Source organism: Solea senegalensis, linkage group LG2, assembly GCF_019176455.1.
Source record: "Solea senegalensis isolate Sse05_10M linkage group LG2, IFAPA_SoseM_1, whole genome shotgun sequence".
Lineage (NCBI taxonomy): Eukaryota > Metazoa > Chordata > Actinopteri > Pleuronectiformes > Soleidae > Solea > Solea senegalensis.
The window spans coordinates 34,973,245-35,116,674 of record NC_058022.1 but is presented as its reverse complement, the minus strand read 5'-3'; the positions used below and the strand labels follow the sequence as shown (position 1 = coordinate 35,116,674).

Genomic DNA, 143,430 nt, shown 5'->3' with positions numbered 1-143,430 from the left:
CGGGGACAGGACACTCGGGCCCTTTCATACGGCGAGGGAAACCCCCAAATAGATGTTTCCTGTGTCAGACATGTGGACAAACCTCTGTGCTGATCTTCTGCCTCCAACGCCAAAATAAAAGCATACAGGAAGTAGACAGGAGTTACTCTGTCTATTTTCATTTATAAAAGCTAAAATCTTTCTACTCCATTAGCTGCCCAATCTGTGGTTCATCTATTACCACAAGGTGGCAGCAGTGATGAAATTCACGAGGTGCCTTGAACGCATCTCGAAGCAGCTCTTCCTCTAAGTTCATCGCGCTTTACCGGGGTCTTAAAATGCATCTCGCTAAAAGTCACAAAGTTCTCCAAAATTCAGGGCTAATGTCAGGTTAAGTTAAGATGTAGTTATATAACTTCAATTCAAATAAATGAGAAAATGTGTCCACAAAGCAACATTTTGCACTTAAGATGATTTCTTTGTTCTATGGAGCAAAGAAACAAGGAAATATTGACATTTAAGAAGCGGAAAAATCAGGAAACCTATGATAATTATTGTTAAAAAAATCCCCAAATCGATGTATCCATTAGTTCTTTGCTCCATAAAGTGGTAGAGTCCTCCTCTCAGCCATAACTCGCCCTCTGTCCCCAGTAGGTGGCACTGTTAACCCCAAAGACAGCTGGCGTGTCCTGCCATGTGGGAAAATCAGGAATTCTGCACATCCTGGCCACTTCCTGCTCCCACACACACACACACACACACATATTCATGGTCTTTAAAAGCTTCTTTTTTTCTTTTTTTTTTGTTTTTGTTTACATAGTTGGACTGTCATGTCCCTGATGTGTCTGATATTCATGTCGGAGCAGGAAACCGTCCATCATCATCCACACTGTTCATGTGCTCACACACACACGCACACACACACACACACACACACACACACACACACACACACACACACTCTAACAGCAGCAAACGCTGCAAAATTACAACAAATCAAACTAGAACGCTGTGACTTTAAGTAGCATGTGAATAAATGAATTAAAGTATTTGGGTTTCACATGTTAAAGGTTCAGAATGTAAGATTTAGTGACACCTAGCGGTGAAACTGCAGATTGTAACAGGCACAAGACTCACTGGCTTCTTTAATGAGCGCAAACATCAGTAAACTGAAAAAAAAACACACATGAAATCCGCGGGTTTGAGACCTCTGAAATTTACCAGGGTCTTTGAATGCATCTCGTTAGCTTCCTTCCTTTCTCTGCAGCAATGAAAGTCACAAATGTATCCACAATGAATGTTTTTCTTAAATTTCTGTGATTTTTCAGCTTCTTCTGTGAATATTTCCTGTTTTCTTTGCTCCATGTGACAAAGAAACCATTAAAAGTGAGGAATGTCGTGTTTGTGGACAAAATGAGACATTTGAAAAGTTCAGTATTCACCATGTCATAGATTTCAACTGTCTTTAACTTTTAATTGAATTGATTTCACCAACCACGCACAAAATGTTCTTGTATGTTTAATAACACTCAGCGAGTGCTGCTGTTCTCTTATATATTAAGTTTTTTTTCCCCCTTAAATTGAATGAGATTAATTTAGGGAGGGTGTTGTTGTTTCTTGCATTAGTTACGTATTTTCTGCTTAATCCAGAGTTTATTTTTGTAATCCACACCGTTTCACTTCTTATCATAAATCCATGTTCATGTAACAAACGGCCGCCTCGTTAGATTGTTGCCTCCCTTTGCTCTGACGAGCCGCTGTGTCGTAATACACCCTCCTCCTCCACTTCATCACCTGTGGAGATTAGATTAGGATTGCGGAATGTGATTTTTCTCCACTGCAGTTACACACAGTTCAGGGCTTGGACACACAAACGCGACTCAGAGCCTCGTGTGCACATTTTCACCGGATCTAAGAGAACCTGTGGAGGGCGTCACCTGTCAGAGTTAATCCTGGTTTTGGTAAAAGTCCCCGAGAGTGACTGACACCATCAATGGGATTAACCCGGGGAATATTCCACCAGTTTGGGAGTGATCGGGGGGGCAACACTGAGTCGTACCAAGTCAGCAGCTCTGATATTTGATATTTGTGTATATTTCAGACACACACAACTCCCTCTGAACGTGTGTGTGTTTATTCTCCATGTTGAGTAATGTCAACAGCGAGCGCTCAGGTGACCCAGTAATGTTATGAAGACACAGCTCCTTTGTCTTATATATAAACATTCCCTGTGTGCGTGTGCGTGTGTGTGTGTGTGTGTGTGTATGGTTGTAATAAAATGATAATTATATACTTGTACACATAAAAATGGATAGTTTTTGTTTTTGATCATTCTCAGACATTTAAGTTATTTTAATAAAATAAAAGGGAATCTGTCGTAAAAAGGTTACAAATCAACCAAAAAAACAAACTCTACTCAAAAGACCTGTTTCATTGACTAAATTTACAAAAAAAAAAACTGCTGCTGCACTGTTTTTCCTTCTGCTGTGTCCAGCAGAGGGAGCTCGTTCATCACTTGACAGCACACACGTTAGCACCGCCTGCTTCTCCTGTGTGATTGACACCGAGCATTTCCAGGTGGATGAATCGATCCCAGAGCCAATCAATAACTAAATGTCAGCTGATATTAGTCAGACGGTGCAGGGTGTCCACTGGGGGGTTGTCATAGCAACAGGCTTTAGCTGAAGCCTTATCAACACTTTGTGTGTATTTGTGTGTGTGTAGATGGAGCAGGTGTCAGATGATGAGCTGGACCATGGAGCGGAGGAGGACAGTGATAAGGAAGACCAGGACCTGGACAAGATGTTTGGTGACTGGCTGGGAGAACTGGACAAACTCACACAGGTGTCAATACACGCACAGCTTAACCTTTAACCTTTAAACTAGCCCTAAAACCAAGGCTTAAGTCTATATGTCTTCACAAAGATAGGTTTTATTTAGAGACATGCACACACACACACAGAGTGATGGTGGCTGGTTGCATGGATACAAACTCACACAGGTAGAGGAGGAGAGGAAGGGTCTGTATCCATGGTAACCTGAACACTGCTAATCCTCCACTGTATCCTAGCAACAGTGGCTCATGGCCACCACCGCTGTGTGTACTGCATGAGTGTGTGAGTGCTCCTCAAAGTCAAACAGTGTACTCAAAAAAAGTTACTTTAACTTTGTTTTACACTTTTTGACTTTCAAATTTAACACAACTACAGTGTTTTTTCTCCATGAAACTTTTGGTTTTGCTTCATTTTAAATTGTTATATCAGATATTGAAAGTTATTCTGGAAACATGTGTTATTCCAAATGATAAAGATTAACATTCACTCAGTCATAGATTATAATGTAAGATTAAATCGTGACTGCATGTTTTAACATTTTCAGATTAAATATTGGTGTAATTCTAAACACCTTCTGCTCTGTGTGTGTTTTCCTCTGCAGAGTCTGGACGACGGGCGGCCGCAGCCCAAGCCTCTGCAGAAGCCTCCTCTCAGGCAGGAGACAAACATGGCCAACTTCTCCTACCGCTTCTCCATGTACAACATCAACGGTGAGGCCATCGTGTCTGTGTGTGTCCAAGTGTCTCCACTGTTCTCTGCTCTCTGACGCTCCTCCTCCCTGTCTCCACAGAGGCGCTGAACCAGGGCGACGCAGTGGACCTGGACGCCCTCATGGCCGACCTGTGCTCCATCGAGCAGGAGCTCAACACCATCTCTAGACCCAACTCCACCAGGCAGAGCAAAGGCCAGCAGAGGGCGCCGGGGAGCCGCGGCGCCAGCACCAAGCACACGGGCACCGGGGGAGGAGGGAGCAGCGGAGGTAAATACACATCGTTAGGGCGTGTCAGGGACAGAAACGGCTCCTGGCACAAATTCATGCGAGGAACCTATAGTTAATCCTTCAGATTATTATTCTATCCGTGGATTTGCAGTCATAAAAACTCCTGAAACTTGGCACGGAGGTTAGGTCTGGCCAAAATGCTGGCATAGTTCCCGGACCCGTGCCTTGCTCTAGGACTCTACAGCGCCTTCTAAGGTGAAAACAGTGGCAAAATTTAGTTCCACCGAATTTCCCGAAACTTGGTGGGAAGACGTTATAGATCAAGATGAATAAAAAAGTGGATCATAACCAGGGCCTCAACTCATCAGGAAGTCGACCATTTGGAATCTTGGCGTCCATTTTGGCGATTTAAATAATAAATCGCCAAAATAATAATTTGAATAAAATTTATTCTTTATTGACATGTTAATAATAGAGACGACGAAGGAGATAATCATCAAAAGTGAGGATTAAATGTGATTAAATGAGTCGTTTTCTGCCATTTTCCCCTTAATTTAACCTCATGTATGTAAATATTCATATGTATTTATGTAGACATGAATGCATAATAACATATTTTTATTCATGTTTACGTAGAAAAACACAACAAAATGGGTAAAAAGATATATTAAACAAAAATAAAACATACATTATACATTTTAAATGGTAAAAATCTTTCGTCTCCTCTTCACATGAGGAGGAAATTCATTTTAATAAGCATGAAATATGATTTTGTCTATATTGTAGGCAGCACCAGTAGCAGTACTCGGGCCTCGCCGGCCAACACAGTCCGCGGCGGCGGCACCAGCGCTCGCCCCGCAGCTTCAAACATCTCCCTGGATGACATCACGTCCCAGCTGGAGAAAGCGTCTCTGAGCATGGATGAAGCTGCGCGTCAGACGTCCTCCTCGTCCTCCTCTTCCTCGTCCTCTTCGTTCTCCTCTGCCACGCTGCGCCGACCCTCGTCGGGGTCGTCTGGTGGCGGTGGAGGCGGGCAGCACCGCAGGACGGGCTCGGTGGGCGGAGTCAGTGAGCAGGAAGCTCCGTCCCAGAGTCAGCGCTCCAGTGTCAACTCAGCGTGCGCCTCAGCGTCCAGCATGGACTCCCTGGACATTGATAAAGTGATGGCGGGAGGAGGAGGAGAAGTGGAGGCGCGGAGCGGTCAGAGCACACAAGGACACGCCCAGACCAGCACTGAGGTACACACACACACACACACACACACACACAGAGTGAGACACGTGTGTGTGAAGTATTTGCTAACAAAAGCTTCAGGTCAATTCACTGTCTGCCTAAATTGGCAAAAATAAGGACGTTGCTGTCTTTTATTTTGAAGGAAACTGTGTGACCTGAAGCTCGCTGCTGTCCTGCATGTTTACCGCGCAGCAAGACGACTGACAGACAACTGACAGGCGACTCAGTGATGACTGACAGACAATTGACAGGCGACTCAGAGACGACTGACAGGCGACTGACAGAAAACTGACAGACGACTGACAGGCAACTGACAGGCGACTGACAGGCGACTGACAGGCAACTGACAGTTGACTCAGAGACAACTGACAGGCAACTAACTGGCGACTGATAGACGACTGCATATCTGAAGTAAACCACAAGCTACATCCACACTCTAAAATATGTCCCGACGTCCACACTGACCCAATCTCATTTCATGGACCAAATAAGTGATATGATGACGTTAATCATGAGCTGCAGCCCTAGTTACAAATATCTGTTATCGGCCTCATTAACAGGTTATTATCAGTGCCGATATCAGCCGGGAAAACCAATATCGGTCAACCCCACCACATTTCTTGAGACGTTTTCTTTCCACAAAGAAGTTAAAACCCCACAATTAACAGATTTCTGTTCACTCAGGACTGAAAATCAGTCTTTAATGATGTGACATTTATCGCGATATTGACCAATGTATCAAAAACATTTTTGAGCCGTTAAATGAGATCAAATGGAGTTAAAAAATAAAGTGTGGTGGTTTGGATGTAGCCTGGTGTTTGTTCACTCAGAAGCTTCAGGTGTTCTAACACAGTGACTGAGAGCATGTTGCCTTCCTGCTTTTCCTGCATGTGTTCATAATATCTGTGTTGTTTGCATCCTGCTCTCTGTGCACAAACACACACCTCCTCCCACTCCCCCCGCCCGCCTGCCTGCACCTCCTGGTTCCCCCCCCCAGCATGTCACACTGCGACGGGCTCACAGTAAGCTGGCCAGACGGCAGCTGGACTTCACCTCACAGGAGGGTGAAGGTGAAGTGGACCGGGCCACTGTAAGTGTGACAGCTTGCATGTGTGTGTGTGTGTGTGTGTGTGTGCGTGTGTGTGAGTGTGTGTGACATTAGTCCACGTAAGGCTGCACGGTTTCACTGTTTCCTCTCACTTTGTTTGATTATTAATGATGATGCAATGATTAGAATTCAACATACAGACAGAAAAATTGATATTAACCACTTCACAAAACAATTCACTGAATACAATCTTCACTGGCTTTCCTCTATGATGTCTTAAGAATATGTGTGCCACTTTATCTCTCTGTTAGACAGACTTGACCAACAGGAAAATTAAGTTTTTAGCCACTCACTCTCCCACACAAAACCCCATAGAGAAAATCACTGATTTAACATCACAGCACAGAGTGTTTGTTGATCCACTGCTGCCTCCATCACTTTGTTCAAATGTCCTATTTTTATGAATTCTATGTTTGAAATGCTTCGATCAGATTTAATGACATAACCTGACCACACGAGGCAGCAGTAGACCACCAGCTGCTGTGTCCCTGTGAGCTAAAAATGCTGATTTTCTCTATGGGGTTTGGTGCAGGGAGAGTGAGCTGCAAACAAATTCTGGAGTGGAGGTTTTTTGTGAAGTGACTAAAATCTGTTTTTCCTTGTCTCCATGTTGTCAGCCATGTTTTCAATTAAAGCAAGCTTCGGCGAAGTATTTGTCTGAATATGCAGCCGTTTGTTTGTGTGTGTGTGTGAAAGCACTGTGTGTGTAGTCTTTAGGTTTTTTATAAAATGTGTTGCATTCATGTGCGTTCCGTCATGTATCTGCCTCTGTACCCACAGCTGCAGCTAACAACCACCACGCTGCATTCAGGGAACCTTCTCACGCTTCCACGCTGCTTTTTATTCCAAACAGAAATGATCAAATCACCTGCAATTAATAATAATAATAATAATAATAATAATCATCTGGCACTGACTTCTCTCTCTTTTTCTGCTTTTATTTTATTTTATTCTTACCCAAGCACTCCTATCTGGACCAAGAAACCTCTCTCATTCTGAAAAGTATAGCTGGAAAACCTTCTCACCTGCTGACCAAGGTGACCGCCTTACACACTCGCTTCTTTACCTCTAATCTCTGTGTGTGTGAGTGTGAGTGTGAGTGTGTGTGTGTGTAAGTGTGTTTCTGCCATGCATGTCCTTAAGTGGGAAAATCCATCCGCTGCTCACTCTCACATCATTTTTTCAGCCTCTGTCGGACAAAAAGGAGTTCAAAGAAATGTAGTAAATTAAACAATAACCATAAAAATCCATGAGATTTTCAGCAATGTGAGAATGGATTTTTACACTTCCACGCTCATCTGCCGCTGACACATCACTGTTTTTAATGTTTTATTTCACTTTTTTCTCTTTTTCTCTCACAAAACTGACCTTGTGATTCGCACTCTGCCTTCTTATAAATACGACAGTAAAGCATGAGTTAGTCAACAATACCTCTATAGGTTATTGTGCAAATGTCTATTTCTGTTTATCCGTATATCCGAAAATCCTTAAGTAACATTTAATCCTTAACTTGTCTGCAACACGTGGACCGAGTTTGACACGACTAGCTCAAACGTGCTAGGAGGAGTTCATTCAAATGCGTAGACTAGCCATTTTTGTTTTTTCCAAAATAGCAGACTTCTTGGTGGGCGGAGCTAATGGAAGTAGAGCGACAAGTGTACTAAGTTTGGTTAAAATCGGAACAACTATGTGCGACTTAAACACGATAAAAATATAAATAAGCATTTAATGCAATTTTGGCCACATCAAAAATTCCCCAAAAATTCCTCATGGAACTTTGGAGTAAACACAACTCCCTCACCAATTTTCGTTCCGATCCAACAACTTTTCTCTGACCGGGACCCGACTTCTGGGGGCGCTATAGAGCCCAGAGGCTACAAACAGGTTGCCCTATGACCTCCTCAAAAATGAGCGCGTTGCTGGAGAAAAATAATAATCAATAGGTCACACTATTAACATTATATCCACAAAACAGTGGTTTAGGAGCTGATTTACACTCTAAACTCGCTGCTTCTCTACATTGTAACATTGTAAGTCTTTGTCGCAGCCGTTGGCCGTCACTCAAACGTTGATTTTATTCTCCGTTGTCACATGTTTCACATTTGGCCGCTGACGTTTTTTTTTTTGTGATTTACGCCGCCATCGTTGCACGACGCGTCGCCAAGTGGTCGCTCAGGAATTCCTGCGTGTGAAAAAAAGCCAGAGCTCCTTTTTAATATTCCCTGACTGTAATCTGGAAGAGTTTAAGTGTTTGTTTTTGTGACGATGAAAAGAGCAGCTTTGTTGTTCAAAGAGCTCACATTAGTCTCTTATTATAGTACTTTTTACATTTGGTTATTTCAATATAAAAAGACATGTTTTTGTTACTTTACATTTTATGACATTTTTTGGTCATTTTGTTTTGTAACTACGTTAGAGGATTAGGGCCACGGGAAGATATTTTGTGAAAATAATAAATAAATAAACCATATCTCTTCTAAAAAAAAGTCTAAAAAAGCTCAAATCTTTCTTTTCTCTTTCTATCATAAAAACAGTGGAATCCGTTGAAAGTGTCAGATTACTAATCTGATAATGAAGAATGGACGCAGTTGTGACTTTGTTAAAACAATTCAAAAAAAGTAACACAAACATTTTTTTGAATGAACAATGAAAACATAACAAAAAAAAGGCATACATTTTAAATTTCCTGCGCGTGACTCTGGATTATAATCTGAACAAACCTGCGTGACCCGGGTGACTAAAGGCTGTGTCACATTAATGTGTGGGAAAAAAGGGAGTGTGGGTTACAGAAGGGAAGGCGGGGCTACACTCTCACACACACACACACACAGAGCTTCACTGTCAGGGGCCGGCGTTGGCGTCAGTCACGGTTTCCCCTTCTCTCACAGATTGGCTGATTCATGAGTGTTCTGTGGGGATTATGCTCTTTTTTATTGATTCGGCACGCTCCCAAAAAACCTCTGAGGGGGAGGGGCTTAGCCCTCACTGTGACTCACGACGAGCCTCACTCTGGCTTTCTCAGTCAAGTTGAGCTGGTGATGCTGCGCCGACGGCTCGTCTCATCACCAGAGTCACAGAAGATGTGGATTTAAAGGCCGTAATCTTAGCAACGGTGGGGAATTTAACGATATAATCTGTGGGAATATTCACTCCCCACTCTTGGACACATGTGGGACATCTTTGATCTCGCACTCGTCAGGGGATCTCGGGGTGTCATTGTCTCCTCTGTGCAGAGATCAAAGGAGACGTGCCGCAGCCGCAGCGCCGCATGAATCCAATATGGAAGCGCAGGGCGGCGAGAGTGAAGCATCAGTGTTTTAGCATCGCCAGGATTTTTTTCTCCCCGTCTCTGATCGCACACTCTATCAAACGTAAACGCAAACGCACACACACACGCACACGCACGCGACCTGAGGGATGGAGGTGATGGCGTCCTGTTGGAGGCGGCAGGTAAGAGGACGTTTAGGACGTGGAAAACGTCGCACGTACGCCATCACGTCCGAGGCGTTTTATTTCCGAGGATTAGGATTAAAGAGATTAAATCCAGAGTGTTGGACGTCTCGTAACAGAACGAGACGATGTACGATATTTTTACGTATCGTGGTTAAAAAAACATGTGGAAATCGTTAATATTTCACGCTCCTGACTTCGGTCATTCAGTCCCAGTGATGTATTCTAAACGGCCACAAGGGGGAGCCGCATCTTTCCAGTGATCGCAAAACCTCGTGATTAGTAAAGATTTTGTTTTATTGTCAAATTTTTTTATTACTTAAGCTTTTTTTTCTGTCATTTTTTTGTAACAATGGTAAAATTCTTCGTGAAGTTTTTTTAAAGCAATTCATTCGTAACGCGATGAACAGGTTTCTGTAATGAAATGTTTTTCATAAGTTTTTTGGTAACATCTAGTTGCACGTTTTTTGGGACATTAGTCAAATTTTGACTTAACATTAATGGAAAAAAAAATTGGCACCATAAAGTTTTTAGATTTAGTAAAAACTAAATCATAATTAGTTTTTGCAACAATGGTAATGTTTTTGTTACATTACTTTCTTGTTTTTTGTAAAATTGGTAAAAAAACATTTCAAAACATAATTAATTGGCAACAATTTTTTTTAAAGTTTAGTAACAGGATTTTCATTATGTTAAAGTTTTACGTAATACTTTAAATGTTTAATTTTTTTACATATTTTTTCAGAACATTGGTTAAAAACATGTTTTTCATCTCTTTCAAAAACAGGATTTAATCCAAACTGCATGTAAATTATGGTCAGATTTATGTTTAAGAATGAAAACAAACTATATTGAATCACATGTTTACATTTCAGTGCAGTAATGGTTGAAATCCCTGTCATTTTGATCAGGATAATAATAATAATAATAATAATAATAATAATGTTGTTGTTTTAACTGTGTGTAAATTCAGGAGGAGCAGGCGGCCAAACTGAAGGCTGAGAAAATCCGAGTGGCTCTGGAAAAAATCAAGGAGGCTCAAGTTAAAAAGGTACAAACAGTTTTTGTTATTTTTATTATTATTTTTGTCTCACTTTTCTCTCGCTGTCTTGTCACATTTGTTTCTTTGTGAAGTTCAGTCTCACAGTGGAGGCGGAGCTCAGAGAAAATAGGTCATTACTGTGTGTGTGGACACCTCCAGTCCTCTGGATTAAACAGACACCAGTGTTTCCTTCACTGAATGAAGCGAGTCTGTGAATGGGTGTGATGATGATGATGATGATGAACAGAGCGAGTCTTCACTCTGAAAACGTCATGATAACATAAAGAGTGTTGGTGCAAAAGCAACATGTTCTGGATTATTCCTTTCACAGTTGTTACTGTAATCTGGATTTATGACCTAACAACTTTTTTACTGTTGAACAATTAAAAAAAGAAAGAATCTGTGAGACTTTTATGCCAGAGGATTAGGACCACATTTAAGTCTCCTTTTTTTTGGAAGAAAAATAAAAAAAAAATCTCATTATTAATATCAGAATTGGCATTTTAATCCCAGAATTCTGTCTCTTTTTTTCCATGAGATTAAAGACAGTTTTTACACTTTAATCCCAGAATTATGACTTTTTTTCATGAGATTAAAGTAAGTATTGGCACTTTAATCTCAGAATTTAGTGCTTTTTTTCCCACAAATTCAGTCAGAATTTTGAATTAAAACTCAGAATAATTCCCCCCCACACTTTTATCAGATTTCTTGAGATTAAAGACAAGGATTAAAGTCAGAATTCTGTTTTCTCAGAATATTTACTTAAATGTCAGAATGTTATTTGGTAATATTATGACATTTCTGTTGTCAGACTCTCGAGGAGCTGCTTGTGTGACACTGTCACTCCAGTGAGCTGTAAATAAAGTATGTTCTCCTCTGGTCTTCTTCCTCAGCTGGTGATCAGGGTCCACATGTCGGACGAGAGCTCCAAGACCATGATGGTGGACGAGCGTCAGTCAGTCAGGCAGGTGCTGGACAGTCTGCTGGACAAGTCTCACTGTGGCTACAGCCCCGACTGGTCCCTGGTGGAAACCATTTCTGAGCTGCAGATGGGTGAGGAAACAAATCTTGTTTAGACTTTACAACAGGAAAACTGAAGTTTGTAAACCGCTCACTCTCCCACACCAAAGTCCATAGAGAAAATCAGTGATTTTAACATCACAGCACACAGGAGTTGTTGATCCACTGCTGCCTCCATCACTGAGTTCAAATGTCTTATTTTTTTAATTCAGCATTTGAAATATTTCATTTAGACTTAATTTAGTGACACAAAGTGGCCACACGAGGCAGCAGTAGACCAGCTGCATCTTTTATCTATGGAGTTTGGTGTGGGAGAGAAGAAACTTACATCTTATCTTCACACTTCTTTCTTTCTTTCTTTCTTTCTTTCTTTCCTTCTTTCTCAGAGCGTATCTTTGAGGACCATGAGAACTTGGTGGAGAACCTGTTGAACTGGACTCGGGACAGCCACAACAAACTCATGTTCACCGAACGCATCGAGAAATACGCTCTTTTCAAGAACCCACAGGTGAGTCTCCACTTTAAAACAGTCATATTTTCAGTAACATGAGTAAAAAAAAATATATGTGCTTCACACACACACACACACACATAGATTGTTTATGCATGCTCAGCGCAGCTCCGTGTGTTTGTGTGGAAGTAGGTCGGCGCTCTAAAGCGAGTAAAGGTGAATAATTTATTCCACATAAGACGACTTCATGTCTCTGTGTCCTCTCCTCACTCTCAGAACTACTTGCTGGGGCGGAAGGAGACATCAGAAATGGCAGACAGGAACAAAGAGGCTCTGTTGGAGGTGAGTTTATTGACCTACGAGACATTAAAGACCACTAAATGAACATTTTGGACTGACTGTGTGTTCTTCAGGAGTGCTTCTGCGGCGGCTCGGTGTCCGTGCCGGAGATCGAGGGCGTCCTGTGGCTGAAGGAGGACGGGAAGAAGTCGTGGAAGAAGCGTTACTTTCTGCTCAGGGCGTCGGGAATCTACTACGTCCCAAAGGGCAAAGCCAAGGTAAAGAAAGGAAAGAAAGAAGAACAAGAAGGGACATTTAGCTGTAGTAGGTCTTTAAAAACTGTCAGACAGGACATGATGTCTCTAATCCAGGGAGAGAAGAAGTAAAACACCAAAAACTGCATTTTATCTGGCGTCAGGACAACATAGTGTGTTCTGGATTATTAGTTTCACAGTTTACTGTAAACTGGAGTCAATGCTGGAGTCAGTGCTTGAATTTTTGTGTTTTCGAGGTTTGAAAAGTGCTTGAATAATACTGACTCTATTTCTTTCACAAAATTGTCTCATTAGCTGAATAATTTACTTATTAGATGGAGATATAACTCAGTAAATAGATATATCTATTAATGAATCTATCACAGCTGCAGAGTCATGGAAAAATAACATTACATTACATTACATTACATGTCATTTAGCAGACGCTTTTATCCAAAGCGACTTACAAAAGTGCATTTAAACATTTGGGTACAAATAAGGGCTAGAAGTAAGTAAGAGCTTCAAGTAGATCAAACTATGAAGTGCTCGTCATAAGTGCGATGTACAAGTTTTTTTGGTTTTTTTTTGTCGTCTTAGTCGATAACCTAACAAGTGCTTGAGTTTGAGTTGGATTTGGCTCTTTGGTGCTATTTTTCGTGATGGATCCACACGAGTTCCTCTTGTCTCCTGCAGGCCTCCAGAGATCTGGTGTGCTTCCTGCAGTTGGACCACGTGAACGTGTATTACGGTCAGGACTACCGCAGCAAATACAAGGCTCCCACGGACTACTGCCTGGCCCTGAAGGTGAACCACTGGATCAAGGGTTGCTTTCAATCTTCAGTCTTCACTTTTAAGCAGTTGTGGAGTGAAAATGCATGTTTTTTTTGTTTTTTTTTGCTTCTGCAGCATCCACAGATCCAGAAGAAGTCTCAGTACATCAAGTATCTGTGCTGTGACGACGTCAGGACGCTGCACCAGTGGGTGAATGGAATTCGAATCGCCAAGGTAAAAGTGTCACCCATTAAGTTTCTGTTGTCTAACAGCACTTAAAAAGACTGATCTGTTCCATGTTATTGTCTTGTCTGTGTGTGTGTGTGTGTGTGTGTAGTATGGAAAGCAGCTCTATGTGAACTACCAGGAAGCCATGAAGAGGACAGAGGCGGCCTACGATTGGTCCTCTCTCTCCACCTCCAGCATCCGCTCCGGCTCCAGCTCGGCCAGCATACCTGGTCAGTTCACTTTCACTGTCGAGCCATCCCAACAACTACGTCACTTTAAGTCAACGACATCTTTAAGAACATGCTTCAAATCTTTATCTCACTGTTAGACCGACGTTTCCAACACGGAAACGGAAGTTTGGAAAGCACTCATTCTCCCTGCACCAAACACCATAGAGAAAATCAGTGATTTTAGCTTGAGGGGACACAGGAGCTGCTGATCCACTGCTGCCTCATGTGGTCACTTTGTGTCACTGAAGTTAACCTAAACAAAGGGTTTCAAACACAGAAATCAGACGGTTTGGGAGAGTGAGCGGTTTACAAACTTCACTTTCCTGTTAACAAAGTCTGTCTAACTGTGAGATAAAGTGACAAACACATTCTTAAGATATAAGGTGAACTTTCTTCATAAAAAACCCTCTCAGTCCCTGTAATAAATCTGAATTGATGATATTCCACGTTGTTTGCAGAGTCTCAGTCGAATCACTCGGGTCATTCAGACAGCGGCGTGGACACAGGCTCCTCCCACGGACGCTCGCAGAGTGTGGTCAGCTCCATTTTCTCCGAGGCTTGGAAGAGAGGAACACAGATAGAGGAGAACTCCAAGGTATATTTCTATTTCTCACCAAACCCTTGCAATGTTTTGAAAATTGTAAAAAATCTGCTTTAATATATATATATATTTTTTAAAGATTCTAAAACATAAAACTTTTAAAAATCATGAATGATTAAATCGATATTTTATTTGCTTCTTAAAAAGTGTTGCTTGAAAATATTGACACAAATCTAGTTTTATAAATACTAGAAATGCGTTACGACTGTTGCTAGGGTTACGAAAAACCTATTACTGATGTTGTGAGAAAAATGTACCTAAAGCTACAAAAACATGTGACTAAACTTACTAAAAAAGTACAATAACATGATTTCACTGATGCGGCTAAAAACGCGTAACAAAACTATGTTCCAAAACATACAAATGAGTGAAAACGGAAGTCATAAATCAGATTGTTGTAGATCACGAGGTCGCAGCTGGCACTTAAGGATAAGTCACAAAGACTGTATGTTTTTATTAATTGCGATTATTTCAGGTCTTAATGTGTGATATTATTGATGTTATTTGTGACAGATGAGATCAGAGTCGTCCAGAGGAGGAACTCTGCCGCACGCCACCCACAGTCACCGACACCACAGCCAGCATTCAGTGGACCACCTTGCTCTGACACCACAACCACAACCACAACCACAGACCCAGACCCAGACACAGCCTCCTCCACTGCAGCAGCAGCAGCAGCAGCAGCCTCCACCACAGTCGCCTCAACGCCCTCAGCAGCCACCGCAGTCTCCACAGCAACAGCCGCCACCACAGACGGTCAGCAGCTACAACCACATGCCGCCGCAGCAACAACCACCGCCACCACAACCACAGGCGGTCAGCAACTACAACCACATGCCGCAGCAACAACCACAGACAGTCAGCAGCTACAACCACATGCGCGCAGCAACAACCACAGACGGTCAGCAGCTACAACCACATGCCACCACCACCACAGTCTCCACAACAACAACAACAACAACAACAACAACAACAACCGCAGCCCAACAACAGCTACAACTATATGCCACCGCCGCAGCAGCAGCAGCTCCCACCACCACCACCACATCCACAGACCCACAGCTACAACCATATGCCGCCTCCACCACCACAGCCTCCACAACAGCAGCCGCCACCACAGACGGTCCACCGCTTCAACTACTTGGTCCCACAGCAGCAGCTCCCACCACCACAGACCAACAACAGCTACAACTACATGCCTCCACCTCCACAACAGCCACAACCGCAGACCAACAACAGCTACAACTACATGCCTCCACCTCCACAACAACCACAACCGCAGACCAACAACAGCTACAACTACATGCCTCCACCTCCACCACAGTCTCCGCAGCAACAGCCACCGCAGCTCCCACCACCACAGCTACAGACAGTCAACAGCTACAACCACATGCCACCACCACCACAGCCCCCACCGCAGCAGCCAGCCCCGCCTCCACCTCCACCTCCACCTCCCCCTCCGCCTCCTCTTCCACCCCCACCAGTCCAGATGGTGTCACACCACTCTCCAGCTCCCACCATGTACAAGTTCAGCACCATCACCAGGCTGCAGAACCAGCGTGCGGCGCAGACCATGAGTCACCACAGGCCGCCCACTCAAACTCCAGCTCCACCTGTCGCTCAGGTGCCCGTCAAACCCAACGTCAATCACATTGCGGCGAGGACGAATGTCCCGCCCCCTCCTCCGCCTCCTCCGCCCTCCATGCCGACACCTGGTTCAGCCATGGCTGTGTTGAGGCTGGGGCCTCCCAGTCCTGCGGCCCCGCCTGCCTTCATTCCTCCACCCCCTGCACCTCCTGCTCCCAATGGACTCATGTTTCCTCCACCCCCTCCTCCAGCCCCGCCTGCACCCATACCCAAGAGTCAGCCGTTTTATTCCAACGGGCTGAAGCAGGCTCTGAAGGAACGGTTTCCCAGCCCACCACGGGACCTCCTGTCTCCAAGTGAAGACCTGGAGGAGTCCCCACCTCCTGCCCCTGCTCCACCACCACCCCCTCCTCCTCCTCCTCCACCACCACCGCCACCACCTCCTCCCCCCCAGCAGTTCCCAGTACAAGCCCACTTTCCACCTCCTCCTGCACCCAAGAAGACCTTCAACCCAGGCTTTGTGCCTCAAAATGTCCACAAACCTGTGTCCCCTGTCACTCCGTTCCCTCCTGCTCCACCTCCTGCTGCCTTAGGTGGTCCAGCCCCGCCTCCTCCACCACCCCCGCCTCCACCCGCACCCTTCAAGAAGCAGTTTAGTCTCCAGGCGGGGAACCACCCGCCTCCAACTCTGCCTAAGCAGCACAGCCTGTCCAAAGCACCCATCTCCACAGGAGCATCCCCTACCATGTCGCTAGTGAAACAACTGGCAAGTCAGTTTCCAGGAGCTCCGTCACAAGCTGTGAGTCACACAGAGCTGCCCAGACCTCCACCCCTCTCTCCACCTGCAGTCAAGACCAAACCAAAGTGGCAGCCTGGTGGTGGACAGCAGCTCCAGTCTCCAGACTTCCCCCCTCCTCCTCCTGACAGCAACGCTGGCTTCACTGCTGCTCCTCCTCCTCCTCCTCCCCCCCCACCCCCACCACCTCCACCAGCACCTGTGACTGGCCCGACTCCACCGCCGCCCCCACTCCCACCTGGAAACCTGTGCTCCCCCTTGAAGAGGTCGCCCTCTGGCAATTTCGGAGGCAAGAAACCTCCTCCTACTCCACAGAGGAACTCCAGCATCAAGTCCGACGGCTCGGCCTCCTACGAGGAATCAAGGAGGAACTTGCTGAGCAAGTTTGCTCCTCAGAGCAACACCTCGCCTTCTTCCCTGTGTCCCTCCTCCTCAACAGGGTCTCCTTCCAAGGACGCCACAGCTGGACCTCCTGCTCCCCCAAAACCAGGCAAGCTCAACCTGTCCAACTTACCCTTAGCGCTTCAGGCCAAAGTGAGCCAGGTGAAGCAGTCCAGCGGCGACTTCCCCTCTCCACCAACTGACTGTGCCTACTTCCCTCCTCCTCCTCCACCCAATGACCTCTTCCCGCCTCCTCCACCTCCTGGTGGTGATATGCACAGCGGGGGAGGACCTCCAAGGGTCGCAGTGGTGAACCCGCAGCCGCAGGCTCCTCCCCCTCCACCACCCGTCTCCCTCGTCAGCAACTCCACTTGGGGAAAGAGTTCGTTAAAAAAGACTCCGCCTCCGACGCTTGTGCGGCGCGGCAATGCCACGCCTGAGCCTCCTCCTCTCTCGCCTCCTCCACCCACCTCCCCAAAGGGAAGCTCGGGTCAGCCCAACTTCCTCGCGGACCTCAACCGGACACTGAAGCGGAAGTCGGTGGGTCGCCAGGGTTCTGTCAACTCTGCCGGCCTCGCGGGGAAGCTGGACCCGGTGGGGACGATGGACGACATGGCGCTGCCGCCGCCGCCGCCACCCGAGCTGCTCCAGAGCAACGGTGGAGACGGTGGCTACGCGTCCGGAAACATCTCAGGCTATGCAACGTTGCGACGGGGGCCGCCGCCAGCGCCGCCCAAACGCGGCGACGCCACCAAACTTACCGGGGAGTGTTGAAGCGATGCATGCAATCCTCGGGATCAGATAAATATACTCTGTAAATATTAAAAAACCCAAACCAGACCGTGATCAGTTAGTATTTGCTAATTATTATTATTGCTTTGGTTTTTTTGGGTTTTTTTTTTAAAACAGGCTTTGCATTCTGGATCAATGGTATTTACGATATTGGGACAAACAAAGACTGGAGCGGGTAAGTTTGAAGTCTCTGGAAGTTTTCCGGGATTGTCGGAACTCTCTGGAAAAAAAGAAACACTGTAATTGCCCTTTACTGTAAAATCCAGGAACACAAACAGACGGACTGGAGTCAGAAAAGTTAAAATGTCACTGGATCCTAAACCGTGTATTCTCCGCTTCTTCGCTGTAAGTCTGTGCCACATTCTGGAAACAAGAAGAAAAACACAAACAAACCCCGGATCAGGATCAGGATCAGGATCGTGCTTTGGTACTGCATGGACCTCATGTAACAACACGCTGTAAAACATGACGCTGTTCCGCTGTGTGTGTGTGTGTGAATGAATGTGTGAGAGGGTGAATATGGACACGTGCATCATTTCCACCGAGCGGTACAGTCGCGTGAAGTTCGTTTCGCAGGTTCAGTCGCTGATCTGTTGATTTTTCCCCCGGCGACACAGAATGAAAAACACGAAACGCACCTTTTTTTTCCGCCGTGCTTTACGTCGAAGAGGTTTCTTTTCTCGACCTTAGTCCTTAATCCCAATCTGTTCCGAACTCACCTGGACTGTACCACTTGGAGGAAATGCAGCTTTAGAAGAAAAAGAAAAAAAGCGATTCTTTTTTTTTTATTTTTTTGCTTGTACATGAATTTATTTAATGACTTTAATGAAGTGGAAGGATTTTTTTGTTTTGTTTTTTATACATATATATATCCGTCTTATTAAAGCTGGTTAAGAAAGTCTGGAGCGGAGCAAAATGTTCAGCACCGAGAGGAATGTATTTAAGAAACTAAAACTTTGGACCCCGTTTGGACCCTGATATAAAAAGTCCGTCCCCCGGTGATTGGATTACACGTGATCAGATCTCACGCGTGTTGACGTCACGTCAAATGAATCTGTGTATGGACACACGTGCGGCGTCAAATCCAGTGATGGTAAAAGTGTAAAAGATAGAGATGGAGTCTTCCCCGAGTCCTGAGGGACAGATTAATGTCCACGTGAGATTAGAACGTCTCGACTGTTTGAGTTGAAGGATTCTATGTGTAATGAAGAGGACGTCGGACGTCATTTTATGTGTCATCCCGTTTCCTCACTGTGCCATTTCTGCGCCTTTATTTTGAAAGGGTGCTACTGTCAAACGTGTCCTCGCGCGACAAAAACGATATAATTTTTCGTTCCATTTTTATTTTATATTTCTTTATTTAGAATTGAGTATCATCATGGTCGTCGTCATGTGTGACAGGATTACATGTATGTAAGTTATTGATGTGCTGATGTCGACGTGTGGAGAACGCGAGTGAAGAAGTGTCAGATCCAGTGAAAAACGTGTCCCTCATGCATATAAACTGACAATTACAATATAAATGTTCAAAAATCAGAGTCCTCATTTATTCACCGCCGTTGTTTCTTTAAAACAAAACCACATTCAAATCCTTAGAAAGTTCATTTTTAATGGTCCTTATGCGCCCTCTAGTTGCGTTTCCCTGCCTTACACTTAATTACCTTTTATCTCAGCAGCAGCATTTGATCAAAATAATATCTGGAAAATGCAAAATTAAGATTTAAGTTTATCTTGTCTTCTTTGGGCTGCAGTGTCTGCTTCTGTCTCTAGAGGGAGCCACCACGCTCAACCCGCTCATTTTTACAGTGAATATGAAGTTAACAGGTCCGTGAAAAGAAAACAACCAAGTAAAAATGTACTGACTGAAAATGAGGACACATTTGGAGACATGTTGTCCTCTGCCAGTGTCTCTGCCGTGTCCAAAAACCACTTTCAAATTAAATGAATATGTTTAATGTCTTTATTATTATAATCATCATGAATACCAAAAATACTTCACATTATGGGATTGCAGACGTTCCACAAGAACACAATCTTTTCATTTTGTTCCCCATAAATATTACAATTATTTAAACAAAGAAATAAAAGTGGACGTAGAGAAACCAATAAATATCAAACAGAACTAAAGGTGACGCAGTAACGTACATTTAATTCAGACCTTGATTTAAAGTCATGTTTGTGTCCCAGAACCAGCTTAAGACACACACTGTTGCTCTCGTCTATCTGAGCCAGTAGGCAGCCATTTTGGGACAAGGAACTAAAGTTTGTGCTGCTCTCTAAACCGCTCACTCTCCCACACCAAACCCCATAGAGAAAATCAGCGATTTTAACATCACAGCACACAGAAGTTGTTGATCCACGGCTGCCTCCATCGCCAAGTGTAAATGTCTTATTTTGTAAAATTCTGTGTTTGAAATCTTGTGTTCAGATTAACCTCAGTGACACAAAGTGACCACACGAGGCAGCAGTAGAGCAGCAGCTCCTAAAATCGCTAATTTTCTCTATGGGGTTTGGTACAGTGGGTTAAAAACATCAGTTTTTAGTCAGAAAAGTCTGTAACTGAGATAAAGCTGTGAACACAATCTTTACATACACAGGACATAAGTAGGTGTTGATTTAGGTGATTCTTCTTGTTATGTCGAGAGTCTTGTGTCTCAGGCTGGTTTCAAGAACCAAACTTAAAAAACTATTCCTATAAATCCTTTTATTTCAGTTCAGTATAAAGAAGAAGGAAAACAAAACACATAACATGTGTTGTGGTTATCATATATTTCTAAATCTCCTGCCTTCTTTCTGCTTTTAGGACAAAAACCAGTCCACATTCTGAGCACGTGTTGGACACACGAGTGAACTCACTCTGTAAACACAGCTCCAAGTGCATGAGAAGCAAAGTATCGCGGTCAGTCGGTCTGGAGCCTCACCGCTCCAGCGTCCCCATCAGAGGCTCCACGGCAGCGAGGAAACACGCCTCAAACTCCTGATCGGAGAAACGAGACACCGAGTGACGCGCGTTCAGTCTGAGCTGCAGTTGCGTGGACGAGGGCAGGGCCAGGATTCTCTCGATCGCCTCTGCGTAGCTGTCCTCGTCGTCGGCCAGGAAGCCCGTCTGACCGCCCTCGAAGGGAACCACGATGTCCAGCTTTGGGCCGCCGGACTTGTGAGCCAGAACCACCTTTCCCGCTGCCATACACTCCACCACACCTGCAGGGGGAGACACAGAGGCGAGAGACGATTATGTCCTGACCAAAACAATTGCTGTTCATGGCGTTATTGTGGAGATGATTTAATCATTTAAAAACAAAGATTAAGATGAATTTACCTATTCCGAAGTGTTCGTTCCACATGGTGTGAAGTCCGATCGTCGCCTTCTCCAGCTCCGTCTTCAGCTCCTCGAAGGACACGTTGACTTTAAACTCCACCTGGTCACTGATGTCCAGCTCGTGACACATTCCTCTCAGCATCAGCACTCTGTCCTCGTCCTCCTGGTTCCTGCAGCCGCCGATCAGGACCAGCTTCAGGGGCGTGTCCACGATCCTCCTGTCCAACACCTTCTTGAAAGCCCTGATCTGCAGACGATGGTCCTTCTCCGGCCTGAACTGCCCGATGGAAACGATGGGGTGGCACTTCTTGGCGCCGTCCTCCTCCAGCGGGATGTCCAGGAAGCCGCTGACGTCGCAGGGCGGGTACACCACGCTGGTGCGGTTTGGCGCGCGCCACAGGGACAGGATGTGATCCAGGGTCCAGGAGGAGTTGACCATGACGAGGTCACAGCAGGAGCCAGCCATTCCGTAGAGGAGCGCGAACAGGCAGTAGTAAAGAAGCTTGAAGGCGCTGAGGAACAGACTGTTGGTCACCAGGTCTGGGTTGTTGAACCTGTCACATTTAAACAGTGTGTGTTATTGATGCCAGACCAGTGTGGACATTCAGAGACAAGGAAAGAGTTTTCATGTTTTTCCTTAAAAGAAGAATTGTCACCTCACCCTAAAGGCAGTTTAAACATTTCTTCACATAACTGGTCTGGATGTAAGAATATGAATGGACAGAATGTTTCATAGAACAAGATGAACTTCTGTGCTGAAGATCAAGAAGAACAAGAAGAACGTCTGTGCTGAAGGATTTATTAGAAGAAGACGAAGAAGAAGTGTGGTGAAAATCAAGAACTTTGACCTGTGAGCATGGAGAGCAGCATTGCACCTGTGTCTAGAAATTAACACTTACCTGTCTTCGCCACTAGAGGACAGTAAAGGATGTTTTAATGACAAAATATCTAAATATGTATTCATAATTACATGGTTTTTATAGTGGATATGAACACATGATGTAATGAATACATGAGTGCTTGTTTACCTGGGGTTCCTCTCTCTGACTACAGTCAGCATGTCTGTACTGATGGTCGGGTAGTGGACGTAGCTGCCCACGCTGCAGCCGCCCAGGTACCGGAACAGCGGCAGAGTGAAGGCGTAGCCCATGGAGTCGATGTAAATGTCTGGGACGAACTCCGTCAGTGCCTCCCAGCCCAGGAAGACGGATCCCATGCTCTGTCCCAGCAGCGTGAAGTGTGGGAACAGGCTGGGCTCCACCAGCAGGCGGTGCCTCAGGAACACAAAGTGGACGGGCCGCGGCAGAGCGATGTTGAAGCGACGCCGTGCCCCGTCCAGAATCTGCTCCCCCGTCACGCCCTGGTCGCCAGTGTAGACCACAAAGTTGACGTCGGGGTATCTGTTCTGCAGAGCTCTGATGGCGCACCACAGAACCCTCTCTCCTCCGCCACCGGCGTTGCAGTACGGGTGGAAGAACGCCACGGTGGGGCGGCCGTCAGCAGCGCGGCGTGCATTCCTGTTGCTCTGCAGCCACAGGCGCACGACGAGCACCAGCAGGACCAAGACCGCGATCAGCAGCACACACACGAGGAGCAAAGGCAGCAGCAACTTCCACAACAACCTGGAACAGGACAACACAGACAAATGATCAAATAAAGTCTATTTACAAGAAAAAATGTAAATAAAAAAAAAAAAATTATGACCATCATGTTCTCCTCTTAAGTACAACTTTTACATTTAAATTATTAAAGATAATTCCAGCTTTTTGTATAACTAATATTTAAATAAATTAAGTATTATTACATTACATTACATGTCATTTAGCAGACGCTTTTATCCAAAGCGACTTACAATGGAATTGAGTACAATCAGCCAGGGGTGGAGTCGAACTTGCGACCATGATGTCTTTCACCCCCAGGGGTGGAGGGGCTCAGGGGTTTTGTCACAAAATTAATTACCCATTATTAATTCAGCTTAAATTAGAAAAGTAAAAGTAAAAAACATCTCATTCATCTTGTGATTTTAAGTTTAGTTAATCTTTTCATACACAAAAATCTGAATTTTTAAATCCACCCCCAAATTTCTGTCTTTCTTGAATACATTTAAAGTCTTTAGAGACAATGAAATTAACCAAAAAAATGCACTTACATTTGTTTCCCTTTATATATATATATTTCTTTTGCAACGAATAAGAAATGATTTAAGACTGAATTAAACCAAGACTTTTGAAGCTCCTACTACATAACTGTGACACTAACGTGTATTTAAAAGAGAATAACTACAAATATATCATAAAAATATCCAAATATTACCAGGTATTGCAGTTGAGTTATTTCTATGTATTTCAGCCTTTAATTTGTACGTTAACGTCCGTGTTCAGAAATACTTTGTTTTTTAAAGTATAACAATCAGTAAAAACCTGAAATAGTATATTATACACGGTATTTTTTTAATCGTAAATATAGGAGACAGCAACTATGGAGAGTAATAATAAGAAGAATTGAAATGATAAAGCAAACTGCACAGTTATTATCATTTATATCCACTTTATTAGGTACACAAGGCACCTGATAAAATGGCCGTTTAGTGCATAATGGTGTTGACGACGCAATACATGACTAAATAAATCATATTCAATTTTAAAAAATAACATTTGGCTGAATGTAAAGTTAGGTTTTTAAAGGCTAACACTGAGCTAAACATGATATATCGTTCGTATTAAACCGGAAGTGCCACACGCACGAGCGGATTAAACAATCGCCGTTTTAATGATTTAATGTTATTTTGATTGCAAACACATACACGTAAAGTTAAATGGGATTACGTTACCTCGTTAGTTCACACAGACAGTGAGCCAGTTGATCGTGACCCGACATTTTGACAGAACTGAAATTCAACATCATCATCGTCACCGTCGTCACTTTTCAACTCCGTGCTCCTCCTCTAACGTTCCCCTGCTCTTGGGTTAGGTCTCTAGCGGCGGGGAGGTATAACTACACCAGATGTTTTCAGCTTCTTAAAAGGCGAAAAGTGGCATTTATTTGTCGATTCTATCACACAAAATCATTAACGTCTTTGTGATTGTACAGTTATAGAATCTGAACACAAAGAAGGAACGGAAATTAATGACTTATTTAATTTTTACTGTTTTAAAAGGTAAAAAAAACTTTGAGTGTTACCTGTGGTTGAAAAAAGCCATGTTGGCTGATCTCTGCCCTCGTTGTAAAGTTTAACTTGTGAATAAACAGTGTGTTTGTGTGGATCAATAGTGTCTCGCTTGTTCTTCTCTGCTCTCTGTTATTTCCAGTTCAGATTCTGACATCATGAAGACTCTTTTCACACTGTTTGTTTTCTTAAGTTTCAACAAAGGATTCTGCACTGAAACACAGTAAGTGGGTTTATTTCATTTAAATGGGAAACACAGTGTGTATTTACTCTGTATTTACTGTGTTACATGGGTTATAACTCATTGATGCAAACATAGACCAGTTCTTGTAAACTGTATATATGTGTGTGTGTATATATTTGTCCACATTTCCTGAAAACTCGTGTATACAGAGAAAACGAGTGAATGGATGTTCCAAAAAGTTGTGTTGCTAAAAAAATGTATTATAAAATGTGTGATACAAAAACATGTTACTAACGTTGTGAATTTTTAAAAACATGTTACTTATCATTCCAAAAATGACTTACTTTACAAAATCATTACCAAAAAATGACTTGTAAAATCAGATTACTAACATTGGCAAAATAAAATGTACTTACTTACTTAACAACAAAAAGCCCTTTCTTTTCAAAAAAGTGTTTTAAATGTTGTACATTTTCAAAAATGTTACTTTCATTAACAATTTTTTTTACTTATTTTACAAAACATGTAAATATTATTTAAATGTTGAAAGATTTCAAAAACATGTTACTAACTTTATCCAAAAAGTGCTTTCTTCACAAAAGTGTTAAAACATTTAATACATTTTCAAAAACATGTTACAAATATTACAAACTATTACTTACTTTACAAAAAACTGTTTCTTTTTTTAAGTACATTTTCAAAAAGTTGTTACTAACATTACCAAACAGTACTGTCTTTACAAAAAAGTCCAAATAAAAGTGTTAAAAAAGCCAAACATGAGTCACATTACCAAACGCACACTCGCTCTTATCTGTCCTTGTTGACATTTATTGCGCTGGTTCTGTTGTTTACTTTGTTTACAGTGACCAGGTTCTGTCCATCACCCCGACGACACAGGACCAGGTGGACGTCGTGAAGAATGTGTCCACTCAACATGAGGTAAAGACAATGACGTAAATGATGTAAATGATGTTTTTTATTTAAACTCTCCTGATTCTGAGCGTCATCCTCACAGATGGCTTTATGGCAGCCGGCTTCACCTGAGTTCATCAGAGCAGAGACAGACGTCCATCTGTTTGTCCCCGCCACAAGTTCACAGGTCGTCAGTGAGCTGCTGCTGAGACACAACGTAACTCACGAGTATGAAAACACACTCTGTGCTGCGATCGTACACAGTGTCTCTGTGCCGTCTCTTTACTCTTCTTCTTCTATTGTTGTTGTTTTTTAGAGTTTTACTGGACAACGCAAACGAGTTGATTGAAATGCAGACGAAAAACGACTCCACGGATCCTCGAAGCGGCTCCACCTTCTACGAGAGATATCACAGCCTGGAGGACGTACGTGTTGAACACAAAACACATCGTTAATCACCACCTGTCCACAAAACGAGAGGCACAAAATGGCCGCCCCTGTAAAGCAAGGCCCTCGCCTAAAGTACTTAAAGTACTTAAGTAAAGTTCCGGATTTCCACACTCTGAACTCGGATTTCCAACTGGGAAACTTCAAGTAGCACGAGTTAGCACTCCAAGATGGCTGCCACCATAAAAAAACACTGCTACTTTTACTTTTTTGTTTAAAAAAAACAAAAAAAAAACACGTGTGTCGTATTTATTTTGTGTTAAATCAGTCGTACTCATAGTAGTGTACAATTTCTAACCGTAGACATGTTGCTACGCTGTTTGTGTAGCGCGCAGTTAGCTAACACTAGCTAACTATGTGTAGCCCAGGAAACATTTGTTTTTTTTTGCGACTTCTCTCTGGAACGCAGTGAACTCGGGCAGGTGATGTCACTCCGAGTCACGACTTCACAGAATTATTGCAAGTCTACGAAAAGCAGTGTGAGTTATTTTGAAAGACCACAAAACGAGAGGCACAAAATGGCATCCTATTTCTCAAACATTGTTTGGTAACAAAAGTAATATTTTGTCATTGTATCATATACATATATACAGTATATATACTGTATTACAGTAGATGTGTTGTCTCTATTGTAGATCTATTACTGGATCAACAGGACCACACAGGACAACCCCAGCAGAGTCAAAGCCGTTCTCATCGGCTCCTCATTTGAAAAAAGACCACTCTACGTTTTAAAGGTACAGTTCGTCATTTACATTCACTTCAACTTAAAGGGCCAGTTCAGGTTTGACAACATTTTTGTAACATTATAATACTTTAGACATGTTATTTAAAACTTCGGCAAATAAATCTTAATTAAAAGTTCTGCAAATTTGTTTGGCGGGAAGCTCATGAACCATGTGAGGGCCCCGAACCAGTGTTTGGGAACTCCTGCTGATTTTTGTTCTCTCAGTTATCTGTAAACACCAGATCAAACAAGAAAGCCATGTGGATCGACTGTGGGATCCATGCCAGAGAGTGGATCTCTCCCGCTTTCTGTTTGTGGTTCGTACAGAACGTGAGTACGTCGCGCTTACGACATTTAAAACATCGTAAAGTCGTAAAAAAACTGCGATTTTTCTTCTGTCCTCCTGCAGTTTTTGTCGTTTTACGGACGAAACCAGGACGTCACCAACATCCTGGACAACATGGACGTCTACGTCCTGCCCGTCCTGAACCCTGATGGATATCACTTCACATGGACAACGGTGAGAACATGCGCGTTTTAAAAAAAAAAAAAGGAGGCGTGGCTTCTGTTTCCCCGTCCTCTGATTGGTCGCTCTGACGTGTCTCCAGAACAGGATGTGGAGGAAGAACCGCTCGTTCAGCAGGAGCAGCTCGTGCGTCGGAGTTGACCTCAACAGGAACTTTGATGCCAACTGGTGCAGTAGGTCTCATTTCCCACAATGCACCACTGGCCACCTTTCCTGATTAATAATGATCTCATTTAAGATGATTGGTTTACACTTTTTACTACATTTTGTACTATAACTAGTAATATTTTGTAAATTTTACAACATTTTTATGGAATATTACTACATTTTTAGTGATTATTCTCACTTTATTTACATGTTTTACACTTTATTAACAGTTTTTGGTGACAAAATTAAAGTTTTGTCACTCAAGCAACATATTTTATACTATGTCACAATTTTTCTATCATTTTTCACTGACAAAAATCATATTTTGTCTCCTTAGTGACATGTTTTTGTATTATTACTACATTTTGTAAAATTCTTTGGGAACTGATTCAAGTGATTATTTTCACTTTATTAACATGTTTTGTAACATTACAGCATTTTGTAACTTTTTTAGTAACAAATGTATAGTTTTTCACTTAAGCTGCATATTTTGTAACATTTCACCATTTTTCTATCATTTCTCAGTTAGAAAAGTGATGTTTTGTCACTTTAGCGACATATTTTCTGAAACTTTACAGCATTTTTGTAATTTTCTTTTAACGAAAGTGATATTTTGTCCCTTTATCAACATGTTTTTGTATTATTACAACATTTTGTTGCATGAAAGTGTCTTAACCTGTATTTGTACACACAGATATGAAGTAAACCATGGTAGATTACAGAAAAAACCTGTTATGAAGCATATTTTGACCATTATTTCTTCACTGTTGTGTTTGACAATCAATACGATGAGGAGAATTATCTCGTGGTGAGTTTGAGGAACAGCTTTTTTTGTCTCTTGTTCTCCACAGCCGAGGGAGCATCCCATAATCCCTGCAGTGAAATCTACTGCGGTGCTTTCCCTGAGTCAGAGCCGGAGACCGAGGCCGTGGCCAACTTCCTCCGCAGTCACAAAAATTCCATTCAGCTCTACCTCAGCATCCACTCTTACTCTCAGATGCTGCTCTTCCCGTTCTCGTGCACCACGGAGCAGGCGGAGAACCATGACGACCTGGTCAGTGCTTCAGACTGGAGGTCAAAGGTCAATGCTTTGGTCCTTATACGTGCTCATGTAAATAAATGTGCTGTTGTTTTTTAAAAGCTGGAAATCGCCAAAGAAGCTGCACAAAAAATCCAGAGACATTACAGGAATCACTACAAATATGGAGCTGGAGCAAAGACCATATGTGAGTAAGCTTTGATTTTTGATTGGTCATTCACAGGGCCGCGTCTCGCTTTGACGGGGCCCCAAACAAAGATGCTGTGTGGGGCCCTTAGTTTGAAAAAGATCTGTTTCCACGAGCAAAACAGGCTACAGTCATGATAATTGAGCCACTCGAGCAAATTAAACTGATAGAAAAATTACGACAGAGAACAAGTAGAACAACAATCTGTAACTTTTTTACATAACAAAAGTAAAGTTGTGTCACTTAAGATGCATATTTTGTAACAGTACAGCATTTTTCTATAATTTTTCTGTTTAAAAAAGAAATATTTTGTCACTGTATCAATTTTTTCTTTTTACATTTCACCATTTTGTAACATGTTTAGAAATAAAAGTGATATTTTTGTCACTTTATCAACATATTTTTACTATTAAAACAATTTTCAACTGTTTTCTCTTTCATAGTTCCTTAATTTCTTAAATGTAACAAACCTTAGTTCTTATATTTATATATAAAACTTTATATGAGATGTTATCTTCATTGTATGGGTTAGTTTATGGGTTTCAGGTGAATTATATTTGGGTGCAGAGGTCAAAGGTGGCTCTGCTGATACTAGAGGTTACAGATTCCTGGCTTATTGACTTCAAACTGTCCTGGTCTGCTCTCCAGACCTGGCTCCGGGAGGTTCTGATGACTGGGCCTACAACCTGGGCATCAAATACTCCTTCACCTTTGAACTCCAGGACCGTGGCCGTTACGGCTTCCTCCTGCCGCCGTCACACATTTCCAAAGCGTGCAACGAGGCTCTGATCGCGGTGAAGACCATCGCCATGAAGGTCATCGAGAAGACCCCAGCTTCTTCTGCAGCCTGAGGATCAGTTCAGTTCAATATGACGATGAGTCGTTTTTGTGAATAAAGCCCACAGTCACAGTTATCCTGAGCAAAATAATTGTTGCTGTAATTGTAAAAAAATATGCTTTTAATATAGCTTTTTTTTTTTTTAAGTTTCTTGAACTTTCAACAAATGTGTCGCAGTATGTTTTGGAATATTTGTGTATACATTTATGATTGCAAATAAAAAATGGATGGAGGAACATTTTTGTGGAAATAAAAACATTCATAAGTTCCAGATAAAATCTAAAGTTTATTAAGTAGAAGTGTTTTACTGTGAGAATTTGTGTTCATGTTCAAACTTTAATTTGAAATTCATCTCATAGGATTTTAGAAATTACAAAAGTTTAAAATATAATATGCACTAAATACATACGTCTTCTTTTTACCTCCAGCCCATGAAACAGTGAGATTATTGGATATTTTTTTTAAAAATGTCTTTAGGTAACAAAATAAATATAAAAGTCGCTCTGTAATTCAAAAATATTCAAATACAAAAGTTAAAAGGTATAAATGTGTTTTAATTTAATAACAAATCAGTAAAAACAAATATTACTCAATGACGCACATGGCAGCATTTTATACAAACCTTTAATAATTTTTCTTAATCATTAATAACATTAAAAAAAATGACCAAAAACATATTTTCTTTTTTTCAATCCCCTAATCAAATGGAAAGTTACCGTCGGTCCCTAAGTGTGCTCTCTGTTGGCGGTCAGTGGTACTGCAGCACCCTGCTCTACACCAAAAAACACGCACAGCGAAGAAGGTCTAAAATTGCAGGTTCAAATCCTGGGTTAGGACCTGTCCCCCCTACAGACATCTGCAAACAACAGCACAGTCCACAGAGACTCCTGCCTGTCCTCGTCTGTCAACATCTCCAGTGCAAACAGACCTAATCCCTGATGTAATCCCACCTTCACCAGTGTCTCACTGTCCTCACACACGTCCTGCACCACCACCGGTCACCTCTGTTTCCTTCACCTACATCATGTCCACGGAAGTCTGTTCATTCACGAACATTAAAGACGAACAAAATGTTTTTTTAAAAAAAAGATTTGTCGACGTCCTACTTGGTAAATTGTGCCTGGTTCTGCTCCCTGCCGGCGGTCACCGGTACGGCAGCTTCCTGGAGCTGAAAGCTGCGGTAAAAAAAACACAGCGAAGAAGAAGTTGATGACGCGCTGCCTCCGCCACTATGAACGCAGCCGGGGCAGTTTCTGCCTTTGAATTTAAACAACAACAATAAGCATAGTTTTATTTTCTCGACAGGTGCTTGGATCCGCTAACTGGACTTCAGTAGATGCGACACCGAATCCATATCCTGGGTGAGACCGCGGGTTTTTTTTAACTCCCAGTGTCCCGTGGACACGAGGCCTCGCGCTCGCGCAGAAAAACATGACGCTGCTAGCATTAGCATCCATTCACTTGCTTTTTAAGCATGGGGAACGCAAAATACGTCAAATTAGTCATTAACTAACTACATATATACATTTCATATGATTTATATATGCATTAAGATATGAACGGTGGCGTTAATTTTGTGTAATTGGCTAGATACTTTGTCTAACAGCATGCTAGTTGCTGTAAGGTAATTTAAATGTATAGATGAGATACATTTAATCCTTCATTTCTCTAAATCTATACAGTGAATGATTGCCACTGTTTATGTAGTCACAGTTGTTCTGGTCTTAAAAGTGTCTGTTGCTGGAAATGATTGAGAACCTAATTTTACAGTACTGCAAAAATCCTAAATGTGGCTGTTTAAATTCTGTAATTTGTCTTTAAGAAAATGTCTTTAAGTCCATGCATTATAAATTACTCATTTTCAGTCACTTTGTATTGCTTCCATCAGGCAATGACAGTAATTATGCAGAATTTGTTTTTTTGAATGTAAAAATACACATGCAGTGTACAGTTATGTAAATACACATGCTTTATTTCTTTATTTTTTGCTATATCCATACATAACTGTCTAATTAGCATGTGAATGGTTTGGGTGTTATAGTCACTGGTAAGAAAAAAGTCTGTAAAATAAAGTTATAGCAAGTGTAGTTTTAAGTTCTTAAAATACGCAGCAGGGAAAAAATGATGAGGATAATGGTGCTGTTTCTCGTCTACGTTTTATTCTATACACACATATGGTTGTTGTAATATGAAAATGAGGACATTGTGGCTCAGAATGTTGCCAATATACACATTTATCCCCAGAGACATTTCCTGATCTGAAGCGGCTGTTTGTCATGTCTCCAGTCCTGCAGAATGTCCAAGATCAGGCGGAAGGTAACAGTGGAGAATTCAAAAACCATATCTGACAGCAGCAGCAGCAGCACCACGACCAGCAGCACCAGCAACCCCGCCGCCCCCTCCCGCAGGCCCAGTGTGTTTGAAAGACTTGGTCCCAGCACTGGGAGTAATGCTGCAGATGTACGTGTCCCCCTCACGCTGCTGAACCACTCTTTTAAATGGACGTTATCGCCTCCTTGTTTTGAACTTTCTACTGAATCCTCTTGTACTTGTTTTTCAGAGTCACTGTAGAAATTGGTTGAAGACTGGTAATTGCAGTTACGGCAACACTTGTCGCTACACACATGGAAGTCAGCCGCGAGGCAAAGGATTTAGCTTCAGTCGGTAAGAATGCCATGTCTGTGTCATGTTCATTGGAATGTTCCAAACAGAAGCTTGGAAACAGCAGCCTCATCCATGCATGTCTGTATTTAATGTGTGGCAGGTCAACCGAGAGACCCACAGGTGATCTGCGGGAGAGGATGAAGAATAAAAGACAAGATGTTGACTCAGAAAACGTGAAGAGAGACTTAGACGAGCCCACATCCCCCACAACAAGAGTGAGTCCTGTGCTCCAGCTCTCTCTCTTCCTTTTTTTATTATACAGCTCGAGCACTACTCGAGCTGTATAATCAGTCACAGCTGTATATCAGTCACGTTGTTTTCCATGAATTTAGTGCGGCTGCGTGAAACTGCCGTGACATGGTTTTATAACGTGAAAGCATCATAGTTTCAAGTCGCTGTGAAATAAGAGGAAGCACATGATGCACCTTGGTGTCATTCTTTCATTGGTGTCTGATCCACAGCAGAGAGACTCCTCCAGAGGCCGACACAGGGAGAAGGAGGACATAAAGATCACAAAAGAGCGAACTCCAGCCAGTGAAGAAGAGCCCACAGAGTGGGAAGCCAACCGCGAAGGTTCCGTTGCTTGTTTTTTTTTTATTATTATTTGCTGTAACCAAATGAACACAAGTGATTGCTTTTCTTTTTTTATTTCTGGTGTTTTTTTCATGTCATTGCTTGACTCTCAGACTCCGATATCGGTGACTACGACTACGAATTATCCCTGGAAATGAAGCGTCAGAAGATTCAGCGTGAGCTGCTGAAACTCGAGCAGGAGAACCTGGACAAGAGGGAGGAGATTGTCATCAAGAAAGACGAGACCCCGAGTAAAACGAGAACCACCGCCTTGCCAAAAGTGAGTAACGGCATGAGTTGACTTTGATCCTGTTTCCTTTTGAGTGTTTCGCTGAATCTTTAATGTCTGTTCTTTTTAGGCCTCCCCAGAGCAGTTGAGCTCCAAAGATTCCCCCTCGCCAAGGAAGTCGGGCGGCTCCCCGAAACACAAAAGTGGCACCAAAGGGCCCGGCTCTGGCAAGAAAGAGAAGAAGGCGCTCATATCCTCACCTGTGTCTGAAACGACCAGGTCTTCAAAGGGCAGCCATGGTAAAAAGAAAGGGCCGCGGACTCCCAGTCCTCCTCCACCGGTCCCTCTGGACCTCCCTGTGATGGGGAAGAAACACAAAGGCAAACACAAAAACAAGGAGAAGTCTGAGGAGAAGCAGAAGGAAGCAAAGGATCGTGGACGAGATGCAGAGAAACACAAAGAGAAGAAGGAGAAACGCCGGTACGCCGTCCACCTTTCACCTCTTTCACTTTGTCCTCTGTTTGCAACTTCACCTTTTAAACCTCATCATCTTTTATTTTATGTAACAGGGACAGATCAGACAGTTCCCACAAAGCCAAGCGGTCGTCGGTGACATCAGAAGAGCGTTCTGGTAGCGTGTCATCTCCATCCAGAGGCGCTTCACCCTCAGCAAGGAAGAAATCCACCTCTCCAAAATCTTCCTCTCATAAAACCTCTGTGCTGGTTTCTCCTCCTCGCAGGTGAGCAAACACGATTATCCTGATAAAAATCAGTGGCATTCGTGATGTTTTTGATAAATGAAATTAAATATGCTGTAAAAGTTCTAACGTAATTATATGAAGCCCTCATTTGGTAATATATTAGAAAAAGTGCGCAAATAAGGATGAGATTAAACAGATTCATGTTGCAAAAAGTCAAGTTTGTTTCCAAAAATGTTTCAAAATGTTGTTCATAAGGTTTGAGGCTGCAACGATTAATTGATTATTAATCAATGACTTCATTATTTTGACAATAATTATCAATAAGGCTATACTGGAATGACCCCTTGTGGTACTTCAGCATAACTCACTCATGATGGTGAACTAGAAAGTGTTTTTAAGTCACTCTTTAAGATCATAAATATGAATGAAATTCACCACGATTAACTTACATTTGTAGCTTTTTATTACAGTTTGGATTAATATTGTGCACTGTTGCTAACTTCTTTACTCACTGCAGGTCTCCGTCTCCTCTGCGTCACCAGCACACGCCGACTCCTCCCCGCCACCACTCCCCGTCCTCCCACTCCGGCTCGTCCGCCCAGCGACACTCTCCCTCCCCGCGGCGGCGTCGCTCTTCCTCCCCACCCTACCATCGCAGCTCTATGGCAGCCACGGCCTCTGCCTCATCGCCTCAGAGCTCCCGCCGCTCCAGGTCACCTCTGACCCTGCACGACACCTCATCGCCTCACCGTCGATCTGACCGGTCCAGCCCGGGCCGGCACCACTCCAGGGGACGCGAGAGGAGTCGAGGGGACAGAGAGAGGAGTCCGCCCGCTCAGGAGCGCAAACATGAGCGCAGAGATGGTATCTTTGTTTTCGTCTGCGCCAGATCTCTTATTTTTTAAGTAAGCTTTTTAAATTTTAAAATAACTTGTCTTTTTCAAACAGACAGCAGAAGCAAGCGAGAGAAAGACGCTGTCCGTGACGACCGGGACTATGACTCTGAGCAGATGTCCTCACGAGACACCCGCGACGACAGAGACGCCAAAGAGGCTCGCGAGCGACGAGACGTTCGCGAGCGTGGACGGGAGACGACCCGAGAGTCCCGCGACCACAGAGACAGCAGAGACGCGAAGGACTCCAGGGAGAGCAGGACGGAGACACGGTCCAGTCGAGAGTCCCTGGAGCGTCGCGACCGAGAGCGCGACCGGGAGCGGGAGCGAGAGAAGGAGAGGGACAAGGACCGAGAGCGAGAGAAGGAGCGTGAGAGGGAGAGGACAGACACCTACAGGAAGGAGGAGACCACTCAGGACGACAGGAGTTATGGGAGAGGTCATGGACGCGATGACGGAGGGAGAGCTGAAGGACGCACGGAGAACAGGACGGACAGAGCCGAGAGGAACGGACGAGGCAGAGGACGTGCGAATGAGACGTCTGACAAAGGCACGATAGTCCCGGACAAAACACACCATATTATTACAATAGTTTATTATTCTGTAACGCTGACTTTATACTCATGTGTTCTTCTTCTTATTTCAGGCTCGACCAGAAACTCGCGAGGTTCGCAGCTGGAGAGTGCTCACGACAGCTGGGAGGCGCGGAGCAGTGCGGTGCGCGAGCGCAGCGCCGAGAGGAGCAGCGCCAACGAAAGGAGCTCCGACAGAGGCTCGGACCGAGACCGCTATGACAGCGACCGGAGAGAGCAGGTCCGAGACTCATCCTACGACAGGAGAGGAGGACATGGAGAGCGGGATCGCAGAGACAACCGAGACAGAGGTGGGATTTGGCTTTGAGACCAAAAAAAAAAAAAAAAACAGTATATGTGATTGTCGTGATTGTTTTATTTTAAAATTGTAATTCTTTGTTTTCCCAGATCAGAGAGCGGCTTCACCCAGCAGACACCAGGGGAGGTCAGAGGAGTCTGAGAGGGAGGAGAGGAGGGACGAGCGCAGGACAGACCGAGGGGAGGACAGACGAGACGAGCGAACCCGTGACCGGGAGCGAGAGAGGGAGCGGGAGAGGGAAAGAGAGCGGGAGAGGGAGAAGGAGAAAGAGAAGGAGAGGGAGCGAGAGAGGGAGCGGGAAAAGGAGCGAGAAGGAGAAGGAGAAGGAGAGGGAGAGGGCCAGGGAGAGAGAGCGGAACAGAGAGGGAGAGAGACAGGGAGCGGGAGAGGGAGGAGCGGGAACGAGAGAGGGAGCGCAAGGAGCGAGAGAGGGAGAGAGAGAGGGAGCAGCGGGAGCGAGAGAGGCAGCGGGAGTGGGAAGAGAGGGAGCAGCGGGAGAGAGGGCGGGAGGAACGCCGGGAGAGGAGGGACGACACCAGAGACGACCGGTCAGTCCGAGACACACGGGACGATCGCAAGACAAGGTGAGGGTCAATGTTATCAAAGCTAAAAAAATCTGCTTTAAAATTTTAAAGATTTATAAATCCAAGAAATCTGGACACGTGACCAGCGTCTCCTCTTTTATCGTCCCTCAGTCGTAAAAGGCCCCGGCAGGAGAGCAGCCCGAGTCCCCGCGCCTCGCCCAAGCGAGCAACGCGGGACCTCAGTCCGGCGGACAGCGACGGGTACAACAGTGGAGACGACAAAAGTGAGCGCCCGATTGGCCGAGGGCAGGCCAAGCTCCACCCACAGCCCCTTCTCCCCAGCCCAGTGTGTCCGCCTCCATCTGACAGTAGGGATACCTCTCCTGTTTGATGGGGAATGCACTGTTGAATGTTCCTCTGGTGTAACTTAGAAACAGCGTTTTCCTGCATGTCTTGTTTTTATTTTTTACATATTCCAGTAAAAAAAAGTAGGATTTCAAACACCGAAGCCACACAGTGACATGTTTGAACTTACTGATGCGACAACTCCTGTGTGCTGTGACGTAAAATCTGTGAGTCCCATGCATCAGTTTTACACAAGGAAAACCAGATTTTATCCACTTAAGCAAGATTTAATCCACCTTAACAAGATTTACCAACTTAAATCTACATCAGATTAAGTCTGTGATATCTTAAGAATATGTAGGACAGACTTTTTCAACAGGAAACTGAAGTTTGTAAACCACACCAAACCCCATAGAGAAAATCAGTGATTTTAGCTCACGGGGACACAGGAGCTGCTGGTCCACTGCTGCCTCGTGTGGTCACTTTGTGTCACTGAAGTTCACTTTAATGAAGATTTTCAAACGCCGAAATCATAGAAGACATTTGAACTTAGTGATGGAGGCAGCAGTGGATCGACAACTTCTGTGTGCGGTGATGTTAAAATCCCTGCTTTTCTCTCTGGACTTTGGTGTAGATTTTATTTGGTAAACCGTGTGTGTGCGTGTGTAAGTGTCATAATACTGGACTGTTCCATGTGCAGGTGGTGACAAGCATCGTCTGCTGAGTCAGGTGGTTCGACCCCAGGAGCCCCTGCTGCGTTCTCCTCCACGCGCTGCTCCGTCTGAAGAGAAGCTTGGTCACTGGAAGGACGAGGAGCGCAGAGGAGGCGGGGACAAATGGGAGTCACGCAGCCGCCACGAGGAGCCTGAGCCCCGCGCGGAACGTAACCGAGGAGGCGATAGACGGGGAGAACATCCCTCTGACGCGCTGTCTGACTCCCGTAGCCGAGGTAGAGAGCAGAGGGAATCAACGCCGCCGCCGCCGCCTCCTCCTCCAGCCCTCACCAGTGGCAGTGAAGACAGAGATGCCAGTGCTCAGTTCCACGAGGAAGGAAAGAAGAAGACAAAGTCGCAACGGAAGGGGCTGAAGAAAGGTCGCAAAGAAGAGGAGGCTGGCACTGGCAACACCGCTGCTGCAGGAGAACGTTTCAACCCCGAGCCTGCAGCTGTTGCTTCTGCAGAGGCTCCTCCACCGCTGCACTCGCCCAGGAAGGTAGGCAAGAAGAAGGTGCTGGAACGAAAGAGGAAATGGTCGCGAGGACCAGAATCTGACGTATCTGAGGAGGAAACGGCAGCTCATCAGCCCCACAGTAAGAGAAAGAGAGGCCCCCGCACGCCACCGCCCTCCCTGAGGCCCGATCACCGCGGCACTGCAGGCAATGCTGAGCCGTCTCCGCAGTCCAAAGTGGACAACTTCAGTGACTGGTCAGACGAGGAGGTCACAGGCCGAGGAGGAGGAGGAGCAGCAGCAGCAGCAGCTGCTCTGGAAACGCAACCTCCTCCGGCTCCTGCTGAGCCTCTCAGGAGAAGTGGAGGTCTGAGGCTGTGTCGGGACAGAGAGCGGTGCAATCCCCCGGCCATTGCTCCCCTGCTGCCCCAGGATCCTCCACTGCTGCTGCAGACTCTCACTCCCCAGCCGCTCATGTCGCAGCCGCTGCTGCGCAAACCTCCTCCAGATCAGACGCGCAGCAGCAGCATGGGCAGCAACCAAAGCCGCACGTCGTCCCGGCGCCTGCGCTCGCCCTCCAACGAGTCGGCCCACAGAGAAGACCCGCAGGGGCCGCGGTCCCGCCGGGGACGACTGCAGGGCAACAACTCCCGCGACAGAGAGCGAGAACGAGAGAGGGAGCGGGAGAGGGAGAGGCCGGCGGTGAGCGAACCTCCCGTGGCCGAGAGGAAGTCTCGAATTGACCAGCTGAGGAGAGGAGAGCCCAGCCGCAGCACGTCATCAGGTAAATACAAAACTTTTCTTTCAAAAGCCATTATTAGTATGTCGGAACTTTTCAGTATTTAAAATAAAATTCCATAATTTAGTCTTTCTGATGCATTTATTGATTCATTTGACATCTTTGAAGTTCCTTCACACAGAAACCAGAAAATATTCACATTTAAGACTCTGAAAAATCAGAGAACTTTGTTTTGATCGTGTAAAAACAAACATTCAAATCGATGAATCGATTATAAAATCAGTTGACGATTAATTGAGTGATCGATTAATCGTTGCAGCCCAAAACGACTTATTCAGAACCAAATTCAATATACAAACGATCCCAGATTTGTGAACGCTGTAAGGAAACATTCTTTACAGTGGCTTTCTGACTGTGGTCTTGTGTTGCACTTAACCCTCCGACCACCAGGTGTCAGCAGGCTCTCGCAAAGAAAACTGTGTATAATTTAAGCATATACAGGTAATTACAGCATATTGTTTATTTTATAAATGTATCATCAGAATCAGGTTCAGCACCAGGAATTTGTTCTGTTTGGTGCAAAATATGAGCACAAAAACTAATAAATATGAGAGCAAAATAGAAATAAATACAACAAATAAGAAAATAATGTCATGGCAGAAGTTGGAACACTTCCCTAATACACAGATTCTTCCAGAAACATGTGAAAAACCCTCAACTATCCCTTTTGAAAAAGCCCTGACGTGTCTCTGTCTCTCACAGACCGCCAAGATTCCCGCAGCCACAGCTCCAGACGCAGCTCTCCAGACTCGGAGCGACAGACCCGGTCCAGGTCACGCGCCGGCTCCTACGACAGCCGGGAGCGGGAGCCGTTTGAGCGAGAACGAGACAGAAAGGACCTTAGACCTCAACAACAACAACAACAACAACAGCAGCAGCAGCAGCCGCCGCCACCACCACAGCAACAACAGCAGCAGCAACAACAACAGCAGCAGCAAGCAGCAGCAACAACAACAACAACAACAACAACAGCAACAGCCACCGCTGATTCACCAACAGCCGCTGCAGCAACAGCAAAGAGACTGGGAGCCTGAGAGCAGAGAGTGGACCGGCAGAGGACGGGAGCCGCTGCTCTTGCGTCCTGGACGCGAACCTCTGCTGAGGGAGCGAGACATCCGAGACAGGGAGCGCTTACTCCCCGACGCTCTGCTACAGCAGCACGAGCGTGAGCGAGAGAGAGACGGCAGAGGCGACCGAGGCGGCGATCGAGACCGGGAGAGGATGATGATGATGATGGAGCTGCCGCCGCACGGGGACCTCAGAGGTCTGGGACGGGGAGACATGATGAGGCTGGACAGGGGCGACTATGAGCCTCTGCTGCCCAGAGCAGCCTTTGGTCCACCAGAGACGGACAAGGCCAGCAACAGCCACCATCTCATCGCTGAGCAACGGGAACGGGAGCTGGACAAGGCGGACAGCATCGACGGTAAGAGGAACGGCTGCAATTCACCGTGTTATTGCGATAAGATTTAGAAATAAAGAGTTTTTCTCACACAACATTTTAAAGTGAAAAGGTGAGCTGCAACTACTTGTGGATTACGAAATCAGCTTGTTTTATATAAAGAAATCATTAAGACTGAGTAATTCTGTTTTTTTTTCTGCACCAAACAACTAAAAATAAACGACAAATTCATCAACAGCTCGATTATCAAGTGACTTCCAAGAAATATGAAGAATTTTCTTATTTTACGATAATTTGATCATGAAAAACTCCCCACAGTTGTCTTCTTTTGCACTTAATCAGCGTATTATCCCCTCGTTATGCAAAATCAACTTTTTAAACATTTTAATACTTATATTTGGGACTCTGGAGGCCCTACTAGTTGCCAAAGTGTTGAAAAAGAATACTCTGTCATGTTTTCGTGGTCCCCCTTAGTGTAAGTATAGGCGATAAAACACTCCATGTTGAATTCCCTGCGCTTATGACGGCAGCATGCACATTTCACCGCAAATGTTACTGCCCCACCAGTACGTTTACTTCGAGTGCTCCACCTTGTCCCTGCGAGAATGCAGGCGAGGGAGGAAGAGCGGTATTATGTCAACGCGGAGGGACAAGTGTGCTGTTGGTGGCTGCACAGTGGAGCACTGTGTTTTACAGAGGATTTTATATATGAAGCTAATGTGCCGGATAAAGTCAGCAAACGTGTGTTCGCACCACTTCACATCAGACTGCGGCCAGCGGTCGCCGTATTTAGTCAGGGGACGTATTTCACTGACGTACAAACACACACATTGTTAAGAAAAGGTTATATAGAGCTCATAACTGACCATTCTGACATGTCCTAATTAAAAATATTTGTTCAGTACGTCCTCCATGACCGGAGCACAGACTCAGTCTGATAATGTCACATACAGCAGCTGTTTATGCAGCTTGCCGCCGGCGATCAGCGGTGCTGCACTCTCTGTGAAAATCAGTAAAAAAGACATAGGGACAGCACTGACTGTGCTCCTAAACTGGCGTTGTGTGTGACTGATCGCCAGCTCCGGAGCATACCGTCACCGGTCTGATACAGTCACATACAGCCGCAGTTTATTCAGATCGCTGCGCGCCGCTGGTTTACAGTTCGCCAGTGTTCGGCTCGATCCTTATGTAGGACGTCTCTTCCTGTGACGGCACTCTCGCTGTTTTCCGCGCACGCTGCCATGTTGATATTGTCAGAACTAGTGGAGAGAAATGTAAAGAGTCCTCTGTAAAGAGGACAAATCAGAAACCCCCTGGAAGAAGTGGGTGTGTGTTTGCCTGTGTCTCATTTGCATATAAAGGGACCATGCACGAAAACCGAGCGTTCTGAAAGGGGCGGGTTTAGCAGGGTTATTGAACTGCTATGATGCTTCATCCTTATGGTATTTTGACCAAAGCATGTCACTGACATGTTCATTAGGACACCAGGGAACTGTTTTAATGGGGGAAATAGGGTATAATATGTCCACTTTAAAGGATATCAAAGCAGCGTTTCCCAGTGTGGATTTAAAGGAAACCTGTGCGTCTTGTGTGTTTTGTAGGAGACGACGACGGCAAAGACGACGATGGCCAGTCGGTAACGTCTGTCGGAGAAGAGTATGAGCCGATCAGTGACGACGAGCTGGACGTCATTCTGGCTGATAGTCAGAAGAAAGAGGATCAGCAGGAGGACGAAAAAACCTCAGGTAACAGGAAATACCTTCACTTGCTCCATGTTTCGGAGAAACTGAACAACATTTTCTGACTAAAATAAATAGTTTTAGCCCGACTTAAAAACACTAAAGTAAAGCTAACCCCTTTTTACCAATGCTGCGTCCCGACAGGTCCTCTGGATGTGATTGACGTGGACTGGTCCAGCTTGATGCCCAAACAGAAGCAGGAGCCCCGGGCGGCAGGCGCGGCGCTGCTGCGCTTCACCCCTGGAGCCGTGCTCCTCAGAGCGGGCGTCTCAAAGAGACTCGCCGGGCCGAAGCTCCTGGAGCAAGTCAAAGAAGTGTGCAAGTCGGAGCTGGACGACCCTAAAGGTGAGTGAGCGCTCTGACGTCACGCCAGCATGAAATCTGGTTTGTTTTTTATCTAAAAATTCACCCTTGGCCTCCGTGTCGTCAGATGCCGATAAGCTGTTCGAGCACGACCTCGGGGCGCTGAACATGGCGGCGCTGAACAGGCGCGTGGAGAGGGCGAGTCTACTGAGCAACCTCGGGCCCTGCTGCAAGGCCCTGTGCGCTCGCAGGGACTTCGCTATCCGACGTCAGCTGTTGAAAAACGATAAGGTAGATGTTTTGTACGGTCACTGAGCTCCAGCCTGAGGCAACAGTTCTCTCACTCACTGACGTCATGGCTGCCAGCAGAAACACACAGCAAACAAAAATGATTTAAAAACGCTGATTTTTCTCTATGGACTTTGGTTTAGAAGAGTGAGCGGTTTATATTATCAGTTTCCTGTCGGAAAAGTCTGTTTAACAGTGAGATGAAGACGTGAACATACACGTATAAGATGATGTAGAAAGCCTCACTGTGTTTAAAAACACAGATTTTTTCTATGGACTTTGCTGCAGAGTGAAAAAGGCTCAAAAGGGCAGTTGGAAAAGACAGTTTAACTATGTATGCAATTCATATGAGGATATATATATTTCAGCAGGAAACAGATTTAAGCTACTTAATAAAAGACTTCCTCAATAAAATCTACACCTGACTGTCTGCTATATCTTAAGAATATGTTTGCTACTTTAGTTTATTGCAAATGGACAGTTTTTTTTCAGCTGAAAACTGAAGTTGGTAAACCACTCACTCTCCCACACCCATAGAGAAAATCAGTCATTTTAACATCACAGCACACAGCACAGTTGTTGATCCACTGCTGTCTCCTTCACTAAGTTCTAATGTGTTATTTTTGTGACTTCGGTGTCAGAAATTCTTAATTTAGGTTTAACGCAGTGACACAAAGTGACCACACGAGGCAGCAGTAGACCAGCAGCTCCTGTGTAGGCTGAAATTGCTGATTTTCTCTATGGTGTTTGGTGCAGAGTGAGAAAGGATGAAAAGGCAGTGGTGAACACACTTTTAAGACATCATAGACTTAAGCAGATGTAGATGTAGATTTCATCAGGTGAAGGCTTTGTTCAGTGATTCAATTCAATTATGTACTTTTTTTTGTGTTCCTGCTGGCATCCGTGTCCCAGGCTTGGTTCTCACTATTCTATTCTTTTTTTCTAAAAATAAATCTCCAAATTCTCCTTTCTTCCCCAGGGCCTAACGAAGCAGTACCCCACTACACCAGTAGTGGACACGGAGCTGCTGCAGATGAGCATGCGTCTCTTCAGAAGAACTATGGCAGGACAGACTGCGGCTCCGGAAAGGTCCGACAGCGTTTCAGCAGCAGCAGCAGCAGCAGCAGCTGCCGATGTGTGTGCAGGTGGCAGCAGTAAACTGAGCTCAGCTCTGCCTGAGGTGTGTGTGTCCTGAAAGAAAACAGGCTTTAGTGAGTGAAAGACACAATAGAGTGAATGCACTTCACTTCTGCTAGACTCCGCCTCGCTCTCATTCCATGACATAGGCACGCAGCCTTTTTTTTTTTTTTAGACACGAGGGAAATTAAAGAGAAAGTGGAAATGATCAGTTTTGCTTTACGTGTGTTGGTCGATCTGTAAGTTCTGTGCCAGAGACTATTGGACATTTTAGCCTAATGAACCACGTACGTATGAGAAATGCAAAACAAATGAAATCTGTTTTTTTTTTCTTGTGTGCGTGTGTGCGTATTACAGTATTTTAGAGCAGCTTTTTTAATGGTCCGTTACACCTGCCTAACCAAGAATGTCTTGTGTTTTCCACATACTGTGCATTAAAAAGGTTAGACGTTGATGTTTGTAACAGGTCTTTTGCTTCTCATGATGATAATAATAATGATGTGACACCGGAGGGTTGTGAATTTACTGTTGTTTTTTTGTTTTTATGTCACATCACACAATGATATCTGTACGACAAAGCGTTACTGAGCAGCAGCCTCGGCGAGAGTGAAGCATTCTGCCAGGACTTGAACGAATGTTTCTTCATCCATGAGCACTGCCAAATTACTCCGCCGTGGGACGTAAGGTTGTTTGGTTTTGTCAACTGTTTGAGTAGTTTGGCAATGTCTAACTGAAACGAACTGATGAGAGAGAGCAGGAAAACCAGACACTGCAACACTGCCGTGTGGAGTCACACCGTCCTAACAGGAGCCAAAATACTCCCTGATAAACAAAGACATTATTAGTGCTAAGATTAAAAAAACAAAAAGAGAGACTGAAGATACTTTGTTTCCTAGTGCTTCATCAGTTTTTATTTAAGAAAAAAAAGACTTGCACTGAAGCTCTGGGCTGTTCTTGAAACATTCAAACAGACAAAATGTTATGTTAGAGCCTTGGATATTCAAAAAGAAACTAAATGCCGCCTCCTCCTGGCCACAACTGTGACGTGACAGACTGATGAAGCTGCTTGAAAAAATAAGACTGTACAAAAACTACATGTTTCTTTTTTATATATAAGGTGTGCAAGTACTGATTTTTACTGTGTTTTCATTTTACTGTACAATAAATGCAGACTGGCATTCTTTTTAAAAAAAAACAAACTTGTATTGACATTTTGATGAACACTGTCAATTGGAGGTAAGTGCTGAATCTTTTAATGAACACTATTGACACTAAGTGTACATGTTTTATAAAGAAGAATTGCAGTAATTTGTCATTTATGCACACATTTTCATGATTTTCTTCCACTGGTTGACATCACAGCTGATCCAAATCTATTGAAAAAAAAAACCATAAAACAAATATCTTGACATGAGCAAAATCAGCAGAAAACATACTATTTAGTTTTGTCAAAGTCAGATAATGCAAACATGATGACGTCTATTAACTATACATAACACAATGACGTGTACGTATTTCTTAGAAGTGAAAATAATGTTAAAACGTTTAATAACTTTGTTTAAACATCAAATACAAACAAACCAGGCACAAAACAGTTGATCTCAGTTTGAATGAAAAATACGCAACAGGAACGGAACAAATAAAACATTGTACGATCTATACGCCAATTACACCACGTACACTTAATAAAGGTTTCTTAGAAAATGTAAACATCTACGACAAAGTTTGAGCTCGTTTTCCCCGAGTAGGAACTTTGTCCACTGGTTGGCGAGCGTCATATTCTAACGGACCGGTTTCCTTTACCCACAAACCCCTGCCCTCGGTCCGTCCTTTCGACTTCCGCCTCTACTTCTAGCCGATGTGAGTATTCGACTCGGAAATAATTTCTACACAATCTAACGCCATCCTGTGAGATTAACATCGTATTTTAACACATATTATGTATATGTGCACACATCAATGCTGTACTGTGCTTAATTTGAGGGTTTTGACGCGGTTTAGCGTCTAAAATGTAATAATTAAAATGTTAGCGCTCCCGTTGACTGAGCCGGAGTAGCGTTTACTAGCATTTGTGTCTAACGTGACCACGGCAACGTGTCGTTTCGCTTTTAAATGTGAATAAAAACCATCGCTATCGTCGTTTAATGTTGGTTTTAGTGTTAAATGTCCCTAGTGCTTTTGTGAGGTTAAAGCATTACGGTTTATTTTGCTTCCAGTTAACAGCGTTAGCTTAGCGCTGTGTCATATAGTGGAGATGAAATGAGTCACGTTAAAGTTTGCACTCGTCTCTCGTCAAAATAGCGCAGTAAAATTAGTTTTTTTTTATTACTCGATTTGATGCATTTGAACTCTGTACTTTGAATGAACCGTGTTGTTTACTGTGTATTTGTATGTACCTGGTCTCTGTTGTGAAGGAGACCCTCAGTGTCAGTGAGATTAATCAATAATCTGTCACTGTTTTAAAAAAAAATATGTATCCCTTAGTTTGAATCTCTTTTAACCTCAAACTGAAATTTCGTTTTTGTTATATGGAGCAAAGGAACCAGTAAATGTTTAAAACAGGTCTCTGTTGTAAAGACCCTCAGATTATTTATTAATCTCACTGAAACTGTTGCTTTTTTTTTTTTAAAAGCATCCCTTAGTTTTAATCTTTTTTGTCCTTAAACAGAAGGTATAGCGTTTCATTACTAAAGTTTTTTTTTTGTTTTCATTAATTTAAGATACCAGTAAATGTTCACATTTAAGTGATTGCATTGTATTTGTAATTCCCCAAATGTTCTCAATAAAGCTGTGTATTTTCGTCACAAGACTAGAAATTAAACAGTCACTGACTATTTTATGTTTTATTAAATACAAAGATGTTAAGTATGTTAATAATTGTTGACAGATGGCACCAACCAAGAAAGGAGAGAAAAAGAAGGGGCGCTCAGCCATCAATGAGGTGGTGACCAGAGAGTACACCATCAACGTCCATAAGCGTATCCATGGAATGTAAGTATTTAAAAAAGAAGAGATGAGAAGCTGCTTTAAATGTGTTTAATGTTAATTCAAAACATGGCTTTCAGCAGGGACACAAGAAAAAAGGATGTTATGGCACGTATTGAAAGACATGTTCAACTTTAAATCGGCTTAAGTTTACACTTTAAAAAAATAATGTTGACCATGCCGTAACATCATTAGAGTGATTTTTTTTTTTTAAGAGGAACATGAAGTTTGACTTTCTGCACCAAACCCCATTGAGAAAATCAATGATATTACATCACCGCACAAAGGAGTTGTTGATCCACTGCTGCCTCCATCAGTAAAGTTCAAATGTGTTATTTTATGACTTTGGCATTGTAGTTGTCTGAAAATGCTTTAAAAACAGTGAGATTCAATCATGAACACATCTTTTGAGTCTTGATAACTGGCAGACATGTCTTCGGTCAGGATGTGCCCCAGACTCAATGAGTGACTGCTTTTTTGCAGTGGTTTCAAGAAGAGGGCTCCCCGCGCCATCAAGGAGATCCGCAAATTCGCCGTGAAGGAGATGGGAACTCCTGATGTTCGCATCGACACACGCCTCAACAAGGCAGTGTGGAGCAAGGGTATCAGGTGAGACGATGCACTCAATAATGACATTTCTGCAAAGTCGGGTTAAAATCTAAAACTGAATTAATGGATTGCATTGAGAGGGAAAGCTGGGAGCACCAGAGAAATGACACATGATAGAAATTTACTTTTCTCCTGTGTATAAAGCGTTAGTGGCTGTCGTTCCACTTTTTTGCCACTTGAGAACATCATTTTTTTTGATAAACGGCAAAATTAAAATGTTTATTTACATAGGAACTGAGAGAGACATCAACCCTGATGGTTAGAAATTAAAACAGTAAAATGTGTACGACTTACATACGTACAGATACAATCTTAATTAAAAAATGTGTTGAGGAAAAAAACAAGACATGTAAAATCTACTGTTTTGTGCTATCTGTATTTTTTTATAATCAATTTTATTAACATTTTATTTCACTTTTAAATGATTTCTTTGTTTTATGGAGCAAAACATTGAAGCTGAAACAACCAGAAATCTGGGTTTAATCATAAATATAGTTCACGTTCATTTAGTAATGGATTAATCGAGTAATTGTTTCAGCTCTAGAAACTATTTGTTTTAATATGGTCAAACACAAGTCATTTTCTGATAACAGGTTGGCTAAATTAAAATAAAAGACCTTTAAACTTTTTTTTTTTTCAGTTTGTAAATAAGATGTAAAATATCTACAACAAATTTAAAACATTTGAGAAACACTGTTCAATATTTTCAGATATTTTACAGACCCAAAAAAAGTAAGAAAATCATTAGTCGCAGCTCAAATTGTATAATAGTATAAATGTGAGTTATTGATCCTCTCAAATCCGTGCTTTTTTTTTTAAAGCACGGGAGACCACTCTGTATAACTCTTTAGCTGATTTTCAGTGTTTTAATCCTGAGAAAGCACGTACTAAATGAGACACAGGAGCACTCACTTGAATCTATTTCAGAAACGAGACTCCAGGGATTAACAGATCTCACAGAAACTCGCGCCTCCAGAATGTAAACAGACACCGAGGACTATGTTGTGAAAGGCCATTCTGTCCCTATATGCATGAACCATCACCTGACATTAGTATTGGCTGTCGTTACGGAAGTGTGATCTTCCTGTCAGATTTGATGGGTCAACCGGGCCTCCTGCTGTCTGTTTGCCTTCCCCTAGGACAGTGCTCCAGGTGTGTGACAGCATATGTCATATATACAGTTTTTGACTCATTTTCAGAGACAAATGTGATCATTGAACGGCAGCTCTGACACGCATGTCTCATTCTCAAAACAGGACATTCGGATTGAAAAAAAATATTTCCTTCAAAGAAAATAATAGTGGCTCTTCACTGATTTTCTGGAAATTATAACAAGTCTTATGAGTAGAACAATCTGTAAGAGAACGCAGATTATCTGTTCAAATCAGAGGATTGTCAGAAGGGCCAGTTTGGGATTACAATCTCTCTAATGTTGAAGGTTAAGTTTATGTTTTGGGTGTTGACTTTGACCCTTGCTATCTTCAGTTTGGGTTCACCACAGTGACATCTGCTGGCTTCTGTGAAAACTGCAGCAGCGTGAACAAATCTCTCTGTGCTTGTTTGTGTACAGGAATGTGCCGTACAGAATCCGTGTGCGTCTCTCCAGGAAGCGTAACGAGGACGAGGACTCTCCCAACAAACTGTACACGCTGGTCACATACGTTCCTGTTACCACATGCAAAGGTAGAGTTGATGTGCTTTATTTAGTGAGACACATACACAAAAAGCAAGAAATAATGAATTGACACCCATTCTTTCTCTTTTTCCCCCTTCTACAGGTCTGCAGACAGTCAATGTTGATGAAAACTAAATCTGCCAGTAGAAGAATAAAAAATGGAATAAAAAACGAGCTTCCTTTTGTCCTGTCTTTATTTAATGTCTGATATATTAATGTCTTTTGTCGTCTAACTTGTTTTCTATGGAGCAAAGAAACCACTAAATATTCACATTTAAGAAGCTGAAAAATCAGAAAACATGAATAAAAAAAGGAATATATAGAATAAAGTCAACTGTCAAAACAACCATTGATAAATCATCAGTCATCATCTAACCGCTTTATCCTCCACCAGAGGGTATTTCTCCAATGTATTTACATTTATTTGTCTGTACGTTATTTGAATTATCCATTTACTTATGTAAACTACTGTTTTTTCTAATCTAATCACTTCTTTTTTCCTGTATAAATTTATTTATACATTTGTTTCTGTGTTGAACACAGTAATAATTTTATCTGTGGGAGTCCCGAGAGAGGCTGTGCCGTTCTTCAACACACGGAGTCCCGTGGTTTAATGTGTTGTTGACATAACGAGCTAACCCGAGCTAAAGGAGCTCTTCAGTGGTCTCCTTACTACGGTTCTGGGGTCTGCCGGCTTGGTTGGTAACAATGCATAAATCATTAGTTGGTTGTGGGGAGTACGTCGAGAAATGATCCAGGCTGCGTTGTATACGGAGAGCCCGCTTGGAGACGGCGAGCGCTCGCAAGCTCAAACGAGTGTGTGCAGTGTGTCTGTTTTGTTTCCGGTCTAGCTAGATCCGGTGTGGTGTTGTAGTTTTTCTAACGTGACTAGTTGTTGCAACAGCATGTGAAAAGAACTACAAAGTTTGCTTGGCCAATAGAACGTTAATCTCGCGATAAAAAATTGAAACTTACAGCACTAATTATTTATGTATTCATTACTTTTATGAATTCATTCATCATCCTTTGCCTTTCCCACTTTTGTTTTTACCCTAATCTCCTGCCGTATTTGTTGTAGACGACTGAGCCCCCGCCCGTTTTCCTGTTCAGCCCGGAAGTGGGCGTGGCGTCACGCGGCGGCATCACCTTACGGGTGTCCATGTCTTCGTTTCCGTCCATCAGTCTCTTTTCGGCTGTAAAGTGGTTCTCAACTCAGCACATCTGTGACGCTTTTGTCGCCCTTTCGCCTTCTTAATGTCACGAATTTAAACTTATTGAACGCCGTGACTCAACTCGTCTGGAGGACCGGCTGAGGCTAGTGAGTGAGCTAACTAGGTAAACTGACCACTCGTAGCTGATTTGTTTACCACTATCAAACAGCTAGCATCGTCCGAATGTGTATTTATTATTTAATATTATTTTAAATTTAAGTGTACATGTTTTTCGTGTCAGAAACTGGATAAATGCATCGTTACAACAACGTTTTTTTAGTTTTTAGTTTTGTCAAAATTAATAAGGCAATTAAAGCAACATTTTGAAGCAAGTAAAACAATAATTTGTAATATTAGAAACATGTTTTTTGGTAACGTAAGTAATGTCTTTTTTAATGTTAGAAGTAGAACGAACTTTTTTCATAATTCAGTAATCTGTCGACTATTTTTCTCGAGTAATACCAAGAAAAATACCGCCTCAAATTATTCATTCAAATTATTCATTCAGATTTCTTTGTTATATGGAGTTAAGAAATTTAATGGAGCTGCAAAATCGTAAAACTTGTTTTAATTGTAAAAACACTCAACTAATCGATAAATAGTTGACGATTAGTTTAGTAATGAATCAATCAAGGACTTGTTTCAGCCCTAGTTAGAAGCATGTTTGTGTCACATTTTATAAAAACACAAGTAATAAAATGTTGGTAACGTGTTTTGGTAACATTACAACTGTAGCACAGCGTAAAGTAATGTTTTGTGCAATTTTAGAAACATGTTTTTGAATGTTTTTATAATTATCTCCTAAAGTATTGTGGCTGACATTTATTTTGGCCCGTGTACATGTGACAGGACATCCCGTCTCACTGTGATGTTCTTAAACGTGTGCTTGTTTGTGTCTGGTTTCAGGTAAAGGGTGCCACGCCGCGCCGATGGCCGTCGGCTGATGTGCGGAGCAATGCGGCACCACTGGTTGCTCCTCGGGGCGTGTGGCTGGGTGGTGCTCATCCTCCTGTTCGTCAGCAGGCTCATCAGCTTCAGAGCTGTGAACGGTAAACTGGGGTTACAGATTACAGGTCCCAATAGAATATTGAGATTATTTTTTATTTGTTTTCTTCCCGGTAGGACAGACTCTTTCAACTGGAAACTTAAGTCTATGTCACTTTGTGAGCCACTCACCAAACCCCACAGAGAAAATCAGCTATTTTAACATCATAGCACACAGGAGTTGTTGATCCACTGCTGCCTCCATCAGTGAGTTCTAATGTGTTAGTGACCACACAAGGCAGCAGTAGAACAGCAGCTCCTGTGTCCCTGTGAGCTAAAATCACTGATTTTTTGGTGTGGGAGAGTGAGTGGTTTAAATGTGGTAGATTCCCGTTGGAACAGGTATTGTTAATTTTAGCAGAAGAGTTTATACACTCTAATCTGTTCTTTCAGACTATGAAGGGAAGTTTGGTGGCCAGAGTTGGACGTCGCCGGGTGTTAATGGGGACAAAACCAGACCGGTTTCCAGTCACGAAAAACTGTCTCTAAGTCTGAGGGAAAAGGTGACAAATACTGGTGACTTTCATATCTGAATTTGACGCATTCTTTGCCCGGATGAAAGTCACATTTTTGTCGTGTGTGTGTGTGTCAGCTCTCAGAAGACCCTCCAGTATCAGACTGGCAGTCCGTCACTGACGAGAGAATCGAGCTGCTCTCCTCTGTCTGTAAGAACAACAGCCTCAGGAACCTGACACACGTCTCTGTCAGCAAGTTTGTTCTGGACCGGATCTTTGTTTGTGACAAACACAAAATCCTTTTCTGCCAAACACCCAAAGTAGGCAACACCCAGTGGAAGAAGGTCCTCATTGTGCTGAATGGTGAGTACAAATTTATAATAATTATTATTACTACTACTACTACTAATAATAATAATGATGATGATGATGATGATGATGGGTATAGTCAGCGCTTACCGAGCAAACCTGAGACGTGGATGCCTGTATGTTCACGGCTTTATCTCACTGTTTGTAAACCACTCACTCTCCCACACCACAGTCCATAGAGAAAATCAGTGATTTAAGCTCACTCAAGAGCTGCTGGTCTACTGCTGCCTCGTGTGGTCAGTTTAAAATCCTTTGCTCAGATTTACTTCATTGACACAAACACTGTAGTCACAAAATAACACATTATAACTCACTGATGGAGACAGCAGTGGATCTCCTGTGTGCTGATTTTCTCTCTGGACTTTGGTGTGGGAGAGTGAGCGGTTTACAAAGCAGCACACACTTCCGTTTGTTGTCTCAAAATGGCTGCCTTGAGGCTAATTACAATGGTCAAGAATATCTTAATCGGTTTATGAACCATTGAAAAAAAAAAACATTGATTTTTCCTGCACCAGATACCATAGAGAAAATCAGTTCATGGGGACACAGGAGCTGCTGGTCCACTGCTGCCCCGTGTGGTCACTTTGTGTCACTGAGATAAATCTAAAGGAAGGAGTCCAAACACTGAACTGGCAAAATAACACCTTTTGAGGTCAGTGATGGAGGCAGCAGTGGATCAACCACTCCTGTGTGCTGTGATGTAAAATCACTCATTTTCTCTTTGGGCTTTGGTGTGGGAGAATAAGCTGTTGACAAAGCAGGAGAAACACCTGTGTCGGAGTGAGAACTAAGCAGGTGAAGATTATATGAGTGTGATTTTTTACATTTCTGAATGTAACCTCGTGGTGAGGCACAGTTAAAAAAAAAAGCGTACATTTTCACGCGTGCTTTTATTTAAGTGAATGATTTTTGTTGTTGACAGGAGCGTTTTCCACCGTGGATGAAATCCCAGAAAACCTGGTTCACGACCATGAGAAAAACGGGCTGCCCCGCCTCTCGTCTCTCACGCCTCAGGAAATAACTCACAGGTTGGTTTCATTGATTCACCAGCGATCCCTCAACGAAGGATGTGTGTGACGCTAATTCATCTCTTTCTCTCAACAGATTAAACACCTATTTTAAGTTCCTGATTGTCCGGGATCCCTTTGAGCGCCTCATCTCCGCCTTCAAGGACAAGTTTGTGAAGAACCCGCGCTTCGAGCCGTGGTACAAGCATGACATCGCACCAGTCATCATCCGCAAGTACCGCAAGAGCCACCGCAGCACCGGCCTCGCCGCCTCCGGCCTGCACTTTGAGGACTTTGTCCGCTACCTGGGCGACGCCGACGGCCGGCGACGCATGGACCGCCAGTTTGGCGAGCACATCATTCACTGGGTGACGTACGCAGAGTTGTGCGCGCCCTGCGAGATACACTACAACGTGGTCGGCCACCACGAGACGCTGGAGCAGGACGCGGCGCACATCCTCAGAGCGGCGGGCATCGACCGGCTGGTGTCGTACCCCGCCATTCCTCCGGGCATCACGCGCTACAACAGGACCAAGGTGGAGCGCTACTTCGCCGCCATCAGTAAACGAGACATCAGGCGCCTCTACGCCCGCTACCAGGGCGACTTCCACCTGTTTGGTTACCCAAGCCCCGACTTTCTACTGAACTGAAAAACAGCTTCTCTCACAGAACACATGGCGCGTGTCGTAGCCGACTGAAGCCTGTGGTATACTTCTGCACACATGCATTGCGCGTCGCATATCGCGGACCCTGATCTACTCACCATCGGGGGGCGGTACAAGTCGCAGGGAGCAGGACGCAGAGAAAGATGCTACCACTCCCGTGTCGTCGCGGTGTCAGCCAGGTTGAGGCTCGGACGACCGTCCTTGGCGACGACTTCTTCTGTTGTCCAAATGTTGTCCTACTGCTTGTTGAGCGGGGCTTAATCCTCCACCTACTGGTGGGGCATTCCACGCGTTGCACCGAAGTATACCAGGGCCTTGAATGACGGTGGACGACGTGCTCTAGCGTCTTTGTTTTTATTTGAAATAACTAATACTATTCAAACGAGTGTTGCTACGGGTCGTAAAGAGAGTAGAAATGGCTCGTTCACATGTAGCATCTTCTGCGAGAGCGACGTCCCAGCGCGGCGGGTCCTCGAAATTCAACTCTTTTCTAACGCACTTAGCATCTTTTGATACTCGGGCCAACTTTGCGAAGAAGTCGGTCAAACTGTTCTGAAATAAGCTCTGAACTTCACGGCATCCTCACCAGAAAGAAAAAAAACCCGTCCTGCATCAGTTAGTAAAAGCTACTACGTCTTTTCTTGCTGGTAATCCATCGTGTTTTGCTCAAATTTAATCTCTTAAATTGAACGTGTTGATTAATCCAGCGATGCTGTCATCAGTTATTTTGTCCACAAACCAAAGATTATTCAGTTTTTAATGAAGCTGAAAATCACAGAACGAGCTCAAACTGATTAGTTATAGTCATAATTTCTATTTTTATCCATGAGTCGTCGATGATAGCAGCCTCTTTTAAGGATTAGCGGGGATTATAGTGAGGGGAGATTATTGTGTGTTGTTGTTTTAAAACAGTTCTGTATACGGGATCGGCTGTAATTTAGCGGTTTTGTTCAGGATCAACTGCAACGGCATCTTTTTTTTTCTTCGGTGTTTTCCTGCTTTCAACGTAAAGACGAGCGCACGCGTTACGTGAATCAGGGACGTCGTATTTCCAGATAAGAAGACGTAGAATTTCTTTGATTCTTGACATTTTTAGTCATTTTTCTTCGGGAAAAAACGTAGAACTGCGACGTGGCAGAGGAATATCATGTCAATGTCCCGCAACAAGCAATCATCAAATGATCGTGTGAATGAACGCCCCTGCATTTCAAAATGTCTCGCTGTTTCTAACATTAACTCAACTAGTGACACAAATATTGTGTGAACCATGTGCAACCACCTGCTGACATGTTGTTGGTAATAAAGCTCCACGAGAACAACCGTGTTCCTTTAACGTTACTTTGCGTAACGTTTGTCGATGTTATAATTCTGCCTTTTATTATTTTGAGGCTTTTTGAGGATTGAGTCTGTAGGATGAAGTCCTAAACCTGGTCTGAATGAGGCAAAGTTACTGACTAATATTGGGTTGGGTTAAAGGTTAAGGGTTAAACATTAGCTGGTTACGGTTAAGGTTAGTGATGAGGCTTTGATTAGTCCGTCCAATTGAATGGAAATTAATGTCAAAGTCTTAAAAATGGGTAGAAATATGAGAGTGTGTGTGTGTGTGTGTTTGTTCCTCGTCCTGCCTGACTGGTTTGTCCTGTCGCGTCGTCGCAGTGTTTAAACAACACATGGATGAGTGTGTAAGTGTGAGACGAGCAGCTCAGCGTTAATGTCACTTTTTTAATGACGGCGACGTCTCTGACTGTATTTGTCTCGGACGCCTGAATGACCCACAAGTGGATCCTGACCCAGTGTTTGATCATCACAATGACAGGATCCTCCGTCATCACTCCTGTACGGAAGAGGATTAGGGCCATGTGTCAATGTTTTTTAAGAAAACAAAAAAAGGTCAGGTGTGAGTTTAAAGGTAGAATTCTGAGAATTAAACATTCTGAGGGGGGGAAAAAAAATCAGGATTCTCAAATTAAAGAGAATTCTGAGGAAAAAGTCAAAAATCTGAGATTAAAATAAGAACATTTGTGAATGAACAGATGGTCCAGACACAGGGATTATTGTGCAAAACTTCCAAAGTCACTCATTTAATGACAAATGAGAAACAAGAACAAGACACAGAGAAACATAACTAACTGCCGATTTGACAAAAAGCAATGTATAAAAATAAAAACACTATATATGTATGTATATACGTATATACATACAGTATGTATACAAACATGTTGTCTTAATACGTATGCAATTTCAACGTAAATAAATCAGAGTAATTTCAGAATTCTGAGTATTTCTTTTATGTGGCCCTAATCCTCTTCCGTACTCCTCAGATTATTCACTTTGCCACACCCATGAATGCCAATATTGACACTGAGGCCTCATATGCGCATGTGCATGACGATCAGCGTTTGTGTATGTGTGTGTGTGTGTGTTAAATAAATGTAAATGTTGAGTAAGTGAGGGAAAAACATGTCATCCTCCTCCTCCTCCTCCTCCTCCTCATTCTCAGACTGTGAGGAGGCCCAGCCCTTTTCTTTCTCTGTGTACCGGCTTCTTCCTGTGTTTGTGTGCTTCGCAATTAAAGCTGCGTCAAGCTGCGCACAAGCAGGCGCGCCAATCACCGGAAACTGCTAACTTCTACTGTCAAACTAAGAGAAGGAACTTTTACCACTACTTTCATGATTGAACATGATAAACTTATTGAAAAATGTATTCAAAAGAGTCAAATGTACTTTAAACTTTGTTCTAAAACTCTTTACAGATTAAATAACTATAAATGCACTAATAATTATAGAGGATCAGGATTAGCTTTTCTTTTCTGACAAACTAAGTCAGGGATTCAAAAATAATATTATCAATATGCTTAAATAGTGCAATATTTCATGTATTGTTGTTTTCACTATTTTACTATTTTGGGTGGTGGGGGGTTTACAATATATTGCAATTTATGTTGTCATCCTTTCTTGTCAATAACAGACCCAAGATACTCAAAAACCCTTAACCATTGCCTTAAATACGGATAAAATACTTATTTTAAAGAAATTAAAACCAAACAACCGTGATTTTAAAAGGATTTGACACCTTTAAATCTCCAGAGTGTCATGTTTATTTGCAGTAATTGGATATACTACCCATAAATATACTAATATACTAATAATATGGATGAATGTACAATTTCTACAACAGGCTACTGATAAGCATATAGTACATTCATCTAAGGCATTTCTTTATTTTACGTGGAATTTTTGTACAAACAGCGTAGTATTTAACAATACTATGTGTACAATTGATTTAGTGTGAAACAAATATGACAGAAGTGCAATTAATGATAAAATAACTGATTGTTTTAGCGACGGCAGTCGACTTGGAATCCTACAAGTACTTTCCTATAATTAAAGGTAAGTGTATTGACATTGACATATTCCTAAAACAAAATGTACTGTCTTAAGGACATTTTATCCTACTATTTTAACTTGATTGTGTTAAAGTAGTACTTTAAAAATGCTGCTAAGTTGGTAATTGTTTTATTTATTTTAGAAAGCACTGGTAGAATAAAAAAAGTGAAATTTAAATATTACACCACATTTCAACAACATAAAAACAAAACTATTCCTTTAATTGTACCAACAAAGGTAGGGCCCTTATTTTGAAAGTCGTTAGCGGAAAGCTAGTTTTCCTTGCTAGCATTGTCTCCAGTGGCATCAGCCTGGAGAGAGAGCGGAGCTCCTGCTGCTGCCGCCGCTGCTGCCGCTGCCGCTGCTGCCACCTCAACATGGAGTAGCGACATTCACTGCCTCGACTGCCCAAGAAGATAGCGACACGACGCGGCTTCTGTTCGCTTCCTCCTCCGCAGAGCCCGCAAATGAGCCAGCGGCTAACAATTCTGTGCTAACGCTAAAGGAAAAGCTCGGCTTTTATTGGGAAGATGGCGAACGACTCTCCAGCCAAAAGTCTAGTGGACATAGACTTGGCTTCACTGCGGGTGAGAACGAGCCCCTGTGCCTTTTTTGTTTAACTGTTTTTTTTGTTCGCTCGTTGCTCGACAGAACCTTCGTGTGGCTAAGGGGAGCTAGTTTTACCCCCTGTATGTGTATGTGTGTGTGTGTGTGCGCTGTAAATGACCGCTGAGCCGTAGCGAGGTGTTGCCACTGTCTGCTTTTCCTTTGTTCGAGATGCGATTGGCATGTAAGGCTGGAGCAGGGCGCAACAGCTGGCTCACACTGTTTATGAACGCAGCACACGATATCATCGCACATCGCGAGCAAAACGCACTCACAAACGAGGCGAAATTCCTTTGACCGGATAAACCGTGAATGGAGAAAATCGTCCAATATTTCACACGAGTGACTTAGGAACAGTCTAGCTCGTCAACATACAGTTGTAGTGATTTATTTTGAAATGCCACAAGGTGGAGCTTACATTTCGGCACAGGGCGATGCACGATATTATTGATAATTGTAACAAAAGACACTTGCTCATAGTGAATTTCTTACAAAATTGGTAACATTTCACATCAGTAAGCGGTAGAAGATGGATGGATATAAAAACACAGTCTAGCTCCTCAACATACAGTCCTAGTGTTTTGCCACAAAAGCCACAACGTGGAGCGATACACAATATTATTGATAACTGCAAAAAAAGAACTCTCGGTCATGGTGAATTTCAATTATTTGATTGTAGGAAATTGCTAATATTTCACAGTCGTATTGATTTATTTCGAAATTCCACAAGGTGGAGCTTACGTTTTATATTATTGATAGTTGCAATACATTTAAAAAAAAAATACTTATTGTTAATTCCATACAAAATTGTTCACATGAGTGATTTAATAATGCAATCTAGCTTATTTAGTATTTTCCATGAAATCCTGTCTGTAAGTTGGTGTTGACTCCAAATATTTTCATAACGTGGCAACATTTTTACATACTTGTTTGTTGTCGTGTTTTCAGGATCCAGCTGGGATATTTGAGTTGGTGGAGGTGGTCGGAAATGGCACCTATGGACAAGTTTACAAGGTCAGTTGATTTCTTAATTTTCTTTTAAAGGAATTGATCATTACGGAAAATAGATAAGATGATGTTAGAGTTTCCTTTACTTGTTTTGATGCTTTGATGCTTTGATGTTGAGAGTGAGTCACTATGATGCACTCGCTTACACCACCCGACTGATTCCTGACAAAAATGTGTCACCACTGCACTGGACCAAACCCTGATTGTGCTCACCTAATGTCTCTGTCCACGGCTCATCAGATTAGGGCAGATTAATTAAATGGTCCTAGATGTTGGATTTTATCATATATCGTGATCAAGTACCTGTGAATATTATATATATATATGTTTAAAAAAATACACAGTTTTGACAAATTTAAATAAAAAAACCCAGTCACTTAAGGCTTAAAATTAAGGATGTGTTATTATTATTTGTGTTTATGGCTGTAACCAATGGATTATTTTCATAATCCATTCATCTGTCAATTATTAAAGCACTTTTTTTTGTCCACAAACCCATAGTTTGAATGATTTCTTTGTGACAAGGAGCAAAGGAACACAGAACATATTCACATTTAAGAAGCTGAAAAATCAGAGAAATTTGTTTTAATTCTTTAAAAAAAACAAAAAAATGTTTAGTAATCAATTAATGAACAACTAAGCAAATATTTGTTGCAGCCCTGCTTGTGTTCTTGCAGAATGACCATATTTATAGTCAATTAACACAAGTAAATAGCCCTCATGAATAGAAAAAATAAGGGTTAGGGTTAATAACGGGAAAATCCCACGTTCTTTTTTTTTCTTGACCATCTGCTCCCGGTGTCACGTTTCCCCTGTTGAAATTTAGCATCGCGGCTGTCGACTGACGCAGTCGAGGAGGCAGAGCTGCACACACGTTAGAAATGTGGCTGTTGTGGAGGCGTTTGGAGAACTGGCTGATATACAGTACATCGTCGTCCTTCCTCGCACAAATATCGATGTTTTAATGAACAAATGAAGGTGCGGGATAAAAGGAGAAATCTACGTTAAGAGACACTACGCCAACGTTCAATACACAGATTTATGACCTTTGTTCTCCATGTTGTGAAGAAACAGAAATCCTGCACTTTTAACTTTTCACGTAAGCATTTTGTTTTCTTCAGTTAGACCGATATCGCGATGTATCGCTATATGATTGTCTGGCAATATATCGATCATCACAGAAACGTTGTATAGTGACATGGTATTGTGGACTTCGTATCGCGTATCGTATCCCACCTATTGTACCTTCTGTTACCGGTCCTGTCGCCATGTGTACGTCTCATTACTCCCCGACTGTTTGCGATATTACATTACATTACATCTCATTTAGCAGACGCTTTTATCCAAAGCGACGTTACAAGGGAATTGAGTACAATCAGCCAGGGGTGGAGTTGAACTTGCGACCATGACCATGTCTTTTGCACACAGGGTATCGGTCTTAATCACTGAGCCATTCCACCCCAGTATCTAGAAAATTCAGAAAAGACGGACTGGCAATCTGTCCACGGTGTGACCCTGCTAGACCTGAAACAATTAATCGGTTATTAATCAATTACCAAACGAATCATCAACTATTTTGATAATTGATTAATCGGTTTGAAGCTTTTTTTACGATTAAAACAAGATTTCAACTATTTTCATGTCAGAAAATGTTGATCAGTGTTTCCCCCACACCTGGTGATGATGTTTTTTTGAAAAACTAAATAACTTCTTTATGATCTGGAGCCATTTTTATAATGAATAATTCAGTTTTAGAGAGTTTTTCCCCCATAATGAATATTTTCTGGGTTTTGCTCCGTATGGCCAAGGAATCAGTGAATTATTTTGTGTTTGTGGGCGCAACAAGACGTTTGAGAACATCATGATTTCCAGGTTTCAACATTTTTCACATTTTCTGACATTTTCTGGACCAAAGAACTAAACAATGATTTTTTTTTTTTTTTGACCAATTGATATAATAATTATCACAGGTTTTCTCAGATTTCAGCTTCTTAAATGTGAGCATTTTCTGGTTTCTTTGCTCCATATGACAGAGAAATCATTATTCATCAATCATCATTTCGAGGTTTTTGTGGGAAACGCCAATCAACAATTTCTGAAATTTATGAGCCAAACAAATGCACGATTATGTATTATGATGAAAATAATCGATAGTCGCGGCTGGAAATGTGATTCATTTCCTATATTTATATACATTTAATGTTTGTTCTCGCTTTGCTCGTTTCAAAGATAAATAATCCTTGTAAATTATTATCACCTTGATTTAAAGAAGTTTTGAATGCAAACAGGAATAGTTTTATTCAATAAATCCTTTTGTTTCATAAAGAATAGCTTTGGATAATAGAATAGATGAATAGATTTTGATAATTTACGTTTCATATGTTGTATGTGTGGGTTTCCATCCAAGTTTGTTCAATTCCAACACCCTTTAAATTAAACTCAGAATTTGTCCTGGTGCTGCCCGAAAATCATACATTTTTGTTTTACTTTAATTTAATGGTAACTTATTGTCGTCAAACCATATTTTTAATTTGATTAACTCTTAACTCTAACCCTGACCCATCATTTGCAAACATCACAAAATGAAATACATATGACACTGTCCACATCATTTAAATAAATAATAAATAACATGGGTCCCAATACTGAACCTTGTGGCACTCCGCAGGTAAATGTTTAACCCCATCACTGCAGCTTCCTGTCAGTGGGCTGAACATCAGCCTGTCATGTTAAACAGTTTAAAGAGTGTGTGGTGTGTGAGTGAGTGTATACAGTCACAGTGTGCTGGTGTTTTGTGTGTGTGTGTGGGGGCGAGGAGCTGCAACTGTGTTAGAAGAGCAGCTGTCCACGTCCAGACAGAACTCTGACAAAGCCCAGTCTGTCCTGCTCGTCTTTGGGTCTGTCTGTCTGTCGCTCGGCGGGTTAAAAAGTCAGTTAGAGTCACAGAAAGGAGGCATTTGTTTGTGTGTGCAGCGTTTGAATAATCACCACCCACCCCCAACTGAAAACAGGGAGGCGCCTCCTCTTCTCCTCCTGCCTCTGAGGCTTTTTCAGCTTTGTCAGGTCACAGTTTAAGCCCCCCCCCACACACACACTCTTCTCCTTCAGTTAACACAATGTGACCAAACGTCTCGACTCTTGATTCCTGTCAGACATTTGCAGAGCCCTCAAAAAATCTGTTTATTGCATTTTCTTTTTAGTTTTAACAAATTCTGTTTTTAAACATTTTATGTGTCGTAAAAAATGTGACTTCGTAAAAACGAAACAATTAAAACAGTTTGCCTGTAACATTAAATGCTTTTAAGTATTTTTAATCAGGGTTTTCTTAATCCTGGTCCCAGTGACCCACTCCCCCTCTCCCCCTGTATGTTAAAAGGTCAGGGGTTGCAAGTGAGTTTGACTAAAAATGGTCAAATTTTTTTCTAAGCAATTGAAAATTGGGCCAAAACCTGACATTTAAGAAGCTGAAAAGTCTGAAAACCTGCGATAATCACTGCTAAGTTAAAGTGTGTCGTAAAAATGTAAATAATAATAAAAAAGTTCATTAAAGCTGAACCCAGACTGTTAATTTGCCGCCTTATGCTAACAATAGTGACCCAGCGATAATGTGGACGTTGTCTTTAATCATTGGGAGAATGTGGAGAATCAAATGTCTCCAATAGAAAGAACAGAGGTGACGTTTGAGACCTGAGCTGTGACATTAAGGCTCTCTTTGTGTGTTCCCTGCTGTGCCGCTCACTCTCCGGCCACACATGCTGGCTGTGGATGAGCGCCAGATTACAGAACGTCTGAAAAACACAGCACAGCAGAATTTCACTGATGGCTGTAAAGGAAAAACCATGTTGCAGCCAAAAAAGCTCTCTTTACATCACTGTGTGTTTGGCTTAAAGGAGCTGGTTGATAGAAGAGGAAGCCTGCATGTATATGACATGTTTGCTGATTATTTTCTCTCACTGTTCGACTCATTCGGCAGCTTTTTCTGTCTGGGAACTGAAGTTCAGTGTCGTTTTGTAAAGCGCTCACTCTCCCACACCAAACCCCATAGAGAAAATTGACGACTTTAAATCACAACACACAGGAGTTGTTGATCCACTGCTGCCTCCATCACTAAGTTCAAATGTCTTCATTCCGATTTACTTCAGTGACACAAAGTGACCACACGAGGCAGCAGTAGACCAGCATCTCCTCTGTCCCCGCGAGCTACAATCACTGTTTTTCTCTATAGACTTTGGTGCAGGGTTGCATTTTGGATGTGACCATCATCCCTGACATCATATCTGTAGCCATGTCCAACACTAACGTTTAAAATTGCACAGAAAAAGCACCATTAGTGGCTGCGTCTCTGTGCTATTAACCAGCGAGTGAACCATTGCTCTAAAGGCTTTAAGTATTTAAAAAAAACATTAAAACCCAGAACAAAGGGATTCTCTCTCTGAGATTCTCCTCCTCCTCTCTTTATCAGTTGGCCTTGGACCAGCTGGCTCAGGTGCCGCTCTCATTCACTCACTCACTCAGTCGATGTCAGGATAAAGAAACAAGAGTAAAGATAACACAGAAGAAGTCATAACTCTGAACTGAAAAATTGTGCGTGGTATGCAGTGGAAGATTCCCCATGCTCTGTGTAGAATGACCATATATAGTCGGGCTTAAAGGCCCGGAGCCCACCAGTGTTTTCATCCACTCACATCTCTCAGTTTTAATGATTGCTTTGTTTTATGGAGCAAAGAAACAAAGAAAATATTCACACATTTAAGAAGAAGAAGAAGCAGCTGAAACAATCAGTAATTATTCCAGGTCTACATGAAAACTTGCATAATGTTATGTTACAAAAATATGTTGCTAACTTTCCAAAAACAACTCTTGAATTACAAAACAATATGGTGTAAAATAGTGTACTAAAGTTCCAGAATTGACTTCTGTTATCATTTAAAAAAAAAAAAAGTTACTAAAAATGTATAAACATATACAATGTACTTGTATTACTGAAATATGTTGCAAAAAAAGTTACAAAACTGTTACTAATGCCATGAAAACATGACTTAAAAATGTTATAATGTCACAAAACATTGCTGACATTACTGTCGTTCTAATGTTAGGAAATGTTGTGATGTTACTAATGTTTGAAAAAAGAGAAACGTCAGTGGTGTGTAAGAATGTAGCCTTTGTCTCATTGGTGCAGCTCTTTGAAGTCTGCGAGCTGATTGGCTGCTGAGCTTTTGGTCACAAACACAGTGATGTTACACACACACACACACGTCTCTCTCACTGACACAGCATCCATGTTTTTTGTCCCTCCCCCTCCTCCCCCAGACTGACCCTCTCTTTCTCTAATGGGTGTCACAAGACCGACTGCGTCTCCTGACCGACTGCACAAAACTGTCCGTCTGTCTGTGTGTATGTCTGTCTGTGTGTATGTGTGTGAGCAGCTCTTTGAGCCACATCATTAAGTGAGTGAGTTTGAGATGAGACACAAAGCTGCTGACTCGTCGTTTCTTCCTGACTCTGTCTGTGGCTGAGAACTCATTTTTTGTTCAACTTTCTTCTACTATAAGAAACATCACGTCTCCTCGGTCTCATTCTTCTTTATCACAGTTCTTCTCCTCCTCTCATCGCTGCCGTCTCATCCTTCTTTATCACAGTTCTTCTCCTCCGTCTCCTCCTTCTACATCACAGTTCTCCTCCTCCTCTCATCTCCTCGGTCTCTTCTTCTTTATCACAGTTCTCCTCATCTCCTCTCTTCTTTATCACAGTTCTTCTCCTCCTCATCTCTCATGTCTCATCCTTCTTTATCCACAGTTCTTCTCCTCATCTCCTCGGCTCATTCTTTTATCACAGTTCTTCTCCTCCTCTCATTGGTCTCATTCTTTCTTTTATCACAGTTCTCCTCTTCCTCATCTCCTTGGTCTCATTCTTCTTTATCACAGTTCTCCTCATCTCTCCCAGTCTCATCCTTCTACATCACAGTTCTCCTCCTCTCATCTCTGCAGTCTCATCCTTCTTTATCACAGTTCTTCTCCTCCTCTCATCTCTGTGGTCTCATCCTTCTTATCACAGTTCTCCTCAGTCTCATTCTTCTTTATCACAGCTCTCCTCCTCCTCTCATCTCCTCAGTCTCATCCTTCTACATCACAGTTCTCCTCCCTCCTCTCTCTCTCAGTCTCATCCTTCTACATCACAATTCTCCTCGGTCTCATCCTTCTACATCACAGTTCTCCTCCTCATCTCCTCAGTCTCATCCTTCTTTATCACAGTTCTTCTCCTCCTCATCTCCTCGGTCCATCCTCCTTTATCACAGTTCTTCTCGTCATAGTTCTTATCCTTCTTTATCTCTAGCCGACTTCTTTCTCGTCTCCTCAGTCTCGTTATCGCAGGTCAAAGTTCTCCTTAATTCTCCTCCTCTTTCTTAATCCTTCTGGATGCTCCCTCTCTCTCTCTCAAAGCTCCTCTCATCTTCTTATCTCTTTTTTAAATTGAAGGTGCTGTTCGTTCTAACGAGCCGTGTAAAAGCAAAACAAACTCGACCTGGTGTTATGAGTTCACACAGTGAGGGAGGTGGAGAACTGCTGGGTGCCGTCATGGTGTGGTTCTTCAGAGAAGGTCACTGGTGAAAGTGTGTGAGTGAGTGTTGAAAATGTGAAGTGACCTTTGACCTGACAGTGTGTTTACAGGTGATTAAACAGTCAGGTCATGACCTCTTTCTTTTTTACCTTGGGACACTTTCGGACACACGCAGCAACTGGACACGTAAACGCACGTCCAGTTATTTCAAACAAACACAGGATGGTTTGTTTTAGGGCCGAACCGTGTGGGTAAAATGTGAAAAAAAATGTTTCAAAACACGTGAAATGTTCTACATGGCGGTTTTTCTTCTTCTCTAAATTTAACTTGTTATTGAGAAAGTATCTGTGTAAAAAAGCTGCAGGTCAGGTTACTAAAAAAAGTAACCTAATGTTAGATAAATATGTTAACTGGACTAAAACACGACTTAAATGACAAAACCATGTTAGGAAAATGTTATATGTTAGAAAAACATGGTGCTAACATTCCAGAATTAACTTAAAGCTTAATGTTTTTCCACGTTACAAAAAGTTTTAACAAATAAAATGTTACAAAAATGTTATTAGTGCCATGAAAACAAAACTTAAAGTACTAAAAAAAACAATGTACACATTTAATAATCTTCCAAAGTTGTTGTCTTTTTAATCCAGAAAATTAAAAAAGAACACATTTTAGACCTGTAATCACAAAACTGCAATCGCAATGTTTTTTGCTAGAGTTGAACTGATTCGGCAAAAGTATTTAATCGCGTTTACTTATTGCAATTACATTTTTATTAACATTTTTTATCTTGTTAAATGTGCATATTTTCTGGTTTCTTTTTAAAGAAATCATCAACATTGAATTAGTTTTGATTTGTGGAAAAAATTAAGCCTTTTAGGGATAAAAAATACTGCTTTTTTTCCAGTGGTGTAGAACTTGTGCATATACAATCAATAAAATAGAACCTTTACCTTGTGGCCTTTATGACCTGCGGTGCTTTCACTTTCAAAAAGATTAATTGTCCTGGTTTTATTTTTGTCAGAATCTCACACTGGCTCGCTTCTTTTAACAAAATGATCAGTCAGCAGTAGAGCTGAAACAATTAATCTAAACTTACTAAATTAATCAACAACTATTTTGATAATCGATTAATTGCTTTGAAGCTTTTTTTCATGATTAAAACAAGATTTCCGATTGTTTAAGCTACTTAAATGTGAGTATTTTCTTCATTTCTTTGCTCTGAATAACAAAGATATCATTAAAAGTGAATTGTTTTGGTTTGTGGACAAAACAAGACATTTGAGTTTGCAGGTTTGACAAACACCGATCAACATTTTTTAGGGTTTTCTGATATTTTATGGACCAAACGATTTATCGAGAAAATAATCGACAGATTAATCGGTTATGAAAATAATCGATAGTTGCAGCTCTAGTCAGCAGTTACCAGCAGCCTCTCTGGGCTCCACTGCTTTACATTAATGCTCCTGCACACCAGCATACTGACCCAATTCTCCCTCACACACACTCAGCCCTGCTGCCTCCGCTCCACCTCCACAGATTAGGAGACGACAGAGATGCAAAGGAGGAGGAAGTGCACACAGACGGCTGATTAAGAGTCCAGGTGAATGTGACTGGACAATGTATTGATTTTTAGTCCATTAACAAAAGTCTAAATCTTGCCCACGTCTATAATAACAAGACATGTGCTGCTTATTCTCACTTCACACTCTGACTGGAAACACCAGCAAGTTTGTGTAAACCACTCATTTTCCCACACCAAACCCCATAGAGAAAAATCATTGATTTTACATCACAGCACACAGCATGTGGTCGATCCACTGCTGCCTCCACCAGTAACTTCAAACGTGTTCTGTGTTTGAAATCCTTCATTCCGATTTACTTCAGTGACACAAACTGACCACACGAGGCAGCAGTAGACCAGCAGCTCCTGTGTCCCCTTGTGCGAAAAACGCTGGTTTTCACGAATGTATTTTTCCAGGTAGAAAATGCTGTCTAATGTCAAGATAAAGCATCAAACATGTTCTAAAGATATTATAGACTTGTAGATTTTATTAGGTAAGGCTTTTGTAAGGGATCAAAGATGCTCGCTGAAGCCTCCTCTAATGACTAAACATTTTAACAGCACATTAAAAGAAGAGTTCTGCTTCAGTGTGGTTGTACGTGAGGTTCTGACCATAATAAAAGTCTTATTCTTGCCTAAAGTCTATAATAATAAGACATTTGCTGCTTATTTTCACTTTCACTGTCGTATTGTAAAATTCGGCATTTGAAATCCTTCGTTCAGATTTACTCCAGTGACACAAGCTTGCCACACGAGGCAGCAGTAGACCAGCAGCTCTTGAATCCCCTTGTGCCGAAAAGCTGTTTTTTCCTCTATAGAGTTTGGTACAGGCGAGTGAGTGGTTTCACAAACATATGTTTCCAGGCAGAACTGGCAGAAATGACGTCTAATGTCAAGATAAAGCACCAAACATATTATAGACTTGTAGATTTGATAAGGTAAGGCTTTTGTTATGTAGCTATAATCTGTTTTTGTTTTTGAGTGTCCATGTTTTAGACATTCAGCGCTGACTCTGTGTCTGTGCTTCGTCCAACCACATGTCCAAAAAAAAAAAAAGAAACCCTGAAAGCCCTCCGTTGTGCAATGTCAGTGTACAGTATGTTGACCTGGTTAGAAAACCAGAGTAGCTGCTGAGAGTGATTGATCATGCATTAATGTGGAAGCTGTAGGGAGTGAAGGAAAGCCTTCAGTGGATCTGTAGTAAAGTGCACGGGGGAAACAGAAACAGTACTTCCCTGCTCTGTCCACAGACCACTAATGACACTACAGAGCATTACAGATCACTTCTGTTCACCCCGAAAACATCAACCGCTGGTTTCCTGCAAACTGTTTTTGATTTGTGCGCGTTAGTCCAAGATCTGGGTCTCGTCCACTGACGCTGAAACAGTGAGCAGCTCGTATAGAAGTGTGTTTTATGTGCTTATAAAATGTTCAGTTTTTATTGACCCCCCTATTTTTACACTGTAGTTTAACAGATCAGCCCCACTTATGGTTCCTAGTAGTGTATATAGTAGTCACTTAATAGCACATTTGTTTCTGACTCATGTAAATAGCCTTCGTTTAGCATTAAAAAGCCCAAGAAAACATTCGATATTTAATTTTAGTGTATTAACAGTGTATTATTATCAGTGTAACTATTCATATTCATCGTGAACTGTTTTGATAATCAATTGATTGCTTTTAGGTGTTTTTTTAATAGTTTAAAAGCAGTTTTTTAGGATTTTTGTGCTTCTTAAATATGCATACAGTATATTCTGGTTTCGTTTCATCTGAATCATTTTGGTTTTGCAGACAAAACAAGATGTTTAGGGTCAGAATTTGTAGATATTAGCGATGTTGTGTTTTTCTTTTATCACAAATGTGTCAAAAACAAAATGAGTCGAAAGTAGAAGACAAGAACAATAAATTGCTATGAAATTAAGTGAAGATGAGCTTGTGCACTACAACGCCAGATTTAAATGCAATTAAAGTCATTTCCACTGCACAAAAACTGGTTTAAAACCGTGATTAAATCTGTTCTTTTGACCAGTAAGAATCGTGTTTTGCTGTCTCTCATTCTGGATGAAATATCTCCACCACAATTATTATAATGATAATAATAATAATAATAATAATAATAATAATAATAATAATTGAGCTTTATGTGTGAATGTTTTCAGGCTAATTCTGAACAGTCCGTGTGTCTTTAGTGCTGAGCTTGGCAGAGGCCAGCAGCACATCTGGCCGTGGTTAAGACGAGTGGAGATGGAGAAGCAGGGAGGCACGAGCTTGAGTGATGGCACGGTGCCTCAGATAACCCCCCACACACACATACACACACACACACACACACACACACACACACACACACACACACACAGGGCCACGCCCGGCTGCCCGCATCAAGGGGGCCCTTGATGAAGCCCTTCTGTGGACGTCTCACATCCGTCTGAGGGGCCACAAACCGCAGAAAAACACCAGCACGGACGCTCTATTATCAGTGAATCCACCGTCGAAATATGCACTGTGACTTAAAGGAAAACTGAAGCAAAGTCAGTTAAATGCGTTTATGACGGAGGCCGTCCTTTGACAAACATCTGGAAAACGTAATAAACATTGACTAAAAAACAATATAAAACCAAGTAAAATCGACTTTAATCAAGACTTTATATAGATAACGAATAACAGACGCCCTGCAGCAATACTGGAATCAAAAAATAACCCTCATAATTTATATATTATTTAAATAGCTGCGTAAATGTCACAGAAACCTCAGTCGATGCTTTCTGGGGTCAAATATCATAAAAGCCTTCAAATGTGCTGATGTATCGTCGGCACATTTAATTTTTGTCTAAAGGTAACATTTTTGACATACACTAAATATTATTTGCAATAATTACATGGCATTTACAGAATGTTAAAAAAAAGTCTTATTAACACTTATTTTATGCTATCACACAATTATTTGTGAATTAGCAAATATTTGACCATATTTCATTGGCAAATGTCCCTCTTTTTTTTTTTTTACAGAAACAAACAAAGTGTTGTCTGAAATTAAAGGTATTAACAGTAGATATTTGTAAACTTTTCCAGTCCAGAGAAACAACCTGTGTGCAGCTTTATATCCATGATATATATCGATATTAAATGATATAAAAGTATATTGTGATAAGATTTTCCCTCATTGTCGAGCTCTGACTGGAGAGCTGGAGTCTGTCAATTTGAGTAAGGTTCATAACCCATTCATGATTTTCAGATGAAAGCATGAACGTGTGCAGGTGCCGTGTTTTACACCTGGTTTAAAGGGTGTGTGTGTTGACTCTGTGTTGTTGGAACAAACACAATCGTGATTCTTTCACTGTCATTGAGTCACTGCTGCTGCTGTGTGGAGAACCAGTGTATGAAGGTTGTTTTACAAACCTGTTTTTTGTTTAATTAGTTGACTTAAATTAGGTTTCTCATGGTAATCTCATGGTTGATAGAAATTTTTATTTAATTAGAACGCAGTTACCTTGACAACAAAATACGTTTTATCCACATGAGAATCTACACTTGATCGTAACGTTCATTTTCTTTCCTTATTCACTCTCGTTTGGTTAATTCTGTCTCTGTTTTTGTGATTGTAAACATTGTAGAGCTGCAACTGACCATGATCTTCACATTTTAATATTTTCTTGATTACTGTTTGGTCCATAAAATGTCTTTTACATTTTTTTTTTAAAATGTTGATAATTCTAGCTTGAACCAAGAAATAGTGATGTTCTCAAATGTCTTGTCTTGTCGCGTACACAAAAATTCAGTTTTAATGATTTCTTTGTTATATGGAACAAAGAAAATTCAGAGAACGGGTTTTAATTATTTAGAAAAACACTCAAACCGATGAATCAATTACCAAGATAATTGTAAAGTAATCGATTAACAGTCAATTAATTGTTGCAGGCCTAGTACATTGTAATGCATACTTATTCACATAAAGCTATATTAAAGCTTAATTTCTCCAGTGGCGGCACTGCAGCGCCATGTACAGGCCTGGTATCTGTACTGCAGCCTTTAGTTTACAAAGAAAAACAAGAAGAAAGAGAGAAAACATTACTTGACGGAAAAATGTTAAATGTTGTAATGTTACAAAAGCATCCTGATTAAAATAAATAAGGTTATTATAAATGAATGGTGACTGAAAATGGTGCAGGCTTCCCCTTGTGGTTCATTCACAATCATCGCGACGATGACTTATTTATTACTTATTTGTCGTATTTGCTGACATTTTCTTGTCTCAAGGCTGCACGTGGTATCAGTTCAGTGTTGTGCCAGAAGAGCAGGGGAAAACCCGGACTCATCTGGACCTGGTCCAGACAGCGTCCATGTTTTATCTCCTCTCGAGGAGGAGGAGGAGGAGGCTGTGGAGGAGCCTCTATTTTGGTTCATTGTTTATGTAAGGAGTGGCGGTGGGGGGGGTTAGAGAGTGGCGAGGTCTGGGAATGTTGGGTTGGTTTAGTTTGGGATCTGTTCTCAATGGATTTCTGCTCATTTGTCTCGTAAACTTTATTGTTTTCTTTTCAAACGTCTAAGTGAAGGAAAGGAACAAATCCCCACATTAGGGCAGGTCGATATTCACATTTCTAGTTCATCTTGGGCTTCCGTAGATAAGAAAATATCCGTGGCACTTTGAACGTTGTGTGAAGTCGACAGTGAAAATTCATAATTTTGCTGTTTGTTTACGTCAGGGTCAGCGATCTTGTTTGTTCGCAGGGCTTTTATTTTGTTGCACTTTAACACTTTGAGGACATTTTTGTCCCAATCCCCCGAGAGGAAAAATAGCTGAACTTTTTTTGAATCATGAATGTCAGAGCACACACGGTGTGTCGAAAATTGGATGTGAATTATCGTACATGCACGAAAATTGGTACACAGGTGTAGAAAATTACATTATGATCATGATTTTTTTTCTTTCTTTTTTTAAAAAAAACAATGTTACTTAGCCCTTCTTTTCCATTTAGTTTCTAAATGTCACAAAATGGCTGAAAGTGACATCTTTTAGATCATCTTAGTGTCAATAAAAATCACAATATGTATTGATGAACAAACCCTTGCATTTTAGAGGCTGAAATCAGCTAATTTATGCTCTTTATTCAAGAAAAACTAAATATGGTCAATCTTTTTAAATTGATCAACAAATCATTTCAGCTGATTTCGCTTATTGATTGTTTTGTCAAATAAGACATTTGAGGAATTTGTCTTGTTTTCATTTCTGACATTTTGAATACATCATTTTGAAAAGAAATCCCAAATGTATTAGTGAATTATGAATTGTGATGCAAATGTTGACCTGTTGGTGTTGTTTTTGTTTTTGTTTTCACAGGGACGACATGTCAAGACTGGACAGCTGGCTGCCATCAAGGTCATGGACGTCACAGAGGTAATTTTTATATGTTTTTAATCATGAACTGATCAATTGAAGTTTGAGAAATATTTGTGACTGAGTTACTTCCAGAGATGCAGAGAAACCTGGAAAAATGCATTTTTGTCGCCATTTTATTGACTTCTTCATGGTGGCATAATAATTTAATAATAATATAAATAATAATTTAAAAAATATGTCAATTTTTTTGTCCAGACGAGGTCAAATAATATCTAATCTAGAATAAAGAAAGCTTTAAGATTGAATAAAGAAACATTTCAGAGATCAAATTTGAGATTAAAGATGTGTCATGTTAAGATAGTTTTTTATAAAATGAAATAAATTGATTTGATCCAATCCAGCTTTACTTATAAAGCACTTTTAAAACAACAACAGCTGAAACAAAGTGCTATACATCAGGGATACATATCAGCACTGGACTTCTGTTTTTAAAGTTATATCCACGTAAGATGGAGCACTCACAAAAGAACATGAACATAGAAGAGCGGTAAATATTATTTAGGAATAATTTCCATTGAGGTCAACAGTATAAGTGATTTCCTCTGCTGTATTTCGGTAGAACAGTTGTCACAAAAATGTTTACTAGACGTAAAAAGATAAAAAGTCAACATTTAATTTAATTTCCTTACATGCGACGTAACTTGAAAAGTGGAGGAACAGGAACGAAATAACTTTTTTCTCCCGGGGCTGAATAGAACTGTATGTTGGACTGTATGAGACCCGTGAGCCTTAGGTATGACACACGTGTGTCCTTGCCTAGTTTTTATGTAAGAACATCCTGGAAAATATTAATATTTGTCGACGCTGACCCACAAAAGTCCTTTAATTTCTGCCTGTTCTCTGTTTGTCTGGTGAGTTACGACACTGCCACTGCCGCGCCTTCGCCTCCGTCTCATCGGAGACGGCAAACAGTTGGGCAACGTCTGATAAACTTGTTTTACGCAGTTTTACAAATTAGCGATGTGTTTTGTGAAGTGTGACTCATCATGAAGCAGACATGTCTGGACAGGTACTGCAGTTATCTGCTGCTGCTGAGTCACGCTCAGCTGTCGCAATATTGATTTGCTACTTATTTATTTTAACCCACATACAGTGAATGTAACCACGTACGTCACAATTACAGCCACGTGCAGTAGGACTTAACCATTTTGAATAAATAGTTGCAATTATTTCGAAATGATTCTCGATGTAAGAGAGAATGGTGAACCTGTCAGGGACTGTTTTACTTCAGAACCCTGATGCAAAGTCTATGTATCTACTGCTCTCTGGCCAAATACCAGCTTGCTTGCTCGCTCGCTCGCTCTTGTCTTGCGTCACTGGTCCAGGCTTTTGTTTGTTACCCTCTTCGTCTCGCTTTAGTGACCATTCAACTACAACGACCATGTTGTTTTCAGCTGATTGTGACCGTGTGGGTGTTTGGCCTTCATCGCCGTCTGCTGCCGTCGCCGCTCCCGTGTTTCTGCACCGAGGTCAGCCGCTCGCTCGGCCACTTAATAATGACCCCCGCCCTGCTGTGTATTGTAGGGGGCGTGGCCTAATTGAAGAGCATGGCGTTTGTCTTCTGCGTGCACTGCGGCACATGAAGGCGTCACATAGGATGGAATGTCCATGGAGATTTTAGTAAAAAAAATAAAAAAATAAATCACACTCAGTGAAAAGACTCTTTTGTCTGAGTATAAAGCTCACAAAGAGAGTGCAGTTTGCACTATGACCGTATTTATAATATAATGACTGGGAAATCACAGTTTTATTAATTATGTGCTGTAGTATAAGTTGGAGACCAAGAATGTGAGAAGAAAATTACACAAAAGGAAAACTTAAAAAAAGCATAGATTGGACCCAGTTCATTGTGTACGCTGACAGATTATGACCAGTATCGGACCAATATCTCAGCTCATCCCTAAAATTCTGATTTTAAACACTCTGACATAATTCTGGGTCCTGTTTAAAATATGTTTTGTTGCTAAATCTTATGATGCAGCTTTTGAAACATCTGTTTCTGTATATACAGTATATGGTTTTTGTGTCTGGTAGGACCACCTTTTGTGCTCAGTCATGTCAAGCCATTTCAAAGACAGAATTCTCCAGCTGTGTGACAAATACTCTTCTCTCGTAGAGGAGAAATAAACGGCGCACAACATGACTCAGCATTTTTCTTTTTCTGATATCTAATCCAGGATTTTTGACCAGTATCGGGTCGATACTGATACCCAAACTCGTTCAAGCACGGTGACATAATTCCTTGCCCACGGGAGTTTAAATTTGCTGTGATTTTGTTTCGCTGATAGAATTTATTTCCCTTAAATGTTATGATGTAGCTTTTGAAAAACATCTGTTCCTCATACACATATGGTTCCTTTGTGTCTGGTTTGTTGAACAGACATTTCTTTTTTAGTACGATTCCTTTTTATGAATCACATGTCATCTTGACACACTTGGATTATTAATCTCCGTCTCTTGAGTGTATGCGAGTGTGTCGTCAACATATTGTCGTCCTCTGTCTCTGACACACATCACCGTGCGCCTGCGCCTGTCCCTCCCTCGTCTTCACCATGTGACTTGTGGCAGCGAGGCTCCCACAGTTGGGGGAGTGTGATAATCCAACAGCTGTGCAGCAGAAAAGGGGGGGAGGCGGGGTTAGAGGGAGAGGGAGAGTGGCGGGGGGTGCACACAACAGAAAGGCTTACGTCAACTCAAACGAGTCATGCAGCAACAGCACACTGCCATTTTCCACGAGGCAGCGATCCACATTATTATAAAATCACACTAACACCATAAATTAAAGAGGCAAACGTTTTAATCTGCAGAGATTCTACCGTCCCTGATTCCCCCTCCTCCCACTGCTCTGTCGTCTGTAGGAGAGGTCACATGAAGAGAAAAAGCACTCGCGGGGGTTTGATCCCTGCGTGTGTTCAATTAGCACGTCGCTGCTAATCATCGTCGAGCTGTTGCAGGACTGCAGTGAGCACTGCAGCTTAGTCCATAACCGTTATACATAAACGGTGATTAAATCCGGATTATTGTCATCTATTATGAAATGATGAGGTTGTCAAATGTCGTGTTTTATCCACGAAATAATGCAGTTTTAATGATTTCTTTGCTATATGGAGCCAGAAAAATATGCACGTTTAAGAAGCTGGAAAACAATCAATTGACTTTATTAATTGACTAATCGTTGCAACAGACATAACATGGAAGTCTGAGTAAACCCACTCATTTCTGTCAATATCTATTGTGGCGAGTGATATCAGAGAGCAATTTGCCAAACAATTATCTGATTCATTGAGAAAATAATCATTAGTTGCTGTGAGTTTATCTGTGGGATGATGATGATGATCTAATCTGTGTTATTATTTACCATTAATGGGATTAACGGTAAATGGATGCTGCTCACATCATAAAACATAACATAACATAAAACTGACTCACACGTCGTTAATTCACAAACAAAACAAAGGAATCAACGACTTATGCTTCATTTTTACCGTCTCATAAAACTCTGAAAATGCTGAACTGAAGACGACAGAAGCTGCTCCGACCATAAAAACACCCAAGTAGAGATTAGACGTTGAGATTTTCTTAAATGTGAATATTTCCTGGTTCCTTTTTGTTCAATCGACTAAAGAAATCATTCAAATGTAATATTTTGGCTTGTGGACCAAACAAAACATCATTATTTATCATTGTCTTACATTTTATTGACCAAAGAACTCATCAATTAATTGATTTTGAGGTTTTTCAGCTTCTTAAATGTGAATAATTTCTGGTTTCCTTGTTCCATACGACAAAAATCATAAAAAAATAATCGTTTTTGGTTTGTGGAAAAAACAAGAGACTTGATCAACATTTTCTGAACCAAACAACTAATTGATTAGTCGAGAAAATAATCACCAGATATATCAATTGGGAAAATGATCACTAGTTGAAGCTCGGGCATTGATTTGTGTGTAAAAATTAAACCTCTTTTGATGATGAAATTCGATTCAGACACAGTGAGACTGCATTTTCTCCATTTTAATCCACGTTTGTGTGTTTTCCAGGATGAAGAGGAGGAGATTAAACTGGAGATCAATATGCTGAAGAAGTATTCCCACCACAGGAACATAGCCACCTACTATGGTGCTTTCATTAAGAAGAGTCCCCCGGGACACGATGACCAGCTCTGGGTAAGACCTCTGATCCGCCCCAGTGACAGTGTGAAAGTTTGTGTTTCCGTTCCTCTCATGTATGTGTTGTTGCTGTGGTGTGTGCAGTTGGTGATGGAGTTCTGTGGAGCTGGTTCCATTACGGACCTGGTGAAGAACACCAAAGGGAACCAGCTGAAGGAAGACTGGATCGCCTACATCTCCAGAGAGATTCTCAGAGTGAGCACTCCCTTTAAAAATCTCCCACATTTAAGGCATAACAAGTTCTCAAGTGAGATTACGATGCAGTAGAGGAAGCTTGAGCCAGACTAGGACATTGTTGTGATGGAGAAATGATGCCTGGGCGCTTGGAAAACACAGTTTCCCTCCACCTGATCCGAGACCTGGAGAGACTCCTGCTGGAAACACCTGATCTTTTTCCCAGGTTTTTCCCTAAAATAGAAATCAAAACAAGGCAGAACTCACCTCTTCTGATGGAGGGAATGTAGAGAAAGATATCAAAAACCCTGTGTTTTGGAATCAACACGTGTCTCTATCGTGGACAAAGACCATTTTCAAACAGTGGCTTCATTAACGTTATCAACATAACATGTTTGTGAATCTCACTCTGTACACGTACAAAAATAAACAGGAGGAAAAACAGTGGAAACAGTGTTGTTACACTCCCTGTTTCCCATTATTTTGTTCTCGTTTCTTCTTCTTCTTCTTTTATCATCCGGGGGTCGTCCCATGACCTCACTTGGCTTTTTCTTCTGTTCCCATCTGTGGTTTACTGCCATTAAAAAATGTTCAAAAATAAAAAAAGCTGCTGTGCCAAAGGGTCCACTGAGATCAGGAGCTGCTGTCCATGAAATATGGAAAATGTATCTGTAAATGCTTCATTTAAATAGACACTGGGGACAGCACACAGATTATTAATCCCAGAGATTGTCTTTGTGTCTGTTGTTTCTCAGGGTCTGGCTCACTTACACGCCCACCACGTCATCCACCGTGACATCAAGGGTCAGAACGTCCTGCTGACGGAGAACGCTGAAGTCAAACTCGGTGAGAACGCCGAACACGTTGTGTTTTTACGTGAGTGACGATTCTTTAGTTGACTGTGACCGTCACTCCTCCTCTCCGTCTACAGTGGACTTTGGTGTGAGCGCTCAGCTGGATCGGACAGTGGGGAGGAGGAACACCTTCATCGGGACTCCATATTGGATGGCCCCCGAGGTCATCGCCTGCGACGAGAACCCGGACGCTACGTACGATTACAGAGTAAGAGCCCGCACTGTGTCTGTCTGTGTGTCTGACAGTTTATCTGACCCTTACACTGCCCCCCGGAGTGTGGAAACAGACCAGAGTGAACACTATCTTTCCCTCAGTCTACACCAGAGAACACATCGCAATAAAAGTACACAAAATAAACAAGATATTTTAGTTATTTAGTGTTTTAATTCAAGTCTGTTATGATGCTCATGTTAGCATCCAGACTCGTAAGGGAAAACGTAACTTACAAAGATTGTTATTGCACAGTATTATTGGCACAATATCTATCGGTATTGGTCGATATTGGCTATAAGATGTTTTATCTAGAGCTGAAACAATTACTCAATCAACTATTCAATTTGAAGCTTTTTTCATGATTAAAACAAGATTTCTGAGTGATTCAGCTTCTTAAATGTGAATATTTTCTTGGTTTCTTTGCTCCATAAAACAAAAAAATCATTATAAAGTGAATTATTTTGGTATGTGGACAAAGCAAAACATCATTTCCAGGTTTGACAGACACTGACCAACATTTGTGAACGTTTTCTGACATGGACCAAACAATGACTGGATTAATCGTGAAAATAATCGCCAGATTAATCAATTATGAAAATAATGGTTTGTTGCAGCTCTAGTTTTATTAGATATCGACAAACGAGTCAAGATCGTCTGCTAAGACTAATGAATAAAACAGTAGATTTAGTAGAATTAGCTGCTACCTCCCTGACTTCTATGCTGCGCCCTCTACAGTTATTATTTTTGCATATTTATTTATTTTGCACCATGAGGAAAATGTACATCTGCTGTGACACGAGTGTGAAAAATGTCTTTTTATCTAATAGTTGTCTGACATTTTTTCCTGGTATAGTATATGCTGCCGGTTGTATATGCCTAGTGTGTATGTGAAGAGCGTTATTGCCTGCCAAAATGGCGTCCCCTTGGTTGTGCGTCTGCTGTTTGATGTTTGACGGGTGTCGTCTTGTGTTGCAGAGTGATCTGTGGTCATGTGGTATCACAGCTATAGAGATGGCTGAAGGAGCGCCACGTGAGTGCCATTTTTTTTATTATTTCTATTCTTGATTGAGTAGATTCTTACTGATGCATGTATATGTGTGTATTGTTAATTTCAGCACTCTGTGACATGCACCCTATGCGTGCGCTCTTCCTCATTCCAAGAAACCCTCCTCCTCGCCTTAAATCTAAAAAATGGTGAGTTACGCACAATATTTCTGTCCTTTACATCTTTCTTTTCATCTAAAAACAGAAAAAAGAAAACCCCGTTACACATCAAGTGAATCCATTATTTTTTATGTATAGCTTTCCTACTTGTCTGTTGTTTTTTTTTACTTTATCTCTGATCTCAGACCAGGATTGAATCCTCACTCTGTCTTTGTGCTTTGCTGCCAAGCTCAACATCTGTGCTCCACCTGTTCTGGCGGATGCAGATGTTCTCCAGTGCTGCTCTGAATGCACAATCAAACCTTAAAGGGATAATGTGGTCGTGTGAGGGACGGACAAACGTATTATCAAACACAAACTTTAGTGGCTTCAGCAGGGACCCAGGGGAAAACAGATTTTAGCCACGTAACAAAACACTGAAGGACGTTTGTAAACCACTCGCTCTCCCACACCAGATTCCATTGGAAAAAATCAGTGATTTTTAACTTGACGAAACCCAGGAGCTGCTTGTCTACTGCTGCCTCGTGTGGTCACTTTGTGTCACCTAGGTAAATCTGACTGGATGTTTTCAAACACAGAATTGACAAAATAACACATTAGATCTTAGTGATGGAGGCAGCAGTGGATCAACAGCTCCTGTGTTACTGTGATGTAAAAATCACTGATTTTCTCTATGGTGCAGAGGAGGTTTTCAGTGTTGACACATGATGGAAAAAAATGCATGCATGTAAAATCTACATCAGCTTTAAGTCTGTGATATCTTAAGAACAGGTTTACGTCATTATCTCACTGTTAGACAGACTTTTCCAACAGGAAACTGAAGTTTTGGAAACCTTTCTCCTTTCTCGTGAACATGATATCATGAGGGAATCCCTTCAGATTTGACTCAAACATTGACTTGAAGATGAAGTAATTTGATTTTGCTGGATAAAGAGTTCCCGTCTTCATGAACCATGATATTTGGCTTATTGAATATTAAATTCCTAGTAAGTCGACGTGAGCCTGGACACAGATTTTGTCAGCTGCATGCAAGAAAGCACTTTTCATACATGCAGTACAAATGTACGTCATTTTAAAACACCACACACCCGGCCTGTTCCATTTGAAGACGGCACTCGGAATTCCATGGTTGTAATCCACTCTACTAAATCTCACGATCGCCCACAGGTCCAAGAAGTTCTTCAGTTTCATCGAGGGCTGTCTGGTGAAGAACTACACGCAGCGTCCGCCCACAGAGCAGCTCCTGAAGCATCCCTTCATCCGTGACCAGCCCAACGAGAGGCAGGTCCGCATCCAGCTCAAAGACCACATCGACCGGACCAAGAAGAAGAGGGGAGAGAAAGGTGCGTCTCACTCTCTGCTCCTGTCGTCTCTGTGTCGGCTGTGGTAACTCGATCTAAGCGACGTTGTTTTTCCCACCTACAGATGAGACCGAGTATGAGTACAGCGGCAGCGAGGAGGAGGAGGACGAGCCTCCAGAGCAGGAAGGAGAACCCAGGTAAGATCCGGGTGTTGGAGAACGTCACTGTCGTCTCCTGCAGACATTTGAAAGTGTTTAATCCAACACTTCTGTCCTTCTCCCAGCTCCATTGTCAACGTGCCGGGAGAGTCGACTCTGCGCCGCGACTTCATCCGCCTCCAGCAGGAGAACAAGGAGCGTTCGGAGGCACTCCGCCGCCAGCAGCTCCTCCAGGAGCAGCAGCTCCGCGAGCAGGAGGAGTACAAGCGCCAGCTACTGGCCGAGAGGCAGAAACGCATTGAGCAGCAGAAGGAGCAGAGGAGGCGACTGGAAGAGGTAGCATCGCTTATTTATTTTATTGGACTTTTATTTTTGCCGTCGGTCTTTCCCCTGTGTGACTTTTTTTAACTTCTTGTCATCGCCATAGCAACAACGGCGCGAGCGGGAGATGAGGAGGCAACAGGAGCGCGAGCAGCGCCGCCGTGAGCAGGAGGAGAAGAGGCGAATCGAAGAGATGGACCGTAGACGGAAAGAGGAGGAGGAGCGGCGGCGGGCTGAAGACGAGAAGAGGAGGAACGACCGCGAACAGGTGTGAATGTTTTCTGCAGAGAATTTCTGTCTCGGTGAATGTATATGACGATCGCTGACTTTTCCCATTCGTTGGTTTAACAGGAGTACATCCGACGTCAGCTGGAGGAGGAGCAGAGGCATCTGGAGATGTTGCAGGAGCAGCTGCTGCGAGAGCAAGCCATGCTGCTGGTCAGTCACACACACACACACAGTCGTAAGATGGTGGATAGATGTTGTGCCAAAACACACAGAGACCACTTTACCAAATCCCCACAGATCCAGAGAGGCAGTGGAGGTGAAACGTGCTCACAGCGAGCTGAAGAGCGGATGTCGTGGTTAACTCTTGGTAAATCATGGACTCAGACTAGATTAACTAGTCTGCACAGCAACGTTAATGCCAGGTTGCGTCCATTTGTTTTCCCTCCCTTAACTAAACTTTCAGTGGCTCTCTGGATTAAGATGAAGGGAAATTAATCCAGAAATTGAAGATGTCAGGACACTGACATGTCCTAGAAACACCGGTAGTATTATAAGGATCAGATATAGTCAGTCGGCCTGTCAAGTTTTTTTGCGAAATATCGGCTGCAGTCTCCGTGTACGCCATTTTAAGAGATGGCGTACACGGAGAAGAGAATCCTTTTTAGTCCCACAAAGAGGACATTTATGTAGTTACAGCAAAGACGGGAAAGAAAAACACATTATCACATCTATACATGTACACAATAGAAAGATATCCACTATTAAGATGATACAAGTGTAATAGAATTTGCTGCAACTCAAATATATTCAGCATGAGCTTAATATTTACAGTGTAGCCCAGGTTTGGGCTGGAGATATTGTACTTTTGTGAAATGACACCAGGCACCAGAAATAAAAGAATGGTGCTCTGGAATGTTACAAAATAAAAGACTTTAGGATTTTCTGTCATTGAGGAAGGTCCAGGAATATTTTTAATGTCATTAATATTACACACTCTGATAAAACTGGAAAAAAATGGTCCAAAAATACTGAAGCGGCAAAATGACAAAAGATAAACGTGCAAATAAATCACAGCGACAGAGGCTTAACCGCAGAAACTGCTGCTTCATGAGTTCATAGATCGTATATAATAAAGTAAAATGAAAGATTTTGTTCTCGTGACTGTCGGCTTCACGGTAAAGTCGCGTCAAATGCCGTAAGATTATTTTTGATCTGTCCTAAAATCACCACATAGAATGTGTGTCATGTTTTGTCTGTGCGTCATTTCTTTTTATCACCTTCAACGTTGTTATTTTTTTACATTTTCTTCTTCTTAAAAAAAAAAGAGCAGTGCCTCAGTTTGTAGGAAGTATAATTAGAGTTAAAGAGGAAGTATTCCACACTGAACGCGCTCTGCATTAGGAGTTCAAGTGGCGGGAGCTGGAGGAGCAGCGCAAGGCCGAGCGTCTCCACAAGCGTCTGCTGCAGCACGAGTCCAGATCGCAGCCCGGCGACAAGAGCAAAGCCCGCTCAGACCCTAGCAAACCTCCGCAGACCGCAACCCCGCCCCCCGACAGAGCCACGCCCACAGCCCCACACGCTCAGGTCCTTGACAGTGCCGCCTCTGTAGCCAGAGGAGCTCACGACTCCTCCGGAGAGCTTCAGAGCGCCTCAGACCACGGCGAGACCGCAGAGCCACTAAAGACCGACACTGTAGAGACGTGTCCCGACCGGCTCCAACGCTCCCCGAGCCCCAGCCCCTCTCACACTGAACCCCCGGCTGACTCTGAACCACTCCAGGCAGAGAGTCCAGAGCCTGATAGGCCCATCAGTCCTCCTCCTCCTCCTCAGCCTATCAGAGAGGTGAACCTCTAACCCCGGCTCCTCCCACTCTGCCGCCTGCTCTTTCCGGCTTCTTCTTGCTTTGTCTTCACACAGACTCAGTCAGGCATGATGTGAAATGTCTTCCCTGTCTTTATTTGTGAAGCACTTTAAAGCAACCACAGTGCTGAGCAGAATAATGAATAAAAAAGACATATCCTGACGTTAATGTGTGCGATAAGTACACAAAAATTCAGAATCTTAATAATCGACCTTCATGTGGTTCAGGAAACGGATGAATTTCTTTTTATTTTCCTTATAAAATGTTTCTCGTTACTCAAGATATACGTTAGACAGTATTCATAAGCCATCTCGCACAGGATTTATCCATAATATTCCATTATTTCACGTGTGTGTGTGTGTCACAGAAAACATCTCAGAGGCGGACGCGTGAAATTCTTCTAATGTGGTTGTTTTCGTGTGTGTGTGCGTGTGCGGACTGGGCCGTTTGCATGTGGATGGCTGAGGCCCAAACTAACACGTGGGGACGCCTGAGCGGTGTGGTCAGCAGGTCTGTCCACACCCGCACCTGTGTCTGTACGGCTGCCTCCAGCATGCGTCACATCACTGTCATCTTAATCTTCACTGACGGTCAAATATGAAGGTTTTCTGACGACAAGGAAACAGGAAACAGGAAACACAAAGTCTCTTTGTTCACCTGAAGCTCATTCCATCTTTGTCATGTTCTATCCCCCCCCCCCATCTCCACCCCAGGCTGATGAGCGGTACCGTAAGAACATTCAGGGATCCCCTCAGACCGCCCCTCCTCCCAAGCAGCCCCCTCTGCCTCCCCGCTCCTCTGAACCGTTCTCCAATGGCGGCCCCTCCTCCGAGGCCTCTGCCATGCACCGACCCATGGAGCCTCAGGTAACTTCCTCCCTCCTCCTTTTTCCCCCTTTTCTCTCTCTCCTGCTCTCTCATCATTACTCGTCCATGTTTCCAACTGTTCCTACAACTGTTTGCATTAAAGGAACGAGTCAGTGTGGTTTCATCAGGTATTGACACTTTATCTTTGCTGTAAGGAATGGAGGCTCACGCTCCGGCACCAAAGTCCATAGAGAAATGTGTTCATTTTATACCACAGCACAAGGGAGTTGTTGATCCACTGCTGCCTCCGTCAGTAACTTCAATTTATTTTCATCGTGAAGTTTGAGCTCAGTGACACAAAGTGACCACACGAGGCAGCGGTGGACCGGCAGCTCCTGTGTCCCCGTGAGCTAAAATCACTGATTTTCTCAGTGGGGTTTGGTTTACGAGAGTGAGCGGTTTACAAACTTCAGTTTTCACTTTGACAAATCTGTCCCTCAGATATCGTAGACTTACGAAAGTGACACTTCTTCACTCGAGCGTCCAGACAGTCACTCCTGGTTGAACACATCTCTGTGTCGCGCTGTGCTTGGTCTGCATGTGTGTTCTATGAATATAGATACGTGTTAGTACGTGGAAAAAGCCGCACACATCTTCCCTCATGTCTCACTGTTTTGTCTGCTTGTTTCACCTCCCTCCCTCCCCACCTGTCCCTCCCTCGCTCCCTAAAAGGTGCAGTGGTCCCACCTGGCTGCTCTAAAAAGCAGCAACAGCGCCGCCCCCTCTCCTCCTCCTCCTCCTCCTCCTTCTGCTGCGCCGCCCGTGGTCGCTCGCTCCCAGTCCTTCAGCGAGACCGCCGGCGTGGCCTCTAGCTTTGCACAACTCCACCTGCGTTCACAGGACCCCCACCATCACCAACACCACCACCACCCATCGCCCGCACGCACTGACCCCCAGCCCCAACCTCCCCTCCACAACCCTCAGGCCCAGACTAGAGTCGAGCACCAGGCCGGCAGCGAGGAGGTGCCTCCAAAGGTAAGGAGCTGATGAGGGCCTCCTTTTCCCCACCCCTGATCCTTGACTCCTTTCTCCCCCTGCCACCTCCTCTCATTCATCCGTTTGTTTGTGCTCTCTTTCACTGCTACTTAACTAAAGGCTTACTTACTAAAAAAAATCCACGTCAGTGTGAGTCGATGATGTCTGAGGACTATGTTTGATGCATTTTCTTTTTTATAAAACAGCTTTTTCCATCTGGAAACTGAAGTTTGCAACGTGCTCTCCCTCCCACGCCACAGTCCATAGAGAAAGTCAGTGATTTTAGGTCATTTGGACAGAGGAGCTGCTGTTCTACTGCTGCCTCGTGTGGTCACTTGTGTGTGTCACTGAGGTTAACCAGAACAAACGATTTCACTGAACACTGAAGTCACAAAATGAGACATTTGAAGTTACTGATGGAGGCAGCAGTGGCTCAACAACTCCTCTGTGCTGTGAGGTAAAATCACAGATTTTCTCTATGGACTTTGGTGCAGGGAGCGAACAGTTTAAAACATGATTTAAAAAAAAATTTCAATGACAATAAAAGCATGATAATGATAAAAGAGATGTTATATAGACGGAAGCAGTCCATCAAACCTGAACTATTCCTTCAAAAAGTACAGTTTTGAACTCTTTAAATGACACAAGTGTGACTGTTGTTGATGGTGTCGCAGTGTTCTTCCAGCTGTCACTCACATGTCTCTGAATGTGTCTCCTTCAGGTCCCGGTGAGGACAACATCTAGGTCTCCAGTGCTGTCCCGTCGCGAGTCTCCTCTGCCATCACAGCCCAGCAACCAGGGCGGCCAGAGGAACGCTGGCAGGTTAGTGAAGTGACCGTAATATTTATTATATTTATTTAATTATTATTATTATTGTTGTATGGGTTATGTCATTGTTTTAAGCCTTTAAACTGCTCTAAACCTTTATTCTTAGACAAGTATTTGTGTTTTGCCTCTCTGTTACTGTTGCCAGTTATAACTGTGGTGGCATGAAACTTCACATTTTCAAACCTAGTTATACTGGTTTATATAATATATACAGCACTTGTGTTAAATAGAGAAATATGTGATGTAAATGATAAAGTAAAAACTTTTCTTTTTACAGTAACGTAGAGCAGCGCCCCCTGTGGGACCGCGTGGAGAAGCTGCAGCCTCGGCCTGGCAGTGGCAGCTCCTCTGGCTCGTCTAACTCCAGCTCTCAGGCCAGTTCTGGGGACCGCTTCAGGCCCCGCTGTGAGTCTCCTGGTACTGTACACGCCTTACATTTCACTCATTGCACTCAACAACATCATTACCTCATCACAACTGACTACACGCACTCACAACTTCTGCCGGAATATGAACCAGCTCCTTTGTGTCCGGTCAGTTGTCGTTGAGGGTGAAACCTGGACTTTTTAAAGTAACGTTAGTGATTAAAACGTTTACTTGATCTTTTTAGTAGTTGTTACTGGTGCGTTTCCTTTTCCTCACTTCCTCCGACAGTGGTTTTCTCTGCTTCTTTGTCACAATATTGCACCGTTTGTGTAGTATTTATGTTCCTCACGAAACCTCTTGATTCTGAGGACTCTGGGTCGGCCACCCTGATCTTGCAAGGCTGGTTTTCCGCTAACAGACAGTAGAGATCAGCAGAAATGGCCCCTAATCTCCCCGCAACAAGACATTTAACCATCAAAAATTACTCCGAAGCTGTTAAATTAGGGTAAAAATCCTTGGCTAACATTTTACCGGAAGTAGCCAGGCTGGATTATTGAAAACCAGGAAATGACCGTGCATATAGTCAAGTGTTTTTCTGAAAACAAAGTAGTGACCGCTTCCTCCTCTTCTCTCCTCTCAAAGCCTCCTCCAAATCTGAAGGATCTCCACTCCAACGGCCCGAAAATGTCCCCAAGAAGCAGGACGAGAAGAACGCAGCGAGGCCGACTCGACCAGCGGTGAGTCCTCTTGTTGCCACAGCGCGGCTTAAAATTGCATCGTACTCGGATGTGAAAGCGTGACGTGTTTCTCTTGTTTTCCTCTGTCGCTCTAATTACTCAACCACCTGATGTGTGCAACATCTCGTGAACCGTAATTGTCGGGGGAACCCTCTTAGGGTGATGTGGTAAGCCCGCGTTAAAGAGATTACACAGTCACGCCTCTGCTATGCCTGCACCATTGCCCCACTCATTGCTTAATACGCTAAAGTTTGATGATCAAGGTTAATCCCAAATGTGATCATAATGCCTGCACAACTTTATTGCTTGTCATCAGCAAAGCACACACGGAGCTTCCTGAGCTGGGATTTGAATGCGACCACATTTGAATGCAAACGAGACTCCTCCCGTTTCCTTGTACTTGTACAGAATGGCTCTCACCTGGTTTTTGTCGCTGCTTAATCTGTGGCTTTGGGTTAGGCCTCTTGTCATGCTTGTCACTGACCTTACACAATGATATTAGTGAGAAAACAAGCAAATGGCTCCCTGTTTTAAGAGTGGTTGTATCAGTAACTGACACATTTCTTGCAAGCTCACTTTAAAAACATCCACAGCAGCTTTATTTCACTCTTTTTTTACTGAAAACTGAAGTTTGTAAACTTCTCACTCCATGGAGAAAATCAGAGTCCATGGAGAAAATCAGTGAATTTAGCTCAACCTAACCCTAAAAACCCATGTCAGTGTGAGTCTATGATGTCTTATGAATATGTTTGATGCATTTTCTTTTTATAAAACAACTTTTTCCAACTGGAAACTGAAGTTGGAAAACACAGGAGCTGCTGCTCTACTGCTGCCTCGTGTGGTCACTTTGTGTCACTGAGGTCAATCCGAGCTATGGATCTTAAATGCCGAATTGACAAAATAACAGATTTGAAGTTACGGATGGAGGCAGCAGTGACTCAACAGCTCCTCTGTGCTGTGATGTTAAGTCGTAGATTTTCTCTATGGAGTTTGGTGTGGGAGAGCGAGCGGTTTAGAAAGCAACTAAAAACACATTCTAAAGATGTCGTAGACTTCTCCAGGCTCTGTGTTTTCCTCTATTTCTCCGGCTGGTTTTCAGCACCGGGGTCCACACAGTGTCGTTCGTCAGTACCTCTTACAACCGCTCTGCAGAAAAACCCGGAACAACACTTTTTAAGGCTCCTCCATAACACAACACCACTGCTGCTGTTCTCTTCAGGACCTGACTGCTCTGGCTAAGGAGCTCCGCGCTGTAGACGACGTACGACCTCCTCACAAAGTCACGGACTACTCCTCCTCAAGCGAGGAGTCGGGCACCACGGACGAGGAGGATGACGAGGAGGTGGACCAGGAGGCTGGAGAGGAGTCCACCTCAGGAGCTGAAGACTCCAGAGCTGGGTAGGTCGACGTTAGCTCCTCACAGCCTCGCTGCTGCTGCTGCTTTTTAATGTCACATGTAGTCTGTCAAATGTTGATCCATCAAAGCGCTGCACGGCTTTTTTCTGCATGGCTTTTTAACACCGGTCTGGTTATGGACATCAGATATCCCCATGGCTTCCGCAGGAGACTGAGCAACGGGGAGACGGAGTCGGCCAAGACCATGCTGGTCAAAGACTCTGAGAGCGAGGCGGCCATGACGCCCTCCAAAGACGGCACGCTGGTCATCAGACAGGTGAGAGACTGTTTTCTTATTGTTCTTTCCTCATCAGTACCATTTTACCTTGTTTTCATGTGTTTTATATCATATGTCGATGACTGTTGACTTGCTGCTTCACATTTTAGACCAATTTGTGTTTAGCAAGGTTTAGCGTCACTTTTTTCCAGTTGTGTCCAGGAAGATTATGTCAGCAGCTGGGATTAAAAAGAAGTGACAGTGACTGTTATGTTGCTTTTTATTTGACAGTTTTAGCGCCGTTCAACACAACTCTGCTCAGTTCGGTAGCAGCGACACAAACTAGTGACTTGTAAAGCAGTTGTTTTGGGTGGAACTTTAAGTAGATTTTAGAAAAGTAGAATTTGGAATTATAAGTAAATTTTGGAACTATAAGTAGAATTTGAATTATATGTAGTATTTTTAAGTTTTTTTTAACTGATCTACAGTTGGACATTGTTGTCTTTGATTCTTGTGTTGGAAGTTGCGCTCGTGACTCTTCAGTGACGACACTCTCTGACCAATCAGTGACCTTCAGTCTGTTGACGTCACAGTTTAGTGTCAGCTCAGCTGAACCTTGTCAGAGCAGGAACTATAAAACCCACCAGGTACCAGAGAGTGGAGTCGTGTTAGAACTGTATTACGTATCGGCCGATCTCTGACATAAATGGAATGCAGTGTCAGTCGTGGTCCGGAGCAGCAGCAGCAGCAGCAGCAGCAGCAGCAGCAGCCTCCACAGCCTCCTGTGGCTCAAACGTCTGCCTGTTCTTGCTTCCAGAGCACCGCTGAAATAAAGCGGTTGGTCAGTCTCTCCTCCTCCTCCTCCACCTCCACCTCATCCATGAGCGGCCTCGGCCAGGCCCCGCCCCCCAGCCACGGGCTCCCAGAGAAAAATGGCTTTGCTGGCCGCATACACCACCTACCAGACCTTATCCAGCAGAGCCATCACCCTCCTTCCTCCTCCACAATCGCCCTCCTCCCTCCCCCTCCTCCTCCTCCTCCTCTCCTTCTCCTCCTTCTCTACATCCTTCCCGTCATCATCTAGCCATGCCAGTCCTGCCATGTCCCCACAGAATTCTCTGGACCAGCTCACTGCCATAGAGGTATGTCCCCACATCACTGAGACCGGCACCAGGGACTGGATGGTAGACATGGACATGTGTGGAGATCAAATTTAGGTCATAGAGCAGCTGCAAATAATATGTTTACTTGCACTTAACTTTATTATCACACATTCGTAAAAAAAAAAACTGCTCTGTATAACAGTACATCATTGACATTTTATAAAAAACTGTTTTAATATGTTTTTAAACTCATTTAAGTACACTTTCTTGCATTAATAACCTGTTTGTAGCACATTAATCTATATTTTGGCACAAAACTTTGGCTCGGCTTACGTAGGCTCCACCTATTTACATTTAAGAAAAAGAAAACGGCAAAAAAATCAAAAGATCACAATTATTTTTTGTCAGGATAATCATGACAGGAATTCTAATCTCATGCCAAGTTTGGACTAATTCTTCATATTTTTAACTTTGTATTATTGAGACTTTTATTGTTCCAAACGTGAATATATAAAGATTGATAAAACAAATCCTTTGCAGATGCTCTTTTGTCTTGTTTAAGGACTTTTAGATGAACGTCAATCTTTGTTTCTTATCCACATGTGTTCATGTCCACTGTCCAGTCTGGTGCCCTCACCCTCTCTCTCACCCTCCTCACCCTCTCTGGCTTCACTCTGGCTTCACGCTGGCTCACCTCTGCCCCCTTCTGGCTGACCTCACATGTACTCATGAGTGGCTGCAAACCTCCTTCTCTGCTAACACTGGTGCCTCCTGGTGGTAGAATGCGGTCAGGTCGTGGAGGAGATGAGAAGTCTCTGCAGGAAGACTTTATTAATCCTGATTAAAATGCCTCTGTCAGGGTCTTTGGTGGTGGACTTCCTGTCTGTGTGTCTGTGTTGTGCCTGCGCTTCTTTACGAACACATTTATCTTCTTTTCCTTCCTAACGCTCCACGGCAGCTCAGCTCAGCCGTGTTTGGATCGCTCCTCACATCTTTTTCTCCTCTCCTTGTTTTTTTCCGATAACACTTGTGTATCGCCGCCAGCGTTGGAAAACAACCACTAACACAACGGCACGTTGTCTCTTCTCTAAAAACTCAAATGTGTCGTCTCTGCCAACACAACATTCCTCCTCTCCCACTTTGTTTGTGTCATAAAAAGTGTTTTTTACGAGGCAGACGTGGATTCCATGCTGCTGTTGTTGTTGTGGTTTAAATCTAAAGTCTTAATGATTCCCTGGCAGAATAAACAGTGTTGTGTGTATATTCTGTGTTTCTTTCTAAATGCTGTAAATCTTTTCTCAGTCGCAGTCAGAGAGCAACTCCATGTCCAAACACAAGTCTTCCTCCTCCTTCACTCCCTTCATTGACCCTCGTCTTCTGCAGATCTCTCCATCCAGCGGCAGCTCCCTCAACAATATGGGTACGTTTAAAAAAAAAAGAAGTAAATAAAAAAAAGGCAAGCACAACATACACTAATATGACACAGAGTGCCCCGAGACGTCAGGTCATAGTCACACAAAAGTCGTCGGATCCAGACAAATTATCCATACAAATTATTTTAACCAAACTTGGTACACTCTCATGATTCCAAACAAATTTCTAATGTACTTCCATTAGCTCCGCCCACCCAAAAACCAAAAATGGCTATGATACGCATTTGAACGAACTTGTCCTAGCATGTTTAAACTAGCCGCGTCAAACTCAGTCCATATGTTCTCGACAAGTTACTGATTTTAAGTTATCAAAGGATTTTCTCTACGTCAAAAGCTCTCTGACAATGTTGAGGTTAAAATGGCAGGAAAACTACTTTGCGTGGGGCGAGGGCCCGATTGTGACTGTGAGTCCTACGAGTGGTCCTAGTTAAAATTCATTTCCAACATTTCTTTGTAAAAAAAATAAATAAATAAAATGTTGTTGTGTTCAACATATTTTGTAACGTTTTTTCTTGTGTAATTATTTTCTGGAGTGTTATTAACATGTTTTTGTAACATTAGCGTGGTTCATAAATGTCTCTCCAGCTGCGTTTGGTCAGGATGGCCGCCTGGTGGACCCGCTGAGGTCTGACCCGTCTCGCAAAGGCTCGGTCGTCAACGTCAACCCGGTCAACACACGCCCGCCAAGCGACACACCGGAGATCCGCAAGTACAAGAAGAGGTTCAACTCCGAGATCCTGTGTGCTGCTCTGTGGGGTGAGTGAGGCCCAACAATCAGCCGGAGACACACAAGACAACGTCTGACTCTGGCTGTGATTGTGTTCCAGGAGTGAACCTGCTGGTGGGCACAGAGAGTGGACTGATGCTGCTGGACCGGAGCGGTCAGGGCAAAGTTTATCCTCTGATCAACAGACGAAGAATCCAGCAGATGGACGTTCTAGAGGGACTCAATGTGCTGGTCACCATATCAGGTAGAGTCCACACATCTGGCTCACTAATAAGGCTGCTAAACACTACATCTTACCTTTTTAATAGAGAAAATATGATATTATACATAAAAAATAAATCATTTCATAATAAATAAATGAATAATTTTAGTAACATAATTTGTAAAAAAAAAAAAAAAAGTGTAAATCCTTTTTTGTAATATTTGTGTTCGTTTGTGTAACAACAATATTTTGGGTGGCATAAGTCAATTTATTGTACTTTTAGTTACATGTTTGTGTAACATCAACAACCATTAGAATCATCTTTACATGCTTTTTTTTAAAGTGTACAAATAAAAAAACGTGTGTATTTATTTCAGTTATGTGATTATGAGTTGTGAATAACTTTGGTCAGGATTCATCACGACAGTAAAGGTTTTCTGTTTTTGCCCACTCTCACTGCGCCCCCTGCAGGTAAGAAGAACAAGCTGCGAGTGTATTACCTGTCGTGGCTCAGGAACAAGATTTTGCACAACGACCCCGAAGTGGAGAAGAAGCAGGGTTGGGTCAACGTGGGCGACCTGGAGGGCTGCGTCCACTACAAAGTCGGTACGTGTCATCACAGAATAATCTGTGTGTGTGTGTGTGTGTGAGAGTTAGTTAATCTGAGTTTGGGTCGTACCACTTCCTTACGAGTGTCTCCTCCTCTTAATCCCAGTGAAGTACGAGAGGATTAAGTTCTTGGTGCTGGCCTTGAAGAACGCTGTGGAGGTGTACGCCTGGGCACCCAAACCCTACCACAAGTTCATGGCCTTCAAGGTGAGTCTGGTCACATGGTACAAATGTAAACTAATAAAGGGACAATTCAATTTAAAAGTGTGGTTTGTAGTCTGATTCCCAGACCATTAGTTATCTTGTGAGTGTATATATGTATGTATATATACGTGTATGTGTGTGTGTATATATATATATGTGTATATATATATGTATATGTTTGTATATATGTGTGTGTTTGTGTCTATATATATGTGTGTGTGTGTGTGTACATATATATATACAGTATATATATATATATATATACATATATATACATATAACATGTACTTGTCTCTCTCAGAGATTGGTGTATTTTGTACACTGTCCTCTGATCCAAATACATCTACTAAACTATAAAGGTTTCAGGTTTTCATAAAGGTTTTTAAAAGTGTGGTCTAAGGACTCTGACATAAATGAAACAAACAAAAGGTTTTAAAGAAATAATAATCAAATGGCACTTACCCTTTAAAAAGTAAAAAATAAATACAAAAGTGTGCCCATGCAACCCCATTTTCTTTCCTGTGTCTCTTTCAGAATAAAAGTCTGGGTATTTCTTCCTTGTTAAACGCTATACCCCATAGAGAAAATCAGCCACAGCACAGCATCACAGCACACGGGAGTTGTTGATCCACTGCTGCCTCATCACTTCAGTTCAAATGTCTTATTTTGTCAATTCAGTGTTTCAAATCCTTAATTCAGATTGACGTCAGTGGCTCAAGGTGACCACACGAGACAGCAGTAGACCTGCTGTGTTTCTGCAGGCTAAAAACAATGATTTTCTCAATGGGGTTTGGTATGGGAGAGGGAGTGGTTTACAAACTTCAGTTTCCGAATGTGAAGATAAAGCAGAGAACATATACTTAAGACATATTTTATTAGGCGAGTCTTTTCTTAAACACAACCACACCTGAAAAGATCCCAAGTTTCAATACCTACTAACATCCTTGTTGTTGTTGTAGTCTTTCGGTGATCTGGTGCACAGGCCCCTGCTGGTCGACCTGACTGTGGAGGAGGGTCAGAGGTTAAAGGTCATCTACGGCTCCAGCTCAGGCTTCCACGCAGTGGACGTGGACTCCGGCGCTGTGTACGACATCTACCTGCCCACACATGTACGTGTCGTCGTTACCTTCTACATTTTAACTTGACTCTTTTTTCCACTTCCTCTAAACGCTCCGCACTTGTTGTTTTTTTCTTTTTCTCCTCCCACCTCAGATACAGACCAGCATTCAGTGTCACGCCATCATCATCTTACCAAACACGGATGGGATCGAGCTGCTGGTGTGTTACGAGGACGAGGGCGTTTATGTCAACACCTACGGCCGCATCACCAAGGACGTGGTGCTGCAATGGGGAGAGATGCCAACTTCAGTGGGTATGTATTTAAAAAAACTAACAAAAAAAAAACCCAGTGGGTCAGTAAAACACTCTGTGAGATCTTACTGGTCCCTCTTGGTGTCTGTGCAGCCTACATTAGGTCAAACCAGATCATGGGCTGGGGTGAGAAGGCCATAGAGATCCGCTCTGTGGAGACGGGACACCTGGACGGAGTCTTCATGCACAAGAGAGCGCAGAGACTCAAGTTCCTTTGTGAGAGGAACGACAAGGTGAGGAAAACTAATACTCTATATTCTAAATACATTTGAGCCTCTGCCTCATTTCCAATTCAGACACAAAATGGCTGCCAGCAAGGAAAAAACACACAAACAAAAGTGTCACCGAATAAAATGTACACTGGAGGTCTGGTCAAAAACATACAGAAAACGTGTGTTCACGTCTTTATCTCACTGTGAGACAGATTTGTCCTACAGGACACTGTCGTTTGTAAACCACTCACTCTCCCACACCAAACCCCATAGAGAAGATCAGTGATTTTAACATCACAGCACACAGGAGTTGTTGATCCACTGCTGCCTCCATCAAGTTCAAATGTGTCATTTTGTAACTTTGGTGTTTAAAATGCTTCGTTCAGATTTATCTCAGTGACACAAAGTGACCACACGAGGCAGCAGTAGACCAGCAGCTCCTGTGTCCCCGTGAGCTAAAATCACTGATTTTCTCTATGACATGTTATTAAGATTATATAGACTCACGTTTGTTTGTCTTCCCCTCGTCTGTCAGGTCTTCTTTGCGTCCGTGCGTCAAGGAGGAGCCAGTCAGGTTTACTTCATGACTCTGGGACGCACTTCCCTCATGAGCTGGTAGTTTGACCGCGCGCCTACGCCGTGACCAGCAGACGACGATTGTGACTATGATACTGACACCGATGAAGAAGTAGAAGACAACCAAGCCTGAGCTGGAGAAGCCTCGGGTAAACAAACAAACAAACAAACGGATCGGACTGTAACCACGAGTAGAAGCAAGGGATGATGGGTGTGTGTGTGTGTGTGTGTGTGTTCCTGTCACTCAGCGTACTCGTTAAAAAACACGAAACCCCCTCCCCACCTCCTTTTCCTCCTCCTCTTACACGTCGGGACGCGGGACCTGTCGCCTGTCGACGGTAAATCTTTATGTGTCATAGTAGAACTTTGCATCGCGTTCGCAGCAAACAGACGGGAAGAACGCGGATGACGTACGTGCCACGACCTTCAGCTGCAGCCGAGTTCAGTCAGAAATGAAAGGTCCAGTGTGTAAGAGTTAGTTTTTCCTTCATCTAGCTTCTCTGTGTTGGTTTGTTTGCGTGAGTGCGGTTCTTCAAAAACACTGGTTTGTCCGTTCAGGCGGCACAAAATGGCCACCTGGGTAAACATGTCTTTATTTTAAAGTGATCGCACACTCAGACAAACACGCGTATGGGTCATATATTCAGTCTCTCCTCACACGCTGGACCTTTAACTGGCGCTAAAGCATGTTAGTAGTTCACAGTTTGTTTTTTTGCTCCCGTAAACGATGTAAACAAAAAAAATCTGCCTGCGTCTTCACTTTTTTGCCTTCTCCTCCTTAAAGTGAAGACTTTGTTAAGGGACCTTCTTGATATATCCACGAGTGAACAGGGTACTGGATATCAGTGTGTACAGACTCCCCTCTCCCGGCGTTTAACCCGACACCGCTTTGACCACTTTGCCTCGAGTACGTACTGTAGGTCGCGTCGGAGAGACGTTCGCCCTGTCTATGACCGCATGTTGCTCTCTTTTTTTCTTTTCCTTTTTTTTTGTTGGTGTTATTAACAAAATTAGCCCCTTGTTTTTGTTTTTAAATACACTGTATATTTTGTATGTGACTCGCTGCACATCGATAAAGCATAAGAACACATAAGGACGCACCTAAAAGATGACTTTTATAGGGAGAATCCAACAGTCCTCAGTTAAAGGCCCAGAATTAGTGACATCTAGTGGTGAGATTGCAGACAAACATGGCTCCGTTATCAAGTCCCTAACTAAAGTGATTTTACACTTATACCAACACACTTAAATGTGTTTTATTCAATTCCTACCCTTTAAATGTCACACACTGGTCCTTTAACTCACTGACATACGAGTAGTTTACTTGTTGGCGTGCTCGACACCAAACGTTATGTTTTTTCTGCCCAAAAAGAACTGCATGAGTGAACACATGCACGACACTGAGTAATCTTACAGTATTTATATCACTACTGGCCACAGAACGACGACGACAACAACAACAAAAGACCCCAAAAATGTGAGGTTTGTCAGCAGTTAAAAAAAAGGTGGATTCTCCCTTTAACTGCCATCGCTTATAAGTAGGGCTAGGATAAACTGTGAATTAGCAGAATAATTATTAGCAGGCGGCCGATATAGTAGCATGGAGGCCGGTGGGCAGGCGTGACCGCGAGGGACTGAAAGCGAGCGAAGATGTCACCGATGAGGGTTTGAGAAGAATCACACTCCACACACACACACATACACAAGAAGAACAGGCTCCGCCTCCTCGTGCACCGTTCAGCTCCATTATCAATCATCTAAGAGGAAACTTTACCTTAAAGTCTGCCTTAGAACATACTCAAGAATCATCAAAAAAAAGGCTTGCAACTCTTGATTATCTTCTTTTTTCTGGGTTAATATCATAAACCAAAGAAACCAGGACATAACTCAATGTTTATGAAGCTAAAATAACTTATTGACAAACGATGAATTTAAATTCCCCGTATCTCAAAAATAGTCCACAAACCAAAGATAATTCAGTTTAAAGTCACAGGAGAGCAAAGAAACCACAACATAATTCACATTAAATGAGTTAAAACGATAAACTGAGCATCAAAATAGTAAAAAAACACAACCCAGATTTGTATTTTTACCTTTTTTAATATCGTTTTTCCTCCTCAATCGTGCCCTGAAACTAAAGTTTGTCACTTTTTTATTGTTTTAAAAATGCATCACTGAAAGGTCAGATCCGTCGTGTGGCGGTGTGACTTAAGTGGGCGCGGCGGTGCCTTCACTGACTCCTGAACAACTCAAAAATCACACGTTCTAATCGCTGTGTTACAAAAACAACAACATAAACCACTCCAGACTGAGCAGCATCTTCTGAACCTCGGACGTTAGTTTTTTTTTTTAGTCTCGTTTCTGCGACTTCTATCACCTTCAGATACGTAAGTGACTGCGGCAGTGGGAGGTTTTTGTTTTTCTTCAATCGTAATGCAATTATTATGTTGACAATGTTTACAGACATTTTTGTTTTAAACCAATGTGCATCAATATGAATATTTATGGTTTATCTTGAAGGTAATTTGTATTATTCCCTTTTTTTGTACTATCATTTAGACGTTTTGTTTTTTGTGTACGGGAACAAATCGACTTTAAGCTCGTGTTCAAGAGTGTGATTTTTACTGATTCCTTGACATCCTGCAGTGAGGCGGCGTGGAGCGAATGTTCTCCAGCTGCCAGGTGACGTTTCCCCTCAAACCTCTATCTCTCTCTCTGTCTCTCTGCCACGCCTCTCTAATTTATGTCCTCTCTGTGTGTACTATGGGAATTACTGTATTTTCCTGAAGGTCTTTTTTTTTCATTGAATAAAATGAGAAGTAATTTACAGTGTGGTGTTTTATCTCTGCATTTGTAGTCTCCATAAAATATAATGAACAACATACTGAGTGTTCATATCTTAATTAACTTTCAGTTTTGATGAAAAGTTTGGTCAGATTTTGCAGATTTTCTACAATTTTCCACCTTCGATTTAGTCCCCAGTATGTAGACGGTCTCTGTCCTTTTAAACATGTTTATTTTATTTTATTATATCTTTATTTATTTAGTAGTATCAAGGTTATTATAGTTAATACAATTTAAAAAGTAGTGTTTTAAGAAAAACTAACTTAAAAACTTGTACTAACTTAAACTTAAAATTTATTTCATGCATAATCCTGCATTTGAGACATATTACCAAAAAACTAGACATTTACAAACAACAAATTAACAAATAAAAACGAATCAAAACCAACTCATTTTAAAAACGAAATAAAAACTAATGAAATATCCAATACTTATTATAACCTTGGTGGGTACCCATGTTTACCATGATGTATACACATGAGCCACAAGAAGGCGCTGTCGAAAACAAAACAAGGAGGCACGTGACACAACAGGAAATGGCGCAATAGGGAAGTTTTGAAGCGGCGCTTCCGGTGTAGCGGCAGTGTCGTCTTTCGTGGTTTTCATGTTGAATTCTAACAACGTTGGAAACAGACACTGGGTTTTTTTTACAGGTAAATACGCCACGTTAATTCACTTATTGTGTTTATTTTCTGTCATTTATCTGCGCGTTTGCTCCTATTTTGAAGCGTCACAAGACCGGAAGTGCCCTCGTCGCTGTGTGCTGTGGCTTTGACGCAGCTCAGCTGTGTCACGCCGCAAAAAGCCAGGCCGGATGTTTAGCGTCGTCGTCGCCAGTGTGTGATGGGAACATCCCGACGCTGCTTCTGCTCTCTGTCGGACACGAAGCGGCTCCGGCTCCAGCTCCGGCTCCGGCTCCGGCTCACAGGTCAGTACCCGCATAACACGCCCTCTGAGCGGTCACGTTCCGCCGGAGGAGCCGCAGGTTGGTGTCGGTGGAAGCAGCTGCAGCGAGGTCGTGACGAGGATGCTTCGCAGTGGCCGTACGTGCACGCGGCTGCGCGCGCTCCCACGCCAACGAACCGCACAATAATCTGCACGATATTGTCAAACATCGCGATGAAAATCACTCCCAACAACCAGTCTGCTGTGGCAAATTGCTCTTTATCGCAATAATAGTGACTGAAAAAAGTTAAAAAAATATTGTGTTTTCTTGTCAACCTGCAGCACAGTCCTAGTCATTTATACCTTTTGTTTTATTTATTTATTTTATTTTGAATTGTGTGTGTGTGTGTGTGTGGTAACAAAACTTTTTTTTTTAAGGAGAGTATTGTTTTGGCAACAAAATTTTATCCAGGGAAACATAATTCCAAGATAAAAATCAATGCTAAGGAACAATAATCTGCACGATATTACCAAACATCGCGATAAAAATCACTCCCAACGAGTCTGGTGTGGCAAATTTCCCTTTATAGCAACAATCGTGGTTGGAAAAAATAAAAAAAATTACACAACATTTTGTCTTTTCTTATCAACCTGCAGCACAGTCCTAGTGATTTATGTATTTATTACTTTTGGTTGCATGTATGCTAACATAAATGTTTTTAAATCAGAATATTTTTTAAATCCCTGTAGAAAAATGAATCTACTTCAGCTGAAAAAATAGGCAGAGAATAAATAGAGTAAGGTATAAAAATATCAAAAATAAGAATAAACGGCAAAAAATCAAATGTCTATAATACAGAATGTATTATAAAAGTGATGTTTTGTTGTATTTTGTTTAGAATTTTTGGGCGGTAGTAATGTTTTGGTAACTACGGTAGAGGGTTAGGGTCACACGTGGGAAAAATTTTTGGAAACAAAAAAAAGGTCCATAATTCTGCATTTAAAGATCAAAATTCTCACGTGAATATTTTTAAACGTGGCACTAATCGTCTTCCGTAGTCGCATTACAACGTCATTAAGTACAGATGAAGAATTAAAAGCTGTTACAACATTTTAACTTCACCCATTTCAGAATAATTGTTACACTTTTGGAGCATTCGATTTTTAGAATGGGTCAAAATACAGTGCTGTATACTTATTGTTGGTATCGGAAGATTCCATCCCTAGATTTGAGTGACTCATGTGGAAACTGGCTGTTGGTGTCGGTTGTTTTCGGTTGCTGGGGTCAGAGCACAGGTCACAGAGGTCATGAGGTCTCCTCCTGTTGCGGAGTCCTGGGTCTGTTTGTGCATGTTAATCATTGTTAATGTTTGTTTTAGATTATTTTAGGTTCTTAGATTCATTTTTTTCAGAAGAATTTGATTCTTTAGTGTCAATAATTGTGACATTTCTTGAGACGAAGAGTAAAAACAGTTCCTCAGATTTTTCAGCTTTTTAAATGTGAATATTTTCTGGGTTGATTTCTTTGCTCAACAAATTAATTTGCTTTGTGGAAAAAACAATACATTCAAGAACATTGTTTCCTGACTTAAACATTGCAATAACGCCACGTCTTGACTTAAATATCACAATAACATCATCTTAATAACATCATCGTGATAACATCGTATTGTGACTTAAATATCGTTATGATACATATAGAGTATAGCATGACTTAGATAGTGTGATATATCGTATCATGACTTGAATATCGTGATATCATATTGTGATAATATCGTCTTGTGGGTGATTTCCACCTGCAGTAAATAAACATGAATAATCATTAACAATTAGCCAGTGTTGATTATAGTTGTGACCTATGAACTCCTCACGCAATTTCAGTACTTTTTTTGAGGAAAATTCTGTTTTTCTACAGAATCGTGATATTCGATTCTGTAGAAGAGCAATTTTTAAAAGTCACAACATCACATTTGGATCAATACTAATATTGTCCTGATAAATTAAGCAGATAACTGGATAATAATTGACGTTAGCAGAGTATTTTCATCTCCTCTTGATGCGTTTTTTTTCCGTCTTGAAGCTGCTTTGTTTGGTCTCTGTTGAGTCTCTGGAGCTGATGTGTGTCGTACTTTAAAGTGAAAGAGGATCATCCTGTTGTTGCTGCTGCTGTTGCTGGGGATCAGCAGCGCACACACACACACACACCTGTTTGCTGCGACAGATGGCTGACAGAGTGCTCCTGTGTGTGTGTGTGTGTGTGTGTGTGTGTTTGGACACAGTGTTGTTGGTCAGCTGCTGTTTCAGATCAGCCCTATCATACACACACACACACACACACACGCACACACAGTGTTATTCAATCAGGCAGTTGTTCCTCCTGTTGAGCCTCCTGTGTTGACTGGAAGCGACTTTCTTTTACTCAGCAAACTTCACTTTCAGCTGCTATACTAGTTCAAATATATTATATATTATATATACATATATATTCATGTATTCATAGTCAGTGTGCACATGAACACTACAGTGACAGGTCTTCATGGCTTTGTAATCAGTCAGTTTTATGTCATGTTGGAAGAACTGAGGATGGTATCACAATAACATCGTATTCTGACTTAAATATCGCAGTAATATCATAGTGTGATAATATCATATCCTGGATTTCTCGTATTGTGATCCAAATAATATTGTGATAACATTGTATCGTAACTGATATAATATCTTATTGTGACTCAAATATCGTGATAACATCATATTGTGACTTAAACATTGTGATAATGTTGTATCTTGACTTGAATATCACGGTATCATATCGTGGTGTGATAATATCGTATTGTGACTTAGATATCGTGGTAATATCATAGTGTGATAATATCGTATTGTGACTTAGATATCGTGGTAATATCATAGTGTGATAATATCGTATTGTGATTTAAATATCGTGGTAATATCATAGTGTGATAATATCGTAACTTAGATATCGTGGTAATATCATAGTGTGATAATATATGTGACTTAAATATCGTGGTAATATCATAGTGTGATAATATATTGAGACTTAAATATCGTAATATCATAGTGATAATATCGTATTGTGATTTATAATATATATATATTGTGATTTAAATATCAATATCATAGTGATAATATCGTATCGTGACTTAGATATCGTGGTAATATAGTGTGATAATATCGCATTTAAATATCGTAATATCATAGTATAATCGTGACTTAAATATCGCGGGTAATATCATGGTGTGATAATATCGACGTGACTTAAATATCGTGGTAATATCATAGTGATAATATCGATACTTAAATATCGCGGGTAATATCATAGTGTGATAATATCGATTTAAATATCGTGGTAATATCATGTGTGATAATATCGTTAAATAGCGTAACTTAAATATCAATATCATGGTGTGATAATATCGTATTGTGACTTAAATATCGTGGTAATATCATGGTGTGATAATATCGTATCGTGACTTAAATATCGTGGTAATATCATAGTGTGATAATATGGTATCGTGGATTTCCATCCGTAGTAAATTAACATGAATAAGCAGCAAAAATAATGATTAATTGAGTAAGAATCAGCCCGTGACCTATATGAACTGTGACTTTGCATTTTCTCAGGTGGTTTTCTTTGTATAAAACGTTTGAGAACTACTTGCGATTTTAACGCCAATATCAGCGGATACTGATATGGTGCTGATAAAAGTTTTTGAGAACAAAAATGTGTAAATTAACACGATTGGGCAGCAAAAGTAAAACGGTTAATCTAATAATTCCCTCTACACATAAAAGCTTGGTGTTTCCGAGTCATCTGCCCCTAAGTGTGCCACAACAAAGACGAGCAGGTCCACCTCCTCGTCCTCATGTGGACATAAAACTTTTTGATGTCGCTCACCCCCCAGCACTCGTCCTTTCACCCTTTGAGCCCCGGCCACACTCTCCTCTTTCCTCCTGCCCTCTGCTCTTTCAGGCCGACCACACTCCCCCCATTTTTCTCTCTGTTAGAGCCTCCCCCCCCCTCTGAGCCCGGAGGACAAAGAGAGGAGAAGGCCTGTGTCTCTGCAGCCAGGTGTTGTGTAAAGCTGCCCCGGGCTGTAATAGCCCCGGCCCTCACGCTGCAGCTGCCCTCCCCAGCCTCCCATTGTGAGCCTCTATTGTTCGGCCGCCCACCCCGCGCTGATTCATCGGCCACACAGGGGAGGGAGTCCTTTCACACTGACGACACAAGTGTGTGTGTGTGTGTGTGTTGTGTACGCGTGCCTTGGGGAAACTGGGTGTTGCGAGCAGTTGCCCGCAGCCCCTCCTCCTCCCCCTCCTCCTCCTCTTCCTCGTCGTAAAAGCCCTCTGCGCTGGGATTGGTGGAGGAGCTGCCACTCTGGACGAGGGGACATTGTCGCTCCATCTGCTCTGCCGCTCATTGTCCAACGTTGTCCTGCTCCTGCAGCTCTGGAGGAAAGTGCTGCGCCCGTCTGTGCTTCACCTGCAGCTCGGAAACTCTTTGAAAACTTTGGATTAAGCTGCTGTGGGGAAAAAAAAAGTCTGGATTAAAATGATGCAAACATGAGATAAAGCACTTGTATTTCTTTTAAAGGCCTGGTAAGTTTTTAAATTGTCAGCTACTGACTCTTGTTTCTTTAGTATTTAAGTATGTAGATTCTCCCATTTTCTCATCTGGGCTGGATTACAGGATTACAAGGTTCCTACAGGTGCTTGAAATCCTTAAATAGTGACTAGATAGTGTGAGTAAGTTTGAGAGTCTAAAATGTGTGGAAAAGTGTGGAATAAGTACTTGAAAAAGTGCTTGAATTGGAACCCCTGAGGATTGATATGCTGGATTTAAAATTAGTTTGAAGTAAAGTAATGAAATTAGCAGCAGTAATCTGAACTGTCATTTTATCGCCACATAATCTGAGGATCCCGGGGTGTCGTTATAGTTTGTAGAGCTGACTGTGAGACACCTGCCCTGACTCTGCTTTAAGGGATAATCCAGTTTGTTTGAACTAACCGTAAATCTCATTTAAATCTGCACCAGCGCTTAAATCTTAGATTTGCTGCACCAAATTCCATAGGAAACATCAGTGAGTTAAACTCGCGTGCACACAGGAGCCACTGGTCTACTGCTGCCCCCTGTGGTCACTTTGTGTCACTGAGGGTAATCTGAATGAAGGATTTCAAACACAGAATTTTACAAAATAAGACATTTGCAGTTAGTGATGGAGGCAGCAGTGGATCAACAACTCCTGCGCGCTGTGACGATAAATTGACAAATTTCTCTCTCGATGGGGTTAGGTGTGGGAGAGTGAGCGGTTTTACACACTTGAGTTTCCAGTTTGTCTAACAGTGAGATAAATATGTCACCGTGTTATGATGAGATATTGTAGACTTAAAGGTGGATGTGGATTTTATTTTGTTAACAACAATAATGTCGCCGTACGTCACAGGACCATATTCCAAGAAACCTGAAATATCCCTTTAAATCTTCCGTTTGTTTCTGTGTACCTGCAGCTGATGACTGTATGAATTGTGGTTAGGTTATGGTTAGGGTTAAGCATTAACTAGTTATGGTTAAGGTTAGTGATAAGGCTGTGTGTGTGTGTGTTTGTTGAGGTCACCAGGCTGATGGTTGTTGATTTTGCATCCTTGTGTGTGCTCTGCTGCTGTCTCATTGGCCCTCTGCAGACATGGCTGTGTGTGTGTGTGTGTGTGTGTGTGTGTGTGTGTGTGTGTTGTGAGGACACACTCACCATCAGACATCTGTTGCCCCACGACTGGCGGGGAAAGCCTCCCTCTCTCCCTCCCCTGCTGATTATCCTGCCCATTTATTCCATTAAGTTTTGCACAGTGTCGTTTGTGCTACCAGACAAACCACCCCCCTCCCCCCCGTCCCCGTCCTCTGTGTCCCTCTCAGACACCCCCCGAGCCCCCCCATAACCCTTTACCTCCCTCTGTCCCCTGTCTCCCCTCTGTCATACACTCTAACACAAAGCTTTCACATAAAAAGCTCCGTAAAGACTGTGTTACATATTCATCACTGTCTCTGTCAAAGGCTGCAGAGGTGTGTGTGTGTGTGTGTGTGTGTGTGTGTGTGTGTGTGTGTGTGTGTGTGTGTGTGTGTGTGTGTGTGTGTGTGTGTGTGTGTGTGTGTGTGTGTGTGTGTGTGTCATCGGCTGATATTTGAAAGATGCACCCACTCACCCTGGATCTCTGGAGACACACGCTCTCTGCCGTTGGTCCGTTAAGACTCGGTATCGTAGATTAAACGAGATATTTTCAAAATAAAACCCCCCTCGTTTTTATTAGCAAAATTGCAAATGCGTCACTTTATTTGTTCTATGTCGTCGTCCAATAAAGCGTTGTATTCACATGCTTGCCTCAGAGGAAGAGCCAGTGTTTTTCCTTCACTTTTTATTCAACAGGGATTTTTTGAAAACAATCGTTTATTTATCATCGTCAAGTTGTTTGGTTGATCTGGTTTCTCTAAATAAATCATCAAGACATTTTATAATGTATTAATTGTTGTTTTCAGCTTCTTAAAGGTGAATATTTTCTGCTTTATTTGTGACATAATAACAAAGAATTCCTTAAAACTCAATACTTTTTTGGTTTGTGGACAAAACAAGACATTATGGACCAAATGAGAGCCTGATTAATCAAGGAAAATTAATTGATAATGAAAATAATCAGTTTACATTCATATTTAAGTTCATATTTATCGGACTTTTGGACTTAAAAAGCAGGTGAATATTTGCAGCAATAACATTTAAAAAGATATATAATCCCTAGTAAAGTAAGAAACAGGTAACAAGATATTTCCACATTCATTTTGACTGTTAAAGAGTGGAAATGTCGCGTCACGTGTACGTGATGAGGGCCAAAACCGTTGCAATTCTAAAAAATATTCTTCAGTATAGTTTAATTTAAAACATTTTTAAAGAGCCTTCTGTTCTTAGACTCACTTTAGTTGACAGGCACGATTATTTGATTATTCACTGGATTATATCCCAATTTCTTTACAAAGCACATTTATGAACAATTTTAGTTATTTGCAATATCATGATAGAAAAGAATTGTTTTTTAGACCCACCCCCATTAAATAATCAAATATAAGTTTAGCTTTAAATTCCCTGAATGCCCTGAATTATGGAGAATGATTTTTATCGCAGTCGCATCTGTAGACTGGATGACGTTAATCTGGATATTTTGTTGTTTTGTTTTATTAAAGTATTTTGTGCGTTGAATGTATGAGTCACTGTGTGTGTGTGTGTGTTTGTGTGTGTAGCTGAAGCTAAGTTCTTCGTCCTAATCACTCCTTTCACATCCATTGTCTTGGGGAAGCAGAGTGGGTTGCCAGCGAGGCACACTTAAGCCCCGCCTGTCCCCCTCACACACACAAAACCTGCCTGCGTGTGTGTGTGTGTGTCAGCGGCTGAACGCCCCTGCAGCCTCTGTTGTGGCATTTTGGAAGGGGAGAATGCCTTCAACAGCTGTAGCTTAGCAACAGTTGCTCAGGCCATGTTGCTAGGCAGCCCCCTTTTCATAAAATGCAGCCCATTTGTGCCCCACCCCCTCCCCCAGCTTCGTTTAAGTCACTTCCCCTGACTTCCATCATGTGTTTGAGGTTCAAGCTTCATGCACATACTCACAATCTGCAGGTAAATATGACCTTGAAGTGCAGAGAGTGACCTTCAGTGACCCCCTGGAAGATACTGCATCCAATCAAGATTACAGAAAACAGATTACACCAGGTCTGATTATTAGAATTCTTTTTATTAAAATAAGGAATACAGCCGATAAAATATATAATTCATAAAACAACAACAAAGACTGATTTTAGACACTTCATTTAAAGCTAAGGTTTTTTTCCTCCTGGAAAATATACATTCTCTTGCTTTCTAAACAGCTCAGTCCACTTGCACCAAAGCCCATAGAGAAAATCAGCGATTTTAACATCACAGCACACAGGAGTTGTTGATCCACTGCTGCCTCCATCACTAAGTTCAAATGTGTCAACTGTGTTTAAAATCCTTTGTTCTGATTGACTTTAGTGACACAAAGTGACCACACGAGGCAGCAGTAGACCAGCAGCTCCTGTGTCCCTGTGAGCTAAAATCACTGATTTTCTCTACTTTGGTGTGGGAGAGAGAACGGTTGAGTTTCCAGTTGAAAAATGCTGTATATCAGTGAGGTAAAGCAGGGAGCATGTTTTGCAGATATAATGTGGAGCCTCTGTGTTTAACCCGAGTGACTCAGCCACTCGAGTGGGAAGAAGCATATGGAGTTTAATTAGCAGGTAGAATATAAGGGGGAGGGACCGACGGCCTCATAGCTAACGGTTGTTAAAACAGTTCACCCTCTGTCTCTGTGTAGATTAATGTGCGGTGGCGTGGCGCTATAAAAACACTGTGGCCAGACAGACACACAAAAAAACATCAACCACAAGAGTCCATTAATTAGAGCGAGAGGCCCCAACGTCTCTTTGTGTCACCGTCACTCCCTCAGCACATGTCCCCCCACACCAAATAATTGGGATTCAAAATAACGTTCAGATAGGTGGGGAAAAAAACGTCCTTCTGTTTTTAATCTACCGTCATTTGGTTCGTATTTGTAAACTTGGAAAAAAAAATGTATGAGCAAATCCAGATTAAATAGATAAACTAATAAATAAATAAAGTTGTAATGTCATGATATCAAAATGTTTTAACAAAATTTTATGTAAAAAAAAAAAACTTAAAACAAAAAACTAGGTGGTGGGAATTGATAGTGAAATATCACAATATTTTGTTTATATCAATTGTTTTTTTAGAATATAATTGTTTAATTGACAAATGAACAGTTAACTTATTGTGACCTAAATATTGCGATAATATAGTATTGTGATCATTTCGTGTCATGACTTAAATATCGGGATTATATAGTATTGTGATAATATCGTATTGTGACTTAAATATCGGGATAATATAGTATCATGATAATATTATATTGTGACTTAAATATCGTGATAATATTGTATTGTGACTTAAATATCGTGACAATATTGTATTGTGACTTAAATATCGTGACAATATTGTATTGTGACTTAAATATCGTGATAATATTGTATTGTCACCTAATGTCACGTCATGAAGTTGAGCTCTCTGTTGTTATTATATAATATCGTTCCGTTCCTGGTCACATTTCCCTAAAATGACATCTGCTGTTGACTTATAATTTTCATTTAGCAATGAAAGCTGAATGCAAAGTCCAACACATCGCTGGCCCGGTTTTCATTCAAATATTGTCAGAAATCTTTCCACGTGTTGCTTTATGCTGTGCTCACCGTGTCTGTGTCTGTGTTCAGTCACTGATGAGTGGAGCTGCGTGAGAGGGCAGCAGTCGGCCCGCGGTGCTGGATGTCTGTGACAGACCCATGGGTCAGAAGGACCATGAGGAGGCAGGAGCAGGACGCATCCTCGACCTGGAGCTGGATCTGGAGTATCTCCACGTAGCTGGGGCTGACCGGCAGGTAGGCACCACCATTATCCTCACCTCAGTCACTAACAATGATATACTTTAAATGATATATTTAATTTGATCTAGAATCTAAATATCACGATAATACAGTATTGTGACAAATTCGTATTGTGACTTAAATATTGCGTCAGTATAGTGATAATATTGCATTGTGACTTAAATATCGCAATAATATAGTACAATAATAATATTGTATTGTGACTTATATATTGCGATAAAGTATCCTGATAGTAGCATAGCCTGACTTAAATATCACATTAATATAGTATAGTGATAATATTGTATTGTGACTTAAATATTGTGATAATAACGTATCATACTTTAAATATCAGGATATAGTATTGTGATAAAAACCGTATTATGTCTTAAATATCGCGATAATATAGTATGGTGATAAAATTGTATTGTAATCCTGTGTCTGCATCCGCAGGCTGGCAGTGCTGACGGACCCCCTGCTATGGAGGAGCAGGGGGAAAACTCCCCTCTCCCTGCTGTGGCGGAGGAAACCGCCGCCGTCTCTGATGCCATTTGTGATCCGTCGTCGTCTTCCAGCTCCGCCCACACTGTGGACGGAGGAGAGGGATTGTCCACTCACAGCAAGATCACGCACCAGCCGCTCTGTCGAACCCAGTGTGTAGACTTGGGCACCGAGGGACCTCCTGAACCTCCTGAGCCTCCTGCTGAACTCTCGTCAGAGCCTGAGCGAGACTCATCTTCTCAGTCTCCGCCCACTTCACCACGCAAGCACCCGCCCAGTCGTCCGCCCACTCCGGCTAAGGCAGAAGCGGGAGGGAAGGGGTACCAGGCGAAGCTGGAGTTTGCCCTGAAACTGGGCTACTCCGAGGACACGGTGCGGCTGGTGCTGTCCAAGCTGGGTCCAGACACGCTCATCAACGACATCCTGGGAGAGCTGGTCAAGCTGGGCACCAAGACGGACGGCGAGCAGCCGCCCGTGTCGCTGGCGTCCACCTCGTCCTCGTCCTCCTCCTCGTCCTCGTCGTGCGCCTGCTCCGATGTGCTGGACGCTCAGAGGTCGGACTCGCCGTGTCTGTCGGACTCTCTGTGTGACCAGGACAACCTGCGGCCAGTCGTGGTGGACGGCAGTAACGTAGCCATGAGGTGAGCAGCTTCTGCTCAGTTTATTAGGGACACCTGTCGTAGCGGGACCACCACAAAATCAAGGGGTTCAGGTTTTTGGATGTGGATGCGCGAGGAGACACCTCTGCACCACACCTGCACCAAAGTCCATAGAGAAAAACTTCATTTTTAGTCTGTGGGTACACAGACAGTTGATCCACTGCTGCCTCCATCACTAAGTTCATATGTCTTATCTTTTTGAATTTGGCATTTAAAATATTTAATTTAGACTTAACTCAATGACACAAAGGGACCACACGAGGCAGCAGCAGACCAGCAGCTCCTGTGTCCCCGCGAGCTAAAATCACTGTTTTTCTCAATGGACTTTGGTGCAGGAGAGCGAGTGGATAATAAACTTGAGTTTCCAGTGTGAAAATGATGTGTGATGACGAGATAAAGTGTCAAACATTATTTTCAGATATCATAGACTTCAACAGGTCATTTTTCTTAAATGGCTAAAATAACTCTCAAAACCCTGAACAATCTCTTTAATAAAGAACGTATCCAGTTGTTCCTAATGACGTGTCGTAGCATCACCATAAAGAGATGGAGAGAAGAAATAATAACCTTCTACCCTTTGTCTTGTGTCCTGTAGTCATGGCAACAAGGAAGTGTTTTCATGCCAGGGCATCCAGCTGGCTGTGGACTGGTTCTTAGAGCGCGGTCATCATGACATCACAGTGTTTGTGCCTGCGTGGAGGAAGGAGCAGTCCCGCCCTGATGCTCCGATAACGGGTGAGAACGAGCAACACACACACACACACACACACACACACACTCGTTGAGGTCCATGTGTGACGTAATGTCCTCGCCCACAGATCAGGAAATCCTGCGTCGCCTGGAGAAGGAGAAGATCCTGGTGTTCACGCCGTCGCGCCGCGTCCAAGGCCGTCGCGTGGTCTGCTACGACGACCGCTTCATCGTCAAGCTGGCGTACGAGTCAGACGGCATCATCGTGTCCAACGACAACTACAGGGACCTGGCCAACGAGAAGCCCGAGTGGAAGAAGTTCATCGACGAGCGGCTGCTCATGTACTCGTTTGTCAACGACAAGTAAGTGGAGCCATTAGTGTGATTTTAAAAGATATAAAGACGTTAAAACATGTGCTGTAGGGTTAGGATTAGACAGGTGTACAGTATTTTCTTTCCTCCATAGATGGATACTTTGTTGATCCCAAAACTGGGAAATAAATGTGTGACAGCAGGTGGATACATGTCCAAAATGTAGTTTGCAGATGAGCAAACATGTCAGATCTAAACAAAAGCTAGAGAGAATATAGTACTTATCATCATTTACCAGCTGTTTATTCCATAAGAACAAGCTTCAGAGATTAAAATCAACTGGGAACTGTCTCTAATGTTATTTGTATATTATGTGGGAGAGAAGGAATTAATGAATGAGTTTTGGTGCTATTTCCCTTTTTTAAATTTGAGAAGAATAACTAATAATCATCACTTGTCTTCCTATTTACATCTTGTTTAATATTTGCTACATATATTTGGATACAAAGACAATTTTCCACATTTTTACATTCATTTACAGTTCAAATCTGTGTTTTTCTTGCCACACATAGTAGTTTAGTATATTAGTTTCCTGTCTGTTAACTGTACAGCTCAATAACACAACACTTAAACACCAGGACAAGACTGAAAATGATGGAAATCCCATTTCATTTGACTGTGGTGTGTAAATATTTGGCCCTCTGTCGCTCAGATTCATGCCTCCTGATGACCCTCTTGGTCGCCACGGCCCCAGTTTAGACAATTTCCTGAGAAAAAGACCCGTCATGCCCGAGCAGAAGAAGCAGCCTTGTCCATACGGTGAGAAAAAAACACGCATTTTTCATCTCCTGAAGTCTACGATATCTTCTGAGTATAACAGGAAACTGAAGCTTGTAAACCACTCACTCTCCCACACCAAACCCCATAGAGCTCACAGGGACACAGGAACTGCTGGTCTGCTGCTGCCTCGTGTGGTCACTTTGTGTCACTGAGGTTAATCTGGATGAAGGATTTCAAACACAGAATTTGACAAAATGACACACTCTCCCACACCAAAGCCCATAGAGAAAAATCAGTGATTTTAACACCACAGCACACTGGAGCTGTTGATCCACTGCTGCCTCCATCACTAAGTTTAAATGTGTCATTTTGTCCCTTTGGTGTTTGAAGTTGGTGATACAGATGTAGTGACACAAAGTGACCACACGAGGCAGCAGTAGACCAGCAGCTGCTGAGTCTCTATGATGTAAAAACAAAGGTTTTCTTAAAAGAATTTGGTGAGAGAGAGTGAGTGGTTGTCAAACTTGCTTTTAGGATATTGTAAATGAGGCTTCCTTGTGTTTTAAGTGTAATTAAAAGTCTATCTTAGGCGGGTGCTCGTGCAAGCACACTTCAAAAAAGGCTGACTCATGTACTCATGTTTGTTTATACTGCTCCTTCTGTATATTTGCTGTGTAATCATTCTTCATTTTCCATTGTAGGAAAAAAGTGCACTTACGGCCACAAGTGTAAGTATTACCACCCAGAGAGAGGCGCTCAGCCTCAGCGCGCCGTGGCGGACGAGCTGCGAGCCAGCGCCAAAACCTGCGTCACCACAAAGAACCAGGGAGACGCTGGGCTGGTGAAGAGCCACAGCGTGCCCGCAGGAAGCATTGACGCCAAAAAAGGCAGCGCCTCGAAGAGGCAGTCGGACCCCAGTATCCGCGCTCTGTCGTACAGCGACGCGGAGGAGAAGCTGCTGCTGGCTAAAGGGAGGATGGAAAGCCAAAAGAGCAGCAGCAGCAGCAGCAGTTCTAGTAGCAGTTGCATGTCTCCAGCCCCAGGAGGCCCTCCGTCTGGCCTCAGCCTGCCCCACGAGCAGCAGTCCAGAGCTGCCACTCCTCACGGTCTCCTCCCTGCCTCCAGTCATGACCTTTACCCTCACTGTGAGTCTCCAGACTTGAGCTACTACTCGGTAACGCGTGCCTACTCCGGCCTGAGCCTCTCCTCCAGACGGAGTCCTGACTGTCGCTTCCCCGGCGACGCAGACCTGCGGTTGGGCTCGCTGGGCTCAGCAGGCTCCGAGTGTGGCAGCGAAAGCAGCACGAGCTGCGGGAGCAGCTGTGACTCGTACAGCGAGAGGCCGTGTCCCGGGTGTCCTCCTGACGCTTTACTGGAAGACAGCGTCCACTTCTCCGCTCCTCATGGTCGACTGTATCCCCATCACGCTCCGTCAAACCACGACCTGTGTGCTCTGCAGCCTCCCGATTATCCAAATGTCCCGCACAGCCACGCGTCAAACCCCGGCGTGCACAGCTACCACATGAGTGTGACCTGTGGGCAGAGCTGTGGTCACGAGCAGCCTCCTCCGCCTGACGCTCCACCAAAGCGCCCCCTCTACCCGCTACCGCCTCATCTCCAGCATCAGCCGCTGGCCGCTCGCTCCAGCTGCCCGGGCGACTACCACTCCCTCTCCCAGAGCAGCCCTCACCCTCCCGGCTCTCCCCTGGGCCGCTGCCTGGCCCCCACGCGAGCCGAGAGTGTGTCGGACTCACGTCTGTACGAACACCACGCCACGTCGCACCATCACCACCGGCCTAAAGCTCTGCCCAGCTGGGACTCGTACTATCGACAGCCACCGCTGCCGCCGTCCAGGTACGAGTACCAAAGTCTGCCAGACACGCGTCAGTCGTCCTGGCACGCCCCCCCCTGGACAGAGGAGGGCTACGCCCAGCGGCACCACTCCTCTCACCCTGCTCTCCACCCGTCCCCGACACATTACCTGAACCACCCACCGCCTCCTGCTCACTCTCCTCATCCCTCCAGCTCCCCTCTCCCTCCTTACCCGCCTCACAGCGGCCACCTCGCCGTCCCCTCCCACGCTCCTCCCTCCTACATGCTGCAGCACTCAGAGTCGCCCGCGCACGGCCGCTACGGCGACGTGAGGGAGAAAGCGTACATCAACCTGTGCAACATCTTTCCCTCGGAGCTGGTGAGTCGAGTGATGGCCAGAAGTCCCCACATCACTGACCCCCAGCAGCTGGCGGCCGCCATCCTGGCAGAGAAAGCTCAGTCAGGATACTGAAGACGGGAGGAGAGGGGAGAACACATGGAAGCATGCCGGGCGTGCATGGAGGAACACAGGAATGCTTTTGGATCGTTTTTCTCACCATGAAGTTGAGGTCTAATAAGATACTGACGGTAGTTAGTTTGTAAACTGCCCACACCAAAGTCCATAGAGAAAATCAGTGATTTTAGCTCATGGTGACACAGGAGCTGCTGGTCTGCTGCTGCCTCGTGTGGTCCCTTTGTGTCACTGAGAATCTGAATGAAAGATTTTAAACACAGAATTTAACAATATGACACATTAGAACTTAGTGATGGAGGCAGCGGTGGATCAGCAGCTCCTGTGTGCTGTCATGTGATGAAATGACTGGTTCTCCGTGAGGTTTGGTGCAGGAGAGTTTTGTCCCTGCGTCGTGGTCTCAGGCTGTTTGCTGGCAAATCCAGAGTCAGTCCTTCATACAACCACACGTAAGAGCGTAAGAAAGCACCAATTTTAATGTCGAGCATCATTTTTTAAGGATTTTGTTATGCTTCAAAATATTAAGGCACTTTTTTGTTTTTTTGTTGTTTTTTGTTTACTGACTGATGGATTATTTACTACATTCAGATTATTTGGGGCAGTGTGCAAACACTTGTTTGTACTGTACTCAAACTCTCAGACATTTTAATCGCATGTGTTTTGGCACCAGATGGAGATTTTCTACTTCATTACTGTAAAAAAAAGGGTAATGTATTCAAATTGAATTAATTTAACTTGTGTATTTCTTAATTTAAAGGTGTAATATGCAATAACTGAGAGCCAATCTTTTGTTACCAAAGGATGAGCTTTCTCTGGCAGTAAATCCACACAGACGACGCCTTCTGCTGGACACCTAGGACAACGTCCTGTCCTCTTGCTTTCACTAGCATGACTCAGCTAATCGCGATATATATACGTGGTCGATGTGACACTTTTGAACGCAGCAGGTTTTTAGTGACTGGAATTGCTAACGACGGCTAGCCCGAGACACGTTTTGTATTTCTGACTTCACTAATGGAACTCGTGGGCCGACGTCACTCCCAGTTCCAACTTTTTACAAATTAAAAAAAATTCAAAAGCAGCATCAGCCAGCCAGACTATTTCCCATATGTGTTGAGTTACAAATTTTAGTATTTATTCAAGTCGCCCGGTTGCCCGTCTTAGTCAGACATCTTATGGCTCAGTCTGTCATCTACTGTGCATTTATATCGACTAATGTGAGGCTGAATGTTGCATATTGTACCTTTAATTGGTGGTAAATTCCCATCTGGTCATCTCCTGTTTCAAACTGCTGTGTGTGTGTGTGTGTGTGTTGTGTTGGGGTGAAAGACGGTGGTCCTGGTGGTGACCCTGTCGTGTGTACCTTAGTTTTAGTAAGGGACATCTCTCTCTCTCTGGCCCTTTATTCTGGGTCAGCTCTGGTTTCTGCCACAGACGGCACTCATCTTCCTCCTCCTCCTCCTCCTTGTCGAACCAAACACGTACATAATGTGCTGCTGTAAATATATTTAACATAAACTCCCTGCTGACTCTGGTCTCGGCTGAATCGGCGTCAGACAGAGAAAAAACCTTGTTTGATACAAATTGTATCATGAACTAAAGTCGCTGATGTTCTACACAGTGTCACACACACACACACACACACTCATGTGTTGCAGTGCTTCGCTTAACACGCGTCCCAACCTTTGACCTCATGGGAAATTTTAGCTTTTACTTCAAATGTGTGACGAAACATTAAGGAGTTCCTTCCGCCTACTTTGTTTAGGTGACTAGACTTCTTCATGAAGCTGGCTTTTACGAAACTACGGAGTCCAGGAGGGGAAAAATATAATTTTTACTACAAAAAGTAAAGCAGACAATTAGCTACAACCTCTGTGCAGGGACTGTCTACAAATTCCTATTCACCTCGTCACCTATTTTGGCCAAAAACATACCTTTTTCTTTTGGCGATTTTTATTCAGAATATTTCTTAATATCTTCACCATAATACACTGTGGTCAGTATATAATCACTATAAACTTTATTTATCGCCCATAGATTATACTAAAAACACCAATTTGGTGTAACAAAAAGACTAATTGATTATAAAAATTCCCAGAAATGTAATTTTTTTCCCCCAGATTTTTTATGTATTATCTATAGGGGTTAAGTGAAGTCTGTATTGATTTTATAGACACTATACTGTAATATAGTGAAGATATTACCTAATATTTTGAGTAAAATTTGTTTAAAAATGTTTTTTTCCCTAAATGGTTGTTTAATTTTAATCTACAGAAGATAAGAAAAAAAACAAAATTGATTTTATAGACACTATACTGCAATATTTTCAGTAAAATTTCCCAGAAACTATAAAAAAAAGTATGTTTTTTTCCGCCCCTTAATAGATGTTGTATTATAATCTACATGAGACTTCATTTGGTTTTTAGACACTACACTGGATTATGGTAAAGATATTGAAGATTTGATTTCTTGGGGTTGCAATTTGTGGACGGTCCCTTCACGCTCGGCTCGTTTAGTAGCTTATTGTTCAAATAATGTAATAAACAGACGTCACCTCCTGTGTTCTGTAAAAGAAAAACTGCCCATTTTAGAATGACAGTGAATTAGTCTAATTATTACTTTTATTTTTATTTATTTTTTCGTTCTTGCAGTGTTTGAAGATAAAGAACCAACCTGAGACGCTCACAAACTACACTGCCATCATTTCTGACGACATTCAACACCATGACTTTGTTTCTTGGCATCGAGACAACACAGTATATGGCATTTGTGTCATTTTATTGACAGTGTACGATACTATTTTGGGACTTTTTGACCACGTAACAAACGTTTTTGACATTTTGACCACATATTTGGTCCACATGATATACTGAGGCTTTTGTGTCATTTTTTTGATACTTTATTCAATTTTTTGTAATATTTTCACAAGAAGAAAACGCTTTGACAACCGTGACCTTTTTTTTTGACATTTTGATGACGTAAATTTTTGATGAAACTCTACTTCATTTGTTAAACACATTATAATATGAAGTTTTTTTTGATGATGTAGTATACTTAGTATACTTTTGTGTCATTTTATTGACACATTTTATAAACACACATTATATGTAGTTTTATTCCCATTTGTGACAATATCTACTCTGACTTTTGTGACATTTTACTGACACTTTACTATCCAAAACACGACTGTTTTGTTTCTGACGACATGCTGTACTCGTCCGTATCTCAGGCTGGTTCTCTGTGACAACCACACTTCAAAATGCCCGTGAACGTCTTTATTCTACCCCGTTATATTAATAACATTGAGCTGATTTTTATTTGTAAATGACATAGTGAGTGGACAGACCCCCACATGCCATGCTAATAAGCATTTTGAATCTATTTAACTTGAAATGATTCAGTCAGTAAAGACTGAATATTGTTGAGTTTCAGCAGTGAGCTCACATTACTGTTGCATCACCAGCTACATGAAGCCCACTGGACTCTTTCCTGTCCAATGCGTCACTTTGTACAAATATACAAACGCGTATGCGAGCGCGTGTTGCGTTGTTGACATGAGAGAACCTTAGTGTGTACTGAAGAAGCGCCTTCTCTCCGGCCTCCTGACACCGTGTGTCAGCCGGGCGTCCGAGCGTGGGCCTAAAGTAATGCCTCTTGGTGGCATTGTGCTTATGACACATCCAATACTCTGAACTATGTTCAGCTAACTGTTATGCATGTTTTACATTTGTTTTAATGTGTGATATTTTAGTTTTGATTTGTGTACCAAGCTGCTTTCTGTCCTGGACACAACCTGATGCTTTTAGGTGTAGCAGTTTTCGTTTAATTTAATTCACGTGTTAGTTAGTGTTTGTCTCAGTAAGGCACTCTCCTGTCACACACTTACTTTCTTTAAAGCAAGGCTTTACATTGACTCCAAAAGACCAGAAAGCATGACTTTGAACGTGTACGTGTGAACATGACCACGTTCATATTTTTGAATTTTGTTTGCTTTGACAATTGACCGTAGATAGTATTGAAACCATTGTAATGAACTGATGTGGTGTAGCTATTACTGTACGTGTATTTATGTAATATATATATATATATACACACTATGGTACAGAGACTTCTGTTTAAATATGATGTTTACATTTTGTAATGGTGTAACTGATGATTGTAAACAACTCTCAATTATAACTGTACATTGTGATTAAAAAGATGCAGTCGAAGCTTCGAAAAAGTCCTTTTGTCAAAGTCCAAATGTATTTCACAATAAAAGCGTTTGCTCAACATATATGGGGGCTTTTTGGCTTAGATTTACCCGATTTTCTAACTTCCTTATTTTAATTATGATAACTAATTAGTGTTGGTTACTGAAGTTAATTAATTTGTTTTTTCTCACCAATCTACATTTTTATGTCTGCACTGCAGTGACATAATGTATAAATGTAATATTAAACACATTTAATAAAGAAAAGGTTTGATTAAAAAAATAAGTTTTTGAATAAATGATAATTGGCCAGTAGCTTAATAACATCATAATAGTCAAAATGAGCACAGGGTTAGGGTTCCCTATAATCATATAGGGTCATGGTTTACTTCCTGTTTTATTTTGTAGCCGCGTTTGTCTATATGCTTTGCTTTATTTTGTTACCCGTGTTTGTCCGTCTAGGTGTACTTCCTGTTCTATTTTGTAGCAGCGTTTGTCCGTCTTGGTTTACTTCCTGTTCTATTTTGTAGCCGCGCTTGTCTCACACACAAGCTACTTCCTGTTAGCTCCCCTCTGTCTCATCACCGGTGGTTGTAGACACCTGTGTCTCCTCTGTTTGTCCTCTTGTTTTCAGCGTCCGTCTCTTGTTTTCTTCGTATTTCATCGTACTTCTCCATTTTTATCGTAAGTTTCTCTTGGTTGCGTTTATTTTGTGTATTTATTTTTTTATTTAGCCAAATATTGTTTCTAAATGTATTACGGCAGCATGTTTGCCTGAACTCCCTCGCGACTTGTGTTTTAGCATTTAGCTTTAGCATCGTGACGAACAAGTGAGACACACAAAAAGAGACGTTATTTAAGTACAATTTAAAGAAAATATATTGTTTAACAATGTTTTTAGTACATTTTCATTCGTTTAGGGCATCGAATAACAAAGGGGGTTAATTTACTTAACGTTCAAACATATTTTAATGTGAAACTGCTAACGACCAACAATTATCTTTTTGGTTCTACAAATAAAATAAATGTAGGACTTTTTAACTTGAAATTTTTAAAAAACTCTACAGTAGGTTTGCAGTATACTCGTAGTCATAGATGTGCGGAACACAACTTCTGGACACTTATTTTTACAATTCGATATGATATACCTTAATTGTCCCACAATGGGGAAATTCCCAATTTTATTACCTCAACTGTATAAATAGACAGTTCTTTATAGTTTCTGCAGTGCAGTTTTTAGGTCTGTGAGGACCATATATGTCTTGTAATCTGGATTGTTTTTCACGTATTATGCCCATAACAAAAGTGCTAATCATTGAATTATTTCACAAAAGAAATACTTTGAATAGATTCATATAGTTTATTTAGTGATGTGTACAGCTGCAGATTTGAGAAGTTTATAAAACGGGGAGCGAGTTAAATGTATGTTTTTGTCATTTAAAACCTACAATAAAGTCATAAAAGGGTAAAGAAATTCTTCAATAAATAGTGAAGTAGAAGTAAATCTACTCTTTAAACTCAGCACTAACTTGTCCTCACAATATTAACTGTTAGTTATATTATGTATTAGTGCTAGTTATAATAGTATAATAATGTTTTTTCCTCTAGTTAATCGTAGTTATTACGATAACTTAACTGAGGTTGATACGTGGAGAATGAGGAGACTCTTGTGGTTCAACAGCTTAAAGATTGGTAACATTTTAACTGATGTGTTTTGTTACAGGTGGATGTGACGTCATCACTCGTCAAAGAGAAAAGGTGAGACATTATATAAATTATACATATAATGAGATTATCAGGTGACGGGGGAAAAAAGATGTGGCTAAATTGTGAATGAGGAACTTTGTAAACAACAAAAAAACAGTTATATGTGTGTTTAAATTCAAAGTCGAGGTGAATGTTTGAGTCGTGTGACTGTGCAGCCACCAGAGGGCGCTCTGCCTCTGCAGATGATACTGCTGCTCAGAGTAAATAAAACACCAAATAATAAACAGAATAAAACAGTGAGTCATATTTGAATTAGCTAATAATAATGATACTAATCAAGAAGAAACACAAATTGATTCATCTGTGAATTATTTTGTTTTGTTAGATTATTTGTTCGGTCCATTAAGTGTCAGAAAATGTTGAAAGATATTGTTTCAATGATTTCTTTGTCAATTGGAGAAAAAAAAGAAGCTGAAAACTTGATTTAATTATTTTAAAATCATTTGTATCAAAATTAAATAAATCTTTATATCAGCTCTGGTTAAAAGAAGTTTCTGTACATTTTACATGATTATGACTATAAGTTAAAAATATAGTTAGTTAAAAATAATTTATAGAAGAAGCGATTCCAGCACCAGGGGGCTCTGTAGGAACAGCTACATTTTCCTGTTTCTATTCTCTCACACTGAAATGTATTCATTGATTAGTTTTTATCAAGGTTCTCCTGCAAAATGTGCTTCATATGAAACATTTATGATTATAAGCAGGATTTTAACCTTCAAGTAACGTCTCCATGATTATTTTCATGCTGCGTCGAGTCATAATGACAGAGTGAATGTATCGTCTGCGTCACCTGCACCGACGCAATGTAACGCGATTCCCACTTTGTCTGGCTTTAAAGGAGGATTATTTTAATCTTAAATGTGGTTTTGTCTGTTGATGTGATTTTCAGAGATTACATTGTTATGGTAAACAATTTTAAGGATATGTAGATATATTTGCGTCTTAAAATAGTTTGTGTTGTAGTTTTAAAACTAGTCAAATCCAGTGTCTCCTGTTGAACATAAACACATACTTTATACACTTTACTGCCCTCTGGTGTTAAAAAGCAGAATGACACTGGTTTTTAGTCATTAACACACAATGGTAACTAAAGCAAGTTACATTTGTATCCGTAAGAGTGAAACCTTTTAAGGATTAGGACTTGGTTTTAGGGTTAGACACGTCAGGTAAGGGGTTATGGTGTGTGTTTGTCTCTATGGTATTAATATAAATATTTCCTCAGGTGTGTGTGTGTCCATCCTCAGGGGGCTTCTTTAAGAACTGGGTCAATCTCTCGTCTTGCTGGCATCAACACACACACCCCTGAGGAAATATTTATATTAAAAATCCTGATGTGTGTAAAAAATGAATTAACGTGAGTTTGTTATCACAGCTCAAATCAACTTCACCTCAGTTTCATAAAGGTAAGTGAACGCATTGCGGTTTTAAAACTCCTCACATTCTTGTTTTTAAACAATAAAATTGGACTATTTGCTTATTGATCTTCACATTGATCTGAAACACTGAGACATTATGAGCCGTTGTTTTTCTAACAAATCCCGTTAAATTTTATTACATTTGATCGTTGAGATGTGAAGGCATTTTGCTGTGTGTGTTTCAGGTCAGGTGAAATCACACAGCAGAAATAAATGTGTCACCTTTTTTCTGCTGCTCACTGTTAATTCAATTATTCACCAAGTGATGGCATCATCGCCTTCATCACCTGAGGAGGAGGATGAAGACGCTGCTCTGGTTTATTCCCTGAAGAGCTGGTGAACTCTCACACACACACACAGATGCATAAATGAAGTCATAATGATCTGCATGTGTTAATGCTGCGCCTCCACATGTATGTGATTATCATGGAGAACTTTCATTCATCCCTGAAGGAAAAGTAGATTTAAAAACACACCCGTCTTCATTTTTAATCAGAAGAAACAGAAAATTGTGATGTTTATGTTAAATTCATCACCACATTTACAAGTTTATTCCAGTGGTTAGCAACTGGTGGCCCGGGGGCTAAAACTGGTCCACCAGCATCAGCATTTGGTGCAGTTTTTTGAATGATTTGCTTTTTCTGCACAAAAGTGACAAATGCATCCAGAAAATATCAAACTGACTCAAATACAGCAGTGTTAACATTTTATTCTCCTTATTTGACACATTTGTGAGTTATTACCACGTCATTGTTTTCACACAAATACATTTACAAAATGTACTCTTTTGTACAAGATTGAATGATTTATTAAACTCAGCTGGCTTCAAGTCTGAACAGAGAGAAAATAGGTTTATTATTTAAATATCACCAAATCTTTCTCACAGTTGTATAAATTAAACTGAAGATCTTCCTGTGCTTGTATTTTTTCTGGTCTTGCGCCCTCTATTGGTGTACAAACATAGTCCAGCAAAAGACACATTTTTCAAAGTGACCTTCATTAATACGTCCACACCTCATGTTTTTATTACTGATGATGTGTGGACGCTTTGAGGACAGGGTTTTGCCTCCTTCACTGTATGGACACAGACAAAGTGTCCTTCAGCTCAGGGACGTGTGATCATCATAAACAGAGATCATAAGAGGATTGAATGATAACAATGCCCTGCTCCAGATCACAATATAATTGTATATTATGTGCTACATTTGACTTAAATATGTAGTGAAACTTAAATCAAGGCTTGTTTGTCTTAAAATGCTAGTAACCATCGTTGTATGTAGAAAAACTGCTAAAAGTCATTGCAGGTTATTGTTATGTAAGCCACGCCATAACATAAAAAAAACTACAGGGAAAACAGTGAACAATCTACTATAATCACAATGGAGTCACTATAGTGACAATGTATAAATGGAAACAATCTACACACATCTCTGCCAGATTTCATGAATGATGCTTTTCCACTATGCCATTATAGCGTGGGACAGCTTGACTCTACATCGTGTCTCCTATCCACATCTGGATCACCAATCTACAGAACAGACCATAATGGCTCAGCTGTAACAGTTAAGTAATAAAGTCATATAGCCTTTACAACAAAATGCATATTTTTGTCATGTAACTATATTTCAGCAAATACTTGTTGTTTCAGGAAAATGAGGTCAAACGTGAATCTTCTCATCAGCTGCAACCTTGACCCCGCCCACCATCTTGTAACCAATCACCTCAACGGCCTTGCATACATGGTCATCATGAGGTCCCACCCCTGTCACTCCTCACACATACAAATCAAACACACCCACTTGCTCTGACAGTGTTTTCCTTGAATTCCTCTGCTGCTGGCTTTGACCTCTGGACAAATAACAGACTTTGTTATTAGACAGTGTCTAGATGAAGAGAACCATAATCAGTTTCTATTGTTCATATGCTGGTGTTGACGTCAACCTCTGCTTGTATATGAAATAAATGTATGTCTTAAAGGATACTGGGCTTTTTTGTAAGTGATTTTTCCTATCCCAAGCTAAGTTGTCAAAAATGTCATAGTATAGTATGTGTTCCAAAATCAGTCAAAAGTCATAGGTTAGTATGTCGTCCAAAATCAGTCAGATCAGTCAATCACCTATGACTTTTGTGACTAATTTTGGACCACATACTAACCTATGACTTTTTTGACTGAAAATGTCATAGGTTAGTATGTCGTCCAAAATTAGTCAAAAAAGTCATAGGTCAGTATTTTTACTCTCTCACACACACACACACACACACACACACACACACACACATCAAACGCACTCACCTCGCCCGCCAAACATTCCACACCAACGAGCAAACACTTTCAACATGGCGCCACACTGCCTCCTCAAGTGCTGGGAAGTCTATATGGACATCATCATCATCATCATCATCATCGTTGTTGTCATCGTCTGAAGCGAATCGTTTTTGTTGGATTAAGAACAGAAACACAGTTGTGTGTACCCCCTGCACAGAGAACCATCTTGCGACCAATCTATGCCTAGTCTCACTGAAAACAGACATGGTTCCCAACCTGGGGTCCAAGCACAGATCACATGGGGGCACAGACACTTTTCTCTGACGTTGTGAGGTTAAAGAAACAGTTGATCCGATCATGACTTCCTGGTTTGGTGCCATCATCAAACGTGACGTGTTTCTGTTTTGTTACTGACGTACTTCCATTCCAAAAACAGAACAATGACCAGAGACAAAAGTCGTGGACACAGAAGAGATTCACAAGCTTCACATGTAAACATAGCTACTCTGTTGCATGATAAGAACTTGGTATCATCCAAATTAAAATCCACCTTTAAATTCATGAAGCTATGTATGACCAACACCTCTGTGACCTCTGAACTTCTGTGACCATTACTGCTTAAAGCAAGTCTCATCAGGTCAGTTCCTGTAGTCAGCATCTGTATAACAAAATATGTCTGATAAACGTAAAAGTCTCAATATCTCAAGAGTTACCTCGGTTTTGATTTTTTATCCGTATACACTGAGAATAGGAACAAAAACCTACAACTGCTGTTTATTTTTGCCGTATGTTGTCTTAGACACAAGCATCTGAGGCTTCAAGGAAAAAAAAAAAGTGTGCAGGAAACTGAAGTTTCTCACACCAAAGTCTGTAGAGAAAACTGGTGATTTTAGCTCGCGGGACACAGACAAGCTGCTGGCCAGTGTTCCCTCTCCTGAACCAGTCCACTGTGGTAAGTTTGTGTCACTGAAGTAAATCCAAACACCAAAGTCACAGAATAACAGTCACAGTGATCGATTTAGTGAAGTCTGAAGTCACTGTTTGTGCAACTCTGTGCCCAGGACCAACGATGGACAGCGTGATAAGTGCACGTCACTGGAGTAACTCCATAATCGAGTCATTAATGCAGCTGTGTTTCCGCTGAGGGCTTTCCCATGATTGGCTGCGGTTGGATGTGTAATTTGCTTGTTTTGGCATTAACAATATCAGCTCTTACAACAATTACCCGGAGAGTGTGCGTGCTGTTGTGCGTGCCTCGGCTCCGCTTGTGATCACCATACGGAATCCAGCCTTTTCTGATAATGCAGATGACGCAGGAGTGTTGACGGGGAGCAGAACGTCAAACGCTGCTCTCGAGGTCAACAACAACACGCTTCATAGCTGACTCACACATCAGTTCATTTTCATGATTAGAGGTTTATCGTTATTTCACACACACGCACACATCACTGCCCCGATTGTGTTTTTCTGCTGAAAATCACTGTGGAAGGTCAGGAAACAAGAGTCGTGCAGCAACTCATCTACTAATGATCACATAACAACTGTTTGAACGTGCAATTGATCAACTCCACTGTGTTTTTCTTGTCAATTAAACATTCTGGTTACATTTTCTGGTTTCTTTGCTTCTCTGTGACAGTAAAATGACCATGTTTAGGTTTTGGGACTAAGTCAGACACTAAAAGATGTCGTCACTTTGAGGTTAAGACACATTCTACATCATAATCCAGCCAGTATCTCCATCTGGGAGTTATATTTGGGCAGACCACACCCGTGTTTGCCCACTTCAAACCCATGTCCACATAGTGCCCTTTCCAGACTACCTGGGTACTAAGCGGGTACTGAGTGGGCATGGGTTTGAGATAGACGAAGATGTGGTTTATGTAGGTAAACACAGGTGGGGTCACCATGGAAACCACAGACAAACCCGTTTGTGACACATATAGTCTGTCACATGGACATTCGTGCTGGGTATGTGAGATTTTATGGACCTAAAAGTGATCAATTACTCGAAATAATATCCAAATCTTTTCCTAGTTGTGTTTTACACAATGTTTGAAAAAACATTAAAATATTTATTTTTAATACACATATGTAAAGTAATTTTTAGGTTCTGAATTTTTAGGTTCTTATTACAGACTGAGATAATTCAATGATTCCACAATACACCGAAATACGGCCAAAAATGACGGCACCTAGTGGAGAGTAGAAAAATGATACGTTCTAAGGCAAAAGTTCAGACTGACACCCAGATATAATAAAAAGCATGCATTATGCTTTAATGGTAGAGAGATTCAAAAATGCACTTTGAATGGGTTTCAATGGGACATTTTTTGCACTTAACGGGCTGAATGTAACACTTGTTTGTACACAGTGTCTTTTAGGCTGACTGCAGGAGCTGAGCTGCAAATAACAAGATCAAATATGCATGAACACAGCCACAATTATCAAAAGAAAAACTGAAAAGCGTGTAAAATGTGCACAACAGTGCCTAAGGGTTAAGATTAAAACAAGATAGAGTAAAATTAGGTAGAAAATAAAACAAATAATGAGCTGTACTGGTGGTAGAAAAGTCTCGAGGCTATAAAGATTAATAATGGAGGTAAGAGAAAGTGTGAACACCGCAGTTTTATTCCACAGTGTGATTTATAATCTTGTACTTGTTTGGCTTTAGGCTCTATATAATGACTACTCATTCATCCAGGGTGATGGGAACATAATGTATGATGTAACATAAGCCCAACGGTACATTTCCATTGATGGCACACATCTGGATAAATTTTTTTTGTTCAGTTTACTGGTGGAACTCTTAAACCCGACACAGCAGTGTCATATATCACATAAGCAAAAGCACAGTCTTTTATTCTGTGTTATTTCACTGATTAGAAGTCGGGACAAACAGTCTGGTCTTTTTTGTTTCTCAACAAATGCTCTTACTTATTAAAACTTAATTAAAATCATATATTCAGGATTCTCTTCAATCACAAGTGAATTCCTGGTGCCGAGACATCTTAATAGCTAACATATTGAACATTTAACCCACAGACGCACACAGAGTAACTGGATCTGTAGGTATTTGTCCTTAAGCTCTGGTAAACATGGCAGCCATGTTACCTGACCACTGACCCAACAAGTTCTTAGCAGCTTTAAAAATGTAGAAAGTCTACGGTCTGAGCTAATGTTTGCCTGGAGATGCTAAGTGTGAGAATTACCACACGTTTCCTCCAGATAATCCTACATCTGGATTAAGGCTTTGTGCTGGATTACGCTCCACGATAAATGAGCGCAGCGAGCTGCGACTGTTGTGGTTCAATCTAAACAGATCAATCAACCTACGGCCGAGTAAACAGATGCTGTAAACAAGCAGCGTCGAGTAAACATGTTGCATAAGTGTCGTATCGGTATCAGCATTTGTTTAATGATATGAAAACCTTTATTTTGCAGAATAAATATCACTGTGGAAATTCTCAGGAATGTATCTCAAAATAGTACTTAAATACAGTCTTAACTAACCTTAAATACTTAGATGTGGTTGGACACAGAGAACAATAGATTCTTAGAATCTTAAACCTGTTGACTGCGACTTCTTGCCATTAAACGGCCTTTTCCAAGTAGAAACTGATCTTTCTAAACTGTTCACTCTCCCAAACCAAACCCCATACAGAAAATCAGTGATTTTTACATCACTGATTTGATCACTGAGTTGGGAGATGTTCATTCAGATTAACCTCAATGGCACAAAGTGACCACACGCGGCAGCAGTAAACCAGCAGTAGACCAGCAGCTCATGTGTCCCCGAGAGCTAAAAACGCCGATATTGTCAATGGACTTTGGTGTGGGAGAGATCATAGAATCATTTGTGACTGAAGACACTTTTCCTCATGTAAATAAGGATTTGGTTATTCACCTGACTTATGTTAACACTGTTTCCTACATCTTTTTCCCTCTTTTCTTAGATGACTCTGTTCCACTCAATTTCCCGTTCAGATTTCACCCTGATAGCTCCTCTTGTTTAACGAGTCATTTACAGTAAGTGGCAGCTGCTTTAAACAACACTGACAGGAAAACAGAGGAAAACGAGCTGCTGACGTCATGTGTCGTGTCGCCGTACACGTTTGGTGTGCTGTTGCTGATTTAGTTGTCACATTTTGTATGATAATGTCGTCTCGGTTTGCTGATGTTCTGGTCTTTGTGTTACTCAATCGCGCGGTTGTCATCCGCACAAATGTTCACACATCGGGAGGAATCACAATGTTCCTTTGGGACTTGCACAATCATTCTAAGACACAAACAACATCACAACAAAACGGCTACAATCTTAATTATTCCGCTCAAAAACAGGAAACCTCTTTGGTCTTAATTCACACCAGACTCTCCCTGTTTGTTTCTTCTCTGCACTTTGTCATCGAGCTCTGACGGACAGACTCCAGAATCACACGTCCACGTCATCACACACAACGCCTGTGACTTCACCTAATGTCTCCTCATTGAGCGGTAATTATTTACATGCGTGTGAGATTATGACAAATCAGATTTGAAAGCTGCGGCACGTTGTCTGACAGCCACCACATGTGGCAGTGTTCATGCATCGGTGTGTTTTGACGCTGTGGACGGCAGTTGTTTTGTCTCCGCTGCGCTCAGTGCCCGGTGCTCGGCGACATGTAACATGTTATTGTTTTCCCTTCTCCAGTTTCTCCAATTGAGAGACCAAGTACAGTACGATCCTGTTCTGGTTTGCAGTAAACACGTTATCAGTAACAGGCATTCGCAGCCGTCCACGTCAGAGAAGTGACCCAACACTCAGATCTACGAGTGTGTGAGAGAGAGAGAGATTATGACATGTGGACAGGCTACACATATTGTACTGTTTGCAGAGAGGAGATGTAATCACGTATTGATGAGGAACAGATCGGAGTTACTTTCTCTCTGCGCTCCTAAATCACAAACCTCTCCTCTCCAGACTGTACATATGCTTCTCATAAATCTCAGCTGATTCATTACCCCCTGCTCGCTCGCCTGCTCGTTCTGTGTGCATCCATCCCAGCGCACACAGCGTGTTTTGATGTTGAGGGAACATCTCAGTGTGTCTGCATACCCTAAAAAGGACGTGTTCACCTCATAGTGCACCCAGAAAACACTTTAGGGCCTACGGACAGACTTTTTTGATTGAGCCAGGTCGAGCCAGATCCTACATGCTGTGTATTTTGCACCGGCGTAACCAATATGCCAGTGCAAATATTGATATTTTAAACAGTAAACAGTCCCTGCCAGTTTCACTCGCTGGGCGTCACTACTTCAAGTCTCCTCACGGTGGCACTGCACAAATGAATGAGGGGAAACTGAGGGCAAAAGTTACCTGGCCGAAGAAGAGGGAGTTTACGGCACGTTAATGGTGGAAAAAGTTACATTAAGAGATGCTCCATCCATGTTCAATACTTAGAGTTTATGCACTTTGTTCTCTGTGTTGTTAATAAACAGAGAAATCACACACTTAACTTTTCACAGACTATTTAAAAGTAAATATATCGATTAACACAGACTCTTTAACTCGTGGACCATGTATTGCACATTGTATGAAAAAAGGGCTGTATATTCTGGTACTGTTCCTAATGGAAATGGAAAAGAACAACAGCATTCGCTGCTGGTGGTGGTTAGCAGACACTTGACTTGAGGTGGGCCAAGTTTGTACAGATCAGGATTACCACCATAAGCTGAGCGCATAATTTCAATATTTTACACTAAACTGTGAAGATTTGCACCAGGACCAACAAATAACATTACCCTAAAAAAGTGGGTTAGTTACATTGTATTGGACTTGGGACAGAAGAATGATCCATGTGAGTGCACTTCCCTTACGCTGCCTTTAAATCAGAATCTCAACAATCAAGAACGTTCCTGAATTACACCTGGTGGAGGATTGTCCCTGCAAAACAGACAGGCGACTTCTCCCACAGTCAATTTTTTTTTTTCCCTGTGTTTTTGTGTGACAGACTTTTTCCCTCTACCCTCCTACGAATATTTCTGTCTGCAGTATTATTTGTGGACATCATAGCTCAGATATCTGTTCAAAACTGAAGCTTAAAAATGGCACTTAAGTGTCAAAGAAGTGGTATGACTCACCTGTTAGCTTAGCTGTGAGCCAAGGTAGCTATGAATACCATGTGACATTACATTGATTTTGCATATATATATATATATACATCAAAGTTCTTTTTGGAAAAAGTGGCAGCCCTAATGTACTATGCCATGTTTTAAGCACACACACAGTGCAGTAGACTGACGTCAAACACATTACGCCCCTGTGTGCTGAGCTACAGGCAGACATCCTGCACTCGTGTAGGAGAATTACAGATTTACTGATCCATGTTATGATGCAAAAAACTTTCCTTGGAGAGGTCATTAGGATGGTTATTTAATCAAAGGATTAGAGTGTGGCGAAAAGGGGATTTATGGTTCTGGTTCTGCAGCACGCTTCAGCAGCAACACCGACGGCTGAATTCCTACGCAGCCATTTAGGTGCAGATTTAAAGCTCCCTTTGTATTCATATTTCATGAATTCGCCTTGAAACAGATGTCACCTCGGGATAAGAATAATGTCTTTCATGGGCGCAGCTTCGTTTGTGTTTCTTGGAGGACTTTTCTGGGAGGATAAGTGGTGGAACAGGCGCGGTAAACGGTAAAAAAAAAAAAAAAATCTGCCCCTGAAGAGCATCTTCACCTTCACCCACATACTCATTTTTAAACGAGACAGTAGAAGTCAGTGCTACCATTAGATCCTGTGGAAGGATCGTATCTGAATCCAGTTCAAATGTTGTCAAGAGTCAGTGGTGACTGATTACTTTTTTCCAAACATACAAATCATTACTTCTTTGGTAATATCAAAGAAATAATAATGCATGAATATGTTCACTCCATTCAGGGGTTTTCCTCACAAATTATTTTTCTTTCCCTTTCAAATAAAAGCTGCTGATAAGCCGGAAACTTGAAAAGGCCAAAGTCCACTTCTCACCATTTAGCTGGAACCCTTGTGCACAGAAATAAATTACAAGGAAGTCGGAAAATCTGATGATAACAGTTCAGTCATAGCCAGTTTTCTCTGTGGAGGAATTCATTTCAGTTCTTTCCGTTTCTTCATGTGGTTTTTTTTTTGCTCAAGAAACTAGTCATAAAGAATCCCATGTAAGTCTGTATTCATCTACGATCGAGAGGAACAAGAAGATCATCTATTCATGCACACTCTTATAGATACCTAATCTTAGCCAGTGTTAGCCACCATCAGCTAACAGACTAAACAAAGCTGCTGCCACTGCTGCTCCAAAAACAATGAGTTTATTTAATCCAGTTAAACCACCAGTTGCTCACAGGAAAGGGCACAAAGAACCGTTACTAAATTAGTACCCGTTCCACATTTGTCAGAGCCAATTGTAAAACATGAAAGCCTGAAAGCCATTGGTTCAGAATGAGCACGTTCTTCCTCACAGTTCTTCACTTCAACCGGAGGGCAATAAAAAGTATCATACACCAAAACATTTCAATATTTCATGGCATGATACTGTATTAATTATTTAAAATGAGGGGTTTTGTGTTGTATTTAAGCCTCTGGCCATTCGTTGGCAGTAGGCTTTTTAACTCTTTCCCTCCTTCCACTCCTCTCACTAGAGCAAACTAGTTTGTTCTGTTGGCATAAAACATTGTTTTTATTCAAAAAGACAATGTTGGGTGGGGGGAAAAAAAGGGAATATAACACCTCGCCTATATAATCCCAATAGATCAACACATATCGGCAACCCTGTATCATACATATGTATTGTACCACCAGACTATATCAGTATCAATAAGAAACATCAGTATTGATAAGAATTATCAGCATAAGGATTAATAAAAAACTACCCATCAGTATCAATAACAATGGCCAACATCTGTATCAATATATATTTGTATTATTGAGAAGTATCGGAATCGATAAGAAATACCAATATCGGTATCAGTTTCAATAAGAAATACCAGTTTCAGTGTCTGTATTGATAAATAGTACCAGTTTACTTATCTGTATCAATAACAAGTATTGGGGAGAAGAATTGGTATCAATAAGAAGTACCAATATCAGTATTGAGATTGATAAGAAGTACCAGTATCTATATCAATAAGAATGACAAGTTTATGTCTCTTTATCAATAAGTGTTGGTATCAATAAGTAGTACCAGTTGTGGTGTCTGTATCAATAAGAAGTGCTGGTATCTGTATCAGTATTGAAGAGAAGTACCACTATCAGTGTCAATATCAATGATACCCAGTAAGTTTCTTATGAATGAGACTTTTATAACAGTACAAATAAGCCTTGCACAGTCTCCGTTTACTGGAAACATGAACATTTTAAATGTCATCAGGGCTTTTTTTTTCTCCAGACCATAATAAGTTGTTGAAATATGGTGAATTTTACTTCTTATGAATGAAACCTTTAATTTGTAAAAGCAAGAATGTGTGATTTCCACACTCGTATAGAACGGTATAAATTGACCATTGTGCATAATTAATGGTACATTTTTCCATCTGTGTGTGTGTGTGTGTGTGTTCTGGCAGTCCACGAATGGTAGCATTAATTTTTATATTCCAGTTCACACCCACTGCTCCTGCTGCTTTTATATTTAGAGCCTCTTATAGCGGAAAGTGCCCGCTGACAGGGTAACTGTGGGGTTCTCCGTGACTTCCTGTCCAAACTGCAGGACATACAGGTGTGACGCACCTGCCCTCCCAGACTAAATTCCTGCCTGGAGTCCACAGTCCTGCTGACACCACCAAATGTTATTCCACATGGTGTGTGTGTATAGAGGGAGTGTATGGAGGGCAGCGGGGGGGGAAATAGGTGAGGGTCTTTCCCATCCTTGAGGAATCTCATTTCCAAGGTGACGAGGGGAAAACACCAACCACTCGGCGCCGCCCCAGAACATCCCCGTGTAAAACCCTGACCCTGTGTCTCCGTGGCCCGTGACATTAGTGGGTGAGGCTTGTACATATGGCGACCTCCAGGAGCTCTGGTCACGGGCCGACCACCAGCAGGAGGACGGACAATATATCTGGTTGTGGTCATGGTTACCCTGGCAACGCAATTCAGTCTGAGGGGGCTTGATGTGTTTGAACTACACACAGTTGTGTGACTCAGGGATCTGGAGTGGAGTGGGGAGTGTCAACACCTTCACACAAGCTGCTCCTTCTTCCACCACCAAGATAAAAGGTACATCCAGGTCTTCAGATCTGTGTCCAGAGGAGACTTCCAAAGTAAATCTGCATCCGTACAGACACACAGCTGCACCATCGTATGATAAAAGAGATTATTATTTTTACAGATATTGTGATTTTCGACTGATCATTTTCACATCTTGTGGAGAAAAATCATGATGATTTGATATTTACTCGAAGGACTTTGTGCCAGTAAATTTCTGCACCACTGCAAAACTTCATTATTTGTTTTAGTTTTCTCACTTTGGTCTTAATCAAACCATTTCAGCTCACTTGCTCGGCTTATTTCAGCAACCTTGGGTTTCGTGAAAGGCGCTTTAGAAATCAAAGTTATGTTACTATCACTGTATTTTAACGTTGGTGATAATGGTGTTCAATATTTGGTATAAAAGGTTTGAGAACCACTGGTTTAAATAGATCAGAAAATACAATTAACAAGAGAAAGCACAAATGTCTGCTGTGATCTACATCTCCAGAAGATTCTATACAAATCGGTCCTTTACTTTGAGTTACGTAGCCAAACACATAACCTCAACAAGAAATCATTTCTGTTATGAAAGCAACAATAACGTGGAAGTGAAACTGAAAGTACGAGCTGACACGGAGCTTCCTGTTCACCGAAACGAGCCAATCAGGAACGAACGGGCCAGCGTTTATTCAAGTGTAGGTGTGACCTCAGCAGAATTGATGAATTTCCTAATAAAAGAACCGAGTTGTGTGAGTGGAGCCAACGATGGAGAGCTGGATGCTACAAGGTTTCTGCACAACAGGAAGCAGTTTACAGTGGATTTATTCACGCTGACGGAGCAAATGCACGGAGAAATAAGAAGTCAAATATTTGTATCGCATTTGTAATGTTATGCCTTTAGCCTACTGACACACATTTAATAAAAAGGTGTGACAAATGAACAAGACCTTCAAACACTTTCACACACACGCTAAGTTTGAGGTGTGCCGGGAATCGGTGAAACTGAGCTCATCACTTTGCAGAAACTTCATCCAATAAAACAATTTATGGTTTTTCTGCTGATGTACAGCTGGCAGGCCGTTCACTAATGGGTTTAAAATGTGCCGTCTCTGGCCGAGAGAGGCAGAGAGACTGAAGGAGAGGGAGAGAGAGAGAGAGAGAGGGTGTGAGGGACTTCTGATTTATGATCGCACCTCTGCCTCCAAACTTCAGCAGAGCTTTTAGCTCCTCTCAAGCCTCAAAGTGCTGTGATGCGGGCGATGGGTCCAGAAATCTTGACATCATTGCTTTCTCTACGAAACCCAAGCCAGCGCTTCTGAAGTGGAGGCTCGCTCGGTGCCAGGCTGATGAGCAGCGAGCCAAACACCAGCTGACTTATGGAAGCCTTTGATGTTCGCCTGCATGGCCCAGCGCTCACAATAACACCACAGTTTATTTCTAAAAAAGACACTGATAATGAAGTTATTGGCCACCCAGAGTGGATTTAAGCAGCATTCAAACTTTATTATCCCAACCATTCCATCACAAAACAGGTATATACGGCCACGTAGGCTTTAAATATCCATATATTTTTGTTATTACAGTACATCGATGCTGTAGAATGCTGGTATTTTTCCACTCCATCTCGACCCTCTAAAGTATCTTCATATGGATACTGGAACTGCTGCTATGTTGGCACGTTGCTATGACAATGGGTTTCCCCCTGTGACGCACCACAAGTCCCCCTCTTCTGTTTATATTTTACCACTTATATGACCCATGACTGAACACCAGGATTTCTGGGAAATGGGGGAAATACTGTAGAAGAAATTCAGTTTTTGTTTTGTTTTTCAAAAAGTCAAAGACTGTGTGCCACTGAGGGCAACTATTTTTCAAAGTCAATGATGATGCCATATAACAGATACTATCTCAAAAATGAATACATTCCTTGTTATTATGAATGTATTAATACTATTTATGAATGTAAGATTGTTTATTTTGCTCTATAGGGGGAATATCACAATTTCTCAGTACAAAATTATGATATTCAAACCATAAAGTATCAATCGATTTGGTAAGTCAACAATTTAGTTAAAGTAATAAAAATAAAAGCCAATTCTGCTTTTTAACCCTCCCGTTACCAATCCTGATGTGCAGGATTTGGCATACATACTCATTACTGTAACTCGTACACTCTTTGTGATAGCTAGAAAAGTCAAAAACTATGGATTGGCAATCTGTCCAGAGTGTGACCCCGCCTTTCGCGCCAATATACCTCCATGAAACAACTGTCCAATCACAGACAAGATTCACCAGCTTCTAAGTACCATAATTCCTAAACAGTTGAATAACTGCCAGATATGGAAAGTGAACGTTATCTTGGGGGAAAAGGGGCAGAAGCACTCACTCATTGAACATTTGTTGACAATTCTACAGCCATAAAATCAAAATAAATCCAGAAGGGATAGTATAGTATAGTCAGTATAGTCGCTTGTATGTGGCAGAAAACGTCGTGATGGACGTCGTCATTTGTTTGGGAAACACTCATTCATCAACACATGAATTGATAATGAAAATAATTAGTTGCCACCATAACATATCCAATATATTATGTGATCAGCCTTGTATTAGAGTATAGTTGCAGGTTTCTAATTTGAGTCTATGGCTGAAGCATGTTCATTGCTCCAATGAAAATAGTTTTTAAAGATTCATTTCAACAACTGACAAACAAAACACAGATGAATCCATCTGCATGTGTTACGGTTAAATGAAATGTTGAAATAGAAGTGACACTAACATCTTTTCCACCTGACAATCTTGTACATGACGTGACGTGGTCAGAGAACCGTGACACTCCTAAACCGTCTCGTGTCCAACAGCTACTGTGTGGCAGTTGGATCTACAGTATATAAATAAATTCCTGAAATCAACAAATCATGAACTTAATACCAATGCAAATATATGAAGTGGGTGGTAAATATTCTGATGGTGCCGCATGGTGAAGCTCCCTCTTCTTTTGAAAATACTTAAAATCACAGTCCCAATAAATTAGCTATTTCATCTAAATCCACCAGCCTGAGGTAATTGCTAATAAAGAATACATGATCATAAAGCTTAAAAATAAATGATCATAAAGCTTAAAAATGGAGGACTGTCAAGTGGAAAGGAAAAGTTTTTTGGACAAGCTTTAAAAAGCATCTGGATACTTTGTAAACTCTGGTCCAGATAAGCCTCATTAAAGAGTCGATCTGATGGTGAAGCCACTTTTGATCTGACAGCTCCTCCTTTGAACTGTCCCCCGTGACTAATGAAACAATGATACAGTTTGGTGATGACAGCCATTAGTCAATGTTCAGTCTAATTTGTTTTCCCCATGTTTTTTGTTGTCGTCTTTCACTTCTTTGTCGGAGCAGTTTTTCCACTTTTCAAACAAAGTCTCATCTTCCACATTAGAGCCAGGTGAAGTCGTTCTGGTGACTCAGGAGCTTGAGGACACTTCCTCCAGAGGCCTCAGGAAGTTTGTTCAGTGACCTCAGATCCTTATTATAAGTTACACTTTACACCAGACTAACCTGGTTTGCTGTCGATTAGTAGAATTCCATGAGAGCTTTGTAATTCTGAACTGTAGCTCAGGAGTGGACAATATGCCACACATACACTTTATGGACTAAAGTACTGTTATGTATTGAATTCAGGTGTTTCAATCAGGCTTTGGGCTCTTGGACCGCTATCTCCAATGAAGGACAATCTTAACGCTTCATCATACTAAGACGTTTGGGACAATGATATGCATTCAACTTTATGGCAACAGTTCGAGGAAGGACTGGACCACACAGGACCCTGACCTCAACCACATCGAGCACCTTTGGGATGAAGTGGAACAGAAATTGTGAGCCATTGACAATATAGATCATGCACATAATCGACAGTGTACAAAAGGAATTCTGGGGTTCATACACCACAAACTTAAGCACATTTCCAAAAGTAGATACTGTAACAAAAAAAGAAACTGTATAAAGGCTGCTAATCTTCTAAGCGATGTTTCCTTCTTATGCCTCACAATTATCGTGGGCATGTTGTACTGATGTTAAAAAAGCTACGCATGGTTTCTTGTAAAAGCAATTTCATTTAATCTCCGGGGCCAACACAAATCCGAACCATCCCTCGGTGGTTGCTGTCGACATTTATCTTCCAGAGTCGGTGTTCCCTGCAGTCAGCTGTGTTCTCGGTGCAGGAGTGTGCAGGGATCTGTAGCCTCTTTCTGCGTCTGTGTGCCATTAACATGTCGCCACTCTGCCCCGCAAAGCCGCTAATAGCAGGGTCTTGAAGGAGACTGTTTTCCACGGGGGGAATCTGTGGCCACAACAAGGTCACACTTGGGTTTGGATGGAAAACAGAGAGGCCTACATGGCCTTTCTGAAACTGCATCTCATGTTCTCCAGGATAATCCGTAAGAAGAGTCTACATTTGTGACTGAAGGAGCTCTGTGTATACGTAAGATTTGTGTTTTTCCCTCACATGTGGGACGCTGGCCACTTGCCCGTCCTGGTGATGGGCTCCAGTTGTGGCACTGGGCAGCCGTTGTTAAATTAAGGAGCCAACTGGAACAGGAACAGCTGCTAACCTCACCGAGTGAGCATGTGCAGCAGCCGATGAAAATATTCTCTCATAACCAAAATATGTGTGCGTTCCCACGGTAGAGAGTTAAAGCTGCAGTGCGTAACTTTATTGATGTTGTGATTATTGTGACGCTTTTTTGTCTTTGTGGAAAAAAAAAAGATTCAACATTACCGTGACCTTCATGCATCTGAAGGTCAAATCTTTTGTGAAATATTAGCAGAGCATGTGTTTTCAATATCAGATTATCACATGTTTGCAAAGCCACAACCATGACTAGGATTAAAATAGGATTATGACAGTCTCACTGGAGGTCCAAGTTTATTTTCAGCAGGAGAATCCACATCTGACAGTTTTCAGTCCAGGGTTCCCCCAATTCCCTCAAATCCAAAGACAGAATGTGCTGACACAGCTTAAGATGGGTGGGAGGGAACTGTTAAGAGCCGCTTTGTCCACAGCGTCGGCTTTCAAGATTTACAGCACACTCTTCATCTGGACAAGTGATTGTCCTTGGGATCTTGGTCGAGTTCCGTCTTTGTAATTTTCTTTGGTGAGACGTAGATCTTGGAATTTTCATTTCCCACGCATCACGTCATTTGCTTAACGTTACTCAGTCATTGTTCTGCACAGAATCTCCCGTCAACAGCGGAAACAGTGTCCACAACACCTCTAGTAATTACGACTCGATGTTTGTCTACATACTTCAAGCGATCTACGTCTATTTAGCGCTAAATCCAAAAACACAGAGAGCCATGTGAAGCTGACAGGCTTTAATCTAGAAATGTGTCCTCCAGGGGACAAAATGGATGATTAGTCATGACAACATTGCCGTCAGATCCAGGAAAGACAATCCAAACCACAGAGTCATTCAATTCTTCTGCCATCAGAATGTCTATTGTCCCCAGTGGACTTTTGAGTAATCGCTAAAACACTAGACCTCCCCAAAATCTCACACATATACACACACAAGAACAAGACATTAGATTTTTGTTTCTACTATACTTCTGTAAGTTAGCCTTTCTCATGCTTTCATTCATCCTAGAAACTTGGAGCTGCAAGGAGCAGGAACAGCAACAGCTGTGACTGAACATCAGTTACGGTTACTATTTGTTACATATCAAAAAAGACACAAAACGATTGGTTTATCGTTGATTCCATTGACAAAACAAACACATCTACTCCATTGACATCCTAATGGCATCGACTGTCAAAAGATGGCAGCATTTAGTTAGCACATTTAATGTGTTTGCAGAAGTGATGACATTTCATGAGGTTTCTTGAATGCATCTTGAAGCTGCTCCCTTAATCTCAACACACTATAGATCCTGAGAAAAGGGACAAAATTTACCAGGTTCTTTGAATGGATCTCATAAACTGTATTCCAAGACAAACCATCTAATATTCCAATCTTACATTTACTAGAAATGCCTATGACATTTGTTTCCATATAAAAGCTTTTTCTAACTAACAGAAGCGAGAGTGTCCATAAAAGTCTTTATTGTCTAATGTCTACTGAGAGCTCTTATGTTAAGATACCCGGAAATCCCTTCCCTCTTTAAGGACTTGCCTCTCAAACCCCAATTATGGAAATGTAAAGCCTCAGATACGAGGCTGCTGATGTGCTGGTGAGCCTGAGTGGCTGCAGTTCTTATCTAGACTTAAGCCCTGGAAACAACAAAGGAACACTGTGCTCCTCCGTCTGGCACCAAAGACCTACCTGGATGGAGAAGGAGGGAGCAAGGACAGGAGGAGTCAGGGCGAGGAAAAGAGGCATGAAGGAGGAAAAAAGAGGAAGGGAAAGGAAAACCGAGAGAAAAAGCTGGGTTCAAATCGAGTCAGCACATGCTTGGAGATAGGCGACAGTCTGGCTGTGAGAGATTATTGTCACGTTAAAGGGAGCGTTGAACTCAGTGAAACTGCTCCAGTTGGGCTCCAGCTGCAGTTTACCTGCAGAGGAGGAATCGACAGAGAGACCAACGCTCTCTCAAAGGCCTCATACGCGAGCCGTGTATCATTTGGAGACCGTCTTTGTTTCCTTTTTCCTTGGAAAAGGTGTATATCTTCTGTCAATTCTTCCATAATGTGGTTCTCGGGCTCCAACTGGGACACACTGTGATGCACGTGTGCACATACACTCATAAACACCGAGAGCTGCACACACTGTCGCTGCCAAGATACATAATCATATCTGCTCTGTGCTGTATGGACTCTCTGCAGCACTGGCTCAATGGAGGAGGGAAAAGAAAGGGGGGAGAGATAGAGGGCAATAGACGAGTGGACGGCCAGCAGAGGACTAGAGGACGCTCAGTTTAATCTGACAAACATGGACTCATACACACCGTCCAATGTAAAACAGCTGTTTACGGTCAGTTCAGTTAGTGAGCAAAGCCAGAGGAAACGAGAGCCAGAGAGAAACTGGCTTTGTTTTGGCATTTTACATTTAATATTTGAGGGTAAAACATGCATTAATCTGCATTGTTTTCAAATATCAACGTTTTTGATCAGAATCCCTTACATTTCTAATGATATTTATTTATCAAAGTAAAAGTATTATAATTGTTTTGTATATTTACTTTACGTTTAAATTAAATTGATTCATTTTGAAACAGATGACCAATTTGCAATAACAATATTTATCTTCTATCCATCAATAATCACAAAAGACATCATTTCAACTCAGTTCAAAGAAAGTTATTTTTCTGCACTTTTACTTTACTTACAAATGAATAATTAACTGATTTCCACAGCTGTTTCTACAATGCTACAAGGAATGCTAACAGGGAATTAAATAAACACATGAGAGTCGTTTTACAGGTGAAAAACTACACGAAAACTGCAATTTAATAGTAGCCATGTAATGTAAAAAAAAAAAAACCATCAGAAAAGTAGTGTTGTCCTACTTTCTACATGTAAAAATCTAAAAGCAGTAATTTCTGTTGAGGTTTTCTGTCTTTGGTTACTCAGAATTTCTTTGTCGTCTTCTCTTACTCACTCTGTGTGGTTTTCTCTCTCCTTGTGCTTTGACCTTCGCTGTAAAACCAACACATTTTTCTCACCCACAATGCACTGGAAAGCGCAGGTTTTTGCAGGCTTTTGCAAATGACAACTCAACCCATCATTTATTCCTTCAATGGCCTTTTCCAAGAGGGGGAGTTCTCTGGTGCACGTGCTCTGACGCACACGCACATCATTCAGTTTGGACGCATAAACATCGTTTAGCACTTCAATTCAAGCGTAAACAGAACTGGAACCAAACACTGGACCTGATTGGTTTCGTGAGCTGTGTTTACATATAGCACACATCGAGGCAACGTGAAATATGGGTCAAAACTAAGTGGTGAGTAAGCGAGTGAGGTAAGAAAAGGCAGCGTGTGATGTTAAATCCACCCACAGTGCAGGACTGATGTTATGACAGAGTGAAGTGAAACTTAACTCTGACATTTAATCCGCAGATTTATTCTTAATCCACCTCTTCTTACACCGTTTCCATTTTTATTTCCAGTCAGTAACGAATAATTCTTCTGTGCATCGATACTGACACGTAAGACAATTATTAATACCGTTACTGTAATTTATCCTGTCCCTGACATGTAACCATGGTTACTGCTTATTTACAGACACATGTCATGTTTGTGTGAACCCGACACCGGTGAGGTTTCCACGTTCTAAAGCCAACGCAGATAGATTTGTGAGAGGCTGATGTGTTGGTTGTGGTCTAGCTAGCAGTTGTTATATGTATCTGAACATTTGATGAGCTGTCGGACTCATATTTTCGCACATCTGTGGTTTTAAATAGATTTTGCCACTTCACAAAGGGCTCACAGAATAAAAATCTACACCTGCTTAAGGGCTGACTGGAAACTGAAGTGTGCAAACCGCTCGCACTCCCACACCAAAGTCCAAAGAGAAAATCAGCGTTTTTTTAGCTTGTGGGGGACGCAGGAGCTGATGGATCAACGACTCCTGTGTGCTGTGACGTACAATCACTGCTTTCTCTCCATGGAGTTTGGTGAGGGGAACGGCCAGTTTTCTGTTTAACATTAAGATAAATAACATTCTGAAGCCATCATAGACATGGGTCTTTTGTCAAGTGGCTTATGTTTTCAAAGAGAGTGAGCGTCGTGTGTCACGGGCTGGTCCTGGAAATGCTTTAATACCTCACATAGCATACACAAATATACCATCTTTTGCATCTTCTGAATGGATCCATGTCATGAGGAGACATTAACTGTGCATGTATCTGTTGCAGAATAACTGAATCCATGTCCAACCATCCTCTTAGATGAATTACAGCATGATGGTTTTTGTTTGAGGATATACAAGGGTAACTTATGAAAAAGAAAAGACGTGTTTAGTTTACTTAATTCACACTGTAGAGTTTAGAGAGTCAATAATTATCTTTCCAGTTGTTTCTCCTTTTATCCAGACACACAAACATCTACCACAGCTGTAGATATGAAAAACATTTTCCAGGGAGACACAGAACACTCAGCAGGTGAACTACATCGACACTCAACATTTATCTGCTGATGATTACCGTGGCCATTTGCAAATGCCGTTAGATCTCTTCCGTGTCCATGCCAGAGGCCAACCCGGCCCAGTGAGTGCCGCAGAGTTCACATGGAGACACGGAGGCCAAGAGGTACAAACATCAGTGAAGCACACATGCAGGTCAATGCTGAACACTGTGTGCTTCTGTCTTCTGGCGGTTAATATTCTCTTTCACTCTGTGGCTGTCTCATTTTCTCTTCTACACACACACACACACACACACACACACCTACAAACTGCTGTTACAGAGCCTGCTGGTCACTGCTAGTTGGAAACAGGCTATAGCTGTTTAAACCTTATGTAACCTAAGTGCAGTGTCTCTAACACCTCGTATTTCTTACTTTGAAGTCTTTGCACACATAACTCAACAAGATACAAGGCTGCACAAAAGGTAGTGGGCAAAGTCTGCATGGAAAACATCCAGCAAATGACTGTATTCTCTCTTTTTTTACTGTGTTGCTTTAAATCCTCTTTACACCGCGATTGTAACCAATTAATGTATAGTCACAAAAATTATTAATGGGATTGTGATGCATCAATCAAACTGCCATCTGCCCCTCCCCCCCATGCGCGTACACCTCTTTGTGCACTAATCGCGCATGCTAGACATGTTAGCTTGCTAAATCCAATGAGACAGTTGCAACAACAACAACAACAACAACAACAGGTGTTGGTTGCAAACGAAAGACAGTTTTGTGTGGCTGACGCAGAGCGATCCAAGCTCAGAAAGCTCAGAAAGCTCAGAAAAGGCTGCAGTGATCTTAGAATATTTGTTGTTTTTCAGCATCACATTGTCATTTGAACAAGTCTCCAAAAAAGTTAAAAATCACTGAAAAATACTGAAAGAAAGTATTCCTGTGCTCTGGAGGCATGGCTTCAGAGGGAATTCTGAAGATAGCAGGTTGGTCTTTTGAATTTCAAATGTAGCCTGCTTTAACTGTTTCTCCTACCTTGAAGGAACAGCGTTGCTTCCTAACAAACAGTTCAAAAGTAAACTTTCATATGTGTGCACTTGTTCTTAATGCTTACAGATATAGATTAATCATGTGTATTAATGTTACAAAAACAATGATTTTACCAATTATTATGCAACATATTCCTCAGGATACAAAAAACAAGAACATTAAATATGATCGTCATATACAATGAGGTCCTGGAATAACTGGAAAGATGCAGTGGCACTATATAAATAGCTACAACTGTATGATGGCAAGACAGACAGCCTTTTCAAGACAGTGACGAGAAATATTTACAATATTCTGCATTCTTGGGTGATTTTTATCATGATGCGTGATAAAATCATACATTAAACTGTCTTATCTGTGAACAACAATCTCTGGAAAACAAAACATTTTTCCCATCTTTAATAGAATAGAATAGAATAGAAATACTTTATTCATCCCCAAAAGATGTTTTGTATAAGATTTTCCAAAGCTTGGCTCAAGTTTCTGTGTAAACACACTAAATTTGACCATCAGGACATTTGGCAGCACCGTCAGGTCAGCAATGGACATTTGACTCTCACTGTGTGTCCCACGCATTCCTTTAAATCACCTCCAGACTCTAGTAACGGGCTGCTCCGTGTTTCTCCTGCTCAATCTCCTTCAAGAGTGACCACAAAAAACTGTGACACCAGAACAAATTAATCTGATCCAGCAGCTGTTTCTTATACACATATATGCGTATGTATATATATATATATACACACATACATATATATATACACACATACATATATATATACACACACACACACATATATATATACATATACATACATATACACATATATATACACACACATACATATATATATATATACACACACACACACACACATATATATATACATACATATACACACACACATATACATACATATATATACATATATATATATATATATATATATATATATATATATAGAGAGAGAGAGAGAAAGAGAGAGTATATACAGTAAAAGCCCCTTCAGGTCAGAAAGAAAACACAATAAAAGACATTTGGTTTGGAATAAATGACATAACAGCTCATAATTCACTGAAAACAATCATCTCTGCTGATGAATATCATTTTATGGCTTCGGGGAAAGGTGTCTTTATTATACACTGTATATATATATATCTGTGTGTGTGTGTGTAAGTGGACGCCAACTGGTCCACATGGAGGCCTGGCGCCAGAGTTGTAAGCGGGTGTTGAATTTGGAAAGGGCATTGTTACGCTCAGCGGGGACCTGATGATGTGGTGGAGGAGGCTGCAGTACATGTGAACAAGGAGGACGAGGAGAGAGCACAGAAGGTTTACGCTGCACCTTCATGTGCTTCTTGTTAAGACTTTTGTGCGCAGTGTCGTGTGGTTTTGTGGAACAGATGAATCAACTCCTCAGCTCGTTTTTAATGGAGTGTTTTGCAGACTTGTGTTAGTTAACACAGATATTAAAGCTGGGTTATAAACTGTGCTGCTGGTTGAGTTTGGCTCATATGTGACAAAACATTTACACGCAAATCTACATTTCCACTAAATACGACCGGTTTAGTGAGTTAGCAGTGAGTGTGTAAACACTGGAGTGGAACATGTGGCCACTAGAGGAACAAGATATTTCACTGAGAAGTGAAGTGGAAACTACAATTCAGCAAAAACGAGGATGAATATTGGACTGATGTTCATCAGATGGACAGGAAACAGACTCCACATTAGGGCTTAAGAATTAATCCTATTCAAATCCTATTCAAACCCAAGTACGTACTTGCAGACTCTCAAGTACATACTCGCCAAGTACAGTCACTGCATTTGGAACAGCTGAATGGCATTAATAATATACTAAATTTAAGTCCGGTAAATAATGCTTCAACACCAAATCTATTGGTCTCTAGTGACAGAGATAATGCCAAACTATGAATACGTCATATCTTGATACATAAACCACATTTTGTGACTCCAAATGCATTCTGCAACACAGAAAAAGTTTGATTTCAGATTTGTGTGTGTTTTCTCTGCCGACAAAAAGTATGCATACTTGGTAAAATGGGCGGAGCAAGAACAATTCCGGGTAT

General features: G+C 41.9%; 8 protein-coding genes and 1 long non-coding RNA gene across 13 annotated transcripts in view; 8 read left to right on the top strand and 1 right to left on the bottom strand.

Annotated features, from left to right (window-relative positions):
* raph1b (Ras association (RalGDS/AF-6) and pleckstrin homology domains 1b) overlaps positions 1–19,512 on the top strand; it is a 43,428-nt gene extending 23,916 nt beyond the window's left edge. Inside the window, exons 3-19 of one of the 2 annotated variants that reach the window (XM_044012598.1) lie at positions 2,704–2,823; positions 3,415–3,523; positions 3,604–3,792; positions 4,540–4,991; positions 5,984–6,076; positions 7,057–7,131; positions 10,518–10,595; positions 11,480–11,639; positions 11,993–12,114; positions 12,334–12,399; positions 12,471–12,614; positions 13,284–13,394; positions 13,497–13,595; positions 13,699–13,819; positions 14,278–14,414; positions 14,934–15,142; positions 15,660–19,512. In XM_044012598.1, the coding sequence (XP_043868533.1) occupies positions 2,704–2,823; positions 3,415–3,523; positions 3,604–3,792; positions 4,540–4,991; positions 5,984–6,076; positions 7,057–7,131; positions 10,518–10,595; positions 11,480–11,639; positions 11,993–12,114; positions 12,334–12,399; positions 12,471–12,614; positions 13,284–13,394; positions 13,497–13,595; positions 13,699–13,819; positions 14,278–14,414; positions 14,934–15,142; positions 15,660–17,958 (4,584 nt within the window). In that variant the 3' untranslated portion in view covers positions 17,959–19,512. Of the gene's footprint in view, positions 1–2,703; positions 2,824–3,414; positions 3,524–3,603; positions 3,793–4,539; positions 4,992–5,983; positions 6,077–7,056; positions 7,132–10,517; positions 10,596–11,479; positions 11,640–11,992; positions 12,115–12,333; positions 12,400–12,470; positions 12,615–13,283; positions 13,395–13,496; positions 13,596–13,698; positions 13,820–14,277; positions 14,415–14,933 lie in introns of both variants that reach the window. The other variant, XM_044012588.1, reaches the window with a different exon arrangement.
* Positions 19,513–19,922: 410 nt separating this feature from the next.
* alg11 (ALG11 alpha-1,2-mannosyltransferase) lies at positions 19,923–24,234 on the bottom strand. The gene is made up of 4 exons (XM_044012611.1): positions 24,126–24,234; positions 22,324–22,917; positions 21,296–21,849; positions 19,923–21,177 (listed from the first exon to the last, which is right to left on the bottom strand). Exons 1-4 carry the CDS (start codon positions 24,200–24,202, stop codon positions 20,894–20,896), a joined length of 1,509 nt encoding a protein of 502 aa, XP_043868546.1. The 5' UTR covers positions 24,203–24,234; the 3' UTR covers positions 19,923–20,893.
* A 333-nt stretch (positions 24,235–24,567) lies between these two features.
* cpb2 (carboxypeptidase B2 (plasma)) lies at positions 24,568–29,544 on the top strand. Its single transcript, XM_044019300.1, has 11 exons — positions 24,568–24,684; positions 25,509–25,584; positions 25,661–25,785; positions 25,874–25,982; positions 26,640–26,741; positions 26,957–27,061; positions 27,141–27,251; positions 27,340–27,430; positions 28,256–28,458; positions 28,546–28,630; positions 29,279–29,544. Exons 1-11 carry the CDS (start codon positions 24,620–24,622, stop codon positions 29,479–29,481), a joined length of 1,275 nt encoding a protein of 424 aa, XP_043875235.1. The 5' UTR covers positions 24,568–24,619; the 3' UTR covers positions 29,482–29,544.
* A 1,114-nt stretch (positions 29,545–30,658) lies between these two features.
* Positions 30,659–43,575, top strand: zc3h13 (zinc finger CCCH-type containing 13). The gene is given in 21 exon segments (XM_044017539.1): positions 30,659–30,829; positions 31,755–31,928; positions 32,029–32,132; positions 32,233–32,347; positions 32,594–32,705; positions 32,819–32,985; positions 33,065–33,414; positions 33,504–33,674; positions 34,153–34,499; positions 34,584–35,078; positions 35,175–35,411; positions 35,509–35,775; positions 35,778–36,003; positions 36,115–36,227; positions 36,989–38,239; positions 38,957–39,137; positions 39,274–39,680; positions 41,258–41,401; positions 41,540–41,740; positions 41,826–41,989; positions 42,966–43,575. Coding segments are annotated over 20 exon segments (5,433 nt in total). The 5' UTR covers positions 30,659–30,829; positions 31,755–31,763; the 3' UTR covers positions 43,182–43,575.
* A 1,332-nt stretch (positions 43,576–44,907) lies between these two features.
* rpl31 (ribosomal protein L31) lies at positions 44,908–48,566 on the top strand. The gene is made up of 5 exons (XM_044048809.1): positions 44,908–44,983; positions 46,011–46,114; positions 46,592–46,717; positions 48,288–48,400; positions 48,496–48,566. The coding sequence occupies exons 2-5, from the start codon at positions 46,011–46,013 to the stop codon at positions 48,525–48,527; spliced, it is 375 nt and encodes a 124-aa protein (XP_043904744.1). The 5' UTR covers positions 44,908–44,983; the 3' UTR covers positions 48,528–48,566.
* Positions 48,567–49,491: 925 nt separating this feature from the next.
* chst10 (carbohydrate sulfotransferase 10) lies at positions 49,492–54,467 on the top strand. Of its 2 annotated transcripts, none has more exons than XM_044019945.1 (6): positions 49,492–49,710; positions 50,510–50,652; positions 51,041–51,150; positions 51,240–51,465; positions 52,394–52,499; positions 52,576–54,467. In XM_044019945.1, exons 2-6 carry the CDS (start codon positions 50,547–50,549, stop codon positions 53,126–53,128), a joined length of 1,101 nt encoding a protein of 366 aa, XP_043875880.1. In that variant the 5' UTR covers positions 49,492–49,710; positions 50,510–50,546; the 3' UTR covers positions 53,129–54,467. The 2 variants fall into 2 exon arrangements, with proteins under 2 accessions (XP_043875880.1, XP_043875879.1); XM_044019944.1 differs by having other exon boundaries at positions 49,492–49,727.
* Positions 54,468–56,806: 2,339 nt separating this feature from the next.
* Positions 56,807–96,757, top strand: LOC122758086 (mitogen-activated protein kinase kinase kinase kinase 4-like). Its single transcript, XM_044011961.1, is given in 34 exon segments — positions 56,807–57,116; positions 58,084–58,149; positions 71,604–71,660; positions 75,704–75,829; positions 75,917–76,027; positions 76,762–76,852; positions 76,938–77,068; positions 78,050–78,104; positions 78,190–78,268; positions 79,406–79,581; positions 79,664–79,736; positions 79,823–80,033; positions 80,125–80,286; positions 80,370–80,456; positions 81,648–82,088; positions 82,821–82,973; positions 83,646–83,948; positions 84,670–84,770; positions 85,054–85,193; positions 85,785–85,879; positions 86,038–86,046; positions 87,099–87,277; positions 87,443–87,551; positions 88,309–88,532; positions 88,534–88,633; positions 89,897–90,014; positions 90,613–90,783; positions 90,855–90,998; positions 91,428–91,562; positions 91,672–91,772; positions 92,729–92,878; positions 92,982–93,141; positions 93,234–93,373; positions 93,888–96,757. Coding segments are annotated over 34 exon segments (4,539 nt in total). The 5' UTR covers positions 56,807–57,059; the 3' UTR covers positions 93,972–96,757.
* Positions 96,758–97,310: 553 nt separating this feature from the next.
* LOC122765035 (probable ribonuclease ZC3H12C) lies at positions 97,311–116,664 on the top strand. 2 transcript variants are annotated; one of them, XM_044019070.1, is made up of 8 exons: positions 97,311–97,425; positions 97,501–97,700; positions 107,013–107,177; positions 107,616–108,304; positions 108,918–109,057; positions 109,141–109,375; positions 110,037–110,143; positions 110,806–116,664. In XM_044019070.1, the coding sequence occupies exons 3-8, from the start codon at positions 107,082–107,084 to the stop codon at positions 112,386–112,388; spliced, it is 2,850 nt and encodes a 949-aa protein (XP_043875005.1). In that variant the 5' UTR covers positions 97,311–97,425; positions 97,501–97,700; positions 107,013–107,081; the 3' UTR covers positions 112,389–116,664. The 2 variants fall into 2 exon arrangements, with proteins under 2 accessions (XP_043875005.1, XP_043875006.1); XM_044019071.1 differs by lacking the exons at positions 97,311–97,425; positions 97,501–97,700 and adding an exon at positions 102,050–102,271.
* Positions 116,665–117,144: 480 nt separating this feature from the next.
* LOC122786123 lies at positions 117,145–121,746 on the top strand. 2 transcript variants are annotated; one of them, XR_006362402.1, is made up of 6 exons: positions 117,145–117,264; positions 118,304–118,338; positions 119,723–119,753; positions 120,029–120,101; positions 121,240–121,327; positions 121,414–121,746. It is a non-coding gene; the product is annotated as an uncharacterized LOC122786123 (long non-coding RNA). The 2 variants fall into 2 exon arrangements; XR_006362403.1 differs by having other exon boundaries at positions 119,951–120,101.
* Positions 121,747–143,430: the final 21,684 nt, after the last annotated feature.

Coding starts and splice junctions, on each gene's coding strand:
- chst10 (XM_044019945.1), top strand. CDS start 50,547: ATGTGCGGAGCAATGCGGCACCACTGGTTGCTCCTCGGGGCGTGTGGC. Junction 51,466..52,393: donor GGTCCTCATTGTGCTGAATG/GTGAGTACAAAT, acceptor TGTTGTTGACAG/GAGCGTTTTCCACCGTGGAT. Junction 52,500..52,575: donor CCTCAGGAAATAACTCACAG/GTTGGTTTCATT, acceptor TTCTCTCAACAG/ATTAAACACCTATTTTAAGT.
- LOC122765035 (XM_044019070.1), top strand. CDS start 107,082: ATGGGTCAGAAGGACCATGAGGAGGCAGGAGCAGGACGCATCCTCGAC. Junction 107,178..107,615: donor TAGCTGGGGCTGACCGGCAG/GTAGGCACCACC, acceptor CTGCATCCGCAG/GCTGGCAGTGCTGACGGACC. Junction 108,305..108,917: donor GGCAGTAACGTAGCCATGAG/GTGAGCAGCTTC, acceptor TGTGTCCTGTAG/TCATGGCAACAAGGAAGTGT.
- rpl31 (XM_044048809.1), top strand. CDS start 46,011: ATGGCACCAACCAAGAAAGGAGAGAAAAAGAAGGGGCGCTCAGCCATC. Junction 46,718..48,287: donor GTGTGGAGCAAGGGTATCAG/GTGAGACGATGC, acceptor GTTTGTGTACAG/GAATGTGCCGTACAGAATCC. Junction 48,401..48,495: donor TCCTGTTACCACATGCAAAG/GTAGAGTTGATG, acceptor CCCCTTCTACAG/GTCTGCAGACAGTCAATGTT.
- alg11 (XM_044012611.1), bottom strand. CDS start 24,202: ATGATGATGTTGAATTTCAGTTCTGTCAAAATGTCGGGTCACGATCAA. Junction 22,918..24,125: donor TGTCTGTGTGAACTAACGAG/GTAACGTAATCC, acceptor GTCCTGTTCCAG/GTTGTTGTGGAAGTTGCTGC. Junction 21,178..21,295: donor GAACGAACACTTCGGAATAG/GTAAATTCATCT, acceptor CTCCCCCTGCAG/GTGTGGTGGAGTGTATGGCA.
- cpb2 (XM_044019300.1), top strand. CDS start 24,620: ATGAAGACTCTTTTCACACTGTTTGTTTTCTTAAGTTTCAACAAAGGA. Junction 27,062..27,140: donor GTTTGTGGTTCGTACAGAAC/GTGAGTACGTCG, acceptor GTCCTCCTGCAG/TTTTTGTCGTTTTACGGACG. Junction 28,459..28,545: donor CGGAGAACCATGACGACCTG/GTCAGTGCTTCA, acceptor GTTTTTTAAAAG/CTGGAAATCGCCAAAGAAGC.